The sequence below is a fragment of the Poecile atricapillus genome, chromosome 7 (assembly GCF_030490865.1).
Source record: "Poecile atricapillus isolate bPoeAtr1 chromosome 7, bPoeAtr1.hap1, whole genome shotgun sequence".
In the NCBI taxonomy this organism is placed as follows: domain Eukaryota; kingdom Metazoa; phylum Chordata; class Aves; order Passeriformes; family Paridae; genus Poecile; species Poecile atricapillus.
The window spans coordinates 20,117,416-20,261,594 of NC_081255.1; the positions used below are offsets into that span (position 1 = coordinate 20,117,416).

General features: G+C 36.9%; 2 protein-coding genes across 12 annotated transcripts in view; one reads left to right on the forward strand and one right to left on the reverse strand.

Moving 5' to 3' along the window:
• Positions 1-4,748: 4,748 nt before the first annotated feature.
• Positions 4,749-72,451, reverse strand: PRKACB (protein kinase cAMP-activated catalytic subunit beta). 4 transcript variants are annotated; one of them, XM_058842468.1, is made up of 11 exons: positions 71,754-72,337; positions 25,912-25,963; positions 23,029-23,090; positions 21,960-22,088; positions 18,512-18,610; positions 17,446-17,528; positions 16,785-16,911; positions 14,522-14,617; positions 12,894-13,016; positions 10,702-10,866; positions 4,749-7,041 (listed from the first exon to the last, which is right to left on the reverse strand). In XM_058842468.1, the coding sequence occupies exons 2-11, from the start codon at positions 25,916-25,918 to the stop codon at positions 6,916-6,918; spliced, it is 1,017 nt and encodes a 338-aa protein (XP_058698451.1). In that variant the 5' UTR covers positions 25,919-25,963; positions 71,754-72,337; the 3' UTR covers positions 4,749-6,915. The 4 variants fall into 4 exon arrangements, with proteins under 4 accessions (XP_058698451.1, XP_058698453.1, XP_058698452.1 ...); XM_058842470.1 differs by lacking the exon at positions 71,754-72,337 and adding an exon at positions 71,093-71,150; XM_058842469.1 differs by lacking the exon at positions 25,912-25,963 and having other exon boundaries at positions 71,754-72,451.
• Positions 72,452-91,511: 19,060 nt separating this feature from the next.
• TTLL7 (tubulin tyrosine ligase like 7) overlaps positions 91,512-144,179 on the forward strand; it is a 66,355-nt gene continuing 13,687 nt past the window's right edge. For 3 of the 8 annotated variants that reach the window (XR_009278006.1, XM_058842923.1, XM_058842919.1), the window contains exons 1-18: positions 91,512-91,644; positions 111,622-111,797; positions 111,951-112,082; positions 112,985-113,106; positions 113,791-113,858; positions 118,887-119,045; positions 120,580-120,796; positions 123,206-123,370; positions 124,163-124,321; positions 129,023-129,117; positions 129,761-129,908; positions 129,992-130,065; positions 133,047-133,182; positions 134,058-134,144; positions 138,181-138,376; positions 139,082-139,362; positions 142,265-142,399; positions 144,073-144,153. Coding sequence is in view for 7 of the 8 variants with exons in the window: in XM_058842923.1 (XP_058698906.1) it covers positions 111,773-111,797; positions 111,951-112,082; positions 112,985-113,106; positions 113,791-113,858; positions 118,887-119,045; positions 120,580-120,796; positions 123,206-123,370; positions 124,163-124,321; positions 129,023-129,117; positions 129,761-129,908; positions 129,992-130,065; positions 133,047-133,182; positions 134,058-134,144; positions 138,181-138,376; positions 139,082-139,362; positions 142,265-142,399; positions 144,073-144,153 (2,280 nt within the window). In the remaining variant the exon portion in view is untranslated. Of the gene's footprint in view, positions 91,645-92,012; positions 92,097-93,111; positions 93,236-111,621; positions 111,798-111,950; positions 112,083-112,984; positions 113,107-113,790; positions 113,859-118,886; positions 119,046-120,579; positions 120,797-123,205; positions 123,371-124,162; positions 124,322-129,022; positions 129,118-129,760; positions 129,909-129,991; positions 130,066-133,046; positions 133,183-134,057; positions 134,145-138,180; positions 138,377-139,081; positions 139,363-142,264; positions 142,400-144,072; positions 144,154-144,179 lie in introns of those variants that run through there. The other 5 variants (XM_058842920.1, XM_058842921.1, XM_058842925.1 and 2 more) reach the window with 5 other exon arrangements.

Below are 144,179 nucleotides of genomic sequence, written 5' to 3' on the forward strand. Positions count from 1 at the left end.
TTCTCGAGAGCACATTTGCTGTAACTTGTTCTCCAACTGCTCTGGTGACCACATAATTCAGAAAAATATGAATAGTTGTTCTTTTGCCTGTAAACATAATTAGTAGAGACATATCTAAATTTGATTACCATCCAACTCAAAATTTTATATCCACTCTACTATAAATTCTATTTACTTAACAAATCAGCTTAGGAACACTTCAATTTTTATCGATGACAATCTGATTAAAAACAGTGTATTTCTGAACTTTCAATTGCACATAAAACAGAAATGTCATTGTGGGCTATTAGTACATGCCCCTCTGGTTCTAGCTTCAAATAAAAATAGGAACCATCAATCAGGGATTTTTAGTGAAATTTTTATATAGTCCATGCAATAATACACATTATGAAAAAATGCTTTCATTCAAATTAGTGTCAAAACCTCATTTTTTTGCTCATGCTGATATGAAAACCAATAAAATAAATATTGCAACTATTAACTCTAAAAGGATTTAAAGGCAAAATCTACTAATACAGGAAGAACAAATACTCATGGTTGGTATTGCATGTATTATTACTGACATACTATGTGACTGGTACAATCTAAATTTTTCATTCCCTACTGCTCTTAAATATTTTCCAAGTCTCTTGTTCTTACTGTGCTCTGCAGCCGACATTTCTTACACAGCATTCTACACCATGTAAATGTGACATCTACTGGCAAATAAATGTAACTAGAGCAGTTGCTTATGGAGAGCTCCTGAAGGTGCAATCATAGAATACTCTGGGTTTGAAGGGACCTTAAAGATCATCTACCTTTATGATTTTAGTTGACAGGATTTTGCAGTAACATGAAACATTAAAAAAAAGTTCAAGAAAAGTCAGAGTTGAGTTCTGTTAGTTAATTAGTAGCAGAATTAAGACTGGTTTAATAACTTTAGACATAATACTAGATACACCCTAAAGCAGAGGTTTGTGTTGTACAAATCCCAAGTGAAAAAGCATTTGTGCTGATATTTCAAGTTTCCTAGAGGGGCTTTAAAAAAGACCAGATAAGTTTATGAGACTTCAGGGAGTTATTTTCCTCCCAGCATTCCCTGCAATACTTCTCTTGGCAGGATTCATCACTTGTGGCAAATTCATTCCTGCTCTGAAATTCCTTTCCAGAATCCATGAACTGGGTACTGTGGCCTTGGGAGGTGGCTCTCTGGAGTGGATGTCCTCTTGGAGCCAAGGCCCTGGGTTATGTCCTAAACACAGAGCAGACACTTCTGTGGAAGCAGAACCACTCTGGATATGAATTCATGTGCTTGCCCTGACAAACTGAATCACAACATTGACTTTACATCACATATTCCACCACTGTGATCCTGTTTCTGCTCCAATGGGATGTTTTTACTAAGGCTGCCTGCTCAGTTGCTCTCTTGGTTTTTCCTGCTGGTAAGCAAGCCTGCCAGATGCACACCTCCCAGTGCAAATGGCCAGAGAAAAACAGAAATAAAGTATTAACTGAGGACACACAGTGCCTTTTTTAGGGGTGCAATTAAGAACAGATACTTTATAAACACTGGACATTTATAAAAGGATAACATATTGGTTGCTTAACCTGAATTAACATGTCTGTGAGATAGGTGAATTATGTTTTACTTATCCAGGATGTTACCTATCATTAACAGACTACCAATCCCCAGTTCATGCAAATATCAGAAGGATGATGGCAAAGATGGGAGAAAGTGAAAGGACATCCCAGTCAAGCATTTTGTTGAACTGTTACTTAAATAACTACATACACATTCAAAGCAGCAATGTAGATACAAAGTAAAGAGCAATACTTCTGGTATTCTTGTGATACTGCTGTGTAGACCAAAGCATTAATACACCTCTAAATCTAAGCGAGATCTTGGACTATTTTTTTCTTCAATTGAATCAAATTACCTTGGTGGGGGACGAATTTCAGTTAACCAAGTCTTTCCAGCACTCCAATTTTCTCTTTGTTGCCTTAGTCAGCAGTAATTTTTCCTGGAACTTACTGAACACACTCAGAACATACCACACTGCTTGCCAGGCTGCTGAGACCTTGCTCCACATGTGTCAACACAGCTACAGATGTGTCCTCTCTAATCTTCCACAGCACCTTGGAAGCAAAGGCAAAGGAAGAAGTCCGATAACAACCTCCCAATAAAGGAAAACACCTGTTACTGTGGTTGCATACAGATGGAACAGATCACTGATCTCCCTCCTCAAACTCCAACAACTTTTCATCCAGAAGAGTTTTTGTGCTGCAGCCTTGTCATCAGACATTAGATTGCCACTGTGTGATCCATCAAAAATCTACACCTGTAAGCTGAGCAGCAGTAAGAAATGTGCAGGTTTGTCACTGGCTCTTCCATTCATGCTTCACTGACCAGCAGCTCATGTCAATGAACACCACAAGTACGTTTCTTTTAAGCTTCAAAGCAAAGAGCCACACATACACAATTCTTTTTGTTTTTGCAAAGAAATTTGTACTTGACCCACCAAGGGAGGGAACAGCACAATGAAGCTGTAAGGATTCTAAAGGAATTTTTTTTACTGGCTTTGAAACACCCTTTGGAACTGATCCAAATGATGTCATAGAAACTTCAAGCTGTTTTTATCACACTGAGGGACTACATTTTTTGTAGTAGTCAATTATAGAATAAAATACATTTTCAATATATGCAAGTTTCCTTCAGGCATCCCTTTTTGTCATGATACCCCTCCCTCCCCAAATCCAAACAACAAAAAAAGGTAAAAATATGACTAGATCTCAGATTTAATTCATACTTTTATTCATCATCAAATTCAGAAGTTAAAAAGGGAAGATATCTTGAGATCCTGTCTTGCCTCTAGGTACCCATCTCATACTTCTAAAAAAATCCAACACTTCACAAAATCCCTATGTAAGATGACAAACATTTACTATCTATAAGGCATTTAAACATTCTTGTGGAGCTCTAACCCTTTTAATGGCCAACTTGATGTTAGGTGCTTGTATTTTACCTTTCTGTTAAAGAACTTAAATCAGTCAATATCTCAAGCTTTCAGTTAAAAACATTTTTAAAATGTATGCAAGACCCACACTTGTAAAACTGTGGTGGTCAAACTATTTTTTTTTTTTTTAATATCATCAAACAGATCCAGATCAGCTATATACACTTCAGCTGGAGAATGGAATTGGGTTTTTACCAGTTTCTTATGGAATGGTTCTTCAATTCTGATCTGGGATAAGTCCTACTTATGCAGCAAATCAGAAGAAACAGATTTGAATGACACTTTCAAATATGTGGCTCAGCATGCTGTGCTTGTTTAGGAGCTGTAGTAAAAGCAGAAACAGTATTTTCACAGGTTTCTTAGCTCAGCTTTAGAAAAGGTACAGAGGTCCTTAAAATGTAATGTAGCAGTAGTACCAGGAAACCAAGAACACAACACCGCAGTCGCAGGCGTACAGCAGCAGAAGCACAGAGGCCACAGGTTGGCTCAGACAGTGGGAAGAGGAGGAGCTGCGTTACAGAGCAGGCACCAGAGCCTCTCCAAACACTACTTGCAGAAAAAGCCTCAAGACAGACAATGCCAAGACCATGAACAGTCTTTACTTCTATCAGTTGTTTCACAGCACAATGAGACACAGCACAAAGTTTGTACAGCGGGATCTGCAGACAGTTTAAAAACAGGCAATTATCTTTAATAAAAAGCATCGAGTCTGAATGAAAAGAATATAAAGACAAACAATACTGAAGCTAATGATCACCTTGCTTGCTTTTGATTGTCGCAGAAGTCCAAGACTTCTCATAGTGCCTTTAATGTTCTCCACACCACCTTCTCCAGACACCCTAGTTAGTGTAAAGCTTAATGTGCCCCAACTCATACGTGTAGTAGGTTTCACAACTTTTTCCTCATGCTCTCAAACTCTGCTCACGTGTGGGGAGGTGCAACAACTGTCATCATACAATATTCTGATTCACAAAGAAGCAGCACAAGTGTTGTACATAATTTAATTTGCACTTCTGTATATAAATGTTTACTATTGCACACTATTGCAGCACTTAAAAACATCTAATTATTTGCAAAAATTAGTAAAATACTTTAAAGGATTTAAAAATAAGGGTTTTAATGCAACTGACAAGATAATAAAAAAAGCAATTTACTTAATGAGATACAATCCTTTATGTTGGAAATGAAAGTTACATACAACTAGAATACAATTAAAATATACCATATAGTTCAACACTTAATTCCTCAAATGTGTAAAATTAACAAGCTTCTACTGTCATAGATATACAATTTTTCCATATTGTGAAAAGGATTTTTCAAATTAAATACAGGTAACATAATATTCTGTAGTTATATTTCATGACTGTGTTTAAATGAGAGGGTTGTATAATACTCACATTGTCAAATGTACTCACTAATGCCTTGGAAATTGCACACTTCCCCTCCTTTTCCAAAATAGAATCTCATTTCCATACTGAAGTCTATTATGCCATATTGGAAAAGTGTTTTACTTTCTAACAGGATTTTCATAAAATTAAAAAATAGCATAATATCATGGCATTATGATGACTTTTCCACTTATGCCCATGTAGAATTTAATCTGGATATCAGACAGACACGTCAGAACCAATTTCCTAGACTTTTGTCTTATTGTACACGCAAGATGAATGATTACAGTATTTTACAGAACAGAAAAATATCTGAACCTTTCTAGAACTAGAAATGTAATGATTAAAAATTAAAATCATAACAGAATCAAATTGTGATCTCCAACATTTATTAAAATCTTTTAAAGTTCATAAACGACAACAAAGTTACTGTAGAATTTATCGCATACAGCTAGCATACAGCAGCATGTCCTTGGTCTAAATGAAATACAAAAGATTTTAACATTTTCATACAAAGGATTTCTTTAAATTTATTAATGTGACGATATATCTTTGTTACATAAAATTTGCTACAGCAAAGTATCTTATACTTTTCTTGCATGTATGTAAATATGGGTGGACAAAGACTGCATTCGGTGTCAGCCTCCTAATGACGTTGTGCAAAAATGCTCAACAACCTAAACAGACAGAACATTGGGTGGTATGTTTCATACTCTTTTGTAAAATGTCTACAAAGGCCTTTCTTTTAGGAGCGTCGTACAGATTAAAAGGAAGGACTGCCAGCTGTTTATTTCCACTGGCATTCAAACAAATCCGATGGCTATGTATCAATATAGCTCATTTCTTTAAAAAAACAATTCATCCTTGTATGCATGTAAATTTATCATAAAACATGAGTCTAGTTTTAACTTTTAGATGTGCTGTTTAAGACAGGTCACTGAGACAGCCAGAACCAAGTGTACAAATAAAACTACTATGAATAAGTTTAAAAGCAACCCCAAAAAAAAGTGCTGAGCCGCTGATTATTAACATTGAAATAAATGTGTAAAAGTGCCCAAAGCTAGCACATGGTAGCAATACCTTTTAAGTCAGTTGGTGAGAGTATACAAAACATAATTAAACCCAAATACTTGTATCTGTGTGACCATACATTCTGATTGATTGAAAGAAAGTAGGTTAGAAATGAAGACACAACGCAACTAAAATAAACTCAGCTGTTGCAGTTTTTAAACTTGATCTTTTCTTCATGAATGAAGTGCTGTAATTAAAAAGAAAATGATTGTAGCAGTACTCCATCCTCAGTTTACTAATATAGTATACCAGAATAAAAACTTGGCAATAACCTCTTATTCTTAACAGCTAACAAAAAATAACCGTGTTCATCCAGCGATGCATCTAGAACATTATTTTGCATTTGCTAAACCATTTGTTTTTCATAGCTAATGGCAGAGCGCATTTTGCTTTTTGTGGCATGATGGTTTTTATTCTAATGGATGCCTTTTTTAATCAAAAAAGGCTTGAAGCAAGGAATACTTTGGAAGCCAAAACACTGGCTACTTTTAAAAAATTAAGGAAAAAAATAAAAGAAGAAAAAGTGAATCAAAATGATTTCTCTACAGTACTGACCAAAACTTCCTTTAAGAGTTTAGGGTTCTTGATCTTAAACAAGCCATTTCACACCTGCCAACTGAAATGCTGGTAAGTTGACTTGGTTTAATATGGTCCAAAATCCAGACCAGGTGGAATTACTCCCTCTCATGAGACTGTAAGCTTTCCATGGTACAGTCTGGTTATGGCAACTTGCCTACTGCCTAGGTGGGAAATACAAAGGAAGAAGGCAGTGACAAAAACTGCAGGGATGTAGAAAACCAAGGCACGGGGTCTAGCTACTGTCCCCTACTTAAGCCATCCAATTGATTCTACTGAATTTTGGTCAGCCTCCAGGAAGAAATGTTTTTAAGTTAATTTAGCAGACATTTATATGGCGATAAATACTACCTTCAAAAATGCTAAAAATGTTGGCTAGGTTTAGTCTGAGCTACTAAAAAATTATTATAAATTGTAGCATCAGACACAAGACAGACATGAATTATTGGCTGGCACAGACTAGAAGCAACATTTATCTTTCACTTCAGTCTAAATCACACTAGCCGCAACACCTTCCATTTCACTCACACAAATAATACATTATTCAAAATAAAATGGAGCATTCTTGGGTAAAAAACTACTTCATTTCAAAGGGGGAAAATGAACAATACACAGAAACAAAGAACGACAGAAACCAAAGTTAAGTAGGAAAGTGGTCTATTATTCTGTGTTACTGCACAAACAGTGCTTGCTTAATTGTGCCTAGTTAGAAGGGTTGGTGCAAACTGCACACATGGAAGATGGCAATAAAGACCTCAGTCAGCTTTGTGGAATGAAGTAACTAGGTAACTGTTTTGACATATGATGGTCTCAGCTCCACCTCATCTGTTAACAGAGTGCAAAGATCCCAATGTGAGCCCTGATGTCATCTTGTCCTCTTACTCCTACTAAAAATCAGCAAATTCTTTTGCACATTTTTCTGTTAGAGAAGCACGAATATCTTCTTCTTCATAGTCATCAAAGTTGCTGGTATCTCCAGGACCTCTGCACTTTGGTATGAATGGAGCTTCTACCTGTATTTGTTAGAGACACAAAAAGGCACATGAAATGTTACTGGCCAAATACCAATAGATTTAACACTGTAATAATGAGCACAGCAATACTCCCATTACTTCTCAGATTGTGCCAAGAAATCAGGTATTACAGGTTTAAGCTGTGGCACATAAACACAACCAACCTAAGAAGGCACAGGCTTAGATGTGTGAATCTAAATTGAAAAAGAGTAATCTCTTGCTGACAGACATCATTAAAAAATTACTTCCACCTCAAAACAAAGATTAGTCCTCTCCTTGCATAAGTGATCCTGCTCCTTCCAGCTCCTTAGCACAGGACATGGAGTACACTGATTGCCACCACCACTATACAAAAATCTTAGGAAAGTTTGGAATGCCTCTCCCTCCTACTTAATAACAATCTTCTATTTCAAAATAAAATCTAACCTAATACAGGTGGAAAAGAATTTGTTCTGCATCTCTTATGACATTCCTCCTAGGACCTAAGTGAGAAGTGAAAGCCTCCTCCAAACTAGGCCACAATGAGACACAAACAATGACTTGAAAGAGTCACTCAAAGACTGTACCGTAAGGTAAGGTAAGCAGAATTACAACAAAACTATGCAGGTGGTGCAAATTTAAACCTGGAAACACAAAGTAATCAGATAAGTATCTCTCTCCCAAACAACTGAAGGAGTAAGTGTGCCAGAGGCAGAATGGTGGGGAGGCAATGAAACAGGGCAGGCACAGCTCCAGCTGAGGCGGAGGATCACACCACACTGTGCCCCCAGGTAGATTGCTGATGGTGGGGGTGTGTCGTGTGTAGATCAGTAAAATAAAGAGGTACAGCACAGACTAACACAAATTAAACTCCAGGCGGTGGAGTTTACCATTATACAATACCATTATACAGTGCCAAGACATAATAGTAACTTGTGCATTGGTGTGTGCAATTGTCACGTGCATGTGTTTTATTCTAAAAATAAGATACATGTTTCAGTGATTTAGCTGTGTTTCAGTGATTTAGCCTGAGTGAACACACAGTCTGTGTACATACCTAGCCTACAAAGCCACACATCACCATTATCTGAATTCTGTCTCTTCTTAAACTGATTTTTAGTTACTCTCTTACAACAAAACTCAGAGCACAGAAAATATCTCATTTATTGCTTGAACTTTAGAACACTTTCAAATAAGATACATCATACCTTTTCCTATTATCTTCACTATGGAAATTGCTAAAAAGAGATTGCAGGAGATAACACTGTTTTTTAGTGGAAATACCTGTTTGGCCCTAAGTACAATCATTTTATCAGGCAGTGTGTTAATAAATATGGAAATACACAAAGAAAGGAAGACTTGATGGTATATCATGCAATGGGTGAGTAACTGGCTCACAGGTGGGGCACAAAAGGTTACAGGATGACATAAGACTGGTGACCTGTCACTAGTAGGGTTTTGTAGGGCTCAATCCTTGGCCCTGTGCTCTTGAACGTCTTCATAAATTATTTGGACACAGAAGTGGAAGGGATACTAACTAAGTTCATAGATGACAGAAAACTGGGAGGAGCTTTTGACTCTGGGGAGGGCAGGGAGGCCCTGCACAGAGACTGTCAAATTTGAGGACTGGGCAATCAGGAAGTATATGAAATTCAGCATTGGATTCTGCACCTGGGATGATGCTACCCTGGATGTAGGGACAGACTGAGGGACGAGAGGCTGGAGAGCAGCTGTGGGAAGGAACCTGGGGGTCCTGGTTGATGGCAAGTTGAGCCAGCAGTGCCCTGGCAGCCAGCAGGGGCAGCTGTGTCCTGGGGACATCAGGAACAGCATGGCCAGCCGGGCAAGGGAGAGGATTGTCCTGCTCTGCTCTGGGGCAGCCTCACCTCGAGTGCTGGGGGCAGTTTGGGTGCTATAATGTAAGAAAGACATTAAACTATCAGAGTGTCCAGAGGAGGGCAACAAAGGTGGTCAAAGGCCTTGAGGGGCAGCTGTGTGAGGAGGGGCTGAGGGCCCTGGGTCTGTTCAGCCTGGAGGAGACTGAGGGCAGAGCTCACTGCAGTCACAACTTCCTCGGGAGGGGAGGGGGAGCGGCAGGCACCGATCTCTGCTCTGTGGTGACAGTGACAGGACCCGAGGGAATGACCTGAAGCTGAGTTGGGAGGTTTAGGTTGGATATCAGAAGTTTCTTCACCCAGAGGGTGGCTGGGCACTGGAACAGCTCCCCAGGACAGTGGAACAGCACCAGCCTGACAAGAATTCAAGAAGTGTTTGGAAAACGCCCTCAAGCACATGGTGAGACTCCTGGGGTGTCCTGTGCAGGGCCCAGAATTGGATTTGATGATCCTTGTGAGTCCCTTCCAACTCAGCATATTTTGTGATTCTGTATCCAAAATATTAAGTAACTGACTGGTTTACTTATGACTATAGCATTAAAAAAAAAATAAAAAATTCATTCACATGACATTAGCTGCTAAGGAACACTACATTTATTCAGGAGAATACATGCTGTGGTAACAGCCACTGTGAAAAACCAGTGTAAGACTAAGATTTATTGCTGCATTTCTGTAACTACTGGAATGATATTACAATCCATACTGTTGTTTCAGACCCTCAGTATTACAGTATTTATTCTTTATAATTAGAAGCTTCAAACTTAACTCGGTATCAGTTTTCACAACCCTTTAAATCTAGTAATAGCTATTCTGACTCTACTACTTCTTAACATTTAAAAATATTTCTTATTTCTGTGAAAGTAATTCACTACAGCAGTACACTAGCAATGCTAAGAATATTTAGCACAGTATTAAAACACTGTTAATATTATGGGGCCTGGGTGTTCCCAAACAGAGTACTGGCAAATGAATCTCAGTGCATATAAATCTGCCTTACAATGAGGCATTAAGAAAGTGAAGAACAGATAATTAGAATTCCACAATGGGGAATATTTTCTTAAAAATATCTGTACTTAATGCAAGGAATATAGGATGCATTAATTGTACCCTGTCTTCTAGTAATTAATACATTAGTGAATAATTCAACAACTGTACTGTCAGTTTGTGTAGCCAAACAACCAGTTTCTTTTTATAAACTATTGTTAGTATTTAGGTTTGGCCCTTAAAATACCGCTCTAACAGCAATGAGTTCATGCCTCTATAGTCAGACTGTTAGCATTTCAAATTCAAACCAATTTATTTAAATATTATTGCTTATCTCTAGCTTTTTTTACAGAGGCAGAAGGTTGCTTTGGGGGAAAAAAGAAAAGCTCTAGCTTTGCTTGAGCTTCTCCACACTGAAGCACAGTCTGAGTGCTAAGAGCTGCCTGGAAAGGAAAACAAATTCATTTCTGCTGTGGAGGAGTATTTATAGATGCCACTATAGCAGGGGTTAAAAAAAAGTGAGAGAGGCAGGAGATGCCTCATCCTGAGATAATCCAGAAATAGACTAAGGCACGACATGTGTGTTAAAGGGAACGTGAACGTATACAGAGGTCCAGAATAAAATACCCAGAAGAAACAAACATAATTCAATCAATACATATCCTTCAGAATCTTAAAAGATTAAAATACTTTCACCCTATCTCAATTTAAAGTCACAGATCTAGGAAATAAACACAATAATTAGAAATTTTAATTCAATCCCTTTAAGACCTGTAATAGTTTTGATCAGGAAGGGTCTTACCTTTCTCTGATAAATGGCAATCCAATCCGTAGTTGCAAACCACTTGTGATTCTTTATGTCATTTACACCATTCTTGAGATTTCCATATCGTTTGGTCAAATCTACCTGGAGTAAATTTCTTAGAAGATCCTTTAGGTCTGAACTGAAGTGTGATGGGAACCTCACCTAAAATGATACATCCTCAACATTAAAAAACATGATACAAATTTGATTCTTTCTCCTGTGAGGGCAAACAACTTCATACAAAGGGAAACAGTGGGGCAATTTTCTATCTTTCTTCTAAAACCAAATCAAGCAGGAATGCATGAAGAGATGGTTATTGTTGCACATGTATTTCTGTTTCACAAAGTCTTTATCAGTAGCATTACACTGCCCCTCTACTGTTTCTTGAACTGGAAATTTACAAGGAGCAAGATATTAATTTAATATAATTGTGATCTAAAAGCTATGCTTAACTAGGTGTTTTAACAACACATCATCTCAAGACTTTCTCAGTTATTTTCTTGTTATAAATTTTTAGATTCTATTTTATATATATATAAATATATATATATACAGAAACAGAGGAGACACAGTATATAGCATATACACAGCATATAAATACATAGATGTGCTCTGAAATAACTGTACTTCAGCAATCATATATGAAAAGTCAATCTGGAACTTCATGCTGTACTGCAATCTGTTTCTGATAACTAAATGCACCAACATCAGAAGCCTTACATAACAGCACTATTTGAAGATAGCACACTAGTGACTTGCAATTCATTCAAACCTGGCTAAAGGATATTTGAAGATTATTCGTGGGATGTAATTACAAAGGGTTTTGCTAATAAATGATCTACTGACACCATTTGAGATGGCAGAGAGAAGGAAGGGGAAAAGAACAGGCAGAAAGCTGTATTTGTCATCCTCATAGTCTCAGTGTTTGACACTCCAATATTGAGCTGATCAGTTATGATGTAAATACAGATCATGCAATTACTTGACATAAAAACATTTCAAAAAATCAAGATGTCAAATTATCAAGGACCCTGCTTCAGTTTACCTATCAATATAGTTCTACTGTAGATCATGAGAAATTCACAGGTTTAATGACTATAATACCTAGACCACTGAGAAGTAAGGAAATATTAACTCAAAATTTTAAGTAGAGAACTAACCAAATGAGGTAGAATAAATGAAAGACCCCAGGTTATAAAGAACTGCTAGCTGAGGACTGAATTACAGCTTCCAGAGTTGATGTTTCTGCTGTAGTCCATCCATGGACTCAGTAAAAAAGGTAGATGACCTTTTACAGATGTCAAGCCAATTAGATAAAACCACAAAAAATGCCCAACATTTTGTTTTTAGTTTAGAAGAAAAGGATTTCTTTAAAATATGTCTTTGCAAATTAATTCCCATATATTCATGGACACACCTGAAGGTTCACAAAATTAAAACCTTTTAAGGAGCAACCACCAACCACCTTCTTTATTAAGAATCAAGCTCAGTGCAGTGCACCAGAAGCCTACTGAGATACTGCCCTCGATTAGAATTACAGAGGCACCTGAGATGCAGCACTGTGTGTGTCTATGTAGGGGCAAGGAAGAGAACAACTCTAACAAATTAAGTGAGCACAAAGAATCAACACTGTCTGGCAGGAGAAACAACAGAATGACTACATTTTGGTGCTATCCAGCACACTAAACAATATTAATGAAAAATAAAAGGGAAACATTGGAAACACTTTTCAAAAAATATTATATAACAATGAAAACCAAACAGAATGTTAGACATGTCTAGCTGTAAGACTGTGGAAGTAAAGAGACCTACTGGGAATGATGGAAACCCCTCAGGGCTTCTCAAAAATGGCAAAAAAATTATAGAAAACAGCTAGGCAAATTAAGCACACAGTTAAGTCGTTAATAGTCGTTGGATCACTTTAATCCAAGCATAAAAGAATAGAATACCAAAATGTCTGTAAATTTAGTAACTTGCATTTTAAATTTGAAGGCAGGGAACAGATTTTTATAACTTTTGATTTTCAAGTAACAATGCCTGTACTTATGAAATGTACATTACAAACTTCTCCTAGGTCCTTTTCAAATTGCTCACTGTCTAGTGGCCAGTGAATTCTGCATCTTCTCCACCAAAAACCAGGTTCTATAGAAACAACTGCATTTGTGAAAACACCCAGAGCCTTAACTCACCTTGCCAGACACAATCTTCTCGTAAATTTGAATGGGCTGATCTGCAAAGAATGGGGGATATCCAGCTGCCATTTCATAGATTAACACTCCTAATGCCCACCAATCCACTGCCTTGTTGTAACCCTGAATAAAATGAAAAATGGCACTGTTAGTACAGTTTCTAACACAGGTTAAGATTTTCAGTATATGTCTATATATTTATGGAATACGAAGAAAGCAAATACATTATTGCTTGTTTTATGCAGAACTTATAACCTGACTCCAACCAAACTGGCACTCACAGATTCCAACAGCAATACACTTAAAACCTAATACAGAGATGACAGTGAAACAGTGATGGAAATAAAGCATTTTGCACACATTCCTGTGCTGAGTGTCAGGGATTTCTTTATACTCCTATTACAAGACTCCCTAAATGACAGAAATGGGCACAACCTATTCATTTATTTGAAATCAAAACAATCTTGTTACAGACTGATAAGTCCTCAAAGCTTAGGGAAATTTCATTCTAACAACATATATAACAACACATGCTGTATTGTACACTGTCACCATTTTCCTTGATTATCCACATTTTGGAACATTCAGTTTCATATGTAGTTAATCAGCTACAAGAGCTTTAAAGTTCAGTTAATTAGCTGTTAGAGTAATTTATGATCTGATTTTAAAAGCCTGAACCTTAAATCATTAGTAGGTCCTATTCAATGTTACGAAAGACAAAGAAACCGCCAAACCCATCCATTTCATATATGTTCTCTGAGATTTTTTACAAAGCTCAGGGCTCAGACTCACACTTTCAGGAAAATCTATTTTGAAGACATTGTAGTAGATGCATTGCAATTTCTTTTGCTGTTTTAGCTGCACAGGGGAAAAAAGCCATGCAAATATTTTTTCCCTAAACAGAAGTATTTTTTGTTCATTTTTGACGATCTGCAAAGGGTATTTAATTAAAGCACATGTTAAATGTGTAATTTAACATTATGAACTATGATTTCTTTATAGTATAAGCAGTTCTATATTTTCCATTTGCAAAACATACAGTGCTACAGTTAAACAGCTATAGGATGAATAATACTTTTTTAAGATGGAACACTTAGCGCAAGTAGCAGACAAACAGATCTACAGTCAGCTTAGACTGCATGAACTTTAGGTGTAAAACCAGTGGATTGTCATGCTTGATTTGATATCAACTGCCTTAGACCTGAAGCTCTGCAACTAGTTATGTAATAACTACTGATTCATCCCATCCGCAGTTCTTGTTACCTTTGGAGTTCTTGTTCTAGAGTGTTAACACTTCAGAATGTAATCACTCAGATCTCTTGTTCTGATAGGGAAGTTAGTTAAATAACCTAATTACAGGTTTTTAAAATCTCTTTTCCCCTCACAAGTTATGTGGCAAGCATATGTAGAAAGTTTGGTACAGTTAAAATTCCTTATTAGAAGTAAGTTTTGGCATACTAAACGAATATTTACAATGCAATGACTTAATTTTGTGTCATTTTTAAAGAATTGACTAGTCAAGATTTAATTTTTGGAAGCATCAGCAATTGTTTATCCCTCAGAGCCTGAAACTTGGGTCAGAAGTTTTAACTACATCAAATGCAAGGCTGAGTAACAAGACAAAGTACCTTGCTGAGAATTATTTCAGGTGCCAGGTATTCTGGAGTCCCACATAACGTCCAAGTTCTGCCTTTTACTCTTTTTGCAAAGCCAAAGTCCGTGACCTGTCATCAGAAGAAATAAACTGACTGTAAGTGCATTGCTAAAAAGAAATTTAAAATTAAGTACTTTAGAAATATTTTGGAAAGTCATTTTTTACAGGGGAAAAATTTATTTCTCAAATCACATAGTATCATACAGTCAGATGAACCTTTATTAGTCAGTCCTCCTGGTACTTCTAAGTCAGATAAATAGGTCTCATGATAAAATTAATAAATAACACAAAAATATATATTATCACCCTGACATCAGCTTCTATTTATAATTTAAAAATCAGTGGAAACTATGGCTTATTAATCTTTCACAGGTACTGCAATTACATTAATAGTTTTCCTTATACTTTTTAACATGAGAGTGTTTGTAATGCTGGAAATTTGAAGAATATAAACAAGATATTTATCTTTTCCTTTAGTTTCCTTTAGTTAAACAAATAAATGAATCACAAAGAAGGGTCAACATATCCCCCAGTCTTGTAAATTTAGAATGTTATTGCTTAAGTGTATAAAGGTCATATGTAAAATTAGTGTGGGAATAAGATGACATAGAGGACGTCTTCCAGTAACTTCTGATTCTGAGTATCTTTGAAAGCACCACAGAGTCAAGTTTGTTTATTTGAGGTCTGGGGGGAAAATTTAACAATAATTATATTCACAAATGGCAAGTACTTGGACATATAAATTCTTCATTTCACTTGTCATGTTTTCTACAGTAAGTTTTCAGAACTCTGCAAGGAATATCATACTGTCTTGGTTTTTTCCTGGACCATATTGTGGAATACATACAGAACCCAGGTAATTACATGTGAAATTCTGGGAGCAATTTCAAGCTACCAAGTCTATGCTTGTTTCTTTTGTTTCCTCCTTCTTGGTTTCAATTTCAACCCATTCCTTGAGAAAACATACTGTACTAAATGAGAATCGCTGTTAATTATACAATAACTCGTGCTGATGTTGCTGTACATTAATGCCACAACTAAAGAAGCCAAACTCCAAACTACCAAGGCAGCTTTTCTTAATTTTTGGTAGAAACAACAGCATCAGCAGCTGAAACTGAATGGAGTGGGTGACATGCTGACTGGAGAGACCTGCTTCATCAGCAAAGAACAGTTTCTGTGTTTTGGAATGCACATCAGTCTATGTGAGAAGATTACACCGCAGACACAGGAAAAACCATAATGGCTTTAAAATGCAAAAAGAAAATGAAGCTGGAGCTGCAGCATCAAGATATGAACTCAAACCTCCCTCTGCCACCATCACAAAAACATATTGTTGCACAGAGAGAGCTGCCAGTGGTGGAGTAAGCTGGTCACAGCAAATGGAGCAAACCAGCTGTACCTTAATGGTGCTCCACAGCTACATTAAAGGAGCTCTTCTCCCTACAGTGTTACCTTACACTCTACGCAAAAATATTTTACACTTATAAACAACGTAAGATATTAATACTTTACACTTCTTGCAAACATTTTTATTATGTATTTTTTTGTTTAGATTCTGCTGTGACAAAAGGTGACACAATAAGGGAAGAAGAACTTCCTTTTAAGTTTAAGGACTACACAGCCTTGCAGAATGCTTGTTGCTGCACTCTGCCTTCCCATTTGCCATTTAGCTAAAAACATAAGAGCTAAGAGGAAGATGAGAAGGTGCCACGAGAGGCTGTTGTAAAACCAAAGCTGTCACTTGAGCACTGCAGTGCTGATCTCAACTCAGCTCCCACTCCAGCTATGCTGGGAAGGCTAGGACTCTCCAAGGGTGGGATACATCTAATGGACATAAGTACTATCATGTCAGGGTTAATATCTGAGCTGGTTTTCCTAAACTACTTATACAGACAGTGCAGAGAAACAGACATTTTAGGGCACCTTTCATCTTGTTCTAGGGCAGACATATAAAATAGGTCAGATGAACAGAGCCATGTAATCACCTACTTCTCACCACAGACCCCAAGGGAAATCCTGACAACTGGCTCAACTGCAGACAGCTCTACTGAGCGCACTTAATTTTAGTCAGAGGAAGTACAACCCAAGGGTTTTAACCATTACTAGACAGTAGGGCATTTGAATGCTCCACACAAACATGCTAATAGACCATTTATTCTAAACACATTTTCTCACATTACCTAAATCTACACTGTAAGACAAAACTTCACTCCCTATATATATAAAGAATATCATACCTGGATGTATCCTTGCTGATCAATTAAAAGATTTTCAGGCTTTAGATCTCTGTAGATGAGGTCTAATGAATGGAGGTACTCAAATGTTAGCACTATCTGAGCTGCATAAAACCGTGCATGTGGTTCACTGTGAAGAATGAAAAGAATATTAAGTACTTCAATGCTATGCTAAGGTACCAAAACAACCACCTAACTGTCAGGGGTAGACATATTAAGTATCTTTTAACTGGTTCTTTAGTGGTGCAACAAGAAAAAGTAAAAGCAAACATTTTCAGAATTGACACATGCATTCCCTAAATTTAAGTCTTGCAGCTAAAATACACATGCAAATCAAGATGTACTTATCCCACAGTGCAGAGCTTTGACTTCAAATTTTACTTTTAGAAACTACCATGAATTTCAGCAACAATATACATAGGAATTCCAAGATTCTACCATGTACAGATCACAAATGCCTGTATTAACTAAATGAAAAATAATTTAATAATTATTTAATAATTAATAATTTAGTGGACTAATTTAAGTCCACTAAACGAGAGGTAAAGTAAATGCACTTAATCCTTCGGAATTTTTTCTTCTATGCTAACAAGTTTTATAAAACCCTCATCCCAAATCATCAAATTAAGACTTTTTAAAGGAACAGTGTCTTTAATACTCTTACCTGAACCTTCCGATTCTTCTTAGATGTGAAAACATTTCTCCACCAGGAACATACTCCATTACCATGTATAAATTAGAATTGTCCTAAGGAAATTAAGGAGACAAGTACACATATACACATACAAATACACATTAGGCATGCCATAGCCTACAACTCCCATGTGGAGTACATTTTATTAATGAATGGAAATGAAAAACTGTATCCATCCAATGACATTGACAAATATAAAGCAACATCTGTAGAAATTCTTGAAAAACTGCAAAAGAACCATCATCTATTTCAAGAAATCCCTTTTAAAGCGGATCTGAATAAAGATAATTAGTAAGGTTCAAACACAGACTGGTGTGTAAGAGACCTGACATAGAGAGGGTAAGATGCCTACTACAAGTCAAGACCTTGAACTCTTCAATGTTTGAAACTGACAGCTTGAGGTATTGTGTCCACAGCCCCTGCCCCAAACCTCAAATGATTAAGGCAGAACATGCCTACTCATTTAAAATTATAAAACAAAAAATCACATAGCACTCTATAAACTAGAAAGCTTCTCAATTTCTTTACAGACTAACTAATATGTACTGTCATGAAATTAGAAGCTAAGCTCAAAGTTCCTTCCTTCATGGTTAAAACTGTCATTAAGACTTGCCTCAGGTATAAATCTCAAGCAAAAAGATATGCAGAACAATTACAAATTTACCATTCTGTATATTGGTATAAAAAGACATGCTTTGCTATCTCTCCAAGATAAAATGATGCCTAAAAGCTCCCTTGTTGTACAAAATCTAGTTTCAGTCCAAGAGAAGAGAAAACTCTGAGGAATTTAATTTAATTTCATTTTCTTTTTTTTATTTGGAGATATCCTTTCAATCATTACCTGATGAACTGGATATATGAAGTGTACACGAGTGCACTCCATTCCTACTCAAGCCCTGGCAACAATGCCAAATGAAGCATCTTTGAAAACCAAAATACTTGAACTATTGTACAGTAAAAGTTATGTATTTTAATATCTGAAGTGTAAGCATGCACTTCCCTGAAACCCAACAACTACTTTGAAAGTAATGACTACCTTAAAAGAATACTCCAGTTTAACAAGGAAAGGGAAGTTCACTGCTTGTAATATCCTCTTCTCATTCAGTGTGTGTTCTATCTGCTTCAGTTTGACGACCTAGGAGAGAAAAAACAATCTTCAGTTTAAGTCTGATATTTTATAGTTCTTGATAAACGTTTTAGTGTTAAACAATAAGTTGAAAGCAAGCTTGTAACTTTACAAAAAATGAAAAACCTTGTGGACTCCTAGTACAATACTAGAACCAAGAAAGGATTAAAAAGTCTAATAACATTTTAAAGAGTAACACTTGTGTAATATGGTTGGCAGACTACTCTACAAATACTGTTTCTTCCTACTTGCTGAGTGTAAGAGTCAGTAAGGAAAACCTCTGCATTTTCTCTGAATTGCTTAGGTTTACCATACTTAGGTTGCCATACCTCCTCAGCACTTCAATAAAATCCATTTGATCTTTGGACCCTTTGCTAAGAAAGGCAGGAAACCATGGGACACACTAAATTAAGAATTTTGTTACTTGTGAACAGAAGTAAACGGGCTTATGTTATACATAAGACTTATGCTATACAGTTCACATATTAGTGATAAAACCAAGGAAAATACAAATTCAAAATCTCCATTTTTATGAATAAGTTACTTCTTGTAATCCATTAAAATGTTAGGCTGCTAACAAGGCAGCAAGTGGCAGGTTTCTGATCACTGTTCTTTCTCAGCAATTAATAATTGGTTTCCTTGTGTTAGACCCCAACATTGCATAATGAATTCTATCCATTTTATTTAATCCTTATTGCACAATTTATCTATAACCCATTTTCAGAATGGCATGATTTCCAATTTAGTTTTTTTTTTTCCTTGCTCCATAGGAAAAGAGAAGAAAACGTACAAGAGTGATCAAAACAAGTCTGTTTTTATGTTTGAAAATGAAATCTAACTGCTATAAATAAGAGATAATCAAGATATTCCAACCTGACTGAAATTGTATTTAAATTTAGATGCAAAAGATAGTCCCTATAAAAGACTCACTACTGTTTTGAAATAAACATCAAACAAAGGAAATAACGATTTAAAAACATTACGCCTCCTTAGAATTCCAGATCTTTAGTGTGCAAATAAAGTTTTGCTCAAATCAACTCGTTTGTAGGAAGTGTCTCCTTCATCCCTAAAAAGCTGGGGTGCTGGAATGATCTTGTTCATCCAAGCAAGAAAGCCAAGCCTCTTGTCTGTGAGGTGTTCAGCTGCAATGCCAGACCAGACTTCACCCCCTGTTCCTCCTGCATCTCTTCCCAGTGAGGTACTGGAGGGGGATGGAGCAATAGCCCAGGCTGAAGCTGCTGTTTAACACTTCAGAATGCCCAGCTGGGGCTTCAGACACAGCTTTGTTCACACTAAGCCCAGGCTCAGGGCAGTGTCAGCTTCCCATATACCAAATGGTGTCTGGGAATGGCAGATTCTCCAACAGCTTGTTTGTGTCCAAGCTCTTGTTCATGATTTTTTTCTTTCCAAAAGCAATTATGTAATTAAACTAGGCAAGCCATGGCTTCTTACAGCCTTCCCAACTCAAGGCAGACAAAGGAATAACATCCCTACACAGAAAACTACTGGCTGCATCAACATCCATTACATTTTTTTTCATGTTTCATGAAACAAACATGAGATTGGACAACAAAGACATACACTGGATGCTTTCCCTTTTTCCAAGTAAAATGGAAATGAAAAATTATAGGCAGCCTGTCCATTGTCTAATTTCAGACATCTGTATGTTTTCTGTCATAAACAAAGAGATACAAACGTGTTCTCACCAAACCATCTCCTATTTTTTTAACAATTAATGGAAGCTACTAATATATTTCTATATACTAATATGTTTCTAATAGAACACATAAATAAATAATTATGCTAAGTTGAAAAAGCAGGTATTTCATAAAGGAACACATCAAGACTTCTTATTATAGACTAAACCAGCTAATTTATGAACAGAAGACTGATGTGTGGATGCAAATGTCTTTATAATCCTCTGAATAATTTACTGCATGTCCACTGCAGTTGTTAAAAATGTGACCTTTTTGCTTTTTCCAGATAACTTTCCAATTCTGAGATGTAGCAACGAATTAAATTAACTTTTTTTCAAAAAAATAGTGAGTATTTTTATGGCAGCTTTCTGGAATAAGATGTTATTTCCTAAACTCCTCCAGTGATGAAAACTGAGCCATTCACAAAAAATGGTTCAAAGTGAAAAAAGCTGAAAATCTGAAATTTGGTAGTGGGCTCCTTGTGCAGCACTGGGATGCTCTGCCTGCAGGGTGCCACCAGCCATGCTGAGGTAATGCTGAGGTATATTTCCACATGGGTGGAAATGGCTGGGCTGTCTTTATTTGTACTATGCTGGAATGTAATTTTAACTTAATTGGATTTTTTTTAAAATACAAGTTAGACACCATTATACTAGGAGAATGCATTACATACAAAAAATTTAGCTTTTCTAAGTAAGTATAAAGTAAAATCAAGCTTTCCTAAGGAAAAAAAAAATCATGTCAGATTTGACACAAAAAGATGTCAAAAGTTTTTGTTTGTCAGACCATTATAAAGCAGTCCTTCATTAAATGACCCATTATTCAAGGTCCAGGACCCCAATCACATGTAAAGAATACTGGAACTGAAACTCAGGCAAAACAGTTTGACTATGTCACTGCCATAGTTCCATTACATAAAATTACTCAGAAATGTAATAATGCCTAAGTGCAGAAGTTACACTGAGGCAACGCTGACTTTGAATTTGTTAGTTGCTGATTATTAAGTTCTCTTTGCCAGATTAATATTGTCTTAATATGATCTTTGTTATACAGCAGCAAAATTATGTTTAGTGTATTACAAAATGAGAACAGTATTACAAAATGAGAACAGCTCTTACATTGAGAATTTTGGAATCTACTAATCTAAATAATGCACTTTTGAAAAACTTGTCAAAACCATTAAAAACTACTTGTATTGATAAATTCTGTTAAAATACTTCTTCACATTCTGTAATTCTATACTATACAATTTAAAATTTAAATTTTATCAAATGACATTGCTTACTTAATCTAAGAGTAATAAATTTCTGATCTAGGTAGTTTTGAACTATCCTGCAAAAGTTTATTTGAACCATAGCACTACATTTTGCTTTTGCCAAAGAATATACAGGCCACCTTACAAAATCTAAGCAAAGAATTTATCCAATAACATTTTATTAATGCCTTGTACTTAGAGGCTACTTAGAGCCATTGTACAAAGTCTGCACAATCCCAACAACAGAACCTACTGGCTAAAACAGAAAATAAAGCATTTAAATTATCACTGGTATCCAAGTGTGATAAGAAAAAGCACAGTATGTGCAACTCAGTTCAGCCACAGCTACCAGATCATCTACATGAAACTCTTCTGTAGCACAAAACCCACTATAAATTATACCAACCTTCTGTTTGTCCAGTATCTTCATAGCATAATACTGTTCTGTGGATTTATGTTTCACCATCATTACTCTCCCAAATGATCCTGTTCCAAGGGTTTTTTGCCGCTCAAAATCATCTAGGCCAGCAGTATTCTATACGTAGGATATAATCACATTATTTACAAACTAATACCAAAGACAATTTTAACTGGATGAATTCAGTTATGAAAACAGTTGAGTAATATTACATTTAACAAAGATAACTATAGCCAACTATACTGCTATAATTTGATACCTGTCAAATTTTGAAAAGAGATTTTACATTGCACTCATTAAAGCAGAAGACTTAACTGAACTATATCAACATTTCTCTAATTTGTCCATACCGCTGTCCATACATGTTTAGTAGGGAACATCTAGCAGTAAACAGATCATGAATATATGCAGATAAATAACCCCTTCGTGCTTCATGAACAAGAATATTAGAACATGCAAAAAACGCCAAGCTCTTGAGACAGTTCTACATGAGAGCTGTCTGAAGAGCACATCCCTGAGCACATTTTCTCAGACGTTCATTGCCACAGCATCTCAAATATTGCTTTAGAAGAAGAATCAACCTTCCCCAAAATCCCAAATTTTACAAGATTTCTCTCTAACAAGCTCCTTAACCTGTTCCCAAGCCCTATGCAGTAGTCTTAATATGCTTAATTCCACTTACTATCTCAGAGAAAACTATTAACGTGGTAAATTGCAGATGTGCCAATGCTTCTGGTTATTAAAAAAAGCCAACTAAAAACATGCCAATAGATTTTGAGTCTTGTCATGTTGACTGTGAACATCATTCTCATAAGAGAAAATGTTGTTCAGTGGGAGCATTTCATCAGCTCAGATCTGGAGAAGACCTGAGAATCTTTGTTGATAAACTTCAATGAAAAGTGACAAAACTGGCATTAAAAAAACCTGCAACTCCTTTACAAATTGCATTAAATTATTATTGTTTTCTGCACTACTTATTAACAGACTAATAATATACTGATAACGTTATCCAAAAAATTCAATACAGAAAATTACTGAATCCTTAAATGAGCGATACCTGAGGGGGGCTTTCCCATTTTCTTAAAAAGTCTTCTTTGGCTTTGGCTAGGAACTCTTTCACTGAAAATATACAAAAAAAGTATATTTCAATTAATAGAATTCATTCTGGGAGCAACTGAGATGCTTTGTTAACAAAATACATAAACTTCATTATCAACTTCTTTCTTCAATTCATAATATGCTATTTTCACCATGGATGAAAGCAAGCATCAATGTCTCTAGAACTTCTACCATATCTCCAGGTGATATCTAGGCTTTCTGGAGTAACTACATCATTCTACATAAATTACTTCAACTTTACCAGCTCTAATAGCTCACAACACTCTATAGGCAAGCAGGCTTTAAGGTGATGTTAGACATTCTTAATTCAGCTGGGAAAAAACCAAACACCTGCCATTTATAAATAGCCATTCCACAAAGATTGACTTAGCTCTTTAAATAAATTGCATTTTCTTTCAGCTGCTTGAGTGTAATGTCAATCTCATTGCTTTTTCCCCTCATCACCTTTATTTAAAGGCTGTTTGCAAGCTCAAGGACCAAATGGACAGCATTACTGCAAGCAAAGACAAAGCACAGGTCTACAACAACACTGCACATTAGGCATGCCCACAGTCAGAGAATATGCAGTTTTAATATTGATTTTCCATTGAAATTGAAGGAATGTATAATGGCAAAATTCTGGATGACTGTTTAAAATGTGCACCAACATATTTTGTTCAGATCATCTCTCAGCTGTTCTCTTTTTTTTTTGAGTATCAATGCTCAGCCAGATCAATGCGGATTACTTCATGCACAGTCATTAATGAGAGGTGTTTCAGACATTGCTGTGGTTCTGAAAGAGTCACAGAATCAAGAAAATATCATACTGGTTGTGTGTTCTCTGAATCATTTCACATAATACAACATTAATAACAGTGGTTTTTCTGTACTGTGACGTTCTGCCACAAGCAATTGCTAAAAATTGCTAAAATTGACACAGCAATATGCCAAGATTATTCTGGTCAATATCTAAAAATCTGTGTTTTAACAACTGTATTTTACATTCTGACTGTCAAAAACTTAGATTTATAACAGGTTGTAAACAAATCATTTGATGAATCAGAACTTCCTTGTACTTTTCAATGAATACTAATGTTGACAAAGAAAATTTCAAAAATTCTCTTCTTATACTGGTACATTTCCAGCAGCACTAAAAACAACAGCAGTCCTGAAGAAGGCTGGCTGTGAGTGTTGGCTTTTTTTCCCTTTTCCCCCCTTCTTAGGTGTGTTATGGGACTTGATTATCACAAAACACTCAAAGGAGGTTTATGGTTCCCACTACCGCTGGCTCTGATGGAGTACAAAATAAAATGGAAATTTTGTGAAAGTTGTCAAAAGTTCTGGCTGACCTCAACAGTAGAAAAGTATTTAAAGCATGATATCCACTCAGCAATCTTATTTTAAGAGAAACAAGCCATATCACAGAGGAGGAGCATATTCAGCATTCTAAATTTATGGTTAAGAAAATAACTAAAATCATAGTTTATATTAAAGAAACTGGTAAAGGGGTATTAAAACTAACTGAGAGGTAAAGACATTTTTGTGGCTAATCAGCAAAAAACATTAACATATTTATCCTGTGTATAGAAAATATTTCCTTTGTTTTTAAGTTAAAGAGATTATTCATTTAATGACTTTAAATTATCCTAATTTGAAGAGAGGACAGTATTTCCTGTGGCATGAAATAATTGTCAACACAAAAATTTGAAGCTAGCAATGTCCAAATTCATGTTTGATGATCCTTCTTCCATTAGGAGAACAGAGAGGACTTGATCAAGTGAGGAATACTGATATAGTTTTTCAAACATCAGTTTATGTCAAAGTAGCACAAATATTTTCTCTTAATGACAAGAAAAAAAAAACAGGAAAATATTTAATATTACCAAAAAGCTGAGCCTTCAAACTTTAGTGGCTATAGCTTAGAAATTAACATTAACACTATATAGCACAACCAAAACACAAAGAAATTGGTGTTGTTTTTTCATGTTATTACAGTACATATGTCTTAAATATCCCTCATGCCATCTCTCTTCATATAAATAAATATTTTAAGTTTCCACACATTTTGCATTGAAGTATGACTACTCAGTATTTATAAAAATATACAATGACATTTACAGTCATTTTTGTCTCTGTTCTACTCATGGAATAAAGAATGCTGTTTATGAACTAAATGTGATCCAGCTGGAAATATTCAAATTGTGGATTTGTGAGAAAAATATCTCATTTCTATAATACCACTAAGCCACAAGCTCTCCTGCAACAAAACTCCTACCTCGTTCTACTTTACTTTGGCCCTCTTTTCTTAGAAAGCAGCATTGAATATACATTTTCAAAATAAAGCTACCCTAATAACTTATCTGAAAATCACTGTCCTTTAAATTCAGTTTCATGTTTTGTGCTCTGCTTTATTAAAATCAGCTTCTTCCTAATGAGAGAGTAGATTAAATTATGCCTGGTTCTCACTTTCAGAGGTCACCTGGCTCCTATGCCTCAACACAATTCCGCAGGTGCTTTCAAACAGAACTTAGGAAATTTAAGTACATGCACTTCAGTCATTTCTCAAAACACAACTTGGAATTTGAACTTTTGAAAATTATCTCTCAAGCACAAAACAGCAGCTCTTGCTACAGAAGGACACATTTAATTATGTATTAATCAATAGTACTTTCAAGTGAAAAATTTACGCCAACTGGGTGGAAGTGGCCATTGGTATTACTGTGACAACACCAACAAAAAGTGTAATAAATGATGATTTAGAGGTTTTCCTCAAGTGCACATTTTTAGCCACCTTACATTGTGATGATGTGGCTCTTGTTTGCTTTTCTAGTCTGAACTGTACCTAGCATCTGTGACTTTGGGCACTTATGAAGGAATGAGCATACCAAACGTCTCTATAGGTTCCCCAAGGGTTTGCAGGAACATTCACCCACACAGATGAGATGATGAAGAGAGGAAAGAAAGAGAAGAAGAAAAAAAAGTTTTATGCATTTCCACAACAAACACATAGAAAACACAAATACATTCCACCCTTTCCCCTCCCCACTCAAGAACAGACCCTGTAATAAACCAGTCCTTTCCCACACAGACAGAATGACTCATGCTAAATCACAGAATGTTTGAGCAAAGAAAGAAAAAAAAAATCACCAAAGGCAGCTAAAATCAGTATGAAAAAAGAGATGATGCATCACAGAAATAAGCACAGCTTAGAAAACTTCAGGAGATCAAGTTGGCATCTTTAATAATTAATCTATTCCAAGACATACACATCCACGGAACTGTTGCTAACAATAGTGTATCTATCTTCATCACAGCATGCTGGATCACAATAAAACCTGTAATCGGGTGATCTTCCCACTACTTAGCACTTTGTTCCAGAAGACAGCATGTGTGAATTGCATGGCATGTGGTAGATAGCACAGAAGTGGCAAGCAGTCTCCAAAAAAAAAATATCTCAATCAGATTTCAGTCCTATTACCCAATAACAGCAACTTAAGAAGTCTAAACTGCACAGCTGAAGTTACTGTATGCAAAGTGGAATGTACACAGGGATCTGGTATGGACACCATATCAGTATGATTTAATTTTGTAAGACCGTCAGAAAAAAAGGAACTAAGGATGTGGATATACAGGTTCCCATAAACACTGAAGAGCAAGGATCACTTGTCTATGGCTGAGCAAAGTGAAGATGAGAGTGGGGCAAGGAATGTATGCACAGACCAGCAACAGACACTACTCAGACTGGTTTACTGGTACAGTAGAAGTTAGAGTGCAGGAAGCTGAAATCAATGCAGGAGGAGCTGTTGCTCAAGAAAGGAAGGTATTGGAAGGAGACAGCAAAGCACAGGTAACAACACCAGCACAAGGACCACAGCAGAAACAACTGATCATGGCAGGAAGGGCACCAGTTGAAAGCAGAGAGGAAACACCAGCTGCCCAGGGATTAGGCAAGCACAAGCACACAGCACAAAGCCAGCCCTTTGTGACCAGCATGAGCAAGCCTTGGCAGGAGAGGCAGGTTCTATGCAGCACAAACACCCAAAGCAGGAAATCAAGTGATATTCAAAAGAAGGTGGGAAGAAATGGAATAATGGCCAAGGACCACAACTGAATGTCTTGCACCTGCTTTGGTTCACCTTGGTCAGAAGCAGTGCTACAACCACTACAACACAAGATCTCAGCTACTCCCTTCCATGCCACAGGTGGCCTTCGGAGAGCTGTACTGAACCAAGGCAACATGAGGATAAGCAGCAAAGTCTGCTGGAACAGTGATCTAAGGGAAGAGGAACCCAGAGATTCCTAGGTAATGCCAGCAAAGGAGGAATAAAGAAAACCCCAAGCAAACAAACCAACAAACCCAAACAAATGAAAACACTCTGCTACAAAACTGAAACACCCCTGAGCCCACCCCCAAACAAGATTGTTCTCTATTAGTACATTCACACAGTTCACAATATGCTTGCTTGTTTTATTGATCAACTTTTCTATGAAAACTTAACATGCTTATAAAAAAATTGTTAACTAAGGGTATGAGTACTGTAGTGAGTACTTTGAGCTAAAACACAGTTTAAGGGCAAGTGAATCAGAATAAAGTTCCTGAAAAAAATCAAGAGGGTGAGGACCTCTCAGTTGCAGGATTGCAATGACAGCAGAGGGAAAGGGGTCACAGATGGAGCAGTCCTGAGAGTTACCATGAGTTACTCTGCCTTTCTCCCACCTCCCACATGCACAGTATTTGTTATTCTCAATCACATCTCCCACAAGAGCCAGCAAGCCAGGATTTTTTTCTTTTTTTTTTAAGGGGAGAAAAAAGAGTATTTGGCTAGGATTCACAGCAAGAAAGCAAGAACTAAACTGATTAAGACTAAACACTGGGCACCACTACAAACCCCCATCTGCTGTGCTAAATGCCAATCTCTGTCTGGTATTTAAAATGCCCTTTATCAAAATACAATTCAAATTTTGTTCCAAAACTGTAATATAATCATTTTAAGTCTGGAGTTAAATGGGCTATTTAATTAAATCATTTAATGGAAAAATGAATATGTATTAAGAGATTCTGGTAAATGTATATGTATATTTCATTTTTATAAAAAGTGTATTTATAGCCTTAAACTTTATCAAGATGTATATAGATACCTCAGTGAATCCTGTGGCTATGGTACCATATTTCAAATGCAAGTGAGAAGCTTCTGATTCTGGTTCCAAGTCCCATTCTTACACCGTTAACCTGTCATCTTAATTTTTTAAAATTTCTCTTTTGATTAACAGGAATAATATAAAAAGGCTCAAAATAAGGTTTCTCCACTGTTTCAAAATGAACACAGCTAAGTGTTAAGTATTATTATAAGCTCTGAGGAAGCAGTATGAGCACCAGTTAACAATGTAATAGCTGGAAAACACTTCAAAGCACAAACTAAAATGGTATAATTGAAACAGAGTGTAAACAAAACCAAAGCACTTTGTTTCTCATGAGATGAAAATGGTGGGTGAAAAGAGTCCAGGTGATATAAGCCTGGTTGAGGGCAAGTCCATCTCGTTGTAACACTGCACTGAGCACAGCCACTGGTCCTCTTGTGAAGAGCTGACCAGCAAGGAGCCTGTCTTTTTTCTGGGAAGGCTAGATAAATGAACTGCATCAATTGAATATCTCATTTATCAAGGTTTTTAACTTTGAGAGCAAGGTTCTGACTTCATATTTCTCTTTAAACGCTAATTATGATAAAAATAGGTGATGCAGAGCAAACCAGCTTACCAGCTGGAATGGATAAGAACCATCCTTCAGTTAAAAAAACCAAACCAAACCACCAAAATCCAACACTTCCCAGAATCAAAGAGCCAAACACATGGAGTAGTTCTGAAAGAGTCCATTTGCTGAAATACAAAACCTGGAAGTTCTTAGTAGACATGCAATCATGTAAAATTATTAACTGAATATAAGCTTGCTATTAAAATGGAAGTGCTAATTATCTAACTGTACACTATAAACATTTCTATGGAATAATGGAAAGAACTGGGAAGAAGAAGAGAAGAGAGAGGCATGGAAAAAAAGGGAGAGAAACAGGATAAACAGTAAATTAAGACCAATTACAGCTGTGGTGCCTAAAATCTAGAAGACGACACTGGAATCTGATCTTTGTAGAAGCACACTCAGGAGTTAATTTAAAACATGCAGCAATTATAAAATACAAATTGCTCTTATCCATTACAACTCAATTTTGGATCACAGGCAAAATCTTATTTTAATCCTGTCCATGATTTTCATGTCTTGAGCTAAACAGCATTTTGTGAATTTTATAAAAGCAAAGTTAAAACAGTTAAGAGCTCTGTAAAGAACCCAGTTCACCTCTTTACTTGGCTGGCTACACAGCAACAGCCTGCACAAGAGATGTGACAGATTAAGACACACCAGAACAGGAGCCAGGTTTTCAGCTATCAGAGATAGCACTGATCTTTGTTGAATTCTGAGCAGTCAGTAGATACTCTACTGCATATAACTGCCACAGTCAGACTGACTTCATTCTATTTTTATTACAGATAATATAATTAATTTCATTTCCAAATCCAATGCTCAGTCTTTTCCCTTGATCTTTTCTTAAATACCAAAGTACTGCTTCAGAGGTGGTAAACCCTGTTAATGCCAAAAAATATAACAGGGGCCACTCTGGGGAGACAGATCCAAACCCAAATAACACTCACTTAAGACACAAATTTCTGAAATTTTAACTCCCCCCAAGATGTATAATGTAAATCAGTAAAGTCAAATGTATAATGCAAAGCAGTAAAGTTTTTTCAGTCACAAATGAAATCAAATCTTGTACTAGCAGTGCTCAGCAGAGTTGTATATGCATACATGTCCCACTTGAATAATTTTCCACAGAAAAATATACAGATGAGATAAAACTCTGCTTTCTAAATCTAAAAGAGAACCCAGAGCCAATATACATCAAAATTTATGAACACATACTTTGATAAGTGACTTCTCTCTCAACAGAAGATAAATGCCAAAAACCCCATAGCAGCCAATCAAAACTTATGATTCAACCTAGGATCTATTATTCAAATCCTAAAGTAATAATAATATGCAAGACTTCCTCAATGCTGGCAAGCAGAGTATCTTCATCTGAGCATTCATGTATAAGATTTGACAAAGCCGCCTGCAGATTCCTGGTGGCCAAGAGCTGTTCCACTCCACCTTTAGTTATTTTGGTCCTTCAGGCTGATACCCCTCTGTATTACCCAAGTTTTCCTTTCAAATTAAAGTGCTATTAGCAACCTTCTGCTGATTGATTAGAGTTGGGGTTTTTGTTTCAGTTCTCTAAATGGATCAGTTAGAACTATCACTCAATTAGCTCTGGAATATGTTAAACCTAGGCTTTGGTTTAATGAAAGGAGTCTCACTCATACCTTCTTCGTGCCCTTGAAGCATTAATTGAAGGAGATGACACATTGGGAAATGTGCTTCCTCTTTTGCAACAATCCATGTAATTTGAGGCTTAAAAGTCCAAGAACTAGCAGTTTGGTTTGTCAGGCTACAGTTCAGTGTTCAGTATGGGCTGAAAAAAACCCCATGCCTGTCCTGACCTCCCACAGTCAGTCACTCACTCCTGCATTTCTGTAATGACCTGCCTTGGAAGAGCAGAAGCATTCTTGTGTCTGACTGCCAAGCCAGGTCAGGGAGCCAGCACAGACTAAGAAGTAATGGGCAGAAGGCAGGGAACAACCAGAGAAGTAGCTCCCTCTTCTCTTCTCTTCTCATGATTGCTCCTGAGGTGAGGGAAGGGAGAAGTGGGGTGGAAATGGGCAAATATGGGGAACAGAACGGCTCCTTTTCTGAAAGGGCATCAGCTTGTGCTAGCGTGACAAGACCACGTACACACCACTCTGGCTACTGAAAAGGCTTCTGAGAAATAACTCTAATTTTAAGTTAGTGGTTTTCAATTATTGTACTGAATAATTCCATTATCTTAAAATTTATTCAAAATTAATGAAGTATATGTTTAATACAATTACTTTTATGTGGAGTATATGTAAAAAATTACATCCCCAATCCCCACTTAAAAAATTTGTTCATACAGAAAAAAATCTATGTGAAGAATCTTAACATGTAATGTACTCAATTGTCATACACTGAGGTAGCTTGTAAGCAATTAGGAATTAAGCTGCAGCTGTGCAGTACCATCCTCTATAGTTGTGGCTGAACTTTATCCAGCAAATAATCTAAAATGTTACAACTACCACAGGACCTGTAGTGTAAAAGACCACCTTCCTGTGTGACATATAACCATTATTAACAATATAACAAAGAAAACTGAAAAGTGTTTGAGAATTGTGAAAATTCAAACATCTTTTGTTCCTGCAGTGCATATATTTCCATGGTTACCATGTAGGGAGAAAAAAAAAGAATACAGTTTAAGAATGAGTTCCAAGAACAACATTTTCTAGGGCACTACTATAAAGTATCTTGTAAATGTATCACATTTTTGAGCAAAGTTTTTTAGCAAATTCTAGTACTTAATACAAATACACAAATTAATCAGATTTTCCTTATAGTCAAAACCACCTACCAAGAAAAATGTTTTCAGCACCTGCTGCCGATTGCCTCTAGTTCAGCTCTCTGCCCCTCTGCACCATTAAGATTCTGGTCAGCACCCACTTCCCTCTCCATATCACTGTCCCACATTTCCTCTTTGTAGAAGTTCAGTGATTACAAAGGATAACAAACTGCCATGCAGCTGTCCCTGAGACCAGGCTTTATTGCTAGATTATTACTAACAGTAAGCATAAATTTGCAGGTAGTTGGTCTTACCTGCATATTGACTAATGAATTCCCTGCAAGCAGGGTGTAATACCACACATACTCATGCACAAATACCCCTTCCTTTTAAAATATAACCTTTAGAAGTTTTATTAAACTGACTTCTTCCTTATACTCCAAACTAAACAACTGCAGGGGCCGTTCACTGTATGGATGCATTTAACAAGTTACTTGAGAAGAGCAACTATTTAATTGTTTGTTTTTTTCAAATATTTAATACAAGGCATAAAAATAATAGCAGATTCACCAATCTTGGTCTATGGGCACTCATGTCTAAGTCCATTTCCCATAAGCTACCTTGTCCCAGCCCTTGCATTATTAAAACTCCACAAAAATTCTCATATAGATACTTTGGGATCAGCAAGACATCTTCACAGCTGTCAGGGTAAATCAGCAAAATAGTTCTTCATCTCCTCACAAGATCTGAGCTTCTGACACATTGCTGCACTGACATATCTCCTGCAGAACATGTTTTCAATATTTACAGGAAAGGGTTGCCTGCAGTAACCAGCCAAGCAGGAGAAGTTCATTTATACCCTTAAATAGCAGAGACTGGCTTCCTGAATAAGGAAGTCTTATGTAAATAAATACATTTCACAATTCAACACATTGGGTGAATAACGAGTTTTTGTTTGATTCAGGATTAAGGCAGGCAAAAAGTAGGTAAGAATGTTTATTATCCATTCTGATAAAGAATGAGATTTTAGAGAGAAACTGGATAAATTCACCACTTATTTGGCATAAAGGCATGCCTAAAACTTGCACAGAACTGAACTGCAAAACCTGTGGGGAAAAAAAAAAAAAGCTAAAGAAATTAAACCACAATTTTTAATGGGCTGGGGTAACTGTCATCAGCTAAAAATGAATAAAGAAAAACACCAAAAACATTGTGCAAGTTACAAAACTGCCTGTAAGAACCTCCACAATTAAAGCTGGGAAACTCCTGTGAACTTTGGCCTACAACAGCAGGACTAACAGAAACTCTCAGAGTAACCAGCAACAAATATATAAACAATTTGAGATGTTACTAAAAATGAGGGCAAAAACCAAATCTTTCTGGTAAAAAAATATACGTAAGCAATGAAACAGGGACTAAAGTCAGAGTTCAAGATTACAACATACCAAATACCCTTTCCTTTGGAAGAAACCCTGATTCTGTTAATCTCATTTTTTGCTGCTGCCCCAAACCAAGCACTGTCAGGGACTGTTCACTTTGTGATGCATTTTAAAAATTATGTCAATGCAGCAGCTTTTGTGTTGTCTTTTTCAAATATTTTGCGCAGGAACTAGAACAAAACATGAACCCAAGTTAACACCCAAAAAATCACCCTAGTTTGCTGTCAGAGGCTAATGGGTAAGTGTGGGGAATTTTTGAAAAGAAGAAAGCATTAGTCCCATGAGACACACATAGGAAGATGTACGGTTCTGACACCCAAAATTCCATGGCATCCTTCCATTTTTTACAATCTTTTCAGCAACAGGAATAATCAGTTGCTGCTTTTTGTCCCTTGCTGTTAGAAATGTTCTTAGTGCATATAACCAATGTATTTATACTACCTCCCTTCACCCTTCACCCCTTACACACGCCTATGCTCTAGTGTGCACAAAACTGGACAACATTTTAGCAGAGTCCAACAGTGTGGCTCATGTCCTTTCCATGTACTGCTCCATCTGTCTCCATCCATATCTGGTAACTGTCTTTTGAGTGCAAATGTCTGTATCAGCAATTATCTCTATATTTGCAGTATTGAAAAATAGTAGCCCAGTCATGTAATTAGTGACACTTCAGAATATTAAGCCTATTTTTAGTGAAACAGAAGATTTAGCAGACTATACCTTTCACCTCTGGGAACTGGGGCTATTAATTACTTGACCTTACAGTTTTATCTATTCAAGCTGTTCAAAACAAAAGTCCAAGTCCAAAGAAATAGAAAAACAGCTTTTCCTTTGAGTCGTTCCAGAAAAAAAAATCTAATCATATAACCAGACCTTTCTTGGGGTAGGTAAAAAAGAAGAAATAAAAGGGGAAAAAGAATTAGCCACTTGTACTTGCAATTGAAGAAAATACAAAATTTTTTCATCAAGGTTTCACTTGCATCTTGGCCATCTTTCACAGGGAAAGCATCTGATTTTATCTGCTGACAGGGTGCAATGTAACACTGCTGCAGTGAAGCCAGCCACAAAAATGCATTGAAAAGCATAAGTGGTTTAAATAGGGAAATGTTTACAGCAAAGACTTAATCTTGATGGAGCAGAAGATAGTCACTTTTCCTTGTCAAAATTAGACTAATTTATAAGTATTTTTGATTGGAAATCAACACCTGATGAAAGTTGTAGCTATTTATTTCTATTTTTATGGAACTGGGAGCCTGTATGTCAAGATGAATAAAATCTACAGATGCAAATTGCAGAATAAACCCCCAAGAGAAAGAAAAAATCCCCAACCCTAAAAAGAAGTACCACCACCCCCAAAACCCACACCACTAAACAAACAAAAAAATCAACATAATTGTTCAAGTTACAAATAACTATAACCTCTTTCCCACCTAGCCTATGTAAAATTTATTCCTTTATGACTCAATCATAGGAGAATATCCAAACAAAAAATCACCCAAAACTCAGAATTCACAGAACTGATTTCCACAAATCTCAATTCCTGTGGGTGCTATGACCTAACTGTAACAGAAACAGAGGAAAATGTGATGGAAAGCCCAGCCGGGTAACAACTGGTGAAAAGTGGAGACTTTCTGACCCCAGAAGAGACCTCTCCACGAACAGGCGAGGCAGCCGCGTGACATGGAGGAAATGGGGGAGGCTGTCGCTTTCCCCCACCTCCCCCAGAGGCTGAGCAGGGGCAGGTGGTGGCAGGATGTCGGGATGCCATCGTGTCCCTGCGGGGCAAGTTCAGGCCACCCGTGGGCTGTGTGGCCACACCAAGTCTCCAGCAGGTCCATGTTGTGCTCCCACCTGCCAGCATCCCTGCAGGGAGCACACCCTAGGCTGGGACACCACTCTCAGGGACAGCCTGCATTTAGGTTTACTTAAGCAGCCATGAATGATGCTGTACCACAAATCTCCATCATGTAGGTACAAAGTACTGAAACACTGACTTAATAACTGTATCAGTTTTGACATTTGTACTTTGTACATGAAGGAAATGACAGCCACACTTTCCATTCTGGGGAAGATGACCTCAACACATTTGTATGTGATAAGTATAGACAAGCTGATATTAGATAAGGCAGTGGGATAACTCCTCCCAGTCTTTATCTCATGCCATGTACACAAGTGAAATCTTTGTAAAAATGGTCTTTTAAATTAGTAGTATTAAGCAAAACCAGAGAGGCACACATGCACACAAACCCCACATATATTAATTGCTCTTTCTTTTCAAAAAATCTCTGTCTCAAGTCATTTTTCAAAGCTTCAGGCTATCTGTTTGAAACAAAACGGCATCATTTAGGATACTAGCATATTTGGGCTTTTTGCAAATAATTTTCAAAGGATATATTTTTTCTAAGAAAACAAATTTACAGAGTCTACATATTGAAAAAAACAACTTTCAATATTACAAGTGAGAATTCCATTATATTCAAAGTACCTTATATTAAGTAGTCACAGTGGTTTTGGAAAGTAAATACCTGCCTGATAAGTTTACTAGATCTATTACAGGATCTCATTTCAAATGAGACTCCCCTCCCTTACTTCCATGAATGACCTCAACTATTCTGCCATCCCAGCATTTAGAAGCCTAAGAATCATAGCAGAATAAGCTGGTTCAGATAAAAAACAACAAAAACCTATTTAGAATTTTTAGGTGATGAATACAATAATTTCAGAAAGCCTCTCTGATTTGTATCAATTCACAGAAGATAATTTATTATGAGTGACACAGAAAACTAAGTGAACAGACATGTATATATACAATTACAAAATTGTCCAAATCAGATATTTCTAAAAGAAAGCTTTAAAATAAAATTTAAAACACTAAACACCAGTCATGCAAAGCAAACCGTTTAATAAAAACCTGCAAATCTTTAAGACTAATAATTTTACATAGAAACCCACAGTGAGTCGATTACAAAAACAAAGAAATCAGCAGTCGATGCAGCTCTGCAGACAAGAAAGGGAAACCTGGCAGATTTTCCCTGATCGCGAAGACGGAACAAAAAATGTGTCAAAAGGGAATAGAAAAGACTTACCATTCATGCTGAAAAGCTAGTTTTCAGAAACATATTGCTCCAAATATTAATCCAACAATTGATGAAATATGTTAATCTCTACCAAATCAGTGCTTCAATCTCTAAATACACTAACACACTAACCAGAAAGAGAGCACACAGAATCCAGAGAGCTGCTCTTCCTTATGAGCTCCTTGTGATGCAAAAAACTACGAAGCACAAGATACCAGTAGAATATCAAAATCAATATTCAGGACACGGGTATTTGGTTTTGCTCATTAACTACTACTGTTCTGACCAATGCTACCTATTCATGTCTAAAGCAACTCAAAATGGCAGGGGAAAAAAGCATGCAAACACCAGGAGGGTTTAAGATGTTCTCAATTATATCAAGCACTGGTTGTTTCCATGGCAACCTTAGACCAGAATTATCTGTTGACTTGTACCCAACTAGTAGTTATTCTAAAGCTTTAAGCAATTCATACAGTATGCTCTGTACATTATTTCAGATTTCACATGCATTTTTTTCTCTCTACACACACATATACAAGTAACTATTCAGCTAAAGCTCTATAAATCACTCTACTGTATTTGAAAGCATACTGGTATTATTTTGAATCAGAGACCAAATGATACTCTTTTGACTATTCATCACCCATCCACTTTCAATTTAGGGACTATGAAGATGGCAGATACAGTAGTGGTGATTCTCCTGACCATTTCTGTTATACAAGCTGTTGATAGTCTTATGCAGTTCTGGAACACATTTTTATTGGTTCAAGAATGCAAGACACATTGATCTTACTGACTCTACACTCAAAACCAAGCAGCCTCATTCTCCTTTCCTTTTGCATTTCCATGATTTCAAAGAGAAACAAGCAACTAAGAAAACAAAACAAAAATCAAAATATAAGTTCCGTATAGTTGCAAGTGGTCATAGTCAAGACTTCTAAACAAAGAATGAAATGCATTGTTCTGATGGCTCCCATCATGTCCCTTTCACCCTTGGGCAGTGCAGCACAACTGACCTGGTTACCAGTTCAGGCTGTACCATCACATGTGTGCTCAGTCAGCTTTTCAAAACAGATTTCGAGGCCTGTGGTGCCCTTAGTTACCTCTGCCCTACTGGACTCTGAGGATATTACAAAGCACATTCATTTCATGCATCAACCAAGCATCCAAGGCAAGTCGGAGAAACTGTATGCTTTATATATCAAAATAACAAAGCAAAGATGTTAAGTTTCAACCTCAGCCACTGAAAATCCCCTAAAGCCATAGGCCACACAGCAATTTACTCAAACCACAACACTGACAAGAGCAACTGACAACCCAAAGTCCACCCAAACAAGCAGCAGCTCCTGCCCTTCAGCAAACTCAGAGCTTCAGCAGAAACCACTTGTAAAAGAAAAGAAACAGACCTGCTATTGTATTTCATTACCGCAGAAGATATAAATACGTTATTTTCCTTTTCAAATGGATTCAACCTGAAGCCTAAAACAACAAAAATTCTGAGAAGTCACTTTCCAATTTTTTTTTTCAGGAATTAGTGTTTTTGCCTTGAACTTCAAGAGTAATTTATGCTGTCTGCTAAGTAGCTTCACCTAAAACTTTACATTAACATTTCTAAGTTGCAGTGATATTAGCAGAATAGTTGAGACTATTTAAATATCCTTCCAAGACAAACAACTGCATGTTTCTAAAACACTACTTTTTTATAAAACTTTCTCTGAAATTAATGTACAAGCTGAATTCAATGACTTTAGGCAATTCTATGACATTGCACTCTTGGATATAAGACCACCCCCACAACTAAACAATATGACCGACCGCCAAACAAACAAACCAACCAAAATGAAATTAAAAAAAAACCCAAACACCCTGTTTCTCTTCCATGTTTTACAAACTATTTTCACAGATGATGTATTTTTCTGAAGATCTAGCTAGGAGTCAGGAAGATCTAATTAGGAGTCTGAAATACTTCCTCCACTGTACTCCTTCTCTATCACTCTGGCTACAGTGGTAGCAAAATGAGAACCTTTAAATGTGGACTCAGTTCATGGGTACCTACAGTAATTTTATTATTTCTTTTAATAATCTAGAGGCTGAAAGTAGGTTTTCAGTAAAGATTCAGAACTTCATCCCAAAACCAAAGCTACATAGACATCCACCATTCAGTTACCAGCTCAGCAACTTCAGCTCAGAAAACTGCATGCAACTGCTCTGCTTAATTACAACTTAAAATAGCATTCACAGAACAGCCATTTTCACCATGTTTATCAAGAGACATGACAGTCCACTTCCTCATCAAATATGTCACACTAGGAAGCCTGCCTTACGAAGAGGGGGAAAAAGTAGACACTTGTACACGAACAGGTCACAATTTGTGAGTGTCAGTAGGTCATTGCCATTTTTTTCTTCATGTTATGTAAATGAAAATACTTCAGTGTTATTTTTTTTCAAATAGCTATTTACATAAAAAAAGAGCTTCTACATAAACACAAATATGTGCCTATTTTTACCAAGCTGAAAATATTTTGGAGAAGTGAAAGCTCAGAATTTATGCACTTTCATCATTTATCTTCTCAACAAAACGAGTCAATTCTTTCCTGTCGCATTTGGGAGACCTAGATTTAATCTATTTTAGATCACTGCATTAACACCTTTTTGTTTCCATGTTTACTGCTTATCCTCTGAGAATAGATTCACTCCCTACTCATATAATATATTAAATTTGAAGTAAGAAGTATAAATACTGATTTTCTTCATGGTAACACTGTGATGCTAAGCATTTCCAACATGGCCTATCTTCAACTGAAATAATTGTGCTATCTCAAATCCATCAATGAATCTGAAATTTGGAACAAAATTATCATAAATTACCATATTGTAACATTTTAAAATGAGTATTTAACCAGAGACAAGAATTGCTATGCAGAATACTACACAGCTTTAAAACTAAAAAGAAAATCAAATGTCAATTTATTTAGATTGTGATTTTTTTGAAATCTCCTTTATTACTCAAAATACAACCATGAAAACTTTTAATGCATACAAATAATATTGTAAACTGTTCACTAATTAAGAAATTAAAGCTAATTAGCATTCCCACATAAGTTAATATGTAATAATTAAAATCAAATACAATTTTATATTGTTTACCACTATATACCACATTTCTGATGTATATATCCTTTAAAAAAACAATGAATGATGAAAATCCCTTTAATCAGAATTTTAATCTGCACAGCAATGTCTGCCTATTTCGAAGTCTAAATATTCTAGTCTTTAGTGAGAGCCTTGTATTTCTGCTGAACTCACTGATTTAATTTGAAAATGAAATAAGTAATTTAGAAGTAAGATCTGGTGTGGGGGCTTGCCAAAACAAGTCAACTGTGCTTTGAAAGAAAAGAAAGAATGCAGGATAAATTCTCCTGCCAGCCACCAGTCCATGAACCAGCCCCAACTCCCTCTGCCCGATGTAATATGCTCTTCTTTCCATTAATACCTTTAGGTAATGAATTATAAAATTGCCCCAGAACACATCACACGTCAGTGTTCACACCTCATTCACGAGGCAAACTGAAGAGCAAATACCTATAAAAGAAATAAACCCCTCCCCACACTTACTTGATTCATCCCACTGGGCAGTGAACTCAGAGCACTGTTGGCTCTCATTTCCCAGAGCCGGTTTCTGCTCATGCGCACCATTCTTGGAGTGCCTATGGAAGAGGCGATTAGCAAACCCTTCCAGTCTCTGCAGCGCCGTGGCTGTCCCCGTGCCCTGGTTACAAGGGACCTCCTTGTGCCCTGCCATCTACACACACCAGCAACTCTCACAAAAGCAAACCAGAAAACATCTAAAGGAAGCTGGACAACCCAGCGCCACTAAGAGCTATGCATGTGTGGAGCTTCCTGCCTGCAGCGTTTGTTAACCGCGACTCTTTTCTACTTCCTGTTAAGGAAAGCTCTATGATGTACTGGTTTATACACTGAAAAGTCTCTTTTCATGTAGATTGAAAAGTGTTTTGTTTTTTTAAAAAACAAACAAGCATAATTTCTCTAGTATGTGTTCTCATAGCTTTTTAATGCATTACACTTTGTATTTAAGTACACATTTTATGTTAGAGTACGACAAACAACCCGTTCAGAAGATCAGAAAGTAGATGGGTATTTTTTTAATTTACCACAACCACATGTGAAAAAAAGCCAAAAGTAACTATTCTGCAGTTCCTCCTGTTATTAAGATGGAGTACTACATCATCACAGAGAACATAACCAGCTGGATTCTAATCATTAGTAATCTCATGCTTTCAACTAATCGACTTCCTAAGCAAGGAAGTTACTGGTTACTAAGTTAAACAAACTTATTTTATTGCTGGAAGAAAAAAAAAAGTGCATTATTTTTCTCCTCTGTGGATAAAATCAGTGAAGAAATTGAATTCTATTGCACGTTTAAACACAACTGCATTGTACTTTTTCAAACTGGGTTCTGCTTACTCCACAAATGAACCAAATGCATTTAACTTTTTGCTGATAAGACTTCATTTTTTCACAAGAAATCTTAGTATTTTCAACTGTGGAGTAAGTCTAGGAAGTGTAACCTTTAATGGCATAAAATAGAAGAAAAATAAACTAAAATCTGTATGTAACATTAAAATTATTTGCAATTGATGCAATTTTGTACACATACAATGAGCAATACTAAATATTTGTTTTTGTGAAAATGGAAACACATAGATTTCTGCATATCTAAAATGTGGCTTCTTAAAACTTTAGGCTATTCTTAAAGATTGAAATATCTTTTCCTCAATCTGTCTCCTGTCTTACAGTAAAACACGTGTTAAAGACATACCTCTCATTTTTCCCCACCATACTTCTCACTGCATAGTTTTCAAATGTCAGCAGATACCCACCCTTGGACATTACATAACCATTTCATAACAGCCCTGTGCCTCAGAAAAAACCCTCATGCTAACAAACTGCCCATGACAATGATAAAATAATAAAAATGCCAACAGACAGATTTTACAAATTTGGCTACATTCTTCCTCATGGGCATACTGCACTTGTGATTGGCCTCAGCCAACACACAACCCATTACATTCCTAGACTCTACACAAAGCCCAGGAATGCCCTGGGCTTGCAGGCTCCAGACACTCTGGAAATGTCCAGCCCCTGTTCAAATTTTGGAACCAACTGTCTAAATGCCTACATTCTGCACAGCCATCTGTTAATCTGGGTGATCATCAGCTAATCTCAGTGGTGACCAGGCTGCTCTTCCATCAGTCTGGTGCTCCAGCCTTCCCTGGATGCCACCTCATGCCTTCCAGCCTTTCACCTGCTCTGTTCCAAGACCAATTATGACATCCACAACATCCTATTGGTTCAAGGCTCTGCTTCCAGAAACAAGAGGTAGTGAAGATCATGAGAATCTGTTTGCCTTACCTGGGGTCACAAATAGGCAGAGGGGATATATTAGACACCATGTATAACCAAACACTTTAAAACAGAGTAAGGCCATGCACCTCCCACACAATAATATAAAAAATATTTAAGACAACATCAGGATGCTTATTCCCTGCATGGTGATCTTTGTGGAGCTGAAGAGCCTCTCTGGAATTGCTTCCCCTGTAGCTCACTGCAAGTCTTCGAGCATTGAGGGAACCCTTCCAAGAAATTCATGTTCTCTCTAACCTCGCTTTTTTTTTTCCCAGTAAACAAAGCTACCTGGTATGATGGCGTGCTTATCTTGTCTCTCTGCTCTCTCATGGCTCTGATCCTTTACACTACTGTTGTCTTATCTTTCACACAGGTCTTCAACTAAATAATTTTGTTTCCCTGATCTGAAAGACAGAATTTACAAAATTTATGTTACATAAATTACAGTCTGCCAGCCATATTAAGTCCATTGAGAGATGTAGAAACTGCCAAAGAGCAACTCTGCCCACCAAAACTCAGAGCTCTTAATGCACCCAAGTGTCTAACCTGGACACTTGAGGCAGGGGCCAAAAATAAGAATCATAAATACTCATAATCTGATATCACTGAAGTAAGTCCTTTAACTTACTTCCTTAGTGAAAACATGTTCCCAAAAAGGAATTCTTAGAAGAAGTCCTAAGAGAAAGCCTGAATTTGCCAGAATTTTGTTAATTACTGCCAGTGTACACAGTTACAGAAGTTCTGCAGACATAAAACATGAAAAGAAAGTGCTGATCACATTTTCACAGATAGCAATACACTTTCCTAATCTAGGAAATTCTTGGCATTGATTGGCATTGCTCAATGGCAATACAAGAAACTACCATATAAATCCACGTTTCACGTGGCTTTTAATGTCTTCAAATGAAGTCCATGATTTTAAAGGCAGACATTCCTATTTCCTTTTACTTAATCTTTCATCTTATTGACTGATCTTCCAATTAATTATTACATCAAGAAAATTATATGCTGTATAGGAAGAACAGAATGCAAGAAAGAATCTGAAATTTCTGTTCTGTAAGAGATAACGAAGTGCCAATTACTTGCAGCCAAAGTCAACACTGAAATCGCTGTTAACTTCCTTTAGAGAGAAATTTTATTTTTGCTATCTTCTGACCAGCAAATCTTGGCAAAATTTTAACACATATTCAAACACTCAGAGCGGTAAGACATTCAACTCTGAATTTGAACATTGCATGTGCAAATTCTGGTATTTTGATAAACAGCATTTCAGTAAAAACTCACCCACAATTTTATAAAAAGCAACATCATGATGACAGCCAAGGACAAGGGCTAACACAGTGGTACTCTAAGGTGATAAAGGCAACAAAGCCATTTATAACTTTCCTGATGGCCAACCTACAACCTTGGGCAGATTTCCCAGGGGCTGATGCCCTGTGGCATGTCAAAAAACACAGCACTATAACCCAGCCACAGACCTTCCAGCTCCTTGCTGAAAAAGAATCTACCAGGTAGCTACATGGAGAATTTATTTTTAATAATCTCTGCTAAAACAATATTTCTCAATTTCTAAGAAAAAACTCTACCCTACCAGTCAAGCCTTAAAAATAAAGGATTAAGAAAGAGAGAACACTGCTCTCCTCAAAGGACCCAGATGGTTGAGTAACAGCATGTTACCATGTGTTGTAACTTTACTTGGAAATCGTTTTAAATATTTGTTAAAGGATAATGTGTGCATTTTTCTATATTCAGACAAAGCAGGACTGTACAAATAACACCATTCTCTAGTGCTTAATGAATATTAACCCTGAGAATCTTGCAATCAAGAACAAGAGTTTTTAAAATAATTGAATCTGTTCCTTGACAGTACCTAGAAAAATGGGTTTATGATACAAAGAACATTTTAGATCACCCATAGCTAAATAAAATTTAGGGTTTAGTTCCAAATCTTGAAACAGTCTTTTTCTGGTTTCACATTCTATTTCTCTAAATAAAAATATTATTTCCTATCTTAAATACTAAACATATTGTTTTAAATTGAAATATTTATATTTATCACAGGAGGCCTCTATCTGTATTAAAGAGACATACTGCAACATTTTCTGCATATTTTTTTTTGGAAACAGTGGAAAAGATAACTTAAACCTTACAAATACCTAATAAAGAACTTTGTTTTTTCCTAGAGGTTAAAGAAAGTTTATTTATTTGCTTTAAAAATTGATGACTTGATGAAACACATTTTCTCCTTTATGCATCAGTTATTTCAAGAATGAAAGATGAAAATACAACTTCAGCATTTATTATTTATTACAAAAGGAATGAGCAATTACTTGATACAAAGTGTTAGTGAGGGATCCTCCATTTTTAAGAGCTTGGGGATCTTGACAAATTTTGCTGGTCTGTTATTGACCAGTAAGGTGTTTGTAAGTTGAAAGATGAAGCCAACACATTTCATAAAAAGAAAACAATTTAAGTATCTAATTTTGAATTAGCAAATACAAAAGTTTAGAAGCATTTAATGACTCAAATTTTTTACACTATGTATACGAAAAAAATCTAATGTCTGTACTATAAGCCTTAGGCAATATGTGTGGTATTTTTCTAGTTGTTATATAAATCTTGAAAGAAAAGGATGTAAAACAAGTACACAGATAGCCCTTTTGTAACTTAAAACCCCCCTACATTTTCATCCAAAATTATGTAATTGAACACAATCCATTTTGAGTCTTGCCAGGCATGCATATTTCAGAAAGAATTATGGGTAGAAAGAGAGACAGAAAAAGGCTCTTGAAAAAGCAGATGTGTTTTGATTTTCACTGTACATCCAGCACTGTTCCACTGGGCTGCATTTCTTCTTAAACACACACAAGGAGGAGCAGTATTTGCTCACAGCTTACAGCTTTAATGGTTCTCCATTTTGAAACAAAGATTTTTCAAAACATACATAAAGAAAATAAACACAATCAGTAACTTCTTTGTTTAATAAAACAAAAGAAAGCAAACCCATTTGGTTTTAGTGTGCCTCTATCCCTACATTTTTTCTAACAAGGTTAACCCTTCCTAGAGAGTCCCTCCGAGAGCTGCACTGAGGCTGGGACTGCAGCACTGCTATAAATAGGACTGCCAGGAGGAAGTTGTTGCTATGGAAACACTGATCATATTTCTATTTTGACTCAGTAGGCCTCTACTGGCATCTACTGTACATGAGTTTAACTGCAGCACACATCTAATACCTTCAGCTCTCATCAGGAAGCATTAATTTAAGCTTACATGGTCTAACAGCATCATTTACTTGTTAACTGTGATGATACAAAATGAATAAAAAAATAAGTGAGAATAAGTGCAGAAAAAAAAGAACATCAAATTCAGAATCTGATTTTTCATATGTAAGCTGAAAGTTCTTACTCTTCCCACCAGTTTTCTTGTCAAAATTTGACAAATTCATCATCTAAGATATTGTGATTTTCTGTGGACACATACCCTGGCAGCAGATCAAACAGATTTCCTCATTTCTACCAACACATTATCTGGTCTTTTTGAAATCAAATACCTTATAGTCACAGTCCCAAATCTAGCACTGACAAGGAGGGGACAGAGAACTCTCAGTACAAAAGGCAAATCTTCAACAAAACCGTCCAATTTGCCAAAGACAACTGGATTTCTCTCCTAAGACATCACCTGGCTCCATGCTTGTCTCACAGGTTACCTCAAGGTGCTGTGCTCACTGATGCTTGCCAATACGATAGTTCAGACTGCAAGATCAACATTGGCAGAATGTGAATAAAAATTACACAATTGCTCCATAATAAAACAAAGGTTAGCCAGCAACCATCTTTGCAACAGCTGCTTTCACATGAGTACAAGAGATCTGAAAGGTGAAATCTGCTTGGTGTCCATGCCCCTCCGAATCACACACTGTCCAAATAACCCTCTGTAGTTACCTGCTAGCACAATTTACGATAGTTCGACAGCAAATCAGAAGTTTTGTACAAACTCTTACTTTGCAGCAAAAGAGAAAGTACCTATGTAAGTGCTTTTTGTTACAGTTACACAAAATAGTAGTCTGTCAGGAGTAAGCTGTTTCTACTTTTGAACCAATGAGGCCTAGAAAAAACATGTAAGTGTATAGACTTTTAAAATTAAAATCCAAGGTTAAATTGTGAAGCAATTTAGCATGAACTCATTTGCTTTACCTCTCTGAAAAACCTAACAGCAAATGAAGGTTTTGGTCCACTTAATTTAGATCAAACTAATTACTGTTGATTAATATTAAGCATTAATGGGTTATTGATCCAAAATAAGTAAAGAAGAACCATGCAGGCATTTTACTCAGTATCTGACTGGGCTGAAGGAGAAGCTCCCTGCTTCCATTCTGGCCATCAGAACAAGGATGCTGAAGATCTGGCTCTCACAGGAACCTTTAAGGCTCCTGCAGATGTGAAGCTGTTGTGGAGAGGATCTTGGCTACAGGAAGCTTTGGGTAGAAGAGCTCTACTTTTTCCAAAATCTGCAAGTTTAGTCTATCCTTCCTTGGTTTAGCTACTTAGCTAAAGGAACTTGTAAGGAACTTCCCCTTAAGAGGCACACTTGGGTTTGAAAACCCCTTCCTAGGACACATTTAGTATTATGTGTCCTGAATCAGAGTGCTGCACATAACAAATTATTATTCCCGAGAGATCTGGAGTCATATTTACAGATAGTTCCTCCCATTATCCTGTGTTAAAAATTAAGAGAAACTAGGAGAAATGACAGCTTTCACCTAAACTGAAGTCTTGCAGGCAAAAATTATTCATTATATTAGCAGCTACACTTCACTATCAGATCTGTACTGTACAGTAAAAGACCAGAATGCTAAATACTAGAGTAACCAGAGACATTTTAGTAACACTTTCAGAAAGCCAATCTGCATTTTAAATCACCAGCACACTAGGGGAAAGAATAACCCAAGCCAAATTACTCCACCTTGAGCTAAGTATTTTAAATTCATACCTTTGTTTTCCTCCAAAACTGAAGTGTTCCTTGATTATATGACATTTAGGTTTAACTAGAAAAATATCCAAATAAGAAAGAAAGCAAACCCAAAGTAACTCTACTGGAAGTGCTTTTTCATAGACTGAAGGAGTACAGAGTGCAAATTAGAATACAGTAGCAGCTTTCATAAAGTACAGTCTGAAGCATGAAAATTTGGCCATGTGCTGCAGAGATGCACTCACGACTCTCAGCCCCTGCATTCCAATGCCTCACCAGACTACAGGCTGCCCTAGAGAGCCCTGCTCCCTCCACTCCCACCAGCCTGCTCAGCTTCACGTGCCCCACGAACAGAGGAGCAAGTGAAGCACTCCCTGTCCCCCACAGCAGCTAGAGTGGAACACAGGCATTAAAGCCCAAAAAGTAGGGAGGATGCTGCTGGCCACAGGGCAAGAGGCTGTAGAATGTGCACGAGGGCATTTCGGAGTTTGCCCAGCACACCTTGTGCAAAGTATGTGGAATCTCAACTACAGGAACTTCCACAACTGCAGAGGCATCAGAAACACAACTCAGAAAACAAGATTTCTTTATATGCTGAAGTTAATTACGCCGTGTTTACAAAATATATGTTAGTCTGCACTTAAATGGAGTAACAAATGCCATCTGCTGGTTTAAGACCAAAGCATGAGGAACTATAATACTGAACAGAAAATTTTAGAAGTACTCAGTCATTCTTCTGTAATGTGTTGTATAAGCACAACTGAGTATCTTGGATTTTTTAGAGGGGAAATAATTAATGCATCAACCTTCTAATTACTAGCTATTTTTCTTAGTGAGGGCATCAACAAAGTTCACAGATGATACGTTTTTCCCTATTTGTGATGGATTTTCATTTAAAAATTCTTATTTTGAATTTTTGATTTATTTTGAATTTATTTCACATAAGGTGAATTTATTTATTATTAGTCTGAATATATTCTTAAGTAGTATTTACATTTGGATATAAGTGAAATAAATTACCAAGTTTAAAAAAAATTGTAAAATTGTACACTTGCCTTTGGCTATTTATGAATTGTGTTTATCGATAAGTAACAGGGATTTTTCTTCTCAGTCCACATTACCTTGTGGCATTCCCAAGTTTTACTTTACAAGAAATGCCAAAATAACTAAAGCTTGGACAGGCAGAATTGTCAAAAGATATCTTTCACTCTTCCATTTACAAAGAATGAGCTAAATACATATACAAGTATATTTAATTTGGTTTTATGTTTGTTTAAAAGCATAGGAAAGCAGAAAGCACTTTCCAGGAAAGAAACACAAGATTAAATGCATAGCGTTTATTTTCTTTTTTTTTTTGGGGGGGGGTGTGGAATAAAATATACCAATCTTTGTAATTCTCTGAACAAAGTCAAACAATTCACATGGCATCCAGCTCCACATGCAATGTGTCAGCAAAGATATGATTCTTTAATACTGTATCCTCAACCTTTCAATTTATTTTCCCTTTCAAAGCACCATGATCAAAGATTTTTTTAAAAAAAAGATCAAAAGAAACTAGTGATTCCTTCACCAGCTTATAGAGAATAAGTTACAAGCTGTGCTGCTGAACACAACATTTTTTCTTATTTTTAGTGCAAAATGAGTGCTTGATAATACCTAACATTTTTATTTTGAGAAGTTTAACAATACTGCATTTTGTTTAAAAAGCAAATATTTTCTTTCTAAGAAACAGGTTTTCGTTATGCTGGCTACTTGTAATAGAACTCACTCTATTAGATTTCACAGAGAATAAGCTTTTCCACAGTAACACTATTTAAATCAAATAAAGAAATCATTTCAGATTAAGCATAATGTGAACTTTTAACTGACAGATAAACCACAGCAAATCATCTTGAAGCTACTTTTTAATTAGATACAAGAACATCCATCAGTTGTATTTACCTTTAATTTTCTCTAAAGAGAGAGCAAAGAGTTACTTGAAATGCATTCTGAAAATTACTGTATTTCATACTGTGAATTGCCACTAAAAGCATCTTCTCAAAGCAGTGACAATCAACCCCATACCCTCCCGAACAAGGATACTGTGACTCTTCTGCACCACCGCATGCTTCAGCACACACCTCCACTGCAGGGAGAGCAGATCATCTGCCAAACAGGCTTCACCATCTAGGGCCTTCCTGCTAGTAACTGGGAATGTTATCCTTCATCTGGCAGTAGTCACATCATAGGATAGGCTATCCTAATTATGATTACTCCAAAATAAAGAAAATGTTTTAAATATTCCTATTTTGAATAGGTGAAGTCTATCTCACGATAACATCGTACAGGCCTTTCTTATTTCTGGGAAATAAAAATCTCTCTAATTTAGCAGAGCTGGAAGACATCTCTTGAGTTTTTATCTTAATTTACTTGAACCATTTTGAGAAAAAATGCTTAAAAGTTTTTAACTAGCCAGAGGCTTCATTTCTTCCTCCTGGAAGAACAAACATATTTCACTGTAAGCCAGTCTCAGATGCTCATAGCTCTTCCTAACAAGCTCAATACAGAATTGTTATTTCTGGGAGTCACATGGCATGTGGGAAGGTTCTGGTTTTCTTCCAATTCCTCTCAAGTTAAAATCTACCCAAGAAAACTGCCAACTGCCAAAATGAGGTAACAGTTGCACTACATTGGGCAATTTTTCTAAACTTATTTCCACTATAAGATCCACCTTCTTCCACTCTAGAGAGGGTGGGTGGAAGGAAACACATGGCATCCCATTTGAGTGAAGTTTCAAAATAATGAATTTAGTAATTGCAGTAACTGAGTCCTTTCTAATACAATAAAAAAACCTGCAATACTTAAACTACAAGAAATAAAAGCCTAAATGAATACTTAATCTGAAGTGAAAATGAATGCTTACATATTATTATTAGGTAACATTTGACATTTGCATTCCTTTGTCTCTGGGAAGTTGACACTTTCAGAGGAAAATATCAGCTTAATTTATCAGCCAAATAAGGCAAAGTATTATTGCAATTTTTGAAAACACTGCTGATACATGATTTTTCTGTAAAGTTGTGCAAGGCTAACAATGCATTTATACATTGCTGAAAAACTTGCAGCCTCATTGCCATTCGTGTTGAAACAACAAGCTTATCTTCCTTCCTTGCCCTAAGGAAAAATGGGTACATATATACTCACTCTAAGAAACAGGAAAGAAAGGCAGATATTCTGGGTGCAAATTTTGTTCTACTTAAAGCAACCAGCTCTAGGAATATAGATAAGAAAGGCATTTAGAAGCATTCAAAAAAATTAAAAGCATTTCAGAAGAATTGCAAACAAAACCATAACTAACAATCCTGATAAGAAAATGCTTCCAAGTCACCTAGAATATATATGAAAACAGCAGGGTGGAAAGCTTGGCATGAACCTTTACCTCTTTTCCTTTTCTGCTACTTCTTCTCAATACTATTAAAAAATGCAATTCACGTCTCTAGGTAAATATTTTAATTCTGAACATCATATATAAACATCATTACATGAATATATATATTACACAGTATTTTGAAAAACTTTCCCTCCTCCTTCCTCTCATGTAGATGTTTTTTGTTAAATTATTTGTTTCACTCCCTTAAAGGACTGAACACACATCTAGAGATACAATTACCAGACGCACAACTGGACACAGCCACCTGCAAGACAAGAGGCCCCTTACTCATGTCCTGTGCAGTGTGATGTGGAGGCGGAGCTCAGGTGTTCTCTCTGCTTTTCTTCGCAACATTCTTCTGCACCTCTGGTTTTCCAAATACCTCTTTGATATAATTTTGTTCCACATATTATAAATTAAAGTATTTTTCAGTTCAGCCTGACTGCTCAATATGCCAAAATTTCTAATCATACATGCCATCTGTTCTCATTAATTTATGTAGTCTAAAAATAATTGGTAGCCTGAAATTCAACAGAAAACTCAGTCATACACATGGAAACAATTTAAAATAAAATTGACTGGGTTTTGTTTAAATTAAAAATAAGATTTTTTTTTTTAATGTTTCATGCTTAAATTGACATCCTCAAGTTCAAACATTGTTGTTAATTTTTTTTTGCATCAGACAAGAAGATGGATTACCATCACACTTTTGACTGTAAACAACATAAATTGGATCACATATTAAAAATTAAGATAATTATAAGTACACATAAAAAAGACACATTCAATAAAGTCTGATTTTTGTCCTAAATCAAATAAAGCCCAAATTAAGGACTCCTGAGAAAACATATTGAGTGAAATAGATATTTTTAAGACATATTTACACCAGCAACTTTAATTATTGCTAAAACAGGTTGAAATATGAAAGGTTAAGGAAATTAGGCTACTTCTTCGCTTACAAGTAGTTAGTGAGCCATTAAAACACAGCTTAAAATTAAAATGTTCTTTTCTTTGCCAGTAAGTGTCCACTTCAGGAACAACTATGACACAAGCATGGGGAACATAACAATATTAGAATACACCGGAATGTCACCAACACTTGGTCAAAAATTAGAATTTCGCAACAGAACTGGGGCAAGGAAAGGCAAAAAAAGCAGAGGAAGGGCTAACAGGCAAAGAATTGAGAACTGATGCAAGACTGCATTAGGGAGCTGGCACAATGCAGAGGTAAAACTGAAACAAGGAGCTAAGGAAGGACAGAGTGAGGGCTCTGCATCTGAAACCACTACAGTGAGTGAAGGCAAAACCTGAGCTTGGGGGTATATTAAAGAGATGCAAAAAAAGGCATCTTCACCAGTAGTCTTAAACAATTAGAAGAGTTTTATTCTCTCATGTTATTACAAAAAAAAAAAAAAGTTGTCCAGTGCAAGCCTCCAAGAGTGTAGTGTAGGCAAAATTTTTCTAGATAAAGAGGTCTGGCCTATCACTGTACATGGAGAAGAAAATAGCCTAACCCCTCGCTGCCCCAATTTTTCAGCCATTTAAATTTAAAGGACAATACTCCATGTCTCTATACAACTTTACCCTTAATTCTGTTTTAGACATTAATTTTAGAAGGTCAAAGACCAAAAACTGATTTAACACAATCTTATTATCTCTCTTCAGCTCTCAAACTGAAATGAAAGCTTAATTTAGTTACTGACTGCCAACTGGGCATAAAGGAAAGATGAAACACCCACTTCTTTAATATTCTTCAGTATTTTAGCAACTTATGACTTGGCTATAACTGACTTGGGAAATGAACACCAAACTACAGATACACTTTGGGCATGCTAAGAAAATGAACTCCTGAAACGTGAATGTCTACTAGATCTTGTTTTGCTATCCTTCATTTTTATCTGATGTTGCTACAGATGCTGATTAAGACATTTAAGCTGTAAAAACTTAGTGGTTGCAGCATCATTAATATGTTGATGTCTTCATATGAAACAAAAAAAAAATAAAATCTGACCTTGGGGTGCTATCTCTTCAGCCAGAGCCAAGACTGCAGCATGAAAAGCTACTTCAGAAAAGCACTTCTGCTCCTTGGCTCACAGGCTAAGCAATCAAAACATCCAAAGTTTATAGTGGATTGCGTCTGCCAGTGTTTGTCACCTAAGGGTACTCCCTTGGATCTCAAATTATGATGCAGCTCAGACTGCAAAAATAATATTCCTTTATGATGAGTTATTAAATACTGGTATCTATGGTGCTGCTTGTCATTGGTATTTTTGTCTTTGTAACTCTCAGACTGAATTACTACAAGCAGCAATTACACACATTTAGGCTCAAAAGCCCAACTACAGTCAGTGTACAACACAACTGCATGCTCTGACAGAGCCATGGAACCAACACCTTAGTACCATTTCACCTGCTCTAAGATTCATCTGCTGCATTCTATAGCTGCCTTCAACCTAGAAATGACTAAAATTCCTTACTATCTTACTGTGACTCTATCCATTTTCATGACTGTGATGACTTGGTGAGGGATTCTGACAGGAAAGTCCTAATATTGAACTCAGACCACGTGCAGAGGGGATAAAGAGATCCCAACTGGCCATTACAAAATAAATATTAACCTATACATAGCTTTTGAGCCATGACTGCATGACAGCAGAGTAAAAAAGGTAAAGACTGTTTGTTTTCCAGTAGTTGACATATCTTTTAATAGGAGACTTATTTTTAATACGAGATTAGTAAATTTTGAAAAGCCTGTCACTTACAGGAAAACAAATTTTAATTTTTTTTTGTGTTGAATAAAAGTTCACAGAGAAAACATTCTCAAAACAAAATACCATTAATATGATTTTGAGCTCATGACTTCCAGCATAAATTTCATTCTCCCTTGCAGTATCTGAACATTTTTAGGACTGAAATGAAGAAGATGAAGTTTCCCCAGCTTGCTCATTTTGAAGAAGAATTTAAACAATTCACCTGACTTTACTTCAGGGTTTTTTAATTAACTAACATAAAAGCTTGAAACATGGCCAGAAAGACAAACAGATACTCCAGGACCCCATTAGGAGGCACTTTACCCAGGAACACATGGGAAACCTGCTCTGCAATGGAAGCCAAAAGTTTGCAAAGTACTTTCCCAGAGTCCATTTAGGTTTAAAAATAGAAATGTAGTATTATGATACAGCAGTCACATGTGGTACATTTGATCTATTTTGAGCTAAAATTAATAAGCACTTTGAGAACGTGAAGTAAATTGATATACTAATTGCCATAAAATAAGCTATAGTTTTCTCTCTGTAACAGACCACCAATTTAAATGTATGACTGGCAAAAAATGAAGATACACATTATTTTAAGTTACTAGAAGTGCTACTACAAGCCTAGGGTAATTATAAGAAGTCACTTCACTATATTGCTGTATGCCTAGGTCTTCTAAAGAGTTAATTGTTATATAAGTATTTGCAGTTATTTGCCAGTTTACAGATGAAATGTGTTTAATAGTGCCAACTAATTAAAAAAACTTATTATTTTCCCAAAAGCTACACTTCCCGTAACAGAAACTCAGAAATGGTTAAAAGCAATAGGACTGTTAAGCCTGATTGCATTGCCTCTGCTTGTTTTTCTGGAACATTGCGAATGAGAAGTAAGGATTTAGACAATCATATGACTCCCAAGTTTAACAGCCCAGATTTTCAGTGCATCAAGCCTAAGTAGGAAGGTCAACAAATACTGCAGTTTGACCTCGGATAAGAGATGAATAGTATCTACAAACAATTTTCATACCGTGATACCAGAGCATAACACATTTCTGTTATTTGTACAAAACACTGATGGGTGGGCTTCTAATGAGATTTTTAGGAGTACTTCTGAGTTTAGTAAAAAAAACTCCCTAAGAGTTCCAGAGAGCAAAGGCTTATCACAGTATCTACTCCCTTCTTATGATCCCAAATTGTCTTTAACTTGATATATTTATACAAACTGATTTCTTCCCAACATTTTTAATAAATTCCTCAAACTTGAACATAAAAACGTGCAAGCTACAAACTGTGTCACTGAAAATGCTGCTGTATTACCTCTTAGTTTTATTGTACATTCTAAAAATAATAACCAGGAATTCAAGGGACACTGGATAAAGTCAACTAAACTCCTATCAACCTATTGTCATACTAATTAGGAGTATTTATGAAAAAAGACAATAACTGACTAATAAAATTTACTGCCTTTTTACAGGAAGACATTTACAAATCAAACTGTATAAACAAGTACTTGTCTACATAATTCAAACAGAAAACTATGTTTTAAAGACATTATTTATATTTCACATTTTGGCATTCAAAAAGGCATTTAAAAAGTCAGAATTAGTATTCTTCTAATAACCTCTGCATGCCCTTGTTTACACATTCTTTGTAACAACAGATACAGACATGTATTTCTTTTTCCACAGACTGGTACTCCCTGCAGAACAATGTATGGAACTATCCTGGCACTCATTCAGGATCAGGCAGTGAAGGAAATGTATCGGTTTGGCTCCTTTGGAAAGATCTACAGAACTTTGGAAGCAGGATGAAGTAGCCTTTAGCAGCATCAGGACAAACTGCTGCCAAAGGCTACTAAATACCATCCTTGAAGAGCAGACACTATCCTTGTTCTGTGACAAGTTACTTAAACCATATGATTTTCAGCTGTAGGTATTGCTGCTTTTTTTATCCCCACAGTGATGAAATGGTATTTGGGTACCTATTTCACAATTAGAATGAGAAGAAAACAAGCAGGGAGGAAAATGAGGCTTTATTTTATTCTCTACCCATTGCATTGCTTAATTTTTAGTAACAAATCAAGTAACTTTCATATAGAAATTCAACAGAAAATAGTTTAAATCAATGTGTGCATGCACTATTGTAGAAACTCCAATTTGAACAAAACCATAATGGAGACATAAAATTAATGTGTCTGAAACAGATCTGTGTGGAAAGACAGCTTGGAAAAAAGGTGTAATGCAAAAACAGAGTGTGGCTGTGCATGTATGTTAATTACATCTGAAAGAAGGTCAATAGGACTCATAAGATACATAGAAATGAGGGAAATACATTGAATTCTTTAATAAAACCCTTCCCCTCCCCATCATGAGACTGATTTTAATTTGCCTGAGCAAGGAATCCTTCAATTGTTATAAGAGCTATATAACCATAAAAATTCATTTTAAGATGACTATTATGGACATTAGAGGCCTCACAGAACTGGAACAGTTTCACTAAAGTTCTTTTAAAGCTTATAAATGTATACAAGAATTACAAACTTTCTTAGAAGCAAAAGTGCATCAGTTTTGCAAAATAAAGTGGCACACTATGTCTGCTGGTGTGCGATCACAAACTCTGAGGAGCTGTTTCTAGAGAGAAAGCATATACTGATTTTTAACTTCCCAGGGAAGGAAAATTATGTATCACCTGAAAAGTCACGACTTGGCCTGTTGATAGAAACACCAAACCATAAAACAAAGGCAAAGAACTAGGTGATATAGCAAAAGAACCTTTGGACAATACATATCATTACACCTCTGCCAGTCAAGAAAAAAACAACCAAACCCATGCTCCTCACACAAATGCACATTGCAACGTACTTGACCTGAGCAGGTTACCTGTTTCCATCATCCACTCATCACCTGAGTGAACAGAAATAAGTGAATTGCTGCTCTCTGCAGACTATCTTGATTCAAGCCTGGGTATTTATGAAGAATGTATAAAATTCTACCTACACAAAGAACCAAACATGACAAGTCCACAACAAGGCTTCTTTAGCCATGCTGTCAAAAAATGCCTTGCTGTGTTTTTCACAGGTTGTCTTCCACTATTTGCTCAAATTCTCTCTGGTCCATTCTTGCTGTGTCTTTGACTCCCCTCACTAATAAGACACGCTCATCTTCCCCAAATGATATACAGGTACACAGATTCTCCTTCCTGAAATATTCCACTGGTGAGCTGCCCGTTTTTTTATTTTGAAAATATTAATTTGCCTGGTTTGAGTTTTAGTGGACTTTTTGGTTTATTTACCAATAATAGGAAAGTTGCATTTCCAGCCATCATTTTCACTAGAAATCTGCCCACCCCATAATATAACAAATATGATAATATGAAAGGACAGCATAAGAAGCGTTTGAATAATTCTACTCTTACCAAGCAAAGTAGGATACTGAAAAACTACACAGAAATAATGTAACCTTCACTTCTAAATTGCAAAGCAAAATTTAACTAATATTGAGTAATTAAAAATATTAAAATGCAGTTTTTAATCCACAATAGTCATCACTGTTTACTATTTAAAACACTATTAATTATCCTGTAATATGAGATAAAAATACATTCTTGAAATACAAGGTGTTAAAAGACACCCCACAGCACCTTATTTTAAGGTGTACACGTACTTTCTTTTTTTTAAAGTATTACCTGAACAGATGCAGGATTTGAGGGATAAAGTTCATTAAAAATGACAATCTCCCTAGCCCACAATACTTTCTATACCAGACTTTAGAAGACAAAAGACAAAACAGAAGACAGACGTATCATGTATAAACACTTGTCGGCAAGAAAGTATTTTCTTTTAGTGAGAATCCTAACAGTGTTTGTCATTAAAATCACTCAATGGAAAGAACGTGAAGAAAATACTCTACAGTGAAGAAGATACATCTTTTATGTTGTTATATGTACTAAAATAGAAACACTGAATTAAGACAAACTGTCTTGATCCTCATAAATTAATTTGTTTCCAAGCTAGATTATCTTTGCTAATGAATCAACAAGTAATAATGCAACATGTATTAGGCTGAATTAATGAAAACACTATACTTACAGTCTAGCAGAGGACCAGAATATACTATTTCACTTTTAAAAGATTTTCAATTTCTTAAAGTGAAAGTCTTAAAAATGCTCTTGTTAAGAGGTTAAAACACTCACTGATGTAAGAAAACACATTAATTGAACCATGCTAGTATGTGCCAATAGAATAACAAAAGAAAAGCAGATCCCTTAATTATTAATGACTTAATTTTAAAAAATCAACTTTAAACATAAATATCCAAGTTTTCTACCCTTAACTGGACACCGAAATTCAAAATATTACTACCACACCACCATAAACTGCAAATAATTTATGGTCTATTTACAGGGGGCTTACATACATATCATTATCTTCAGATCAAAATTAATGTTATTTGGAATAGCAGTAGGACCCACACATTCCGAGATTTTAATGGAAAAATGAAAAAGTTTGCTAAGAAGGTAAATATTTATAAATGAATCAAATACATTTGGTTTAAAAAGCTCCCCATGATATATTAAAAGACCTTCTCTTGAAACAGGCCCCTTTTTTGGCCACTTTATCAAAATTGGTGGCTGTCATGGGAACAGAACAAGACCTGGCCATCATCTTCACTCTTTTGTGCCTTTACCAGTAGAAAGATAAACTGATACCTGCTTTCCTGTAGTATGTCACATACAATGCCCACAGAATATTCATATATACTACAGAATTTTAAACTACTATCACATGACTGCTTTAAGATGCAGCTGTTGATATACTACCATTTCTTCCCATTTTCCTAATTTCAATTCCAATATATCTCTTACCAACATCATCATTGTCAAAATACAATAAAATTTTTACAGACAATGATTTTGCCTAGAGCATAATTACATTGGTTGTATTAAAACCATTAGCCTTCTCCTCACTTTCTCCAACCTGAAAAATCAAGTGGTGATGGTAGGAAAATTTCTTCTTGCCCTCGTTCAGAGCTTTTCTTCCTTCAGTTAAATGAATTCCATCTATACATTAAGTATGCATACTTCAATATAAAGCATCTATAAATGTTAGGCTACCATTAGGTCTACATTTTTGCCTTCTTAAATTGTAAAAATTTCATGGACCAGATTTATGTCTGCTTGTAGATCATCTTTCGAAGCTGTTCTCATTTTGCCATCCCTTCTTAAATACTATCACCAGTGAAGAAGTACTTGAACAGAACAATTAGCTGGAAGCACTTTTTAAACAGCAATGATGCCAAAGCACAGTATTTTAGTACTTCACATTGCAGTCCTCTAAGTTCAGTTCTAAATTATCCAATGCTGTGACAATTACTCTGTGTTTGGACCACAAAAGCACCCAGTAAGTACATCTATAAAAATGAAATCCTGGTTTTGTTGTGGTTACATATTGTCTCATAGGATACTGCAAAATTCATGCTGCTGCAGCACAAAAGTAATTCTGATTCAGATAACCCTCCTCCAACCACACAAAGAAATGAGAACCTCCCAAACAATAACAGATGTCAGTAACATCTGTAGTTTAATCTTTCATGAAAGAATACACTCTGCCATGTGATGAAACACCAGAAAAAATTTAATGCTACCTTTCATTGAATAATTCTTGATGCAATCACAAATAGGGAGATCTAGCATTTCATTATATCCTTGGAGTGCAATAGAGGTCCATTGGGCTCTCATCAGCAGGGAAAGAAGTGCCGCAAAGAGGAGGTTTTTTTGTTAACACACAATGCTGATGTACTTCTCTATTTTGGAAGAGGAAAAATGCTCTTTGTTCTATAATGTTATTGCTGATAGCTGTATCATTAGCAAATACTTAATAGGAACTAATAATACTATTTCTTAATTTTCTGTCATCTTCCTTCTTCAGCATTTACTCTGACTCAAAGTTGCCAATATTGTGGCTTACACCCATATACTGAATATATTCCATCTTTTGCAATTGAAGCATTCATTTTCCCCACATGTATTTCCCTCACTAAATGTCTCCTTTTCTTTATCAAATGTTCATTCAACAAGAAATCAAAGGTGTTTTTCATATAACTCTTATCTTCTTGAGAGTATCCAACCTTGTTCACATCATTTGAGAGGAATAAAAATTCTCACCCTGCCTTTATTTCTTAAAAGTGTACCTGTCTATTGTCTCCTTCCCAGTTTGCAGTCACTTTATAAACCTCTCTCTAGTGCTGCATGAGTATCAAACAATCTCAAGCTCAAGAGACTAACTCTGCTACTCAGCTTCTCTGTAACATGTCAGAGAATCATAGAATGTCAGGTTGGAAGGGATCACAAGGCTCATCTGGTCCAACCTTTCTCGACAAAAGCATGCCGTAGACAAGGTGGCCCAGCACCCTGTCCAGCTGCACCTTAAGTGTCCTGCTGTTGGGGAATCCACCACTTCCCTGGGGAGAGTATTTCAGTGGCTGACAGTTCTCTTGGTGAAAAATGTATGTCCAAGTCTGAAGAGAAAAGGATGTATGTGAAAGAACTGTACTTTCATGCTTTCCACACTGAACATCTACTGCTCTGTTTTCTCAGCCACTGTGTCTTGGGCTAGGCCTTTTAACAACAAGACTGGCAGCAGAACAAGTAAGTTTGTATGTATTAGCGGAAATGAATGAGTCAATTTAGTTGGTGGAGAAAATTATAGTGTTGTGAATAGAACTGTGGAAAACCAGCCAACTACTATTTTCTGTTTGGAATTATTTTCACACAAAGAAAGGCAGAACTACCACAAGTTATTTTTGAAAGAAGAGACAGTAAGGCTATGAACTTTATTTTTACTTTAAATGAAAAATACATCCTGCAGAAAATCAGTGTATTCACCACTAAGTGCAAAAATTCAGTTCAACCGCAGAAAAGATAAATGCAAGAGATGCCTTCATTTTTCTTGCCAAAAATCATACTAAATTTCCAGTGCTTACACCTCTTGTCTTACCATGCCATTTAGGTTAACTCTGGTATTGGATTCTTTCACATCTCTCATTGTGCTGCTGCACAGTTCTGTACATCTCTTCTTCCTCCTGCTACTCCCTACTCACATGCTGTATCTAAAAGGAATGTGTATGTTTTAGTCATCTTCCAGTTTTATTTGTCCTAACAAATACTTGAGTACATACTGAAGCAATTAAAATATGAAGAGGAAGGCTGGTGATCTTTTTGATAACTTTGTCAAAATAAATTGGGCTGACGACCATGAGGGTAATCACATTAAACAAAATTAAAATGATACAAACACTATTTTAGTCTCAGTTGTAAGCAAAAAATGGGACAACTCTTGCAGATAGTATTTGAGACTGGCATGGTGATGCATAGCACTACTAAGTCAGTCAGCAGCATCTCTGAATCAAGGGAAGGCTCCAAAGAGTTCCTCAAATTAAAAAGCACCTCATGTTAACATATCCAAAAGGTGATATTGACACCATGCAACAGTAGCATTTTCTTCTTCCCTTCCGTGAAACCTGTGTGTTTTCTTCAGTGGTAAAAGCCACTTACAACACCATTTCCCCCTTGTTTTGTATCCCTCCTTTGTATCAGCTCAGCACAAGGTAGGGCAGGGTTTTAGGATAGGTCCATGAAATAACGGGTTAAAAGAGCAGTGCCAGGTGAGAGCAAGGGTCTTAACCACTGTGGTGAGACACAGAGCAGTCCTTGAACAGCTGTATCAGCACAGGAGGAGCAGTGAATTGTAGCCATGAGCAGAGCAGCAGGGGTGATAAAGGTAGGCATTTTTCAAGTCAGCTTTATAGCCAAAGAAAATTGGTCAGGTAAGTACTCCATAAGCAGCAAGTTGAAGAACAGTTCATAATTATAGCCCCAAACCTCAAGCTGGAGACAGTACAAACATGTTTTGGGATTTTTCAAAAATATCATACCAGCAAAAGTCAAGTTCTACTCTGAAGACTGTTACCCAGCAGACACTATAAAATTGCTTCTAAAAGAAATCCTGAAAAAAACACTCAAAAGTAACAGTGACAACTACTGGGGGCTATAACCGGTTTGAAAATTCAACCAAATCATCACGCAACACTGTCTTACAGTCAAAAGTCAAAAAAAACAAATTACTTGGTCAAATTATGTTCGATATTTCTGTTGTCAATTACTTAGTAAATGTTTTTCTTTAATAAACGGCATAGTTTCAAGCATCTGCTTAAAAACAGAACACAAAACAAAAGCTAAAAGCCACCATCAAAAAAATCCCAACTCTTCTGAAGTGAACTAATGCCATTTTAGCTCCTGAAAGTACCAAGGTGTCTAGAGACACCTTCCACAAAAAAAACCAAACCAAACAAACAAATAAAAACCCCAACAAACCAACAACCCCCCAAAACCCCACAAGAACTGTCTGAAACTATACAATGTGCCAAGTACACCTCGCACCCCTGGCAGAACAAAACCACAGACTGTACCTTTGGGCATCTGGCATGAAGGTAGTCAGGGGTGTCCTCTCTGCCTCTGTAACAAGAGCTGAACTAAATCACAAGACTAAGGCAAGAGTAACCCCAGCAGAAGATTGTTGTCCCATGAGATACATGTTGTCCCCATGTAGTATTTCAGTATTTCATGGAATCCTGTTCATCTTCACACCTCATCTTGGAAAATTCCATTATGCCCTCAAACTTCACTTTCTCACCATTTGCCCAGCATAGAAAGCAGGGGACGGGATCTCCTACCATCAGGAGAGGCATGACGCCATGTGGATCAGCATGTACTTTGGGCTAAATCCAGAGCCCAGCCAGGAAAAATACATTAAGGACATGAGGACATCCATAATGCTCTGCCTGGGGTCCCGAAGGCTAGTTCCCTCCAGGATAGGGTGGAATACATGCATGCCATGGCCCAAGTGGGATTAATGGCAACCTCTACTTCAGCTTTTCCAAAACTTCTTATTAAACCATTCTTGGTTCACCTTTACATTTATACATTTCCTCTCTAAGGCCCCACATGATGCAGGCTCTCTTCATCAGAGACTCTGCTCCTCTGACCAAGCTGCTACTAGGAGGAAGAAGCTTTTCAGGATGTCCCAACACCTGTGGTACCTCCTCAGGCAGAGCATCTCTGGCCAGCATTCGTCATCTCTCTTTTCTGGCATGGGAGTATGTGGACCCAAACCATATTCTGCTCAGACCTCCCTTTGGCTCCCTGTTTTTACATTTGTCTACTCACATTCCTGCTTTTACCAGCTGTTATCTGTTTTTTCTCCATCCTCATTTTCTGTAGTTTCTCATTCTCAAGGACAGCTCTAATGTTTCATTAGGAATAAATTGGTATCTGTTCCTAAGGAAAAGGCCAATAGAAGCAATGCAGCTACTTAAAAAAGGCAAGCTAGGACATTCCTCACTCCCCATGCCACACAGTTTTACAGATCATGCCCTCTAGCTATTCTAGATAAGAGATGTCACTTACATAGCAATTATATAGTAATTCTTCACATGGACTTCATTCCATCCTTGCCAACCTTTTCCTGAGTGTTCACCTGAGATGCAAAGTGTTTGATGTTCATCACCAACACATAGTAGTAGCTTTGCTTAAAAACAAAAATTGTTAACTGAAATTGAAAAAAACCCAAACTCTGAACACATTCATTTAAAGTTCAAGAATGTCCCACCTTGGAGTTGAATATAAAAAACCTAAGTTAATATGCAAATGAAATAAATTCTGCATCTGAATATTAAATGAACAGTCGGATGATGAGGTAGGTAGTATCAAAAGAGCAATCTTTTTGGAAGAAAGCATGTCATAACAATAGACCCAATTTAGATAGAAACTGAACTTTCTTAGGTATTAGTGCAATCTGTGTGAAAAACCAGCTCATTTTTTTTAGTGTCATGTTTGCATCTGATCATTCATCCTCAAGAAGTTCAAAGGGGGGAAAAAAAAAATTGCTAATTTGCAAAAGAACCAGGAAACACCCTAAGAACCACTACAAAGCACTACACACCCTCAATCTCCCAGGCAATTCCACATCCCATAAAGTTGCTGTACACTTAAATTTCAAAAGTTGCTTGTTTTGCAATTTGATATTCATACAAGCCATTATATTAAGCTAAAAGATGCAGCACCTAATTTCTCTCTGAAGTTCAGTTCACATAAACACGTACCACTACAATGTAGATTTTTCAGCCAATGGAGAGAATCCAGCTTGAACACACCACCCACTGCTGCACTCTACTGCCTTAGAATTCTTAACCCATAGCTGCCAAAGCAGAGAACTGGTGCTGGGAGTTGAAGGGTGTGCTTCTCACTACACAAGTTTTCACAAGGAACAAACATACAACTAAGGCATTGAATTTTTCAAAACTGTCCAATGTAACATAGTCCTCCACAAGTTAATGAAAACATCTCCTTTCATCATACCTGTTGGAGGGGAACAACATGATCTTTCAAATGGGCTTGGCATGATTTTAGCTACATAATGCTCTTCTCTATCACCACCTACCCTGTTTTTCAATGAGAAACCCTGATGAAAACCTACATCCTCCACATTAATCTATGGGTCAGTTAATAAAATGCTGGAATACAGGTAATTTGCATAAAAAACTTAATTTTAATGCTAGACTTTGGTACAGTTAAATCACAATTACACCCTGTGCAAAGTAAGGCTAGATTATCATATGCTTAACAATCAGAATTTACATACACAACAGAACTGTTACTGCTGCTTGCTACAAGACAAAGAATTCAAACTACTTAACGCTATAGTAATCAAAACTAACCTTAATTACTATAACAATGCAACTGCTGAAGTAGCAGAGTACATACACCCTTAATTATGTCATTTTGTGAGGGAAAAGCACACTGATTCTGGGCACAGGCAAAGTAACAGCCTTTTCCATCTTTCAAGTTTCCATCTTCTTTCCAAAACTGCACTTTCCTTTGTTTTAATTTCTTGAGCCACATGGCAGCTGTGGATGTCTGTGGGTTTAGAGACAAGTGCTAGCAGCAAGTGCAGTATGTTAATAAGCACACACTTCCTGGAAGCAGTTTAACCTGATTGAAATAAAAGAAACAAAAAGTTCCTGATGTCCTCAGTTTAGATTCTACAGTATTTCAGCAAAAGGATACAAGTTTATAAGAGGCAGAGGAATAACAAAGTAACAATTACATTTACAAATAGCCAAACCAGGTTTGGTGGGAACAGTTTCGATATTCACTCACCTAGCAACATTTTAAAGGACACAAGGTAAGATACCCTGCTACTTTACTGCAGGTCTATCACAGAAATACTGTAACTCTCTAAAGAAAAAGGTCAGTGGAAGCAGAACAGCACCCCTCTGTCCTTCCTAAGGGGAGGAGTTAGCTTAAAATGCTCATCGGGCTTTCTCAGGTAAAGATCAGCTATGTCATAAAAAAGATTTTTGCTTTCTCAGAATCTGGATACCCATTTAACTCTTACATGTAGAACATATTTATATGCCTCCCTGATTTACTGAAAAGTGTTTCCTAAAACCCTCAAAATTATTGCTCAAAACTACAGACAGATGACATCCCAGTGTACAGAAACTGGTTGTTTATTCTGAAGTAACAAAAACTATGGCTTTAAAAACCCACACAAAACAAACACCAAGGTGGTGTTTCCATACCTTTACTGCACAGCATAGTGCTAAGAAGTTAGCCTAACCCTTACTATGTGTATAACAAGGAATATGCACCAGAACTCATTCTACCAGAAGTTAGCTAACATGTTCTACTTCTGGGCACAGAAAAGCAGAAAGTAATTTAATAGAAGAAATAAAAACTTAATTACATTTCTTACTCTGAATAGCAAATTGGAAAAAACCCAACCAAACAACAAAACCAATGAAAAAAACCAAAGAAATACAAAATGAAAAACTTAAACAGAAAAAAACCACAAACCTCTTAAAATGCTGTTGTCTTAAAGATCCATATGGCAAGTGTAGGAACAAGCAATGTTTTACTCTATTTTTCTCTACCTTCATACAGCTCTAGAAGTCAACTGCTAGGTGATAACACCTCTCACCAAAAACTTGAAGTCTTGAAGTAATTTCTTATATAAACAAATACAGATGACAAAGTGGTAGTTTGGAGCAATAATTTTTTCAAGAAGTTATCAGGGTGAGGTCTTAAAGAGCTCAATGCTAGAAAATATAGACTCCTTTTTCTTGCCACTTGACCATTTAATTGCCAATGAATGTGCTTTCAGTGCTTAATTTGAACCTGTCTTTTGCAATCTGACACCTCAGTGAATTGATTTGGGGCGCAAAAATAATTACAGATAACCCAAAGAAATAAAACCTGCATTGTTTTCTGCCTATGATAAAGACCTTAACAGTGGATCGGAGAAACACTTGAATTGTGACCCGTGAAGGGTCTAGGATTAAAACCTGATTTTTCAACAGTGCAAGTCACCAGCTGGGCTCAGCTGTTTCATGAAACCTTACTCTTAGCGGATGTGATTCTGCTGAGATGTGGAAGAAACAGCAAGGGAGATGCCAAAGAGAGGTTCAAACGAGCCCTGAAGAGACTCTTGTTTACCGCTGCTGATCCCAACATCACAGGCAGGGCAGTATCTCCCTTTAGCTCCCTGCATAGCACACCTTCTAAACTGCTGTATACCAATTCTTCTGCTACACAAATTAAGAATATAAGAGTCTCACTTTCATTTCCTGTCAGCATTCACCTTTTTTTCCAAAACAGAACAGGGGGGTTTCAGAGAACAAATTACATTTTGTTTGTACAAACAAAATGGGGTCCTAGCTCATGACTAGCTCTCCTGAACACCACGATAACACAAAGAAGTAAAATGTGTAATCCTTTCCCAAACATTGAAGGGGAAGGTTAAAAAAAACCCAACAAACCAACCAACCAAAAAAAAAAAAAAAACCAACAAAAAAACAAACTGAATTTATCTTCTAGTTTTGCCACTCTAAGACAACATATTCCTTACTTCACTTACCTCCTCAGAGTTCCACTGCTACTTTGTTCTCTTTCCCATTTCCCAGGAAGCATTTCTACCTCACAGCAGAGAAACTGCTTATGGTAGGAAAATACTTGCAGTACAGCCTGAAATCACAGCTCTCCTTTTGGCAACAGCAGTAGGTCAGACAGCTCCTATTTAATGCCTGCTATCCACTCTCTTCTCTGTGCCATATCCCACCTGCACTGGTACAACCGCTTGTATGGCTGCAGTGAACTGGATCAGGAAGCCAAATCCAGGTTAACTGAAGTCCCTCCTGCTTTCCCTTTTTTGTAGGGTTATTTTTAACCTAGATCAATCTCAAATTCAGTTCACCTTGCTGTCTCATAAATAGTTACTCCAGCACACTTGAGGGCACAGAGGCAGGAAAACAAGTGGCTGGGGATAGAAAAGCAGACCTGCAAATTAAAGAAATGCTTATGAAATAGCACCTTGTATCTGAAACAAAGGCAAAGCTTGAGAGCAGCACTGGAGGGTACACTTTTTACCAAGTCCTAGCCCTAGATTTCACAAGTTTATAAGGAAAATCCCCACCGACTCAAGGTTTCTAACACTGAAAACTTTGCAAGCTTAAATGCTAGAAGCACTGATTAAATAAAACAAAACAAACCAGTCTACTCAGATCTGATCTGGAACTGTATAGCAGAAACAATATTCTTTATTAAACCAACCACTGTAGTTTGGAAAAAAAAAGGAATCTGGACAAACAAGTCCCTCATGATGTCTAGAAATGATGCAGGCAGAAAACAAAATCTGATGTCCGTCCAAAAGTCTTTCCAAAGGAGGGATGTGTCAGCTCCAGAAGAAGTTTCACTGTCTGAAGACTGTGGTGTGTCTTCACCACACACTGCCAGTGTGGTGTGGAAAGGAGCAGAGCCTTCCACTCCACACCGTAAACTGCACTGCTGCCTTCTTACATTCTGCTCCTTGCAGAATTCTGCAATGAGAGCTTCATTTTTGCAGCACAGCATAGCCTTAATTAGGCTAAGGAACAAAGTGACTTGAAATAATATGAGAAATCCCAGCATTATTCAAGATTTATCTACATAATCTATAATAATATTATCTACATAACCTACTTTAGATTATGTCACTTCTGCTACTTCTACTTATGTGGATGGGTAGATGAACAAACACTAAACAAACACAGTGAGGAGGGAATACCAAGTAATTTAAAATACTCTGTCTTTCAAGTAGTCTGAGCCTGTAATAAAGGCCTAACCACAACAGCTAAATACAAACCAATTTATCACTTGGAGGCCCTTCTGACCTTTTGTTATGCTACCACGTGGCTATCTTTAATGAGTGATAACCTCTCTCTTTGCTAGTCCAAGCTGTGAAGCATTTTGTTTTTAATTAAAGCAGAATTTTCAGATGGTGCCTCTCTCCACACAGTACATACTGGTAGTCTTACATTGGTGATTACTGCAGAGGGATTTTCAGGTATTTCTTCAGCAAGTAATTACAACTATTTCTTTTTTTTTTTATTATTGCTGAAACCTACCTAATTAATAGAGGATACAACTACAATATAGTGGGAAATAAGCTTTGCATACGTTGTTTTAGAGATGTTATTCATGCAGACCATTCCAGCATCACTCCAATATATACTGTTAATTACTCTTTATACAATACATATTTTAGCTGATGTTCTGATCCAAGCACAAGGCTCCAAAAGCTACCCATTTCAAAACTGGAGAGCTAAACATAATGAGCAAAAGAAAAAAGATACTTTCTGTTGAATAAAACTACACTCTGATCAAAAACACTCAAGGCAAGAGTCTCTGGAAAAGTGACAGGGAATCGGCTACCTTGGGATAGCAATGGATACAGGGCTTTTCATCTCTACTTCACCAATTTTAATCTAACCAAGGTCAGCAGTGATAGAGCCCTACCTCATCTAGTCTTAACAAGAACTACACTTTTGGTCTTCAGCAAGAAAATACAACAGAATGACCCAGCAGTGAATACACATGAAAAATATGAAAAAACCAAACCCTTAGTTTTTAAGAAATGTACCCAGAGGATGTTAAAATCTACTGGAAAAAGAAAAAGTAGAAGACTGCATCTTCCTGTCAAGCACACTTCAAAGAAGCACTACTTAAAGAATAATTATAAGAGTTAAAAAGCAAAGAATTGACTATAATGGGAACTCTGTCATACTGGAGATACTGTAGGGAACACTTTGAGTAGAAGGAGGAGTGAATAAACATAAAACTCACATGCAGAATACACATCACATATGCTGTACTTGGCTATTTAAAGACCACAGAAGTTGAAGTTAGTAAAATCATGCTGGATTAACAGAACTGGAGATCTGGCTACTAGGTAAGAAGATACATGTACAGAATCATGACTTGAAAATTATGTATAGTTTCCTCTAAAAATACATTTTAAGAGCAACTTGCTACCACATACTGCCACAGAAAAAGCAGCAAAGACCATCTGAATCCCCGAAAATAAAATTCAGAAGCCAAGCCCATATCATCAAGATCTATTGGAAGAAGAGAAAGTTTACAAATCTTCCAGTACCTAAGGAAGGTACTCTCATCCAGTCTGGTGGTAACAAAGAAATAAGACATCACACCTAAGTAAGTACTCTTGAATCTGTCGGGGGGAAAAGGGGAATGGACAATGCAAGAAACAACCCAACAAAAACCACAAACAAAACATCAAGTGGGATTACTATTAATTTATAGCCAAACCTCTTGCTGCCATGTATGACATTCCTTTGCATATCCAATAGGACAAATAATTCAGTGCCATACATCATAATTAATTTAAAAATTTGTATTACTGTGTTACCTGAAGTAAAACACACACAAAACTTTCTACAAACTATATAGTTTTGCAGGGCTGACATTCATTCTAGTTTAGAAAGTAGTTCTAGAAGTTAAAACATTCCTGTTTAATGTAAAATCAATGATTTTGAAAGTACCAGATTCACCTGATGAATTAAAAAGTTACACGACCTTTTTTAAACTTCAGATGTGTTGTACTTAGGTTTCATGTTACTTTCACAAATTATTCCAAGACAATGAATAATAATAAAGCTATGATTTTCCTACATTAATTGCAACAAGTTAAAGAAGATTTCCTGTGGCCTTTTTTAAAAAATGTAATTTACTACATGTTGATATTTTTAGCTTCTAGTTGCAAAAGTTCTCAACTACCATAAACTGAGAAGCTGAAAAAAATCCCAACAAAAAATGAAGAGAATAATTAAAAGAATATTAGGATGAGGAATTAGAGCAACTTTCATGGCAACTGATAACTGTGTCTCTCCAGATATCAGATGAAAGATTTTTCATCTTTCATATTACTATTCTAAAAGGCCCTCAGAGTTTGTAGGTTGCGGTACCCTGTGGAAAACCGTGAAAGCATTTAAAACAAAGTTCAAAATGGAGCCAGAACCCTGAAGCATCTCGTTACCAAAGGAAAACTTTTGGTTTTGGTCCTCCAAGTCAAAACCCAATGCCTATCAGGAGAACCTGAAACAGAGGGCCATAGAAATAAACACCTAACAGAGTACACTGAAGCTTTTCCATCTTCTGTATACACAATGTATCTTGCTCTGCCTGCTACACAGGCCCGATTTCCTCTTTTGGTGACCAAGCTTAAGAAACCACTACCACTCAGATTTCATTCACCTACAACTTCAGCCCAGAAATACTTCAAAACATTTGCTCTCATCTGCTACTTGTGTTCACATACTTATGGTTTTATTCCACTTCATTTCCTAAGTCAAGTAACAAGTTATAAAGATATTTGACTATAAATGGAAAGCTACAATAAATGAGAAGAATATAAGTGCCATAGTTGGGTGAACAGCATTTACTGTGCTGACCATAGACAGTGCAAGAGGTTTCAAATTACACTTCATGAACTAGTAAGTATAGTTATCAGGGGAAGCTGTGTTACCCTTCATTGTTCTTCCAGGGACCTTAGCATGCCCTTGATCCACACAATTCCAAAAGCTCCATGCATGGATCAAGGGCATAACATCACCTTTAGAATTCAAAGCTGGATATTCTTCTGTTACCCCTTCAAACAAGTTCATGTTCAGTGTGCTATGGTCTGGAAGACAAGCTACTGAGAACACTTAACATGCAAAACTAGAAAACAACAATGCAAATGCAATGGTTCAACAATGCAAATAAAAAATTCAGAAACATTAAAGCTCCATCACATTTTATATTTCTTTAGTTTTTAGTTGCCATGTATCATATGAACAGATTACAATCGACATTCACTGACAGTAAACCAAACATTGTTTCTAATAATTAATTAGTTGTATAGTATCCATATATTATCAGTCTTTCATGCTAAGTGAATCCTGGTCTTTCCCAGCAGTATGTCAATGATGGCAATTTTTTCATCCTAGTTACAGGAGTTGTATCATTACAGAGCATTTTGCTGCTAAATATACTGAGTAATTAAACATCTGAGCTTGATGGCTCTAGCAGCATTTCATTTTTAAACGCTAACAAAGAGACAGAGGTTCTGAAGGAAACTCCTTCTGCAACCTAAAAATTACTGTATATTGTAATATGAGAATTCAATAAAATGGAAGTAAACACTGTGTGTTGTAGTGTAATTTAATTGCACAAACTAATAGCAGTACAGTTACCATGAAGTACAGAGTGCAGTGTTTTGTCATCTGAAGTACTTCAAACATCTTACTCCATACTTATCTTTACAGTTAGGCTAAAATACTTCCCATCAAAACTAATGCACTCAACTAAAAAATAAAACCACTAACAATAATGGTCAAACACTCTTAACAGATTTGGATTGTGAAGTCTAAAATAATAGTGATGTAAGACACAAGAACTGAAAGGTGAAACCAACAATCAGAACTGGGTAGGTCAGGCAGAGCCTCTGCTTCTACAGCTGGAAGCACCCACTGCAGATCCCTGGGAAGCCAGAAGAATGCTATGTGGGCAGCACCCGGCCTATGCAAATCAGGTTACCCAGTTCTACTCCAGACTTCGATAGTAAATACACTAAAAGTACACAAACAAAAAAAACCACAACAAAACACCAAAAACAAACAAATAAAAACAAACCCCCAAACCCCCCAACTTCCACCTTTAAAGTTCCTTTCCATTTTAATGCCCTAGGATTTTCCAGTAACAAAGGGTATTGTTATCACAACACTGAGCTTGCACAACTGCCTCACTACGTCTTGTCTTTACTCTTATCCATTACAAACATACCCGAAGTTTTTCACTAGAAACGAAGTAAGTCAACATGCAAAAAAAAAAAAAAAAACTAGTCTAGGATTTTCTTCCCAACAACTGAATCGGCTTTATATTGTTTAAAGTTATGCTGAAATACTCAGAGGGGAAAAAAAAACCCAACAAAACAACAAAAACAAAGCAAACAAATGAACAGAAACACCAGCAGAAAGCTCCCTGCCATGACGAGTTCAGATCAATGCTTTTGTCTTCCATTTTACCCAGGGCTCTGGAGAGCAACGCTGTACCGAGGGCTCTCCCAGCGCGCTCCCGAGCGATGTAAACACGCCGCGGGGCCGGGGCTGCGCCGCGGGGCGCGGGCACGACCGCGGGGTCACCGGGGCTGCACGATCCGGGCGAGCACAGGAGTTTCTGACCTACATTCCCCGTAGCGGGATGAAAACCCTCCCGCCGCAGACGGAGCGCGGCGGGCGGGCGGCCTCCCCCGCCGGCAGGGTGTGTTCGGGGGTGGGGAAAGCGAGCGGGCCGGGGCGAGGATGGAGGCTGGCGGAGGCGCCGACACCTGCCCGCCGACACCGCGGCCCCGCCGCCGGCTCCTCCTCCACCGGGGACGGACACCTGCTGCGGGACAGCCGCACGCGCGGCCCGGCGGCGGCCTCGGCCCGGCGGCCGCGGGCGGGATTGTCCCGCTGGTTTCCCGAGAACCCGCTAAGCCCCGCGGCGGGGCCGGGGTCGGGCGAACTCCCCGCGGCGCCGCGCAGGCCGCAGCCGGGCCTGTAGGGGCGGGGGGCTCGGCCCGAGGCCGTGGGGCCTGCGGCGGCGGCGACGCGGGGCGGGCGCGCCAGGCCCGGCCCCGGGCCCTCCTCCGGGAGCGGAGCCGGGCGGAGGCGGCGGCGGCGGCGGCGCGTCCCCCTCACTCACCGCTCTCGATCTCGTTGCCCTTCTTGGCGGTGGCTGCGTTCCCCATGGCCGGGCCGGGGCGGGGTGCGGGAGGGATGCCGGGCGGGGGGCCGGGCCGGGCTCGGCTGGCGGGGCGGCGCGGCGCGGCCCGCGGGCGCGGCGGCGGCAGCGGCGGCGGAGCTGCCCTGGCCCCGCTCTGGGTCTCTGTGTCTCCGGCCGCCGCGGAGGAGGAGGCGAGCGCTCTGCCCCCTCCCCCGCCCCGCACTCGGCGGAAATGACGGCCGGGGCGGCGCCTCCTCCCGCTGCGCCGCCCGCGGGGGCGCAGCCGACCACGGCCGGGCTGCTGCCGCCGCCTCGGGCGGGGGCTGGCCCGGGGCAGGGGCTGCGGGAGCCCCGGGAGGCGCCCCCCGCCCGGCAGCGGCTCGGGGGTGCGGGGGGCGGCCGGTACCCCTGGCCGTCGCACGCGGGGTCTCGGCAGCCCCCGCACCCCCGGGCTGGCGGGCGGCGGCCCCGGAGCGCCCCCGCTGCCGCAGGCCCGGCCCGCCCGCGGGGCAGCGGCTGAAGCGGGGGCGAGGCCGCTGTGCCCAAGGTGACCCCGGGAGGCCGCGCGGGCCGCGGCCCTGCGGCTGCGCCCGCCCCGCGCCCCAGAGCATCCCCGAGGATACTCGCCCGGGCCTGCACCCCGGCGGCCGACGGGAGGAAACTCGCACTTGCCGCCTGTTCAGTGACTGTTTTTACACGGCTCACCAGACTATAGAAAAAAAAAAAAAAACCCGTAGAAAGTAAGCGGGCTGCCAGGAAAGCGGTTTTTTTTTTCCTCCCCCCTTTTGCTGCCACCCTTCATAAATAGCTACAGCTACACATTTTCAAGCGGTATTGTGACTTTCAAGTTGATGATAGCTCTCTATATATTTATCATATGAAACGCTTTGAGTGTTTTAGCTCTGGAAGGAAATGCTTATCAAAAAAAGGCTCTATTTTATCTGCTTTGAAGTGGAGAGTGGAGAGCAGAAGTGCTAATCTTATGGATCACAAACTGTATATATTCTGCCAGGACAATATATGCGACACCCAGCCTCTTCTGGCAGCATTCTTTCCCCAAGGATGCAGGAATTGTTCTGGCTACCATCCTTCACAGGGGCTATCAAAATCCTCTTCCAGCATCGTGGGCTGGTGAAGCACATGCTGTCACAGCCTAATACTGAATTACTTTACTATGAGATAGGATTTTATACACATACACTAATGCACACTAAAGTAGATACTTTCAGGAAATTTCCAGTTTCCTGAGCTGTGCAGTGGAGTACATTGTAAGTGAACACTGGGAAAATCTAGCCCGGTGTGTGCTCTGCCTTGACAATTGTACAAGCTACCTGGATTATATGGCTGCAAAGTTGTGGGAGCGCTTACCTGAGTTATCTTGATTTTGTAAACTGGGGTTTGATCAGTGGACTTTTCAGTTTAAGGGACTGATTTTCTTCACCTTTTCCCTTGCATTATCCTGATCTGTGTGATATTGGTTACTTCAGGGGAGTACTTGTGTTTCTATGATTAAAGAAGCTGTCTCTGAGAAAGCCAGGTCACTATTGCTTTGAAGATCAGAAACAAGACTCAAACATGGTGAGGAAATCACCTGCAAACCACTGGGGGCAGTGAAGCAGCTACTATTGAAGAGGGCTGTCCCATTTTGCCAAAGCTGGAATCTGTGAATTCTTTATGCACTTAGAAAGAGGTTCAGTGAGTTATCAGTAATTGACTCTGACAAGGAAAGGCATGTAGATTGCCATGGCCAGATCTGCAGCAGGAGGAGAACTTAAACATGGAAAAGGAGAGGATACTTTTGCCATCTGTTGTGTTAATCATTCATACAATATAGAATTCTGAGGTGCTGTAGTATTTAAATAAATATCTGAAGATGATGTCTCAGGTGAAGATCTTATCCTAGTTTTAAATGTTTTCTCCACTCCAGCCATCATCATTTTCATTTTGGCCAGATTGAGTCTGAGTCAGCTGATTTTCATCCAGGTGCTGACAGGCGTTTTGATATCCTTGAGAAGACAGCAGTGGCATCCCTAACAGATGAGATATGCTGCAGCATCTTTAGCATATTCCTGGCCTTACAGCTCATACCTTCGCTAGCAAATTATGCTGCAAAGGCTGCATATGTGGGAATCCATAAGGGTCCAATAGACATTACTGCCTTTTGGTTCTTGGTGGACAAGGATCAGCTGGGCATTGCATGTACTCCAGCAAAATCCTACATAAACGTGTCCAGCACAATATATATGTGTGTGTGTGTGCACCAATGCAAGGACACTGGTTCTCAAATAACTAAATGCTCTTAATGCACATGCAGCACTGATGGATTTGTATGAATGTTTTGACCCAAACACTCTCTTTATCAGAAACCTAACAAATATAATTCAACAGTGCTGTGAAACATTAAATGAATTATATCCATGGTCTTAGCATTACACATGTAGGTGGAGATAACAGAAATAAGGACTTAGGGCTGGATGTTTGTATTCACATTCACACTACTCACACATGCTATATTAACAAGTTAATAGTTATTGATTAATTGCAAAACATACTGATGGTTATAGATATTATGTGTATACAATCATTTAGCATTCAGATTGTCAACTCTTATTCCAGCCCTAACCTTTAGTTTCCTTAATTTTCTTATATAAAATCCTTTTATGCTGAAATGCCTCATATCACTGCTTATTTACAAGTAGTCTGTCTTCTTTCTTTCAACACAATTGGTTAAAAAATCGTCATGCAAATATGAAAAATGTTCTGTTTGTGTATGTTAAAATATTTCACTAAAGGCTCAATCTGAAAATTCAAATTTCATTTGTTTTGCTTGTTTTGTATACAAGATTTTAAACAATATACTCTAAGCAAGTCAACCCAGCAGTTTTAGAATTGTATGGATTTGATGATGTTCCAATGACTCTCAGCAGGTTTTCATACATTGTTTAACACATTTGTTGGGAACTATCAATTCGTAATATCCTAGCAAGACCAGTCCTTCACTCTGATAAAGCCTAAAGCTCTGTATCAGATGTATAGTTCCCTCATGAAACTCACATATTTTACCCTACATAGACTTAGAACTAAAAATGAGAGGGTCATTTCAGGACAAAAAAGATACATTTCTTCTAAATTAAAGACTCTCAGGCATTTTTAGTAAAAATCACCTGTTCATATGGTAATTACTTATGGAGCCACATATCCTTTCACTCCATAATCATTCTGATTTCTAGATGAGATAGCAGCATTTTTGTAGCAACTAGTTTGTTTTCAATACATATTTGAAACAAGTCACTAAACTTAAATCATTATGCATTTTCTTCTCTCTCATTTGGTGTGCCTGCATTGCAAGGGGTTGACATATACAGATTGATGGTTTAGCCCATCCATACTGATCATCCTTACCCTGAGGATGAAGGCTCTGCTTGCATTATGAATATGTACCTACTTTAGTTGGGATTCTCTTTTGTGGCCAGCCTGCCTTACTATTGCAGCAGTGCCTGTAAACTGCAGGGTATGAATACCAAATTAGACTGCTCTTCCCAAAATCCTACATTCCTGCATCATTGAATACCCCTGGCAGCCTCCTTCTCTCTCCTAAACAGAATGATATATTTGGCATTTAACTCCTTCTTTTCCCTTTGGGTTGTTCCAGGCTACTGGCACATTTCCTGCTCTCAGCTAACCCCTGTTCTGCCAGTGTGGGATGCTTTTCTAGCAGGTTGCTAACGTGCCAAGAAGCATATGTATTTCTTTGTGAACATGGAAGATATTTTCCAAATTTTACAGCTTCTGACCCAGAAACAGGAATATTCATCACTGCAGCATAATTTCAGACCTGCCAAGAATATATCAATTATGTCATGTAGATGTGCTAAGGGAAAGGATGAAAGCAGGAGTACAGCAATTTCTCCTGCTCCCTGTACTAGCTATACAGACAGCAATAATCCACATCCTTCTGCAGGGAAGGTCTAATCCACTGATGCCAAATTCATTCCAGTTGAGGACCCACCCACTCAGAGAGAAGTGGAAGGACTTACATCATGTTTCTACAGTATCTGAGATTCCCAGCCCCTGAATCCACTATGAAACTAAAGCAACTTGGCCAAGACCTTGCTCTGCCAGATCGGAAAAATGTTCTTTGATGCCTTTCAATTGTGCCAATTCCAAAAGGAATCTGGAGCCTCAGGAAAGTGTTTGGCACACCATGGATGTTACAATTTTCAGGAATATTTTATTTTGAAGGGAGTCTTAACTATGGGCAACTTGGGCTTCCTTCAGTGTGACTAGGTAGACTTAAAGCAAAAAGCTCCAAAGGAAGTTTATGCCAGCAGCCATACTTCACCACTGCCACCCTTTCTTTCTTGGCACTAGATATTTCCCAAATATTACCCAAGATAGCCATTGGTCAAAAAACCGCTATGTAAACATAGAAGAAATGACTTTATATATTCCCTTATTGATTTTTAACTACAGTTCACCACAAGCCTCTCAAGAGCCATAAAGTTGCAAGGAGGGTTTTTTTTTTCTGATGTTTTAGACCTAATTTAACAAAACAGGTTTGATGCTTTTGCTGTCAGTATTGCCCCAGGACAAGAGAGTATTTGATCATATGTTCTATGGGTAGTGGCTACATATTAATTCACCACAGGAGGTGACAGGTGCTGTGTTGAGGTCAATGTCCTGCAGAACAGACATGTTTTTTTCAGAGATAAGCTACAGACTGCCTTAATGGGCAAGTCCAGCTGCTCAGTTCTTGGCCTTTATCTCCTATGATCATTTGGCAGTGGGTGTAGTCTCTTGCTGTCAGCCAAGCAGCACTTTTTTCAGTTGCTTATAATTGTTCTGCAGATCATTCCATATTTGTAGATGATACTCATAATAAATACTCAACATAAATGTAAATTTATGATTCAGAAGAAATTGCTAATTACCATTATGGAAAATTCATAGTGACTTGTCTCTGTAACTAGCTTTGTGATCATTTTGTGGGTATCTGGCTGCCATTAGCTCATTTGAAAAAAATCCTTGTAAGATATTTGATATTACCTTTATTTGCTGCACTTCCAAAAAGTTGATTTTGTACATATTGAGTAGAGGAAAGTAAACAAAAAAAATTCACTTTTTTTCTTGTTTTTTTAGTAGTTTAACAACATATTCACATTGTTGCACATGACCTATAGCAGGAATGAAACGTAAGTCAGAGTTGATGGTATACTTATCTGACATTTGATTCTAGCTTACTCCCACAGATTTGAATATAAATACTACTTGTGTAGTCAAAGTTATTAAAAAAATGCATAGCTGTTTAAAAAACTATAAAGTAAGTCACTTTCTGTGTAGTTGACTTAATTACTTGCTTGTTTATCATAATTGAGAGGTGATCAATATTATACTGTTCGTTCTTAATGTATTCTAAGACTATGAATCACCTACAGAATTAAGAAGATTAAAAACAAAAAAACAAAAATAGTGGTGTTTTTAATTTATCTTTTTAGGTCTTTTCTACAGAGAACACCAAGTTAATTACAACTGTTAATTTAAAGTAGACTAAGCTATATTAAATGTTTCAGTATATATTTTTCTTCAGAATTAAAAATGACCTTAATTCAGTTTAGCCCAATTCACTTTGGAAGTGAAATATGCTAGGTTATCTGAAGGTCATTTTAATTCTAGCTGGGAAAGTTCAAAGAGTTCAGCAGGCTTTCCTACTTACTCTGTACCCAATCAGTGAGGAATAATGAGGGTCTCACATCTAAACATCTAAACCTGGACTTCACTGTATTCTGCTCAAATGTAAATCCTGTAAATTGTGTCCTCTGTCACATATCACTGTATTGGTTAATAAAAAGGTTCTTAATGCATAATCAGCTCTGCTGTAATATCTCTAGTAGTGCCATCTAAAAATTGGAACAGTCTAAGATGGTTTTCCTGTTTTATTTTTCATTTCTAGAAGCACATTTTTTAAACAGAAAAAACCCCTTTTCATAAACCAGTATTTTTACCCCTTTATATTTCTACAACGTGCTGTTTTTATCTCAGAGTGACAGCAGTTCCTAGAAATACTAGGAGCTGTGCATATACACCTAACTGAAGGTAATATGTCCCATTTGCTCTTATGTTTATTATTTCTTCTACCCACATCATCTTTTGCTACAAGTGTTTTTATTCTAAAGAAAACAATCATTCAAGGCAGCAACATGCAGTTTCTTCATGGTTCAGACCCCTGGCACCTGAAGACAAATTAATACAAGCTGCTGCTTAATGTTCAGGATCTTCCCTCTGCTTTATTTGTGTTGTTATTCCTTGCACAGGAATTCCAGCTCTGGGTGTTTTTCTGAGTCTGATATCTTTGTCTTATGGTATTTTCAGCTTTTGGTAATAGCTAAGGTTCCAAAGCACTGTCCAGTCCAACACTGATTCACATACTAGTTTCTTGGCAGATTCTAAATTGCCTCATCTGGAGTCTGCTTCTCCCAGGAGTCTATTTCTGTATTATTTGCTCCACTTTCTGTTGAAAACCAGTGGCTTTCTAAAGTTAAAAGGGTTTAAAATTTTTTTTAAAATCTACAAATCCTCAATAGATCTTACCCTATGTCAGGGTAATGCCATGCTTGATTGTACACCTCTAGCAGATAAAATTGTCACCCCAATCTTATAAAGTAAAAGACACTTTTAAACATTCTGGACGAAAACATATAAACTTAATATGCTTCATTTTTATTTAGAATGCAATACTCCTCATTTCTTGTAACAGCTTCATGAATATCCTCCTTTTCTTGGATTACTGAGAAGTGTTAAATATGCCAAATGCATCAGCACTTGCTATTTTCAGAAGGAAAACCTCTTTCTGATAGACTTGCTTTTAAAAAACACTTACTGCTTCCAGATGTACACTGAAGTGTTCTTGCCGTCTTTTCCAGTAGCTTCTCGTATTTCCAGAGTTTGAGCCTTTAAAGGCTTCAATTTGTTCTCAGTGTCTTTTTATTATTTTGTTTATTGCTAGTGCCATGAATGAGTGGTCATTCCAGGCTTAAAGGGTTTCAGTAGATCTTCAGTCAAGTGGCTTCGGTGCTTTTCCCCTTACACTTACAAGCCAGAAAGCTAAATCTATAAAAGAATATTTAGACCAGCAACCTTTCATTAGGAGAAATAATAAGTAAAACAAATTATAGTATCATATTTATAGATGTGAATCTATTTTAAAAAGTCCATGCAAGAAAAAAAGAGTAAAAGCCACTTTGCATATGAAAAAAAGCAGCCAAAAAACAGCTTATAAAGTTTATTTATTATTTTTGGATTTATTTTGCTTTGTCTTTGACTCAAAAAGCTAAAAGGAGAAATATCTACAGTGCATACCAAGAAGAACTTTTTAATTCTCATTAGCACAAAGAAGAAGTAGTTATTTCAAGTGCTTGTAATGCAAATGTCAATGTAAAAGTTTTTTCCTCTCAACTCCAGAATCTGAGAAGCCATTGTCAGATTGTCAGATATGCTTTGATATTAGTAGATGTTCTTTTTATTTAATAGATGTATGGCTGATTCACCAAGAAAGAGAAGTTGAGTGTTTTCAAGCATTGGTTTAATCTCATGAAACAGAGAACTTTGACTTCTATTTGCATTTAGTCCAGGCCAGATTTTCTCTAAACTCAGTTTCACATCTGAAATATAGAAGTAGTTTTCTAATAATAGGTGAAATAAATGTAATGCTCTCAGTGAAGCTTTTATTTTTTAAATCCATTTTAAAAGACAGTAATCATGTGAAATATGTTTTTGCACATGAGTATGAAAAATGGGGATTTTAAATTGGTATTAAGTATTATGATTTTAACCATCACATTGACAAGAAAGAACTCCATTGTCTTTGTGCAAAGAGCAGATGTATCCCCAAGTAATATATTAGCCAATAAATGTCTACAAATAAAATTTATCCTCAAACATTTCTCATTTCCAATGCTGTAATTCCTTTCAAATAATTTCAACTAAAATGGATCAAGGTCTCTGATAGAGGATCTATGGAAATCTGACTGTCTTAGGATAACATCTGCATTTATTTCTTATGCTCAGGTGCAACATTTTAACTCAGAGATGATGGCATTATATGTGTAGATCACTTGAAGCAGCTAGATATCAAAGCTTATCCTTTGATATTTCTCCTCAGAAATATTCCCTTCCATCTACTTTATCACAGTAAAAGTTATCCTGTGATTTAATCAGATATTTTTTGTTCCTCCTAGTTTTACATTTTTTATACTGCTAAAAAAAAATATATTTCCATTCCTCCCAAAAAACCAGTTCTTTTCTACAATCCAAAGGCTTTATATGCCTTTAGTTTCGCACTTTGCTTTTCCCTCTTTTCCATCCCTTTTGGCCTCCGTTTTTTTTCTTTGCCACCCTATTCCATTTACTTGCTCTTTCCTTCCACTGTACTGCAGATTTACTACCAAAATCGGTATTTTGTAAGAGTTAACAAAACCGATGGAATTCAGCAGCACAGTTTGGTGTGCTGCTTGCCTCCTCCAAATATTTGGTGCATTAGATCTTAATTTTCACTGATAGTATTGAATGCTTGTTTAAATCAGTCTGGGCCTTTCCTCATCATTAGTGAGAAGACAAATCAGATTTCTGATCCCCTGAGAATGCACAAGCAGGGACAAAGGCCATGAAAGCCATTGCTGATAAGAAACTAATTTTTCTGAAGTCTCAAATGAAATCTTGATTTCTTCATACTCAAATGAAGTTTTGCCATCAGTGACATCAGGATGTTACCCGCAGCACTAGACCTGGGTATATTTTTTAGTTTTGAGCCTGATACTCTTCATAAACTATCTCAAAGAAAATGCTTCTCTTGCATCCTGTTTTTAATTTCTGCAATAAAATTGCATCAATTTATTGAAGTGACAAGAGTATAATTGGCCATATCCATTCCTCAGAGTTAGCATATGGTAGTATATTGAATAGGCACAAAAGACATGTTAGAAATGGTTCTTGGGTAAATAACTGAGTCCTATAATTTCTTAGAAATACTAAATCTAGGCTGCAATTGGTCTCCTTCAGCTTCAAATTAAGTTTCCCTCTGGATGACAAGAGATGAAATTTTTTTTTAATTCATTGTTTGAAGAGGGAGCTAAATGGTTTGTATATTGATCCTTTAACATGCAAATATTAATTACACAATCAATACCAATACTTACCATTTATAGAGTGCTTTTTCATCCACAAATTTTAGGGTTTTACAGTTTACAATTAAAAGGCTTCTGAAAGTTTCAGTTGTGTTGGAAAGCAGAATTTCCATGGCAGCTGGGATTTCAAGGAAGGAGGGAAGAGAAAGGCTGGGCTGCAGGACAGAAGAGAAAGTTTGAAAATGGTACAGAGAAGAAAATGAAGCCAGGAGAATTGGAGCACTTACATGTGCAGAAGAGAGGAAAACAGATAAAATAATTATGGAAGAATTGAAGAACTTCATACAACAGGAAAATATGCAATTTGGTCTTTTAAGAAAGATAATACGAGGAGATGGTAATCTATCTCATTTGGAGAGAAGAAGTGTTGCTTTACTTAGGAAAACTGTGATTTTATTACAATCTTGGTAACACACACACTGTCCAGGTTCATCCCCACCTGTGTGTGCTCCATGTGTGCTGCTGTCTTTTCCCTGATGACTCCGAGTGCAGTAATTTGCAGACTTCTGGTCCAGACAGTCTTTTAATGTAAGTTTGTACAGCTGCATCACAATGGTGGCCTAATTTTGAATGGGGTCTCTGTTTTCTAACATAATTGAAATAATTAATCATAGTCACTCAATAATGTCATCATTGTCACTTCTTGGACATAAAAATCCAATGTGCTCATAAGGAAATGTAAACCATTAATATTATCTGTTACAGTAAAAGAAATTACAATCCATAGTCTGAATCAAAACTCACCATGTCTATGTAAAGAATAATTGTAGTAGTCTTTTGTTTCTTTGCTACATCTAGCAGTTGTAGGAAAAGATTCGCTAAAATTTGGAGGACTCTCCTACCCCAGGCTGTGTTTCTCTACAGGCAGGGCTGCTTTCCTTGCTGTGAGTTTGGAGTCCACAGCACAGACAGGGCAGGCCCCTTTAAATCTCTGTTTTATCTGGTTGCCTAGACAACCCCTGTAAACATCAGTGGAAAAATGTGTGGTCTTCAAAAAGCTGGGGACCTTGAGTAAAATTGAGATCATCTGGGGACAGACAGATCCAGTGTAGCCTTACCTATATGAGCAGACAGACTTTCACAGACATGTTTTGTACATTTCTTTTTGAATCCTGCATGCTCTTACAGTCTGTTTTAATTTATGATATATGGAAAAAATAAACATGATTTCTGGCTGCAGTTTTTTTTCTTGTTTTCTATATTACTTTCTGTTGTGACATAAATATATACTGATTAAATATTTATATGTAATGAAAGAAGAATATGAGAAAGAATACTTTGACTATACAGAAGTGACAACTCTACTTACCTTTTTTTGATAATATAATTTTTTTTTCATTTTCAGGTGATAGCTTTAGAAAAGTTAAAAAAGTCCATTAGAATGTAATTAAAACTACCAGTGAAATTCAGATAATGGTGAAAAAATTACCACTTGCAAAATGTGTTGCCATTAAACGTGATAAATAGAGGGGCTAAATATTTTTTAGCTGATAAATATTTCAAAGCTTTTTTTTACTGATATGAAACATCAGGTTCTATCTTACACATATTTCTGAAGAAGTAATTACTTCTGAAGAAGTAATAATAAAAGAAATCCCAAAATATCCCCAAAAGAAGAAAACAAACTGGAAGTTTTGATAATTCAGAACTCGTTTTTTTCCCCAGCTAATGTTTTAAAATGTCTCCTCTCCTGGCAGTGTTTCAATACAACAAGTTTCTTCTGAAAATGATTATTACTGCTGTATATTAGTGTTAAAAGTATTAATATAAAGTTATTACATTTTTTTTTCCAGATTTAAAATATTATATTATTTGTGTATATCTCTCTTGCTATCTATAAAATAATTTCTGTCCATGGGAGATATATAGACAGGGGAACTTGGTCATAGATGAACAACTAATTAACTTTGAACTCCATTTTATACCTCTAATGTTTAAGATGAGGATCTCCATTTAGTTTGTGTTAACATGATAGCTTTATAACTTGTACTTTATATAAAAATACTCCTCTTAAACTTTAGCTATGAAAAACTTACTTAATTTCATATGTGAAGTCATTGAGTTTGCAATTAAATGATGATAAAGTATGAAGTACTAGCTTTATTAGGCCCACTGGACCTCAAAAATTAATATTAAGTTATTTAGAACTTTTGGTTGAATCCTGTGAAAGTCATCCTTGCCTTCATTTTTCTGAGAGAGGAAAAGGAATATAAAGCAATTCTTGTTTATGTAATCCAAATTCACACAATCTTAAGTCCTAGATGGTCTTGAATATGAGAACAAAGTAATCAGAAAGTATACCTCAGTCAAAACAGGGTAAAATGCAGAATAATTAAGTTGAATGACAATTTTAATCCTCTGTTACTGTGGCTGAACCTTTGAATGGTAAAATCTAATCAAATTGTCATGGAGCTGCTGAGTCCACTGCACTTTTTTATAAAACGTGACATGTTTTTTCTCTTCTGCTCACTGTATTGCAGCAGATTTTGGTCTGATGTAGGAGTAGGATGGGACTTGGATTGTAGCAAACCCATAATCTGCCACTGTCTGCTCTGGATCATTGGTGGTAAAATTCTTATTTTTAACAGAAGCACTGTGCTTTAAAGATATGAAGGTTAATATCAGGCTATCTGTTCTACATTTGCATCCTACTCATTATCTTAAAGAGGGATAAAACAGGTTTTGAGACAAGAGTTATTTTGTGCATGGAAATTTGCATTCTCTCAGTGAGATCAGTTCATAGTGTGCTTCCACAAGTCCTCACTCCACACATTTCAGTTTATTTTGTAATCTTTGTTAATAGCTCCTGTTGGTTAGTGCTACACAATAGAGACAAATTTTCAGTCTCTAAATGTCACAGAACAAGAGCAAATAGATATTATTCAGGCTGTAGAAAATGTTACCTATGTCAGGGTATTCTTAGTTGTCCTGCAAGTTAACCCTTATGTTGTTTACCTTTTCTAGAACCAGAAATTCTGGTTGTAAATAGTAAGCAATATTTGATTGAAAGGGCAAACAAAACTCTGTTTCTGAACAGGGAAGTTCCTTCTACACTCTGAATTAAATTTCATATGCCTATCCAGATAAATATTGGTTAAGTTAATATAAGATATACTGTACAAAATTTCCTTGTGAAAGATAACACAAAAGCAAAGTCCTACAATCTCTACTACAGAATTTCAAATTAAATAAAGTAAATAAATTAAATTCCAGGTTCCTCTAAATCCTGTTGTATCAGGGCACTGAGAACACTAACGTGTTAAACGTGTTGAGAAGCCTCAGCTGGGACCTCCCTACAGCCATGGGATCAGGAGCTCTATTTAAGGTCAGCCCTGAGTTCACAGCTCTTGCTGTAGTTACACTGGAGGAGTACTGATCATCTGTACAGCCATAACATGGCTGTGGCTCAGGCAGCTCCTCAGCTTGGATTCACTCCTGGCTTTGTGATGGATCTGCCTGGTAACTGCTGGACCTTATCCTTGCCTATTGACTGACTTCCTGGCCTGACCTTGGATCTGCCTCATCACTGTGATAGTGCTTTAGGATGATTCTTGGTTGGGTTTGTCCACTTCGGCTCTGCCTTGTTTAGGGCTGGGGCTGCTCTCTTGGGCTGTGGAAGCTCTCTTAGCTCATGTTCTCATAGTAAGGAGCCCTGCTCTTGCTACCTCCTGATATGTTGTATCTTTATAATAGAAATCTGAATCCTTAAAAGTTCATTTAATTTGCAGAAGATTGAGACTACTGCACATAGCCCTGATTCAGTGAGTACTTTTTGTCAGTGTCTTCTTATGTTCTGTATTTCTTGCGTGCAGAGCTGACCCACCTCAGTAGCTTCTGATCCTGCAATACTTAGTGCCATGTTGCACAAACTCAGATTTGGTAGGATTTATTACATGTTGCAAAAGAGAGTGCTGTAATTCTAGACATAACTATTCCAATAAATGCACATGGCTAGATAGTCTTTATCCCCACCACAGTAATTTCTATCTTTTCTCTATAGAAGAATCTTACCACTTCTATTAATCTGAGCCATCCTGCCTTGAGTGGGCAAGAATCAACCTGTTCTTCCTTCAAGCTGCTCACCTTGCCTGGCTAAAGGGCATGCCTGGAAACAGAATTGCATTGTAGAGGTGCCTGAGCATCTGACATCATATATACCTACTTAAGCCCTAATGGATCAGAATTCAGTGCATGTAGTTAGTTATCTTTGCATTTTGCAGCCCAGTGTATCCTGGAGTAGTGGTATTAAGAAGACTTTTCTGTTGTTTAATGAGATTTCTTTGTCTTTCTGCCCTAGAGAAGTCACTATGTATTCTAATGTCATGCTACTATGTTGAGGTGTCTCAAACACCTACCTAGTAATGAAATGTTTATGAATGTGAAAATATTTCATCCCATCTTCAGTGTATCACATGATACAGAAACATCTTACATCTCCCTGTGAAGAAGGCTAAATATTCTACTTTAAAAAAAATAATCTAAAAGGATTCTATAGTTTTGTTGCTGTCATTAAAAGTATTTCTCACCATTGCAAAATTAACTTACAGTTGTATAAAAGAAATATGCTTTCCCCAGCAAGCTAGAAATTGTTGTCCACATATTTGGAAACTTGAGGTACAATGGTAGCCCAAAGAAGAGTTTCTCATCTAAGCTAGGGGTATTTTTGAGAAATTTGTTTCTAGAAATATTAAGGAACTGAAATATTTCAGTGTTTTAATAGTGCATATGAATGTAATCCAAACTTCATATTAATAGTCTGCATACAGTATTACTCTATTTAAGCAAAAATCAAGTCTTCAATAGTCCTTTTCATATGAAAAGTATTGTGTTTCTGTCATATGAAGTTTTCTGTAGTTTACCTACTTGTGAACTTGTGTCTAGAACAAATAGTTTGGATATGGTTTTACTTGGTATCTCTACTATAGGAATCCTCTGCAGATCACAGATTCTGAAGGTACTGTATGAAAATCCTACTTCATATTGAAAAATATTGAGAGGCATACATTAATAAATATTAAATATGCTAAATCTTTTCACACTCTGATATCTAATCTATTGAGCATGTCAATGGGACCTGGGTGGACTTGGGCACTTCCTTCAGCCATGGGCTCTAGAGGTCATATTTCAAGCAGTTTACAAAGTATGAAGTAAATTAGGTAAATGTTGATAATAGATTTTTCTCAACCTTGTGCATCTTTCACACTATCTCCAGTGTGGCTTTTGACAATACATCTGATAGGCACAAATTCATTGCCTGGTGTGACATTGAACCAGTGGCCTTGGAATACATTTGAATCTGTATCCATTACTTTAATAAAAATGCCTGATTTTTACCTGATAGCAATTTTGGGAGAGTAACTCTTTTATATGGTATTTCCAAATGAATAGAAGTTTTGTTTAGGAGGTATATTACCCTATCCAAACAAATTCTGGCATCTTATGTAAAATGATTTATTTTCCTCCCAGGCAAAATTTAAATTAAAAAACCATAAGGAGACCATAATAATGAAAATAAATGCAAACTTTTCTGTCAATTGAATCATCTTCAAAAGATGCAGAGCTTCTTTAAGCTGCAAAGTTTAGACACCAATTATCTATCTTAAAAATGGTTGTGGTTTGGTGATAGTAATATAACATCCAATAGTTTTCACATTACAATACATCAAAGTAATGAGCCAATCACTTCAGACTTATTTCAACAAACCTGTATGGATGAATTTCCATTTGTACCTGGTAAAGTATGGATTGAACAGATACTGTGAACTTTTACACTGTGAAAGAACATGCATGGGAAAAACACCACTTTGCTGGGGTGGAAATCTCATGTCCACTTTTCTCATATTTGACCATATTGCTTAAAATAATGATTCCATTCCTCTGTCCAGCTGCAAAGGAGGAGCAGCTCACACCCCTCTTTCTACTTGGGCCTGAATGCCAGCAATAGCGTAAGCATTTAGTACCATTGTATGAACTTGCCCCAGTTTGTGAATATTTACAAAAACTGGTTTTATTTCCTGGATGACCCTTGTAACTTAGTTGACCAACAGATAAGTTTCCACTTTCCTTCAGCTTATGCCTCATTTGATCTTACAGCCTTCATACAGTAGAATAAATTTTTTTCTTTGGGGCTGCTCAATAAAAGGAAATGTTTCTCCAAACTGCCGAAATTCTGGGCCTTCCTTTCTTAAACAGAGGCAGACAGCAGATGAAAACTTGAAGATATTTGAAGAAAAACCTCCAAGCTTTGATTATTAAACAGATACAGATGCTCTGAAATGATATTTTGTATGGTTTAAAACAGAAGTCTTCCTATCTTAAAGCTGTTCAAAATCATGGTTGAACCAAAGGAACCTCATTAAGCTTGAGGATAATTGATTGTAGTCTGTGGATAGCCTTGGTGTTATGGTATCTGCTTATATCAGTACTGAGTTTCACCCAGAGCATGTTTGGAGTGATGAGGACTATAAAAATTTATTATATATGAAATGCTACATTATGTCAATATCAAACTGCTACAGCTTGTAAATTCACATTGCTCTATATAATAAAAGATGTTTATAGCACTAATGAACTCAATCAAGTCTGTGTTTGCAGATACATAAAAAAGTAACAAGCCATCTTGCTGGGCATTTGATTTCCAGGAGATAATCCCAGACAGTACTCTGAAGATTAGAGAGAGAGAGGAGATAAGAAGCTGTGACAGGCTGGCAATATCTGCCTGAAACACCATCCCCTGTTAGCAGGTGTTGGTGCTGCTGGGAAGCTGTTGCACGGATTTTGCTAACACACTGAGCAGATGGGTTATAAAAGAAATGGGTGTTGCTTTTTGAAGCAAAAATTATGTATGAGCTGAGAAGTATTGTAGCAAGAATTCTAATGGAATATAAAGTATAGGGATGGAAGTTCAGCTGAACCTTGTTTCTTCATTGGTAATGTTTTCTAGGCTGATGCTGGGAAATGGATGGTTTATGACAGCAGAGATTGTTTGGACATGGCTTTATAGCAAGTGGGAAAATGCACCTGCTTAGAAAAGTGTAATTATCTACTTAGTAAATTATATTCTAAGATGAGTGTTGTGCAAACAAGAAAATACACTATTTTATAACTATAAGCTAATAAGAATAGCCATTATTCCTATTAGAAATCTATATGCTGATTCTGTTTCAAAGCTTTTGAACTTCATAATTGTCACATTTAATGTTTTGAAGCCCTTTTTTGGCATTTGCTGGTACTAACAGTTGCACAAGGACAGAGCCTGTTTCAACAGTAGGGGCAAAATGCAACTTCAAGTTTTCTGGGCCACATCAGACTGTGAATCCTACTGCAGCTCTGTAAGCTGGCAGTTGAGTGAGCAGGAGAAATAGGTGCATTTCCAAATGCACCAATAGGTGCATTTCTATTTTGTGACTTTGTTCAAACAGCAGTGTTCTTTAGAGAATTTAATTATCCTCTTTGTAATTTGAAGACATTGTTTTTACTAACTTGGAGATGGATTACACATACAGCATTACAGTGCTCATAATTATTCAGGGAATATGTTCGTGGTAACATGAAGGGTGAAACAGGAACTATGTTCAAATAAATCATCAATCTTTCTCTTGAAGATAGAACTGATCTGACTGCCCTCACCGTTCTTCAATTGTAACAATTCAAATCATAAAGGAATCAAGAACTTCTGTATGGAAAAACCTAGGAAAATTCTTAGAAATATGTAGATTTCTGAGAAAGGACTTTCTTCCTGATCTGTGCTTATCTGTCTTTCCTGTTTGTTCATTTGTGAAATTCATGAGATAATCTTCATGCCATATAAAAGGTATTTTTATTACTAGTTCTATTTACAATAATTATCTAGGCACATCTGTTCTTGAGTGCATCAATATTCAATATTTAAACTAGCTCAATATTAAAAATATAACTCCATTTAATGCTCCTAATTAAGCATCTGTTCATTTAATACCCTGCTTTGGTTCCTTACTACATTTTGTTAGCTCTAATGTTTCAACATGGAGGTAGCGTGTACCATCTACTCTGAGTGATTCAGAATGCAGATCGCATTAAAAAAGTAAATCTGATCTGCTTCTGGGAAACAACAACTAAAAGCACATTCAGGAAGCGATTAATGCCTCCTGCCTCCCAGGAATAGAGAGGAGAAAAAGCATTCTGCTGTGAGGCTCTGGCCTTTGCTGGGAGGATGTGCCGCGGGTTGCACTTTCCCAGCTGAGAACAGCACCCGTTGGTACCAGCCCTCTGAGAAGAGGAAGCTGCACCTGGAAGGGGAGGCTTTTCCTAGGATCCTCCCAGGAGCCAAGCAGGCCACAACTCTATTCCCAAAGTTTAGGTTTGCCTGTGAATGATAAAGCAACAGCTGGGTGCAATCTCTCATCACAAACTCGTTCCTACTTGTGGTTTGCTGCTCTCCCCGATGCACTTTGCTCAGCAGAGGTGTGCACGTCGCTTGGGGTGGAGAGGCCTGGTTTGGGCTATGGAATGTGGACACACCGCTAAAACAAAGCAGGCACGGTCTGCTATAGGCCCAACCCAAGCTTTGACCCAGAGATTATGTGCAATGCATGTCAGCCTTGCAAATGGCTTCATCTGCAGTCAGTGGCAGCATTCCAAATGACTAACGGAAAGAGAATCAAACCTTTCCTCAGGAGCATCCTGGAGCACAGCTTTGGCACAGCTGCCAGAATAATGACTGTTTACACGGGGATGGGCTTAGATCCCATTGTTTTAGCATGGGCTTTCTATCACTAAAATTTAGACCTGTTACTACATTTACCTACACAAACAAGCATGGGACCTTCTATCAGATTACATGTTTGTGGCTAGAAATTATACCACTGCTTTTTTTTCGTTTTTATTTTTGAAAAGCCCAACAAACATTTCAGTGGGAAATAAATCATAATTTCTGTAAAAAAAAATTAAAATTTTTTTAAATTATAAAATAAAAACAGTAAAAAACTACAATGTAATCTGTCATCCAACCCAATGAAAAATACCATATCTGTAAAAAGTAAATTCTTCAACTTTACAAGCTACAAATTGATACCACACATGAGAAAACAGTCTGACATCTCTCTAGGATTTCCTAAAGGATTTTTCATGTGGTTTTCTGTCCTTAATAATAATTTTAGCATTTGTAAGAAGTCCACAATCTGTTCCTATTAAAGTATTAGCTTACCTCAAAAGATGTTTAAATATAGTAAAAAAACTTAATGCTGATCAAGTTGCAATTAAATTTTCATTTTCATGTAACATTGTCTACTTTATTTCAGTTCTTTATGACCAAGAAATAGAAAACCTGAAACTAAGCCAACTGAATATATTTATTTCTGCCTTAAAAAGGTAGCTGTAGACATTCTTATTTTAGCCAAGAGACTGTACAGAGAAGACTAGACTGGAATTGATGTTAAAGGTATGTAGAAGTGAGGAACGTGTGATGTAAGAATGTAATAGTATGAACAAAGTAAGATAATTAATTAATAAACCAGAAAAGTCAATAAAAGATTACAGCTAGTTCCACGGCAAACATGATGCAGCTGAAATCAACTGCCATGGTGACTTCTGCTGCTTGTGCATTGGGCTCCTAACCTTGGTAAACACAGAGGATACTACATAATCTACTGAGATAACTGACTAAATTTCACTTGTGAATTTATTATTTATTCTTTAAGTATTTTTTTGTGAAACTTTTTATTCTTCTGATAAATTCCTAAAAAAAAAATAAAAATTGACAAGCGTTTCTCTATTTTTTCCAATCTTTATTGCATTTATCTGCTTAGGTCACGTGTCTTTATGTGAGTCTGCAAAGTATTTCAGGAAAAGCCCGAAATGGCTCTTTCAGAGCGGCAAACAGCGGTTGTGCACACGGGAGGAAAACATTTGGCTACGGGTCCGAAGGGGAAGAGGAAAAAACCCGTTTAGGGCCGCGGGCAGGGGCACGGATTCGCGGGCAGGTGCTGGGCTGTGCGCAGGGAACCGCCGGCAGCTCCGGCCCCGCGGGCGCCTCCACCGGCCCCGGCCTCGCGCGCCGCCGAGCCCCGCGGCCGCTCGGGGAGGCTCCCGGCGCCTCACGGCGGGGCGCGCTCGGGCCGCCCGCGGGGCTCCTCAGCCGGGGAGCGCTGCGCAGGGTTCCTGAAGCGCTTCCCGGCAGCCGGAGTCGGCCCCGCGTCCGCGGCTCGGAGGGGCCGAAGGGAGACGGCCGCAGCCGGCCCTGAGGGCGGCGCGGCCCTCCCCGCTCCTCCCGGCGGCCACGCGGGCAGCACCCGGGGCAGCCCGCGACCGCCGGGTCCGCTCGCGTCCTCGGGCAGCGAGACAGCGCGGGCCGATCCACCGAGAGCTGCGGGGGGCACCGGCGGACCGGCAGTGCTGCTCCCGCCCGCGGCGCCGCCCGTCCCACTCCGCGAACGCCGCCCGCCGCCCCTTGGGCGCAATTCTCGCACGTACCTGTGTGGGAGGGCCCTCGCTCCCCGCCCCGCCCGGCCGCACAGCCGCCGGGGGTGCCCCCTCGCAGGGAATGGTTTGTCCCGGCTCCCCGCCGTAACCTCCCGCTCCTCCTCCCGCCCGTGCCCGGCGCGGATGCTGCTGCTCGGGATCGCCCCGCCCGGGATCGCGCCGCCCGTGAGGCGCAGCACGCGCCGCCCGCGAGCACCGGAGCGCTCCAGGACCGCCCGCCCGCGCCCCGGCAGGTGAGGTCAGGGTGAGGGGCCGGCCGGGAGCGACATCTCCTCCTCCTGCGGCGGCGGGGGACAGGCTGCCACCCCCGGGGAGAGGCGGCGGAGCGGCGGCCCGCCGTGATTCAGCATCGCCGGCGGGGAAGGGAAGCCGCGTCCGACCGGGGGGCTGCCGCGGTGCTGGGCGACCGGGGGCTGCAGGAACGGGATGTGTCGTCGGCTCGGGGCGATGCTGCGGGGCGGGAGCCGCGGGGAAGTGCCGGCAGCCCCGCCGCTTCTCCGCTGCCCCGGGGCACACGGAGCAGCGCTGTCCGCCCGGGGCCGCGGGCAGGTGCGGCGGGAGCGCGGGCAGCGGCCCCTCGGGAAGTTTCCTCAATGCAGCGGGCAGCCCTGGCGCGGGGAGGGAGGATGACTGCGCGTGTCGCAGTGTGAGGAACAGGGAACCAGGAGGCATGTCAGGATTAAAGGTATTAATTTTCTCTTCTCGCCCCCCTCCCCCCAGTTTTTGCATGCGGAGCCCATCGTCTGTGCGGGTCGTATCGCATGTACGGCCAGGTCCCTTCAGAGCCAGTTAAGGTTAAAATGGGATCGTCTTTTGGCAGTGGTACCCAGTGGAGGCTGAAATGTAGAACAAGTTAAATCTCTGGAGATGCAAGTCAAATATCTTCCTGTGCTTTCTGTGCTTAGCTGGAAGCCCATAATCTCTGGAATCTTTTTGAATTTCTACTGCTGAAACCACACATAACTGTAAGCAAAAGGGAAAAGCAATTGATGCTGAACTCTGTGAAACTGACTTAAGGTCTCAGTATTGATCACTTTTGTGCCTTTCTTATGCATTTGCAGTTTGAGTACCAAAAGTAGATTTTATTCCTTCTTAAACCCCCTCTAAATCAACCAAAACCACACATCCCACTCACCCCTAGTTCAATATACTTTTCTGTCTAAATCCCTCATTAATTAACCAGTGTGTTAGTACCTATCTAAATAATATTCAGAGAAATCCTGCTGGTTCTTTCTACACAGAAACGATTAGAAGTACTTTTCTCTGTGGAAATTGGTTGTCCCCCGAATACTGCAGAGTGTCTCAAAATACACAGTGACTTGGCATCTGTAGAAGCTTTTACCCCTGTTTTAAGTGCTGCGATAGGGGTTTTAGTAGAAATAAGACAGGTGTCAATGATAGTTGAAACAAACAAACAAAAAAATTAGAGAAGCAGGTGTTATGCCAGTGGTTTTCCTATGTGGTGAGTAAATATAATGTCTGTGATAACATACGGAACTATTACTTCTGAAGCAAGATTCTCTGGAGAAAAATGTTACAAAGCTTCAGAAAGCTACATGAGCTATTCAATACAGAATATGTGACTTCTTTTATAGTGACAAAATATGTTTTTACCTGCAGGTATTTGCCATATTATGCAAGAAAGTCTAGAAAAATAGTTGCCACTTTTTAATTTTATTAATTTTTTTTTTTTTTTTTAGAAAAATGCCCCTATTTTAGATTTCTCATGGTTTGGATACATTCCACATATTTCTAAAGGGATCTACCCAGCACTTTTGGAGTGTTAGAAGAGGCCAGGAGATCAAGCCTGTCAGCAGTTATTAGGTAATTATTCCAGTAATCTAACAGTCATTTTAGTAATCTGAAGCTCAGGTTTGCAACCAAATTTGTTCCCATGTTCTTCCAAAGCTGATAGTGGTAAATTGGCAGCATAGATTTAATTGTGGACACATGAAGAACCAGGAGATTAATTGATCAACAAGCAGTTAGACACAAAGCCATCTTGCAGTTTTTTGTATAGTTAGGATTTTTCTCTAAGATGTTCCTAATGCTGCATGTTGGTTATGAAAGCCATAAATAGAATTTTGAAGGTGAAATGTGGCAGACTGCTGCTGACTGCTGAATATATTTGCTCTGAATTGTCAACATCAAGAATGACTGAAGTATGATTTCTTGATTTTGAATCTCTATCCATGGATATTTATTTTAAATTTTAAAAGTCTCTGCAGGGTGCATATGGCAAATTTCTCCACATCTTCTAATGTTCTGCACTTTTTCTTTTTTCATTTTTCTTTTGCCTCTGTTTTAATGTTGTGTTAAGGAGTATTTTTGCATTTACTAGATACTTGCAGATGTCTCATACTAATTGAGAACACATTAATCTAAGTATGTAAATCCTTACGAAACAAGAAATTGAAATGAAATGTTAATGTCTGAAATAGAAAAATGGATAACATCTTCCAAGCTACCTTGCATCTATTTTTGCAAAGCTCCTGTCTTAAAAAATGCACATGGCAGCATGTTTCAAGATAATTTTTTTGATATGAGTTACTAATGCTTTTAAAATTTTGTGCTATGATTGTAGAAACCAGCAATGCTAATTTCTCACTTCTGTATGTTTCCACAAATCTTCAGAAAATTCCAAGTATTATTACTGCCTTGAAGTGTTGTGGCTTTTGGGGCAATCCTAAGTCATGAAGACTGATTTTTTTTTTTTTTTGATAGGCCTTGTATCAGTCCCTGACAAAAAAAATGAGTGCTTGCCAGTCTTTTTCTTTTTGATGAGGTATTTCCATCATCCATAATTGGCACAGTGACTCTACAATGATCTGAGTGACAAAGGAATAGTTTGGATTTGCCTAAAAGGGAGTTCATTTTATTTGGAAAGGTGCATACAAATTTCAAAGCTACGAAATTTTGCTCCAAGTATCACAGCATTCATATTGGAGCATATTAGCTGGATTTTGTTTTTCCCTTGTGAACTTCAAAATACTTATCCCTCGATTAATTTTTATTTTCTACATACCTAGAAGTTAATTGGGGCCATTTGAATCCTACTGATGGAAGTCAAATGGCCCTTATTAAGCACAAGGAGCTCTTTAGAGCTCCATTAATGCTTACCTAAAGTCCTGTCAGAATGACAGTTTGCAACTACTCCTTTTGCAGACTTCATGAGCTTCCTGGAAAGTTTACTAGAACCAGTGAACCTTTTTAACATTAATATTTAAAATATTAATGTATTTTTAAATTCAGAATGGAATTTGTTGATGTCTACTACATTGATGGGTAAAAGAATCCTTTGCAATTGAATAGATATGTGACAAAAGCCGTGACATTCTTAAGGAGTCAGCCTTTGAACCTGGTGGGCATCAGAGTAAATGTTCCTGTTCCAGGGTTGTAACCCCTTGGAGCCAGAATCTTTCACACCAGGAGATTCCATAGTGCCCCAGTCTACTGAATCCTCTTGTTCATAGCAGTGAAGGCAAGAACCTGCAGGTTCTGTAGGGGTTAAAGTAATAGTTTTTTGCTATAAGAGCATTTCCCTGTTTTCATCCTTGCCTTCTCTCTGAAGTGTTCATACAGCTGTACAATATACTTTCATAATTCTACCATATTAATTTATACTCATTTACCAAAATTTTTCCTCTGCCTTGAATTCCATATGCCAGGAAACAAACTCTAACATATTAGAATAAATGTTTGGCTTTGTGTTTTGAAAGGTTAAGTAAAGCAGACATAATGGTTCTTGCTTTCAATATCAGTTTTAATAAGAATACAGGATCTCCGAAAAGAAGACCACTGTATACAATTGTACTGTTGGTTTTCCCACCATTAAAAATTAAAGTTCAGATAATTGAAAATGTTAAAATGTAGATCTACATTGTTTCAAAGGCAATATTAAAAAAATACAATTGCATGCAGTTTTTATGAGCATTTATTTCTGGGGACAGAGGAACTACTTTACAGAGAGCCCAAATTAACAATAATAATGAAAGAAAGACAAAAGAAAATGTTCTGATTTAGGGATCACTTTTCACTTTCTGGAGTGGAGTGAACGTCATGCCACTTCCCGCTTGTATTTGGTTTTGGAAGGGTTCCAAATTGAAGTTTAATATGCACCACTGTCCAAATGTACCTTGGATGGCTACATTACTGTTAATTGATAGAAAAACTGACTGCCTAAAAGGATGGAAGTGCTTTACACTGCAGTTCAGGAGCCCTTTGTGGCCAGCAGTAGTAACAGAGTACTAACAGTCACTCTTCAGAAGAAAGAAATGAAGACTAAATCCACTTTTCATATATAATAAATGCTGCAGAAAGAGTTGAGTGTGGGTTGCACAGTTAGACACAGCGATGTGTTGACATGTTTATTTTCATCCTTGCTTAGTAGCAAAATGCTAAATATATTCTTCTTTGGTTACATTAAAGTATGTTTCCTTTCAACTTTGTCCTTGGGTTGACATGTGTTTATTTTATTTTTAGCACTTGAAAGCAAACACAGTTATATCCCTATAGGGTGCAGTGGAAACACTAGAATACAGCATGAGAAAATCAGTTGCTTAATAGTGAATTGTTGCAGGTGAAGATCTTGATAGTGATTATGATCACAAAAAACAAGTGGACTGACAGGACAGAGTATTGTGAGATTTGATGGGGAAATCACTCTTACCTGCTTGCTCACAGTGAACCTTTCTTCAAAAATAAAGAATAGAGCTATGTGATAGAAGACTGTTCTTTCTATGCTTTTGTGGGTGGTTGTCAAGTGTTTAGTGTTCATTGAACATGAAATTTCTGTGAATTTGTAATAGTGTTTTATTCTTCCAAGCTTTTCTTGGTGGTGTGAAAGGTGGGAGAAACATGCAAAAACACTTCATATGAATTATTGGTGAAAGAAATCTCAAAGATGTGCAATTTACTCACCCAGGAAAAACTACCCTGTGAATTACATTTTATTTGATGGGGGTTTTAGAGGGATATAATATTTTCCTAATTTTTTATGTCATATTGAAGTCTTTGAAAGACTATAAATTACTAGTGAGCTTTAACAATTAGGCATTAATTTGAATAAAAAGGTTTTGGTTTTTTTTTTTTTCTAAAAATGAGCAAGAATTATCTGAGAACATGATTTTGGTACATTTTAAGCCACTTAAAAAGTGGGAGCATTTACTGAAAATGTTTCTGAGAATGGAAAGGAGATATCCAGTGAATAAAATAAAGCGGTGAGAGAGAGGAATCAGTGCTGTTTCAAGCCAGATCTGTTTCCAGTTCATGGAATTGGGAATCCTCTAGGATATTGTGCTGGGTTTGGCTGGGGAAATGTTAATTTTCTTCACTGTACAGTTTGGGGCTACATTTTGCATTTGTGCTGAAAACCATGTTGATAAGAGATGTTTTTGTTATTGCTAAGCAGAGCTTACATAGAGCCAAGGCCTTTTCTGCATCTTGTGCTGCCATGCTGGCAAGGAGACTGGGGATGCATGGGAAATTGAGAGGGGACACAGCTGGGACAGCAAATCCCAGCCCACCAAAGGGGTATCCCATAGCATGTGACATCATGCTTGGCAAATAAAGAGAGGTGAAGAAGGAGGAAGGGGAGGGATGTTTGGAGTGTTGTCTTGTGTCTTCCCAAACTGTTACTTGTGATGCAGCTGTGGGGATGGTTGAATGCCTGTCTTCCCATGGGAAGTGGTTCATGAATTCCTTGTTTACTTTTCCTGTGCATGCAGCTCTTGCTTTCCCTGGAAAACTATCTTTATCTCAACCCATGACTTTTCTTACTTTAATTCTAATTCTCTCTCCCATCCTGGGAGACTGAGGTGGTGGGCAAGGGAGTGAGTGGAGGTGTGGTGCTTACTTGGCAACTCAGCTTAGACAGTGACAGATATTGACCCAGAGGAGCATCCACAAGTGCAGAAACAGAAGACTAGTAAGGGAACAATACAGAGTTAGATTTGAAAGTCTGGACACTGGCTGAGAAATTATGCAGTTAATGACCTCGAGCAGTCAATTAAAAAAGCCTATATATTACTTTGTTCTGTTGCCTCTAGGTATGGAGAGAAAATGAAAGGACATTGTGGCCTTTTTGCCAAAAGCAACACTCAGAAAACCAAACATATATATAGGAAGCAAGTCTTTGATATTTTATGAGAAAATGAAATAAAATTTATTAGAAATGAAAATAAAAAAAGAGGATATATTCTTGTGAACATGTGTTTAAGGAAGGTCTGACACAGCCAACACATCATTTAGTTTCATTGATAAATAAAAAATCTCAGTCATAGGATATATATACATAATAGAGTTCCAGTTGTTTGAGCATAGTAGATTAATGGTACAGTTGCAGCAGTGTCACTGCAACAGCTGGCTCTAAGACACCTGGAACCAAGACAGTATGAGGAGCTATAGGGAAAAGTCATCTGTGGGAAGGGACTTCAGGAGAGATATCCAGATTTCACTCTCTGTTCTATTCTTCCACATGAAATTATATCTAAGTTGGTCTCATTAAGTTTCATCCTATAATTTCCTACTGTTTTGAAGTCCTTGAAGTAATTTATTCAGTTTTGGAAGATGTACCTGGCTAATTATGACTGAAGTAGAGGCCTTAATCCTTCTCTTGAATGGACAAGCAGGAGAGACATTCTCTGTTGTTCAGAGAGAGCTTCTGCTCTTATAATTTGCAAACTAAGAGGGTAGAAAGTAAGGGGAAATGTGTTTTGCATACATTGTAGCCTTTGCACATTCTGCTCCCCAGCTGCGACCTACCTGCAGCTGATTTCCAAAGGCTGGCATTTGTGCTAGCAGAACTACCAATATCCTTTCCCATCTCACTAGAATCTATCCATAATACTTCACGTAATGCCTTGAGAGGCTACCTAGAACAGAGGCTAGAAGTGTTAAAGGAATAAAGTAGGTATTTATTAAAGAGGCCTTCTTCAAAGGCTACACCTTGGGTAGTACAAGAGCCCAACTGTGGCTACACCCAAGATAGATGATGGGTCACGAGTTTTCACACTTTAATAAGCTTTGGTCCATTTGCATATTGGGGTTAATTGTCCAATTACAGCTTCAGGTTATGAAGTCACATCCTCCCAGATTGCTCTCCTCAATTCGCTGTTTATAATTTTGGGGCCTGAAGCTGCAATGGTGTCCTTGGTTCTCAAGCTGGGAAAGGATTGTTTTGTCTAACTAAACTGAGGAAAACTTGCTAACACTTTATATGAAGTTCAGAGTTATAAACTAATGCAGGACAGAATCTGGAAAATATGAAAGCTGAAACTTAAGGTATCACATCATTGTAGGATAGGTATGGCAGTAGTAGTGCAGTCTTGTCTGGCACATCCGATGGGTCTGACTTCTATAAAACTAATGCAAAAGAAATGGAGTGCACTTGGTATCTCCAGTTTTCTTCCATGGTTGTTCTTTTTTTGGTGGCTTCCTTTTTTTTTTTTTTTTTTTTTTTTTTTTTTTTTTTTTTTCTGTGTGGGAAGAGTAATCTATTTGAACAAAGGAACTTTCCAAACCTTTTATTGTCAGATATCCTTTGTGGTCCACAGTCCATTAAAATGTACTGAGCTGTCAAATCAGAGCAATCTTTTCTTAATGTAAAAGAATAGTATGACAAAGAAAAACCATCTTTTGAAGTGATGCCAGAAAACAATTTCTTATTGGTATAAATTGACATTGTAAAAGAAAACAACCTCATTTGAGGAATATGAATGATTTCAGAGTACTACAGAAACAGCTATTCCAGTAAAGAACGTACCTTTTCTCTTTCCATTACTACACTTAATATTTAATTTGGTTTAAAAATTGATCTATAAGACTGTAATGCTGGCTTCACCGAAATCAGATAGGTTTGATTTCAAAGCTCAGATCTCATTGGTCCAAGCCTGGAAGAGAATGAGAATCTTTTTTCTTATTGCAAATTATTAACTTTAGCTTTCTTCTCTACCAGTGTTTTGTGTTATTTTGACTTTAACCTCTTAATTCTACGTTTGGAGAAACCATTTTCCGGGTTACAGTATCTCATATCCCTGTTATATCTTCTTCCAGTCACTGAGTCATTTTCTGTTTTTAGATTTTACTTTTTGTTAGCTTATTGTTATGACTAAATCCTACTGATTTTCTCTCCACGACTCTTGTCACTAAGTAAAGTGTGAAAAAAATGCATTCTTTTCTTAGAGCATATATTGTGCCTTTGTCTTGCCACCTAAAACACAGGGAGAAAATACCTAGAAAGGGTTAAGAAAGACATCTAAAAAGTTCTAGAGATTGGCTAAATGGGAAGGAGCTGCTGCTGCTTCAGCCAGTCTTCCCCTGGTGTATTACTGCCTGAAACTGTATCAGCTGTAAATTATTGATAGAAAAATCTGTTTCCAGGGGGCTGACACTTTAGATAGTTTCAATGTAGCAATGCAACACTAAAGGTAAGTGATTTTGCTACTTCTACTCTAGACTTACTTAAAATCTGGTTCTGTATCACTGGGAGGTATGACTATGTATTCTGCAATGTAATCTTGTCAGCCAAATCCATGATAAATAGGTGCTTTGCACTATCAGTCATTGTATGCAGAAGAATTTGGCATATCACCCTGCCACATGCTGCTGCAAAGGTTTTATTTGTTTGTTTGTGATTTTTGTGTATATTTTTCACTATGACTCTCTCCTGCAGACTGTTAATTTAAATTTATTGCCTTCAGTTTGAATGCTCATGCGCTCTGTCCACCACACATATTTTGCAATGAATTCTTTTTCTAGAATTCTTGTTCCTTTTCTTTATTTTTATGCTTTTGCTCATCCATCCTTGAGCTTGTGGTTTATCTTTTCTTTTAATAGAGAACTAGATTCAGGAGCATCCACTGAATGCAGTAAATTGTGAACTGTTAGTTGGACAAAATTGTCCACTTGCTCTGTGGAGAGCAGCATGAAGCATTTTCTGTGGCAGTGATACCTGTGTATCACCTGCACAGTAATCTCTGTATCTAAACATGTGAATCCTGCATGAGCTGTGTAATACGAAGTCCTGCCTCTAGACAGCCAAGCAATTCTGAAAGTGATACTTGAAGCTTGTAATCTTTGCCAAGAAAGAGAGAAATTTGGAGGCAACTCAGTGAGCCTGAGCTGTAATCTCCACAGTGATGAAAGTTTGGTTTAAACAGACTCTAGTTTTGATGTGGATAAGACCAGAGTCTTAATTATAATTCTGAATTTTGTCGTCAGCAAGTCTGTCCTGGAACTGAAACATCATGATATAAAGTCCAGAAAAGTCAATAGAAATATCTATATTTACTTCACTAGGTTACAGAGAAAATCCTGTATGGTTGATCTCATTTACACTATAGACTTGAGAAAAAAATTGTAATTTTTGTATGTATTTTCAGGATTATGGAACTGGGAAATTTCCTGAAGAAAGCTTTTTCTTCCTTTGAGCAATCAAAGGAGCTAAAAAATTGGGGAGAAGTTTCACATTTGTGAAGAAATATTTAGATTCCTGCACAGATAGGCAACTATGAATGCCAGTTTATTCTCCTTTTTTTTTTTTTTTCTTTTCTATTTGCTATGTAAGTTGAGATCTCCTCCATTCTCATTTGAATTGACACATTAAATGAAGCTTTTTCTGAAAGACTTATTGTTTTGGTTATTAGGTGTGTTATAACTTTTACATATCTTTAGATTTAAAAATGCCTTTGACTGGTGCATTTCCTTTTTTCCTTATCTGTGGTTATAAGGCAAATATACTACTCTCTGGCTACAAATATTCTTCTATAGTGTGAAGAGTATGATATGTCTGAGAGAGTCAGATTTTCTGCCTAGGTTAATATGAATAAATTTTAAAAAAAGTATGTGGCTCAGTTCCCAGTCATGTTTTATTTTGGCTGGCAGTGATGTATGTTGCTATAACATAATAAGAAATTAATGTATTTGTTTCTTTTGAGTATTTGAAAAGCAGTTAGCTTTGCAGCCAGCGTGCATTTGACTATGCAAGATATGCATTTCTTTTTCATTATGAATGCACCTTTAAGAAATATAAGATTAAAGCAATGGAAAAAAATTGAACCTTGCTAAATCAATGTAAGGTTCTGCTAAATGAATGTAAGGTAACTGCTCCAGCCTCTGGTTGAGGACTTTTATTTCAGAATACTTTTCAAGTCTAGCTCTTATTTCTTCATCTTAATCAACACTTTCCTTTTTTTTTTTTTATTTAACATAAAAAAAACCCCAAAACAAAACAACAAAATAAACCCAAAAAACCAAAAAAGAAGAAAAAAAAAGACAAACACACCACATCCACTTACTTTTGTAAGTGTAGCTTTTTGGGACTTGACCAAGATGGATGAGGACAGGACTAACACGGATATTGTTCCAAATTTGGAACACTGCTTCTGTGCTTCTGCTGTGATTAAAGCAATGGAGGAATAGTCATGCTTAGGGCAGATATCTCCTCAAATTTTGGAATTATTTTAAACTACATTAAAAACCTCTGGTACTATTGTCAGTATGGGCTGTGCAGCTCAGAGATGGCATGTGATTACTCAATAAATTACTGAATACTACAGCGTTACCGCTGTAATGCTGTACTTATCATTCAGAAAGTACATTATACTGATCCTATGAGTTCAAGCAAATCCCAGAAAATTAAATTACTTTTTGTAGGGTATACTCATGTTTTAAATAAAAGTTAAAGCTAGTGCATATAAAGTATGGTGCACTTCACTTTTCTCTCTTATTTTATGTATTCAAAGTATCCAGTTTAGGATCAATATTCAAGGCTTTTTTTTTCTAGGCTTTGTGACTACATGCTGTATTTCTCTACAGGTGAGCAGTATTTGCCAAAATATTCCTATTGTAGGATAATGGAGTCTCATCTCACTACCAATGAGGATAGTGACTCCATTTAGATCCCCTCCAATGGATAAAATACCATGACAGAGAGGGCTTGGAGCCAATCCAGCCTTTTAAGGGAATTTCTATAAATCAGGTCAATTAATTTAAAGAAGCTTCTGAGGGCTCACATCCTTTTGAAACTGCTTGATGCTCTCCTGTTTTCATGTGCAAAAATATTTTCAAATCAGTGGTACCCCACTGACTCCCAAGTACTAAGATGGGGGAAGGAAAGCATGTTTTTGTGAAATGTTTTTTAGCTGCTGGGGTTTCTGGTTCATTTATCAGCTATTTGAAAATTCTTACTAGCACAGTGTTGGCTGCAGTAGTCTCAGTGATATTGTAGGCCAGCTGTGAATATTTCTGACTTTCATTTGTTCTTTACAGAGTAGAAGTATATCACAGTCACTGGAATGTTAGAGGTCTACCAACACTCATACAAGCATTGCCATTGGAGCTGAGCAAATGGTTTCATAGTTGGTAATGTCAGGAAAACATGATAAAGAATTTGGTGATCATATAAGAGCATCTTTCTTGTATGTTCATGCTCAAGAAGCCTTTAAATAAATGTTTCTTGTGATTGCAGGAAACTTCTTTTTGGTGACTTATTCAAGACCTAATTGTTGTCTATGTGTAATATTTGCTCATCAGGTGCTGAAACTACAGGCTGATGTCTGCCAATTTAAAATTTCAGACTAATGTAGGAGTGTCACCCTTGTTAAACTAGAAAACAATGTTATGTGGCAGCATGTGAATTAGGATGACGTAATCTTCAATCAGAGTTGTCATGAGCTGTGTGAAGACTGCAGCCCATGTCTAGTGATGCTGAAATGAATTTATGAATCGCAGGCTTGTAAAATATGAGATGAAATGAGGCAGACCAATGCAGGGCTGCGGTGTGGCTCTTGTGATACACAGAACTCTGTAGAAATTAATTTAACCATATTTGTGTTCTTGTGTTCCTGAGTTTGAGGTTTTTTTCACACTAAATCAATGCTGCCAGCTTGAAGCAAGGGAAGGAGAATTTGATGTGTGAGGGGGAATGGTCTAAAGATATCTTTTTCTCTTTTCTTCCCCAAGATCCTTAGCAAATCTCTCCCCAAGGTCTATTTATAATATGATGAATCACTGCAAAATATCAGCTTCATTAAAGGATTAGTGCTTTTTTATGCTAAGACAGCTCTGCTGATATATGTAAAATGTTAAATTGTCCTATCTTGTAGATCCCTAAGGCCTCTAGCTCTTACTAGAGAAATAAATCTTTTGAGAAGTGAATAATATAAAAAGAAAGGAGTAGTATAATTCCAGCAGTGATTAGTGTGTGGTGTACACAATTTAAAGCACCCTGTGATAGCTGTTGGTGTGTGTTGACATGCTGTAATGAAGAGCATGGATGGCACACTGTGAAGTCAAAAGCAGAGCAGACACGCTCCCACAGGTGCCACAACTCAAATTCTTCTTCAACTCTCTCTTGTTTACCTCTCCCCCACCAACCCAACAATTTTAATGTCACACCTCAATATTACTATAACACAGAATCATTATCATATTATCATATTATCATATATTATAATCATATGATATTATCATATCTGTTTCATTTATTAGAGGCCATGGCTGTCTCACCACAGAGTGTGGGCCCTTAGCATGTGTCAGTCCATCAATGAGTGTGGCTTCCTGCACTTGGTCCTCAAGACAAAGCAAACAAATATCCTTTGTGCTGTTTGGTTCTAGGGAATGCTTCATTTGAGGTGATGGGCACCCAGCCCTCCTGTGGCCATGGGTATCTGGCCACTCAGCTCTTGCTTGCACAGATGCTGTGGCTGCAGCTCTAATGGTGTGTGTTTCTTGTCTGGAAATGCCTACAGCACACCAGTGCTGTTTTAAATGAAGGTAGAATGGTTGTATATAATACAATAGATTTATATAAATCCATTCAATTTATAATGTGTGTATATATATAATATTAAAAATTGATTGTATATAATAGTTCTATAATAAATAGAGATTGGCTTCCATTCAGCAGTTTTCAGTGGAACTTACTTTGATCAGGGGATAGGAATACTTTATGTTCCAGAGTCAGTGAAATGTCCTGCTGTCAGATTTATGGTGTTATTGACACTTAGTGAAGTAGTACAAGATCTGTTCATTGTCTCTGCTTTTTGCTGGCAGAGAGTAGAACATGAAAGCTGATATATTTTTAGCAGCAAGTGACAGAAATATGTATTTTCTGAAATTTAGATTTTACTGTATAAAAGCATTGTTACACTTGCTTGTTTGAGATGTTTCGTCAGTATTTTTCCTTGCCATTATGAATGCTAAATAATGTTTATTTAAAATTCACAGCATTTCATTTTTGAATTATTGATTTCTAAGTCATGCAGATTCTTTTCTCTTGCCTTTTCAATTAACATATTTTCCATATTGTACTGAACAAGTAAAAGATTCAAACCTTGACCTTTTACTGTAGTTTTCTAATTTAGTCTCACTTACTTTGATGGCCTTCATTCCATATTCAAACTGTAACTATGAACCTCTACAGTACTCAATTTGCTAACAGTCTGAAATATGTTATCACATTAGAAAGGGCTTTTGAAGGGTGAGAATGAGCTAACAGATAGTCACATTGTGTGCTCTGCTATGAAAGTCACTTTGGACGTAATTTTTTAAACAGAAAATAAATCTTCAAATATGAAAGATTTGACATTGATTTAAATTTGGTGAATGTCTTGAGGTTTAATTTCGGAAAATGGATGAATGCAAAAAGAAGCAATATTATTTCAAGACAACACTGAAAATAAAATAAATTGCTTCTGTGCTCTGTTATGATTTCTGTATTTTGTGAGTAGGAAGTGATTAATGCCTGTGAAACTGTGATGTGAAACTTCCACCATTTTAGCAGCTTCTAATCCATTTCCTGTTTTCTGCATCAGGGACTCTATACTTATCATTTCATAGATGTTTTATGATATTAAACAATGAAAAATTTCGATCCAAAGTGGTGAAGTGCCAAGTCAGGAGAAGACCCGAGTAATATCTCCTGTGAACTAACATTACAAAGCTCCCGGGGCTCTGTGCCACTGTGTGCTGCTGAGCCTTGGAGCAGGCGCTGAAGGGTCATCTCCTGGCCAGGCTCCAGCCATTTAAGATAACACACTATTGCTTGGCTTGGTTGTTTGCTTTAGTGGCTTAGGGAGATGTTAGAAGCTTTGGAATTGCTGGCCATTCAGATAAATTATTTCAGAGAGTTGTTTTACAGAACTGCATGATTTGGAAAAAAGTTGTGTAAATTATGATCTTTGTATTCCTTTGTAGCTTGTATCTGTCCATTTAGCAAATCAAACACCTGAGAACTCTGTACATTCTCTTTATCTGAAGGAACTGCTGTATAACATCTCATCTCTGATGATGGGAATGGAGGACGTTTGAATTAATAGACTTCATTTGACTTCAGAATATTTTGAACCAAATCCTAAGTGCAGACAGCCTTTTAAAAACAAACTTGTCACTTTGTCGTATCAAGCCTCAAAATGAAGATTACTTTTTGCATAGAATTTCTCTGTAAGAGTGAGAACTTGCCACCAAATTGTTCTTTGAACATGTAACAATAAAACTGGTCGCTTTTCTAGTTTGTAGCAGGAACACTTCACATACATTTTATAAGGCCATATATTAAAAAAAATCATGAAAGGGCAGGAGGTGTTTAGTTCTGCAGTTTCATTACTGAAAATTGTTATTATCTTGCTCATCATGGTACTGAAAAAGACATTTTTCTGTATAATAATTTCTGCTGATTTCTTAATCTCATTTTGAATCTGCATTTTATATCAATTCCAGATCAACAGTAGATTACAGGTACAACTGTAATAAATAGCACACCTCTCACTATGGTGTGTCCAGACTTCCACACTCTAAGATCTAAGGGTAATTGACTTAAATGTTGGATAGAAGAAAACCCCAGAACTCAGATGTTTGCTAGGTCAATGCCCTGAAGACTACGTTCACATCTTTCTTTTTCCTGTTTTTGTGAAATTTTTGTTAATTTAATTTTCCAGCTAAGTGAACAGTGGGTATTGCAGCACTGTGATGTTGTCCTTCCATCCCTGTGGTCACCTGTCCAGTTCTGTAACTATCTCCAGTGTGTCTCCATTTCATGGTGAAAGCTCCTTAGGTCAGGAACTTCTTGGGTTTCCTTTCATCTTCTCTGCATTTCCAGACACTTGTGACAGCACTGAGTAAATTGCACTAATGGGCCTGCTAGTTTGAAAATCTGTTCTAAAAGATTCCACTGTTGATGAATGGGTACTAAAAAATCAGGAAATTACCCTGACAATCCATTTTTGTAGCCTTTCACCTAGGTATGTAGGATGTTAGCTGTCTTTGAGAGGTCTTGTCATATATAACATGGCTTAAGATCTGAAGTCTTGTTTTCTGTTCATGTATGTAAAGTTAAGCACTTGTATAACCCATGGAGCACTGAGCACCAGTAGTGGCAAAATTGCTTACAAGGGAGGAAGTTTTCATTGCATACGGTATACTGAGTGATGTGTGGAACATGGAATATTTGGTAGCAGGTGATTCTACCATTCTGAGTGATTAAATAGATCAGATTAAATAATTTTAAATGTGCATGTGCAATCTCGGCTCTTTTTCTTAGGGTGCACAGTCGTGGTTTCTTAGTTACTGGTATGATCCAAACTAGGTTGAAGAATCTCATTGACTTATTTGGAAGAGATTCTCAAATTGCACTACCTTATTTTCAGTTTGAATTTTTTGATTCTCCCTGCTCATTTTTGATCTGATTAATTAAACCTTTTTCTGGGATGCTTACTTTTTGGGGAGAATAAAAGGGGGTGGGGTCTAATGACATACAATTACTATTTAGAGATTAAAAACTTTCCAGACTGCATCAAGATGTGAAGGTTCATGAAAAGCAGAGGTCACTTGTGAGTAGTCTGGAGGAAAAAAACCCAAGGAAATTAGAGAGGGATTTGTTAAAAAATAGGTACATATAATCTAGGCCAGAAGAATATTTTTCAGGCAAATTAGTAACTTATTATGATACACTTAATTTGTATAAGCATAAAATACTATTAATTTTTGAGTTTCTAAATATTTTACAACTTGTCAAAGAATAATTCTATTAACTGTGAAACCACTTCTTTCCACTGTCCCCTGCTCTTTACCAAGGCACTCTCATATCTTGCTCAGACTGTTCCTTTAGATGGACTTGAGCATCTGCTATGTTCTCTGTCCATGTGCAACACTTCCCTCTCCAGCAAGAGTATCCTGCCTCTCCAGTCCCTGGAGGAAAAAAGATCCCTTTCTCTTTTTAATTTTTTTTTTTTTTTGTCTTCTGTGCCTTTCTAGGACAGGACTGTGTGCAATGTATCTCTCCTACAGTCACAGCTTTGTCAGACAGCTGAAAAGATAACATCTCATCTCTTTTTCTTGTAGAGCACTTTTAGTCAAAGTGCTTTTTTGTATAAGAATGTGCTAACCTGATGAAGATGCACTCATTTCTTCTTCACAAGTCTTTCTTCATTTATATGTTAACCATTTTTGTTCAGCTACCCTTGAATCTGTATGGTTGAGCAACAAACCTTCACCGCTTTATGTGTATCAGGATTTTCAGGAGGGAAATGGCATATGCAGCAGGAACTGCAAACCCTTTTTGCCTGAGTGTGAATTCAGAGTGAATTCAGAGATTTCTGACAGCTGACTTGCTTCAAAAGTCCCAGTTAAAAAATAGAATGCTTTCTTCTATGTTATTAAAAGCAATCTCTTAGAAACAGGTCTCTCAGGTAGATAGATTACTAGCGAGATATGCCTCTGCATTATTGTAGCTGAATATGGGTTATAGGTTACGCTTCTTTTATAAACAAAAACTTGTCACAGGTATAAGAACGGACTCAGAATTTGATGCAATAACCTGAAAATGCTGCTCTTGTTACTGTGCACGATCTGGGTGAGTCCTGCAATCAGCTTTGGCCTGTGACCGGCAAAAGCTGCCTGCAGAGCAGTCTGTGCTGCAAGTCTTTTCCTTCAGCTGTGCTCTGACCTGACAGTAGGGTTGGCAATAACAAATCAGATGTGAGATAGAAGAAGGTGCTGGGGAGGACCTGGGTCAGAGAACAAAGTAACTTTGGGATGATCTCTTCTCTGCAGAATTTTAAAAGACATGTAGGAGCTTGTGGCTGCCAGGGCCTGTGCACTGTCTGTGCTCTGTGCTCTGTCCAACTGCGCTCTCCTCCTTCCAGCTCCCTCCCCTCAGCAGCAGCCCTTCATGTATTGCTCTGAGATGTGTATTCCTGTCTCTGCCAAGTGATCCATTCCTCTGGTTAGAGAGTTGTTAATCTAAAGGGCAGTTACAGGAGCAGTTGCAGTTTACCTGGGAAGATTACAGCTTCCTCAGCAGGGTGGTGTTAGGTTTTCTTGCTGTAGAATTGGAACATCTCATGCTACTGCACTGACGATGCACAAAGCAGAGAGGCCTAAACAGGGGCAAGTCTACTGCTCCCATGGCTTAGCCTGCAATTCACAGCAGCAATTCACTGCTCTGGGTAATGTATCCCCTCAGATGAGATGCAGTGTCTCTCATCTGTCACTTGACATGGTGGGAAGAAAAGCTGGGACTCTCCCATTTCACTGGGCCTTATTTGCCCTTTGGAAAAGAACAGAGGGGAAGGACTTCATCCTATGAAAAATATTTTGGAAAAATAATGTTTTAGAACTGCTGGTACTTTGGTTTTCAGTGAAGCAGTTGATTGAAGATGGGCTACTGAAGAGAAGTCAAGCCGTTGTAAAATAATTTTGAATTATTATACACAAACTTAGGTCAGAATAAACTTTATTGGTATGGAATGGTGCTTTTGAAAAGTAAAAATCTTAAAGTAAGTTTGAATACAGAATACAGTCCCATTATTTTGTTTTCCATATGACTGATCTATTAATTATCTTTAGAATACCCTAAAGGTGGCCATAAATCTTTACCATCAATTCATATATGTGTGCTTAAAAGTTGATTGGTCATGGACCTTGAGTGTTGGTACATGCTATTTAGACTCTAAAGAGTAATCTTTTGAGAAGAATAGGATAGTGTCTATCTAAAGAAAAGCAGTAATTCAGCAGTGTGGTGCAGTTTAGAATTTTATGGTCCACCTTCAGAATACAGTGTGTTATAGTAACTTTGGGCAGATAATTTCCTGTGAGTGTAAAATGAATGAAAGTTCTATGAGCGGTTCACTTTTTATTAGCATATCATAGACTGTAAATCATGCTGTATTAGTAAGGGGCTGGCGTTTCTCACAGGGCAATGTTAGTCCTCTTAACATTCTTCCAAATTTATTAAAAGTTTTTAGTCAGTACAGCAAAGAAACAACTGCCAGGCATTTTTTACATTCATAGGAGTCCTTAATTGGCTAACGGACGTACTTCAGTATTATTCCCAGGAACTAAACATGTCTTGTACTCTGGTGGTATTCTTAGCCTGAGAAAGAGATACCATGCAATAGCCAGTGAGTCACTGTGCCCAGCACTGCTTTTCCTTCACAGCAGTTTTAAGGAGAATGAATGCTTTGCTTTCCCATCTCTGTCTAATTTTAGTATGCCAGTGGGCCCGAGGACTTTCAGGCCACCTTCTTAGATAATGTCATCCAAAACATTCAAACTTCAAAATGGCTGGGTGTTACTGCTGTGCTGTCTGACATTGTATCTGTGTATAAAACATCTCCTGCTCTTTGTGGATAAATACACAGGGGCACTAAATGGACATGAGGGAGACTTGTCTTGTTACAAAGCAGAATTTGGCTCCTGGGACATTTGTGACAGTCATAAAAAAACCACAAACTGTTCTTTCTATCCTTTTGAATTACTGGGCTATTAAGGGTAAATGTCTGTCTTGAAAGGAAGTTAGATCTTGCAGCTCAAAGTATCTGCTTTTATATTTTCTTAAAAGGTGGGTGACTTGTCCAGAACATACTTGCATCTCTCTCTCCTATGTTGTGTGTACACACACAGAAAAAAAAAAAAAAGAAAAAAAAAAAAAAGAAAGGATTTATAAGTAATGTTTTAGTAATTTTGTTAATTCACATCTTGTCTAGTCTTATGACCACATATATTTGGCATCATAAGTCATGGCTGAATTTGAATTTGCTGTAATTTTCTGCTATTTGTAGTAGAAGAAATACCTTGTGCTCTCTATAAACTATTTTAAATAATAAATTAAAAAATTATATACTATTTTAAATAAGTCTTGCTGTCAGCAAAAGCAGCAATATAAACTGATCTAAAGCTAGTGTGAGGAACCTAAGCTACACATATAACTGCAGAAAAGACATGAAAACTTTTAAAGAACATATTATATTGTAACATACTATATGTTAGTGGATGATATTATTATATTATATCAGTAACATATTATATTATGCTTTGAAAACTTGTAAATTTGTTTGAGGCCACCTGACAAAGACAGCATTTATTTCTTGCAGGCTTTGGTAGAGCAGTGCTGCATGCCCAAAGTCATGTAGAAGTGGGTTTAGAAGTGATGTATTCCCAAGGTTTTTTTCCTAATATTTTAACACATGGTTCTTATGTGCTTAAGCTGACCTAAAAATCTTTTTAATATGTGTGATTTTTCATGTAGTACTGTATTCATGAGGAAAAAAAAAGAAAAAGGAATTTTGTGTGACCATAGATGTAAAAAATTGCATTTTGTATAAATAAATGCTCACTTTAAAAACTGAAAATTTATATGTTTACCAACCCAAAATGTCTTTAAGTTATGTCTGTTGTGTCATGAAGTGGTCATGAAACTGCAGCCATGTTATCAAATGATAATTGGACAATTGCTTTAAAAAACATTAAAAAGTGAAAAAGGGGAAACAGATTATTAGTGTGATTTCAGTTATTTCCCATTTAGTACTAAAAACATATCAAAGAGTATGTCTGATTTTAATTTTTTACTTAAAATGTCGTTTAAAATGACTCTAAGTTCATTGACCTTTGTGGAGATAGAAAGTGGCAGTATTGATTGAATTCAGTGCTACCTCTTTTCATGTCCAAAGTGTCCCATGCCCAAATAAAAATCCGAAAAAGACATAATATAAATTCATTCTGAAAATTAACTCTGCAAAATTATTTTTCCAGAAAGAAAATAATTGAACAGCAATGAACAAAGTTTTATATTTACAATAGCTTGATCAATCTTCTAAAGTAAGCAATTCTTTATATATGTAATTGAAAGTGTTTTCATATTTAGTCTCCTGCTATTTATTTTTTTTCCTGGGATATGTCTATGACAAAGTCTCTCTTACATTTTTTTAACACAGGTATCTATCCATTCCAGAACTAATATTTTCTACAACCAGAGACTGAAATGGCATGACTGGAGTTTTAAGTAATTTGGCTTTGACATTTTCACCATTTATTGAGAAGTTGGAACAGAATTTGAACTCTATTTCTGCACTATCCTAGGTTATAATGCCATCCTTTCCTAATGAGGGAGGTATGCTAGTCTTGGATTTTTAATATATCCTAAGAATTATTCAGTATGCTTGTATTTATAAATTGTGATGGAGTACTGTTTGTATTTTTAGTTAATTTGTATAAGTTATTTGAGATATAAAAATGCTGATAGTTACAACATTATTTTTCAAAGATAACCATGGAACTGCTCCTTTGTCTTTGAGTTCGGAACTACCCTATCAGGGCACAATTAAAAGAAAAGTCCGAAAGAAGAAGAAGAATGGAGTCATCACGGCCAATATTGCTGGCACAAAATATGAAATTGGTAGGAAGCTGCATATTTTGTTTTCAACCTGATAGCCTTTGATGTGAGAGAGTTACTGATTAATGGAGTGAATCAATGGACTTTGCGTCAAGGTGACAGACATTTCTGAAGGAGTTTCTTTTGTAAGAAACCTGGGGTTTTCTTGTAACATTTAATTCATAGCTTTAGATACTGCGCATCTATAATCCCCATTTGTTACTCATATTAATTCCCACTTGTTACCTTGAAATGTGAAAACTTTAGTAATCAAAAAGGCTGTGGAAGAACCTTTCAAATATGTGTTATGTATGTGTTTGGAAGTTTACTTAAATCCTTGAAAGATGAGCAGTGTAAATTCAAAGCTAAATACTCTAATTATTATACAGAAGCTTCTCAATAAAATCCATTAATGTTTTGTATTTACATGTTTGGTACTAAAATATTTTTTTCCAAGAATCAGAGTTATGCATGACACATAATCAGTCTGGTTTTTTAAAAAAAATTAAAATAATGCATGTATTTGCAACACTGTACCTTGTCTAAGGAGGCATTTTTGTCCTTATCTACAGTGACACAGTCATCACTGTTTTAAAATTAACTTATGGCATAACCAAGATTAAATCTAACTGTTGTACCAGAGGATTTTTGCTGGATGATTGGGGAATACCTTGAAGCTCTTTGCAGTTCCCATCAGTGGTTATGCAGATTCCTGCCTCACTGTAAGGTGCTGTAACATTGTAATGGCAGGTTTACAACAGACTGATGGAAATATTGCAAGATAAATAGCTTGCCGTGCTAACACTGTTCTCAGACCAAGGGTTCTATATTGGAAGTGTTTAAAATCTTAATTGATTTTTCAAATGTTGAAAATTAGTCTATTTTAGAAATTCAAAATAGTCCCTAAGTGTGTGATTTCTCCATAGTGCGTGTAGTAATACAAGAAATGGGATTTGTGAAAACGCGTGATGAGGATGAAACAGCAAATCTTATCTGGAGTGATTGTGCTGTGCAGCAAGAGAAGATTGCTGAACTGCGGAACTATCAGGTACAGTGGTAGTTAAGATTTTTGACATGTTTCAGTAAACAGCTTCACTCTGAAACATTCCATAATTGTCAGTAACTGCTCAGTTCCATTTGTGTGGAGGGGACAAAAAACCCACACAAACCACAACCACCAGGCTGCATGAAGGCTGTACCACTGCACAGCTTAAAATCCTGCTCTTTTCCAGAGTTATTTGCTCTTACCAATTGGAATCTGGTGTGTAAATATTTGGGGCTGTTCTTTCACGCTTTTTTCTGCCAGTTGAGTATTGTGAATGATCAGTTTAAAGAAGATATAAAACATCAATTATAAGTTTCTCATAAGCTTTGAAGCAGTAAATTGACTTCCAGAGCTCTCTCCACAGTCCTGTGAATAAATATTTTCCTTTTTTACCATTACCTCATGTTTGCATTCTTTGTTTCTAGATCACTTTGTGAGTAAAAGTATGATGGTCTCATATATGAATTAAATAAATGGACACTTATATTGATGGAAGAGAAACTTGCAGCATCTTTAGCATTGCTAAGAATAGGTAGTATAGTGTAAGATATCATCATAAATAATTTAGATGTAACACTACTTGTATTTGCCTGAGCATGCAGTTGAATGTTTTAAATTATTGTAATCAGGTATGTCAGAAAAACTAAAAAGTCTCAATTAATTTTCCTTTTTTTTCTACTTCCTCAGAGAATCAACCATTTTCCAGGAATGGGAGAGATATGCAGAAAGGATTTTCTAGCAAGAAACATGACTAAGTAATATTTCTTTTAATATTAAGAAGTTTTCCACCTGTAGTATTTAATACAAAAATATACAGAACTATTGCTTTTGAGGCTTGTTTTTTTTCTACTAAGAAACTAGGAGAGGATCAAGAATAATTTTCAAAGTTCTTTAATAACTTTAGCTACAATCCTGGATCTGTAGTATTGGAGTGAGCTACTTTATTTCTCCAGTAGACTTCAGTGGAATATTATGTGAGTTCACTTCTCTATCTAAATATTGCAGAATGTATGTGAGTCTTGAATTATTGTACAATAAACCTAGTACATAATATACCCACTATCAAATAACAGTAGAACAGAAAAAAATAACTTTATGTGGCTGGATAGTGCATCTGGACTATGCTGTGCAATGTGCTCTTGGATAACCCTGCTTCATCTGGGAGGCTGGACCAGAGGACCCACCAAGGTCTCTTCCAACCTGACCAATTCTGTGACAGCACTTGTTTAAAATAATTAATGGCTGTGTTTCTGTGTATATCAAATTTAAAAAATGTGAAGCAACTTACTGTTTAGATAAAAAATTAGTCAGTAAGGCTCATTTGTCTAATTAAAAATTCTCCTCACTCTAGCTGATTAACTGGGTTCTAAGGAATTATCCTAGCTGAGAATCTGTAAGACTTGTAAGAAAACAATACTAAAAAATTATCTGATAGCCTGATAGTAAGGAAAGGTTTGAGGGTAAATATATGTCAACATTTTAATCTAGTCTAAATTAGTTTGTAGAGCAAATATTAATAGAGTTAATCTTTTGGCCCTCAACCTGACTTGCACAACTTAGCTGCTAACAGAACAGAATTTGTTTTCGTATTAATGTAATTAATGTGGTATTTTCTCTCTCTCTCTCTTTTAATTTCTTTCTCTTTCCTTTTCTATTTTGTAACTAGAACACATAACACATAGAATGTATGCAACTATTATGATGGAAATACTGTGTGCATTGCTGTGGTGTCTCCATGTCCTACATGTGGACCAGAGCTCCTCTGTGTCAGTGGTGCTGCATAAGCTCTTTTCACTGCCCCTCTCAGACTGAACATAAAAACACAGAGATAGCACATGGAGGCAAACAGCTGTTTGGAGAGGTCTTGGAAACAGTCAGTCAGCTTGGTACACAGTGGTACCCATGTGTACTGCTGCAGTTATGTGATCTTTTTTAAAAATATGGAAAAAAGGCTCTTGTTATCATCCACACATTCTTTCAAATACAGTCTGATGATACCTCTCTCAACCTACTGAATTCTGAGTCCAAAACACAGTTTAAAGTTACTCTGTGCTGAGATTGCACATTAGATAAGATGAGAATAATTTCTCTAGCACTCTAACTCCAGGTCAAACACTGATGTTGTGACTTCACTTAATATCAATAGATATAACAGGGCTTAATCAGTTGGTTTCTTTTCTCAATACTAGCCCTCACAACTCAATTCTTAGTATTCATACTTTATAAAAATCAAGATGATATGCCTTGAGATTGCTGGTGAAATCATAAGTCAGTGCCACGTGCTTGAGCAGACTCTTGACTGTAGAATGCAGGATTTTGTTTCCTATAGCTCTTGTTCTGTCTAAAAATTTGAATGTGCAGAAACACTAATTCTCTTGTCTTGTTTACTGCTGCATGCCATCTTTTCTATTCCCATTACTTACTCTACTGATTACTATCATTGAGACATAATGAAACTATATTGAAAATTGGTAGAGAGTAGACTTTTTTTTTTGTTTTACTTCCATGTTAGTTGTTGTACTGATTTCACCCTTCCATTTTATGCAAGTTGTTGGGAATAAAGTGAAAGAACAAATCTACCTTGCTTTGAGTGGAAAATACAATTTAGGAGGTAATGCACTTCAGGAGTTCTTTTTGCAGCCAATATCCAGGCACTCTGGATCACAGGACAATGTGGTTTTCCCATGTAGAAAGGTGCAAGAGAACAGTGTAATATGTAACACATGTAATCTGAAAGAAGACAACTCAGCAAAGAAAGTGTAGGAGCACAGAATACTGGAACAGATGGAAAGAGGAATGTAATTGAGAAAAAAAGGCAGGCATGAACATAATTTTCCAGGATAATAATCAGAGCACAGAAAAGAAAAAAGTAAAAACAGAAGCGCCATTGTAGGGCCAACTAGATCCTAAGAGACCGTTGTGAAGGGTCTCTTAGAAGAGAGCTCCTCTTGTGAAGGATAAGTGTGGTTACAAAATGAATTCAGTGAATGAGGGAGAAAGGGCACAGGATGAGTGGGAAGGGACACGGATCCATCTATGTGATATTGTTTTTTCCAACACTCTTGTTGATTATATTTAAAATGTTCTTGAACTGACCATGGATCAAGCGTCATTCTCATCCATACATACCTACTAACCTTTAATATGTGAAAAGTCAGAAGATTTTGAAATTTGGGCAGTGCAATCTGCATTATTAGACTGAAGGTTGTGCCTTTAGCAAGCTATGTTTTGTTCAACACCATTGATTCTTTTGTACAGAAAGCATTCTGAGATCAAGAGCACAGTCTGACCACATTTGTGAGCTAAAATAGTATTCAGAAGAACAATAATTTGCTATTTATTTCTCAAACCTCCTGATAAGGACAGCAATGGCTAAAGGATAGAGCAGCACAGTGATAAAGTGGTTACTCATTGTAGTGGACAACCCATGTACTGAAAAATAGGGTTATTGTAATTGAAAAGGCTTTTATTCCACAAGCTACTTAATGATGTTCCTAAGCCCTTTCTGAACAGGGCCTTGCAGGAAAAGAACAGAGCAGAATTCTTTTTTTTGAAAGTTTTAGTGAGCCCCAGAACCTATAAACAATGCTGAAATATTCCACTTCATAATATTAAGTGTTTATAATCCTCCCAATTATGCATTAAAAAGAAAAGGCATATAGAACTGATATAATTTCAGTCACAAAATAATATCAATATGTCACGAATATCTTGAAGCTATATTCAATGAATAGAGAGTGTGTGTATTGAAACCCTTGAGTAAGTTAAATGGCAGGTCTCTAGCACATAACGGCATGCATATGATAAATAATCTGGAGAGGGATTTAAACTAACACAGAAATTGCTTTTTGCCTAAAAATAGGATAATTTCTGCCTAGATAGAGTACTCAGTTGGCAAAGTAATAACATTTGCAAAGACAGAGCAGATGGAGAGTAGTTTAACAATATGAATGAATCAGAAATTATAATGTCTACTTCTGGTTTCAAAAAGTTTTCCTGAGTATTTAGTGGCTTTCATTGAACTAGATTTGTAAGAATAATAGTTACAATGAAGCTGCAGAAGCTCTGAACCTCATGCAATACTGCTGTAGCTGTTGTGGTTTCTGCAGTGTTTGTTGGGTAGTTGGCTACACAGTTTGGTGACAGCATATCCATTATACCAGTAGGGCTTGGCTGCAGTCCTAGCCCTACACATGTGGCTGAGAGCTCTGTTTTTTCCATTAGTATTTTAGCCACTCAAAGAAAAAGTATCTGCCCAGGAGTATTATGTAAGCTCATAGTAGAAATGAAAAAATGGAAATGATATTGCCTCTTTTACATGTTAGTTATGCTGATGCTATTAGTTTTTAATACAAAAGGAGAAATATACGTAAATCTGTATTTAATTAAAAAGTATTAAACTTTACCATAGTGTCATTTAAAAAAAAAAAAAAAAATCAAAGTTGGGGAACTTCCTGTATCAGTTAATTTCTTTTTAAACTTCCAGTTCTTTTCTGTTGGTCTGTGGATATTTGTATTTTAGACATGTTCACTCTAAGCTACAGAGTAGTTGTGAGTTACCTGAACTAATTTCGTATGAGGTTCTGTATGAAGGAAGTTTCAGGTACTCTGAGTACCTGAAACAAGCAAGCTGCATGAGGATGTAACTCAGCAAAGACTAAATTTATCCAGTTGTGAACTATGACAGCAGTGTGCATAGTACCACCAAGTCCCCATTGCTCCTTTACTGTGGCTGATAACCAGCATTAAAGCAGCCCATGTGGTGTGGGTATATCTTCCTGTCTGCCACATACACAGCTCTGGGTGCTGGAAACTTCTGCTTCCTGAGTTCTTTACCATTCTTCCTCTTCCATTTTTTTTCACAGACAACAGAGGTATAGAATGAGACACACTCACTACCTCAGCTGCCACAGCTATTAAAGCAGGGAGACCAGGACTTCGCTACATCCTTTCCCCTGATTCAGAGTTTGATTCCCTATTTTTATTTTAGCTCTTTTAGTTCTTCTGTTCCACACCTTCACCCTTCCTCCCTCCCTGCTTGGTCTTGCTTTGAATGTCCTTGCTTTCTTTTGATTGAATTAGGTGCTCTTGGAATCTTAATCCAAATATACTGGGACCAGACACTAATCAAAGCTTGTGTGATTTGTCCTATATTGGAGATGAATGAGTTGCTTGGCCTATGTCAAAGTCTATTTACTGCAATTCATTATTTTTAAAATTATTTCAGAAGGAGCAAAAAGCTCTTCCTCAACTGCTTCCATTTTAATTTTAATTTCAGTCTTTTTTTGCACCCAAGAAGAAACTCCAAATATCCCAACTCCTCTTTTTTGTGTCTGTTGATCCTCATACCTCCCCAGACACCTACCAATATGAAAATTAAAATACTTCCCAAATGCAACCAACCCCCTTCCCCCCCCCCAAAAAAAATCCATGGTTTGTTTTAAGTTAAATATTTTTAAGAATTGGAATATCATTAAGTCATCTGAGTAACTGGCCAAAAATTGTAACAGGAGTGAGATGGATGACAAGAAATGAGATGGATGCCAGACAAAATAAGCACATAAGCAAAAAATGCTCAAGATAGTCTGCTTTTGAATATAACTCATATGGATATGTAATAGACCTCTCACTATTCTTAAAGAAATTAGCAAAAGTTTGCTTTCATATTACAGAATTTTGCTAAAAAAGTTCCCTTATCAAATTGTCATAAGTGCTTTTTAATCTTGAGGATTGAAACATCAAAATAGTCAAAAGATTTTAACTCAATTACCCTTTTCTTGCAGAATGATCAAGAGTCAGCCTCAGGAGTACAGTTTCATTCCTCGAACATGGATCTTTCCTGCAGAATACACACAGTTTCAGAACTATGTAAAAGAATTGAAGAAGAAACGTAGACAGAAAACTTTTATAGTCAAACCAGCTAATGGTGCAATGGGACATGGGTGAGTTGTGAGATAACTTCAGTCTTCTTAAAGCTGTTAAAGGTGAAATCCAGTGCTACTTCCAACATTAACAGAAGCTGTATTAGTACTAGTAAGCTGTATTGTGTATTAGTAAGAAGATTGTATTTCAAGTTGTGTGAAAGTCAGTGTATTGGGTGAAGGCTTCACAAGCCTTAAATTGAAGTAATTATTAAGAACACAGTTATTTTATTTTGAATTTTTCTGCTGTGCTTAGATTTATAGGGTGAGATTTTATTTGGCATAAATCACAGGGCTTTGGTGGCTGAAGGCTGCTGGGATGTGTGGGAAGTCAGGATCTTTCACAGCTTTAAAACCAGCCCAAACACCCCATTGTGTTCCCAAACTGCAGCCAGTCAGAGAAGCAGAAATGTGTTTGAGAGCAGCAGCCACAAGGTGTAGGAGAGACAGAGGAGATGCTGTTGGGGATGTGGCTGGATGTGCACTCTTGGAAGCAGGGTACACTCCTGAAGAGACTGCAACCTGCAGTTGAGTTGAAGAAGTTTTGTTGGTGACAGGAATGCACAGTAAAAATCCAATGAAATAAATACTGCAATTGCATTTTGAGTTTTTTTTTTTTAGATATTTTAGTTTTAGCTTTTATTGCTTTTAATATCAATTTGAATTATACAGTATAGTAAAGCTCTTAGTTTTTCAGCATGTTAGAATTACTATAAAAGAATAGTATAGAATTATATGTTTTATAGAATTACTATAAAAGTAAGGGTCCCAAACTTTTCCATTTCCTCATTTTTCAGTCCTCTTGATAAAGGCAAAGATAAGCTAAAGGGAAAGGTACCAGCATAGTTCAGAGAGATTTCTGAAAAGTACTTCACTCTATTAGGAGTATTCAGCATTTACATATAATAAATAATTGAGAATTAAGGCAGCATTAAAGTTCTGGTAATTTCCGGTTAATAATTGTATACTGAAAATATTATCTTTTAAAGTTATTAAGTCTTATAGTTAGAGACTGGAAATTCATTGTTCATATGCAAAACTTTTTTCCATTCTGATGTAAGGGAACTGGAAATACAGAAATACTGAGCTTAGTCTATGCCATCCTCAGTCATACAGGTCATGTCCTGCTTTGCAAACTTCATCACCTAAGGTTAGCACTGAAAGTTCTTTGCAGTCTGTACCTCGGGCAGAAGTTGTGACAAAGACTGGAAGTCTATTTTTAGAGCTGCATGGGGAATAATCACAGAAGCTGGAGACTGGTCGTTCTGCCAAACAATTTCTAAGTGTAGAGCAAACCCATTATTACAAATTGTTGAATCAAAGCAAGCAGAAAGTTACTTTGAAATGGCTCATTGCCTTTTTTCATCTAGTGAAGCACAATAGAGGACAGGAAAGCAAAAGCCTTGTAAGGGAATGGAACTTCTCTGCTCTAAAAATCAGATATCTAAGTCTCTTTCTCCAGATAGACTTTAGCCTCACTAATTGGCTGGATGACCATGATAATCTGTTTCAAAGAGTAATGTCCAAGTTTTCAAATAACTTTATTTTTTACCAGGATCTCTTTAATAAGAAATGGAGAAAAGTTACAAGCTCAGGATCATTTAATTGTTCAGGAATATCTTGACAAACCATTTCTTATGGAAGGCTACAAGTTTGATTTACGTGTGTATATTCTTGTAACCTCTTGTGATCCATTAAAAGTATTTTTATATCATGATGGACTGGTGAGAATGGGCACGGAGAAGTATCACCCCCCCAGTGACTCAAATTTGGTAAGTTGAAGTTCATTCCAATTTATTGCTTATGATGTAGACTTTAACCTGTGTAGTGTTTGCAGGTAATAAAATTGATCAAACTGGGACTTGAGTTCATCTGGATAAACTTTGTCATTGTCATTGAAGAGAAAAAAAATTTATGTGAAAGCTAGTTAACACATACTTTTCTACCAAAATCACAAGTATAGCCACATTATTGCTTATATAAAAAAAAAATTATATGGGTTTGCATGCATGTATGCTAAAGAGTTTAAATATATTCTAGAGGAAAGCAAAATATATCAACCCAAAAAATAAAGAAAATCAAATCACTTCACGAACAGGCGCCTTGCTTTTATGTTCATCTGAGACTGAGGAGGCAGGTCGTGATAAGGTTTATCTCCTGCTAGATCATTTATTAGCATCCATGAAGTTTGGAGCCTTTTGAGGGTTCTGCCAGGTTCCAGCCACTGCTGGGAACTCAGGCAGAAAGGAGAGCACTGTAAGGGACCAGTGCTTACTGCAGTCCCTGAACGTGAGGGAATCTCCAGCTGCTGCTGCTGTTTGTCAGTGACTGCCTCAGCAGGACAGGAGTATGTACTTGACAGCTATAGGGTGATTCAGGAGGGCTGCTATAAACATAGAGAAAACCAAGAAATGGTAAGGATCATGATAAAGATTTTGCACAATTTCCTCCTCTTGTTCCACTGTATAGCATGTTCCCCTGTTGCGGGGTGTAAACCCTTCTCTTTTGGCTCAGATCAAAATGCAGATGTCTAGGGAAGAAGTAGATTTGCAACATTGGAAGGTATTAGTAGATTTAGGTTTGGTATACCTCACTCTGTGCTCCATTGCTTTTAGAGCAGCTTCTGTGCAATTATGTAACAGAAAACACTGTAGAGCCTTTTTGCCTACGTGAAACTTAAAATTGTGACTATTGCTTTGTGTGCCTTTGAAAAATGCAGGTACAATTTGAAACCCAGTACAAATGCTATATTTGGAAGTGTTCCAGTACTATATTTGGAATAGTTTGCTTTTAGTATTTGTGTATTGCTGCTAATCTCAGCATTAGCAGCACTGAAATATGCTCTGAGTGGATAAACAGAGCAGGCAGTTGTTTCTACGTTCTCAGAACTGCTCATGGTGGAGGTTGTCTATTGTGTGAAATAACCTGCTTGTCACTAATGACATTGTTTTTTGGATGACATTTTTCCACAGTGACATTGTTCCAAATAACTTTGGACTATCAGCTCACATGTACAAACTTTTTTTTAATTTTTTTTTTTTGTCTAACAAATAATTACTTTTGTCTGAAATACTTTGAATTTCATGGAAAGATGACTCAAAACCAATATATTTCAGAATGATTCTTAAAGGAGTAATGAAGCCATGGGAGAAATTCATTGCTTCTAGTGACACTACAATATATTGTTAACTAGCTTGCAATTAAATTGGTTTCAGCAATTTCATTAAAGTTTTTAAAGATAAGGAAGTGTAGTGAGATAAGTCACAGCAGAGGGCTTGTGTTATTTATTAAAGATGAATTGGAACAGAAGGCTTATGGTCACCTTAGAATATCATCTACTCTCATGTATATAATCAAACATGACAGAGAACTGTCACTGTGATGAGGACAGACATCACCATAGTGTAAGTGAAAAGCTGAATTAATCTCTGGGAGATAATGTAAATGTACAGATCATGGCTTATAAATTGGCCTTGGAAAGGGAATGCTTTCTTTACATTCAAATGATAATGTGAGTCTATTGCTGGTGACATTTTGCTCCATAAAGGAGCTGTGGCACTCAGTCATTTATGTAATGTGTGTTTTGAAATTTACCTCCCTCTGATGTATGGCTACCAGCCAGTTAAAAATGAGCAATTTTGGCAGATATCAGCATGGCAGATGAGTTTATATGTAAAAGATAGTTTAAAGTATCACTATCATGAGAACACTTCTCATAAGTAAGCTACAGTGAAAACTGAAATGTGGGATTGTCTATGAAGCAGATGTCAGAGTGTTTTTTAGCACTTTTAAACTAGCACTTCAAAATACCATCTTCATTGTTTGCTTCTTGTGGAATGTAATCATTCTCTAAGTTATGATAATTGCTCTTTACTTTTTTAAGTAGTTGTTTACATACAGACCTGTAAAAATGGCAGATACATTATCTAACCAGATGTGGAGTGGTAGATCAGTTCACTGCGACTGGCTTAAGTAGAAGCCTGGGTTTTGTTGTAAGAAGGCTACAGAGCATTCAGTCATCAGAAACACTAAACCTGTACATAGTGTATTTGCAAATATGAGCTGTTTGATTATGTCATTATTGATTAAATGTAAATTTTTCTTTACATGATTTTGAATTGACTGTTTTATAATTGTTTTTAAAGTTTTTTTAAGTGTCCTTTCTTCCTTTTTTTTTTTAGCGTCAATTGTATATGCATCTGACTAACTACTCTGTCAATAAACATAATGAGCACTTTGAACGGGATGAAACAGAAGACAAAGGAAGCAAACGCTCCATAAAATGGTTTACTGAGTTTCTAGAAACAAATAATCTTGATGTCTCCAAATTCTGGAGTGATATTTCAGTAAGATAGACTAAATAATTTTTCTATATTTTGTGTATTTTTAGAAAATCAATTGCTTCTGCCATCTGCTTTACTGCAATTCAAAATGATTTTTGAAACTTTATTAATCCAAATTCTCAGCAATGGATGTCACAAGGAACATACTATAAACTATTATTATGTTTTTTAAAAGACTAAATTCATAGTCTGATTATAAATTTAATGTTAGCATTTTTCTGAGGATCAAAAGTCCTTTCAAACAGTTATTCACATAAGTAATATGGTTCAAAGGAATCATGCCATTTAAATTCTTGGAGACTTTATTTTAGTGTATATAGTGAATTTTATGTGTGAATATTTACGAAATTTTAGTCAGTGTTGCAAATATCCTTGTACTTAATTAAGCACCATTGAAGTGTCGTGTTACTGGTATTTTCAGATGAGGAATAAGCTTCAGATTGTTAGATTTGTATGATTCTGAGGACTCTTACCAGAAATTATGCTGCAAAATGCAATGGATTGAAGATTGGCTGTACTACACTTTATTACCAATTTGCTTTTATTATTTAACTTATTACTAGTCTCAAAGGTTGTATGTACCATGGAAAGTATAACAATATATCTAGAACTATATAAAATTATACATGGTACTACATAGGAATAGTTTGTTTATTATAGACTATTTCTTTGGAATTTTAAATCTTTTTTTTCTAGTAGATATGTAAATGAAATTTAAAATATTAAAGCATGAAGCACGGTAGTTCAGTAAATGCTGGTGTTTTCTCTGAATTTTTCTGAAACAAATCCCTGCAGGAGTTGGTGGTGAAGACTCTGATAGTTGCAGAGCCACATGTTCTTCACGCTTATCGCATGTGCAGGCCAGGGCAAGCCCCAGGAAGTGACAGTGTCTGCTTTGAAGTCCTGGGATTTGATATTCTGCTGGACAGAAAACTAAAACCATGGCTCCTAGAGGTAAATCTCTTTATACAGATGAAAAACAAGTTTTTAGCAGTAAAGTTAACTAAGCCCTAGCTGAACCCATATCTGTGTAAGAAAACTTGCAAAGAAAATCTGTGCGCAGTTGTTGAGTACATAAATGGTGCTTTTCTTCAACATCCATACAGAAGGGCAGTGATCACCTTGCAGTGATTTTTGATACTGAAGGAAAGGTAATTGTTTTCCTGGACTGATGTTGCATTTCAGATGTTTTTGAAAGTTTTAATGGCAAATTTAATGGTAATGTAGTTGTTATTGTAGCTGGAGGACCTTGATTATAGCAAGTGGGTGCTACGTAGATTTCCTTCATGGGTATGGCTATGCAATATGGCCCTGGTAACCTTTATGAATGTATGCTCTTAATCTTCTCATTTTTGGGGATATGTGTTCCTTTCATCTCCTGTGCTTTTTAAAAGCACTACCATAAACAGAGAAAACTGATTTGATATACAGGAAATTCTGCAAACAATTGGTATGATGGGAATGGAAGAAACATTTCTTTGATATATTAGTGGTACACATTTTCAGCCAGGAATGTTTGAGATTTGGCTGTTGTGTCTCTTATATTGCCCTATTAATAACATGTAGATGAAGTTCACTTGTCTTTTTTCAGGTTGTCTTATTCCATTCTGTTAGCTGGTTGGGAGGCTGTGCAACTTCGGGAATAAAGCAAAATGTATTCAAAATCTCTCTATTGACAACAAGCCATGAATATGATGTGGCTACCGATGAACAAAATGTATACAGTTAATTTGCTGAATTATAACCTCATTTTCAGGCCATTAATACTGTCAAAAGTTGTTTTGTCATGCTTATTTCTCTCAGGGGTTCATTATAGTTTTAATTTGAAAAATGAAATTCCTCAACTGTTGCCATGCAGACATAGCATATTTGGTGGCTTTGATGTTCTTGCCAAAAGCAGCACATGACATGAACTTAGTCTGTACTACATCAACATCTTCTGTTTCTGTCCAGTGAAGCTTGCTGTCCCTTTGATTTAGCACTGCACTTCCAGATTATCATCTATAGTTTGCCTGTAGCTTGCATATTGCTGTGTGTAGTTATTTAAGTGCAGACTGAAGGGTCTGTGTAACATTTCATTCAGCCTTGTAGCAAATGCTGGCAGACCAATTCTGTGAGAACGGTGAGTCAGCCAGCATAGGGAGTCCATTCTGAAGGACACCTCTGTCTCCTCTCATGTTTCCATGAGGTATGGAGATTTTGGGGGTTTGAGTCACCACTTACAGGTCTCAGAGGAGAATCTTACAGCTCTCAGGAGAATCATACAATCCCAGAACTCTTTGCTTATGAGGGAGTAAAGCAGTAAATGCTCCTCTGGTATTTTGAGTTGCTGGAGAATACTTCAGGACTTGGAATTGTGTACCTGGTTATTATTTTTTTAAAATGCAAAAGTCTAAGTATTTCCTTTTCTGCTTCTGGTAATACAGGTATCCTTCAACTTATTATGTCAGACAAACTAACCCAAACTAACCAAAATTTCAAACTTTGAAACTTACTCATTTTGTACACTCATTTACTACTTTTTACTTTGCTTGTTCATGCTTTTTTGCAGCACTTCCAACAGAATATGTAGATGTATGCATACTGTATGTATACTGTGTGTAGTGTAGTAAAGGTCAAATCTGCAGTGTATGTACAGAGACTATACATAATATATGTAGTCTTTGTATATATATGCACATTCATAAATAATTATTTTTTTCTAAAACACTTCTGGCTTCTTCCTCAGATTTCCACTCTTACCTCTTTCCACCATTTCCCTCTTGTGAAAACCCCCTTAGGGGAGTGAATCATTCTTTCTAACAGTGGTAACAAGCCCTAATCACAAGGCCCTGAATGTTCCTAGTGTTATGGGAAAATTGCCAAAATAGGATTAGGATGATTAGTTTCATGTTTCCATGCCTCATGTAGCTTTTCTGTTATAAGGATAGCTTAACAAACTATTAAAAGAAATAAATTGTGCAACATATTGTAATGACTCTGCTTTCCTGAGTTGACTTTTGTTTATATTGCTTTGATGCATTGTAGCTCCCCTGCTCCTTGATGCTACTGAACTTCCGGAACCTTCTACCATAGTGAGAGTTGTGGGAAATGCATGATTGCCATCTTGTGGCACCAAATGCTTCTGGCAAGGATCTGTGCAGCCTGCATCCTTTCTCAGTAGCAATAACAACCTAGTTCTCTCTTCAGTTCCTGGGAAATCCAGTTTTACTTTTTGACCAAAATTTTCAAGTTAGTTTATTTTATGTAAAAAAAAAATCATATAGTTGAAGTTCTTGGATGGACTCCAGCCTTGTTCATCCTCATAATATTCAGTTAGGATCACAAAGTTGTGATCACTGAAGTAAAAGATAGTATGTATTTTAATAACTTCCTCAAGTGTAGGGTGCCTAACTTCCCTTGTGATTTATGTGGGCAAGGCAAAAGAAACCTTATATACACATTCAAAAATTTATTATTTAGTGTCACCAAGCTAGCAAAAGCTAGCTGTTCAAAACTTTGTAGTCAATCCAGGTGGAATGAATGTGAACATCTTAAACCGAACAATTATTGCTAATTCCTATTAATGAAATAGGACACACAAACTTTCTGGCTTCTACTTGTTTCTCTTGTGGTATGCTTGCCCTATCTGTACTCGAGGGGGTAACCCAAGGCCAGCATGGGGTAGAAGTTTACTTCTCCAAAAAGAGATGAATAGGTGGTTATACCAAGTTTTCAGTATCTTATGTTCTTCACCAGGAAGAACACACTGTTGATGGTGTAGTTTTATTTGTCTTTGCTCTTAATTTCACTTAGGGTTTTTCTTCTTTGTTTGCTGCCACCATCAACTTACTGACTGTATTTTGGCCAGCAATTCCACATTGTCTCCAAGTTTTACTACAAGTCTTTTTACATCTTCTGGAATCATGCCATATTCTTTGTTACCCCTACACCCAATATTATCTAGTTTACAAGGTTGCATTCCTGTAGTAAACACACAGTTTGGCTACTGGCATCAGTGTCTGGATTTCCAAGGCATTTGCAATCATCGTTTGCTTGTACTTTTGGGGTCCCTCATACAATCCTGTTTTTGACAATAATCTTCATGTGCCTTGCTGATAAAATTCTGGATATATTAACAGAACCTAGTTGTGCATGTCCTGGTTCTTGGGTCACTGAACTCTAAATAACCATCTCCCAGCTGAGAGATGCACAGACAATGGTTTGGTAACCTGTAATTATCAATACCTAGTGTGGCATATCACTAGTACGTTATCAAGATTACAATGCCACAGTCCTACAGATTAGTCAGCAACTGTATTAATTGTCTTCTTTGTGATATTATAGTAGATGAACAGGGCAGTCTAAAGAGGTTGGGCAATTAAATTTGATGAAAGTCTTTCAAAAAATAGTATGTATAAATCTTCTCAGCTATTTCTGCTGAATTTTCAACATCAGATCTCACTGCTTACTTTGCCAGTCTACAAAAGCAGCGAAGGAGCTGATTCCCAAAGCCAGAAGCTGTCAGTTATCAGCATAAGGGATGGGGCAGCTGGAACTCAGCAACAGGACACTGGGTGGCACAGCAGCCACAATAGTTCTGTCCCACAGCTGTAGAGGCTCTAGGATGCCCTAATGTATTTAGAGTGCTAAAAAAAAAATAAACTGCTCTTGCCCTCTGCTTTGGACATGCAAACTGTATCCCATTTCTGATTTGTGTGGGGTGCAAGGTATTAGTTTACATTTCTGAATCTCTTTTTTATCTGTCCCTTCTGTAACCAGCACTGCTCATTCACTATCAAGGTGGGATTCCTGCTTATCATTAGCACCCATTACTCAAGTATAAATTTTTATACCAGCCTGGAAAGAGTTCCTAGAATAAATTATTGTTCCTTCACAAATCCTCCTGAAAATTGAGGTTCTGCAGGGAGTTCAAAACTTGCTAGGGTTATAGGATGGCAGGTTGAGGCTTCTGGCTGTTAAGTGTATGATTTAGTCTCACTATGAGATTGCCAGTTGCATTTTCCTTGTTTCTCTATATTTATGGAACCATTTTTAATCTCTTATCTTGTACTTAGCTTATAAACTTTTTTTTGCTGAGACTGTTAATTACCTTACGTTTTCACACTATGTACTGATTTAATAACTTAGATCTCTATGTGTTGCTGTCAAGTATATGTGAAAAGTTATTTAAATATGCTTCAGAAGACCTTGGATTAGAGCCTCTTTCTCTCCTTGCATAGTTGTTACTTTTTAGAGTAGTATTTAAAGTTTCTTTCAGACTGGGAACAGGAAAGAGTTTAATTCTTTCTGTGCTGGATCACCATAGCATGGTACATGGTCTGTTATGATGTGTTTAACAGCCCTTTGGTAAATTTTCTGGTGTCTGCAACCAAGAGTAGATTAGACTGGATTCACAGTGGCAGGACTTGAATGGTGTTCACTGTAAATGTCTGGATAACCTGGTGACTGAAAGGGTACATTTCCCAGCTCCCAGAATCTGTGATACTCAGTACTCTATTCAAAAAAATATACAAATGGAAAAGAACTTCTCAACATGTATTCTTTTAATCTCTGCTGTATTTAAAGAGCTGCTTCTCCAAAGCCTGTTGCAACAGGTGTGTTCCCAGTGAACCTGAACATTCCTGAGTCTTCTGTGTCTCATTTTTTTTTCAGATTAATCGTGCCCCAAGCTTTGGAACGGATCAAAAAATAGACTATGATGTAAAAAAAGGTGTTCTGCTAAATGCATTAAAGCTTCTCAACATACGGTACCTTGTCCTCTTTTCTTCAGTCTGGCTTTATTTCTGTTGCTTTGATTTTTTTTTTTTTAATTTGAATTGGACTCAGAGAAAATGAAAAAACTTTTTCCACCTTCATATTTTCAAAATGTAAATTTTTCCCTTGCTATCCGTTTTGCTATAGAAATTAACCTAAATTTAATTTTTCTTCATGCATATATGCTTGCAAAAAATGAATGATAATAGTAATTTTTGTACTTCTTTTTAAAAATTTTTCAAACACATCTTGAAGTTGGCACATGTGTGCAGTCATGAGTGTGTGACCATAAAGGAAATTTGCTTGAGTGATAGTGCCACATTCAGTCAAAAGTCTTATCTCTCTAGAGGAAAACTTCGTAGCTGAGATATGTTGAAAAAAATCTACACTTCAGGAAAATAGTTATAGCCACATTTGTACATTAAATTATAGCACAGAGTCAGTATCCCTTAAAGTGTGAAAATATTGTAGCCATGAAAGTTAATATTAAAAAAAAATCTTAATGGATATTTAAATTCTAATTTTTTATGATAAACATACAACTGACTGGAAAATACAGATTATGTACTTGATATGAAATTGCATCTCATTTTGGCTGCATTGAATTGACATTTCTTAATATCACCTGTGTTTCAGGACAAGTGATAAAAGGAGAAATTTAGCCCAACAGAAGGCTGAGGCTCAAAAGAGACTGTATGGCCAAGGGTCAGTGAAAAAACTGTTGCCTGGTTCCTCAGACTGGGAGAAGCAGCGCCACATACTGGAAAGGAGAAAACAAGAACTGGTAGGAAGGGAAAAAAAGTGCTGTTTCTTGTTCATGGTTTATATTCCCTTTTGTTTTAATTGTCTCACTTTCTTGATTTGTAGAAGGAAAGACTTGCACAAGTACGTAAACAGATTTCCAAAGAGGAGCATGAAAATAGACACATGGGGAACTACAGGTGAACTTTTTTGACTGTATTAGTAGGAAGTATTCAGTGTATTCTTTAGGAACAGTGGAAACAAGTATTTGGGGTAGATGTTAATTTTCTGCCGAAAATGTGTAGGCATTTATAGAAAACATATACATGTACATCAGGTATCTTTTTTCAGACGGTTCTTTTCTTGGTTCCAAATTCTTCCATGCACTTAGGAATTTATATCACATCAGTCACCCTATTGTTTGTTAAGACATTTGCTTAAAAGACACGATTTTTCATATTCAGTGTACCAAGTATCATGATTGTATATATTAAATTTAATAATATATAAATATATTAATTGAAATAAATAAATAAATTTGTTATGGACCTGTTCTCTAATCACATTTGATCATTCTTATCTTGGTGGCAGGGGATGCAGTATGATTATTCCCCTGTAAAAACATCATATTTGAATTATATCTCTGAGGCTTGCCAAAAATTCAGAAACTTTATGGGTGCTTCCATCATTTTGAATAGAGTTACATTTGAAATACTTTATTTGTATTTTTGCACTTTGCTTTTGGATCTTGGTTGATCCAAAACTGAAATATAAGTATCTTCAGATTCCTTGGTAAAATAAGTTCAAAAAAGGGTTTTACATTGTCAGTTACAACAGACATTGACCAGAAAACAATTTTGTTTTGTGATGTTTTTATTATTATTTATTGATACTGGCTTCATGGAGAAGTGAATGCATGACCTAGGAATGTTTGGTGAAATGGGGCAGAGTATGGCTACCAAGAGATGATGGGAGTATTTTCCCACTCTTTAGAACATTCATCCAGGGTGTGAGAGGTCTGAGTTCACATATTTTATTGTGAACTGGTCAGAATGCCTTTATCGCTGTTCTTCGTTGCTGTCTGTTTTAGAGCAGATGTTCTATAATTCCCAGTAAAATTCTCATTGAAACAGATAGGTATTTCTGTGAAATTCACATTTTTGATGACTTAACATTTTGCTTACAAAGAGTCTTTCTTTGTAACATTAATTACATATTTTCTTGATGTGTGGAGCTGAACTAGTAAGTAAAAAAACCTCTAGATGTACAATGAAATGATAAAGTGGTTATTTTCATGCTACTAAAAGAAAGAGAAGCACTATGATGCTTTAACACATTTTTGTTTTTGCTAATTTAAACATCTAGCTTATTAACTGATCACATTTAAGTTGTTTATTCAGTTCTTGACTAAAAATCAGACACATATTCTCTTTATTTAACTTTTGGGTTAATGTAAACCTGTAAAAACACAAAACTTTCTCTTCCTCAGGGAAAAGTAAAGTGTCACTTGTAAAAAGGCAGAACAGCTTTGTGTTTTCTTATTACCGTGTCTTTGAGAAAAGGCTGATGGATTAGCAGAACACGAGAAGGAAAGTAATTTTGGCTAGAGAAGAGAAATATTATCTGATTGTTATGTAGCATTTTCTCTATGTGATATTCCTCAGTAGAGCAGGACTAGATTGTCTTAGGCATTGACATAGAATCGTGCAAAGTTTGGATGCTAATACTGATGAATAGATTAATATTGCACTCTGAATAAAAATTAGAGAAACCTCAGTCAAACTCAGGAGGTTTGTATTTATTCTGCGGATATCTGCTCAGCAGTTTGCTTAGTCCATGTCTGTCTGCAAGCACAGCAGCTCCAGTGGGAGTCTTGGGGCAGCTGAAGTAGGAACCACATTTTCGAGCTCTTGTGAAATCACGAGGAATTGGAAAGGATGCCCATGGCTTTGAAAAAGCCTCTAGATGCAGTCTATTTGTAAATACATTAAGAATATTGCCCTTTCTTTAAAACATTCTTCTATGGCACTTTTTCTGCAGTAGAATCAACACCATTAAAAGGTGTTGACCAAAACTAAACTAGAACCTAAATCTCCTTTAAGTGTTTAATGCAAACTGGAACCATCTTCATTTTGTTCTAGAACTGCCCTGAGACTAATGGTATCAAATAATCCTTTTTTTCATTGCAACAAAATCCTCATGGTAGATAATTTTTCAAGGAGAAAAAAAAGTCTGAAAAGAAAGAATGAGAAAAAACAAGAAACTTGTAAGAAGTTCAGAAATGATTCCCAAATACATAGAAGTCACATGTCATACACTGTATCAGTGAAGTCCGTGCTTTGCACAGTGCAGGCAAAATTAACTTCTGGATTGCTCCTTACAAAACATTAAAAATTAGCCTTCCATCTTAGCCATATTTCTGGCTGTGTTTCAGGTATTCATGACAGATGGATTGAAGTGGTTTTCTTCAAAGCCCATTGTTGCTTGATGAACATTAATAAATCACCATGTCCTGCCTCTGATATTGTCATAATCTCCTTACCTGTGATTTTAGAGAATAACAGCATAGCTGCTCTAATGGAAAATCAGTCACTGTATATATTGATGTACAGTTTTGTTTTTTTTTTTCTTCCTCATAACATCTATTTCTTCCTGTTAATTTTTTGGAAGATTTAGAATTCAAGTACAGTACATTCTCAATCTTTAATTCATATCCTGCCCATGGGACCAAAGTGATTGTTCAGATTTTCACTGTTTTGTGTCCTTTGATTGCTAATACAAATTGGTTTATGTCCCTTTATTGCTAATACAAATTACCTTGTGGCTCTGCATTTGACATAAAATATTTTGTTAATATTTCATGAATCATTCACACCTGTATGCATCACTCACACCCACTGAAATTTCTAAGCACTGCAAAACTGGGTTTTGGTATGCCTCTGGAATGACCTACATGGTATTTCTTTTGACTGGCTAATTGCTGGTTTAAACGTGAATGTGTTCACTGAATTAAAAGTAGATTTAGAGAGCAATGTTCAGAGTATATGTTTTATGATTTGATATTATATAATTATTATGGATGGGATGTGTACATGTTAAAAAAGAGACTGTGTATTAGTGACATTACTTTTGTGTGAATACCTCAGCTTCTATCTTAAACTCTCCTTTATTCCTTTTTCAGGCGAATTTACCCTCCTGATGATAAGACATTACTTGAAAAGTATGAGAGTTTGTTAGCTACCGCTTTCCAGACATTTCTTGCTGGAAGAGCAGCTTCACTTCAGCGGGAAATGAATAACCCCTTAAAAAGAATGAAGGTACTAAAGTCCACCGAGTACTGGCTTTAGGAGTTACTTGTCTTTAAATTCATGACCTCAGGGATTAGTTTCACTATAATCATGTGTGATGGCTAATAAATAGCATTTGATAATGTTCCATGATCTTATTATTATTCTTTGTGCAGCTTGTGGGCCAGATCCTTGAATCTGGATGAACTGCAGTGGACCCAGGGTGGAGACAGGCTAAATGGCTTTAAGCTACTTTACCATATCCCTGATCCTCAGCCTTACCCCTGGTCAAACCAGAGGTTGGCAAAAACTGCTTTTGAGCTGTTAATTGCCTCCTTCTTTCTCCAGTAATGTTCCCAGCCTATTCTTCCACTTGTATGGACTGGAACAAGAGATATACTAAAACCAGCTCCACTCTTTTAAGGATTTAGAACATCCAAAAATTTTACCTGATTTTCTTACTTATTTTGTCAGAGACAGTAGGAAAGCAGCTATTTTAATAACCAGCTAACATGATGTAATTTGAAACCTGAGAAATCATTTTGCATCTTTGTAGTTGGCAGCTTTACAGGAATCTTTGTTCAATCCCTTCTTCAGACTTCTATTTTTAATAAATGTTAAGACTTGATTTTAACCCTCAATTTCATGTTACTTGGAAGGAGAGATGCATGCACAAGAAGAAATATTTCTATTTCCTCCTGTGGAGGAATTCATAGTCCTATTTCAGGAATTAGTAATCAGAGAAATTTCAAATTTCTACCACTTTCTGCTTGAGTTTTTGAAGGACAGAGTATGTCCTATATATTAGTAATGAATAGTAATGAAATTACTATTAATAGTAATTAATAGTTTGATTAGTAATAGTAATATTATTATATTAATAGTAATGAAATTCCCATTTCTAGGAAGAGGACATTTTGGATCTTCTGGAGCAATGTGAAATAGATGATGAAAAGCTAATGGGAAAATGCACCAGGCCGCGAGGACCTAAGGTATTTGACTTTTAGATACCAATTTTTTATTTCACTCCATAGACAGGTTTTCTGAGAATTTTAAGTGGGGAATTTAGTTAGCTGATCCTGCTGGAAGTTTTCGTCCTCAGACTGCCATTAACCCTTTATTTTCTTTTTTTTTTTTTTTTTAAAATGCGGTTAGAGGTATCACTACCATTTGTCCAACTGAATTCCATTAAATTTTTAAGGGAATATGTATTCCTTCTTTCCCTCCCTAAACCATTTGCAGGAATTGCCATGGATGGCGACAGCTGTTGTATGAGAGATTGATTTCAGTGTGTGAAAGGATTTTTATATAAATGGTGTATCTCAAAAGAATGCTTTCATCTCTAATTGATTAGTGCCAAAATTAGGATTTTTGAGATCATGGGATAAAAGGGATGGAAAGTCAAAGAATTAATTATAATTTTGATTTACCTATAGCTTGTTCCCTTGCTAAGAGGGTTGTACAGTATAGCTTGGAACCCATTTTGTATGCAAAATCTGCTTTTAATGTGAATGTATATTATTTTTATCTTAATGCTTTCTGCTTGTGTGCATAGTTCATGTGAGTCTTTGCCTTAAATAAACTGCATATCTCTAAGCCAGTAAAGATAAATAGTTTTGGCTTGGCTAGAATAAGTATGTTTTTTATATCCTGTAAACATTTTAGGTCAAGTCTGCTTAGAAGAGCCTACATCTCTGTTCTGAGCTTTGATGGATTTGTTTATGGATGCATGTAAATTTTTTTCCAGTATTTTATGTTTCTTATGACATGGTGTACAAATCTGTGGATATGTGTACAAAATGAATGCTGACAATTGTTCTGAGCATGAAGAGGTACTTTAAATATGTGCAAGAATCCAAAGAGCTACATCTTATTATAGGCGTGCATTCTGGAAAGAGGATCTACATGCCCAATCTGGTATTAAGATAGATTTGCAGGGACCTCATTAAAATATGGGGATTTTGTGAACTCGTGCTTTAACAGGAGTGGATTCATTTAAACAGGAGGAAAAAAACCCAGTCCACTCTAGCAGTATACTCAGTCCATGTCCTTATCGAGATTATTTTCCTTGAAATTTTGTTTTCAGTTCTTTAACATGGGGTCAGTTATCCAAGTTTAACATCTCAATCACATTTTTCTGTTTTTCCAGAAGCCTGTCTTTTCCCAGCAGCCCTTGGAGAGCTTGTTCTAGTCTACCTCTATACTCCTTGCTCACAAGACATTTCCAGGCTGGAGACTCTAACATTTAATTAAACAGTAATAGGGTACTAAGCCCAAATTGAGAAACCTCTCTCAATTAGTTTTAAGATGAATTTTGATTAATTTATGGGTAAGACTATATGCCATGGTTGTCTTTTATAGCAGGCAAATGGATTGTGTTGATTACAGCTGCCTTACTGGTACAATATTTTTCCCACTTAGAAGAGAAGAAACAATTGCTTATGACCAACATTTTCTTTTTTTTCCCCCCTAAAATGGATGAAATCAAAACAGAAAACAATGAAACTAGCTAGTCCAGGGAGACTGTTTCTTTTCCTTGCACTGTGCACACTTGCTATGCAGGATTCTTATTCTTGCATCGTTTTATGGACCTGACAAATTTCTCAATTATTTAAACCTTGCCTACAGTGAAGACATGTAACCAGAGATTTCTCTGGCTGCATAATGTCCAAACTTCATCTTGTAACCATTAAATCCTACAAATAAAGAACTATATGCATATGCAGGATCTAATAGAAGAAAACCAAACCAACAAAACAGCCACAGGACCGGTACATTTCATATCATGTAACCCAACATGAAAGGTTCTTTAAGAAGGTCATGCAGACTGATCCCCCTTAAATTCAGTGGCTACCCTGCTGACAGGAGGTACTCTTAGGTAAGATGCACAGCCTTGGGTTGCACTCTTCCTTGAAAAAACCCAACAGTCAGGACTCAGAAAACTAGCAAAACAACTGGAATAGTTAGGAGAGAGAGGTATGCTCCTCCTCATGCTCCTCCATACATAGAAACATATATAAACATCTACATTTCCACATACATGTCTATACATAGGAGAGGTTGAGGGCTGTGCAAGTATAAATAAATACAAGCTTTGCATGTGACAATTATTCCATATTTTCTAGGAAACTCAGCCATATTTTTATTTTAATGTTAATAGGAAGCCAGTGTAGGAAAAAAGAAATCAAGAATTTCACAGAATGAAGGCATTTTTTCCTGCACTTGAAATATCACCAAGTTTTGCATAGATGGAGAAGTGCATTCTAGAAATGTCCAGTTTATTTATAGCCTCTAGAGGGCTCCTGACACCTACACACTTTCAGGGTTACCCAGGTGTGCAGGACAGCGCACTGAGGAACTAAAATAACAAATATTGTAGAGGAAATGAGAAATTAATCTTAATTTCTTTGCTATAAGATCAGATGAGCTTAATCACAAAAAAATTGGGTTAGCATAAGGGTAAAATCAAGGTGATTAGATGTGCTAGGCAATCAGATATCTCATTAAGAGACCAGTTTATACCAGATTCATCTATTATTTGTCATTATTGCTTTTTGCAATTTTTTTTGATTGTTTTATTCTTCTTTGTTAATTTATATTGTTTTTTTAATATTGTTTTATATTTGCTGTAGAACGTGTGAGGAACATGTATATGATAAGTGGAATAAGATCTATCTTAAAGCCCCTGTGAGCTATGATTGAAAATGTTTGTTATACCTTGTTGAACTCCTCAGGAATGTCTGATCAATATGTCTCCATCATACACTGCATTTCATGATAAGAACAGCTATTTTTATTTAATAAAGTGGTATGTGTTGAGGCACCTTACTTTTATCCCTTTGGCAGGCTGATACATATCAACGTATTCTTTTGTGTTACAACAATTGTCAGGACTCTCCTCAATGCAATGTTCTTCTCTAACATCTCTTTATCTGGTCTAACAGATTGGGATGGCATAAGCATACTATTAGTGGCAGAAATCCCTTCCCTTCCTTGTCTGGAACAGAAGTTTAGGTAGCATCTATTTAGTTATAAAGTGCAGCAACAGGATGTTTTGGGGCTTTTTTCTGTTGCCCTCATAATAAATCTAGGTGCATTACATTACGTTAAGATGTTAGGAAAATTTAAGTTCTTCCTGAGAGTTTTCACTTTGACTCAAAGTCAGAAATTATGATTTTAATTTTTTTTTGAAATCTGAGCTTTAATTGTAAATTAGATGGATGAGGCCATCAGCATAGTTTCTTATAGCTGAGAGTTACTGGAAAGAAAGTGTGTAGGAAAAAAAGGTGACCACATAAGCCTACTTAGGAGAACAGATGTAATGGAAGATACCACATTTTTTGTGTCTGATGGTAGATGGAAGACAAAAAATTTTCAATTGTAGTTTCTGTTCTTGGATCAGTTTCTCTGTCTCCACTGTTTTGGTTTTTGTCTTGCAGTATCTTTGGTAATAACAAAGGATTAATTAGCTAATGACACCGAATCCCATGTGCATATGAGGCATCAAGAACCCCCAGCACATCTTGCTATATATTCTTTGGTTTCTGCTCTCTGCAGAATGTGGATTAATCACTTTCTTTTTAAGAGTAAAACAGCCAAAGTTCCTTGATGTATTTTTCTACTTCATCGTGATTGTTAAGCTGTAGCCTCAGTTATTGCAAATATCAGTGAGGAACCTGAACTGATTTTAAATCGTATTCTGTATCAATTGATTTATGATTTCAAATCATAATTTAATATGTTTGGTAGTACAATTTATACTTAAAATAATTCCCCCTCCCCCTTCCTATATTATGCTGTTCTTCATGTGACAAAGATTAGAATTACAGTGGAATGAATTTAATGAAATATTTAAGCAATTATTTTAAAATTTAGGACAAACTTCCAATCCAATTTGGGAGGGTTTATTATAGCTGTGCAAATTCTGCCTGAACCTGCCTGAATCAGGGATATTGTGTGATAGTTGGCTGTTTCTTTGGGATTCAAATCAATTTCTTGGGTGTTTTTTTCCCTTTTCTTTTTTTGTAGCCCTTGTGTTCAATGCCAGAAAGTGCACATTCCTTAAGGAAATCTAGGAACATCAGCAGTGACAGCAGCTGTGATAGTGGTAGCAGTGTGTCAGAATCGGGAGAAGAAACTGAAAAGGAAGATCGTAATGAAAAAAAAGAGAAAAGAGTTTCATACGATCTTGAAGAAAATAAGTACAAATCTTTGGAGCGATCAGGTAACTTAAATGAACATTTTTCCAAGGAAGTCTGGCGCTGACTGTGAATTATATTAAATTCTTCAGTCTTTTACAATGTGTCAACTTTGTATCTCAGGGTTAAGCACTGGTTTACTTGTTTCAGTTTCTTTAAACTGTTTTCTAAATTAATGGACAAACCATGTTATTTTTTGTTTCAGTAGTGTGTTGTCTCAAAGAATTTTTTAAGGTAGTTGAATATGTATAATGCTGCTTCTAAAATTTTCAATTTTAAAGCAGTGTTTGTTTAGCTGAAAACTGACTTTAAAAAAATGGTGTAACTATGCCATAGCAAATAAGAGATACTGGGTCTGCAAATGTGGGATTCACTGAGCAAATTTTCTCTCCTGTTTTCATATCCTTATAGTCAGGAAACCATGCACAGAAGTCATGCATTTTGACCTAAAGAGCAAATTCCCCCTCTCATAAATCTCATGCATGTTATAGTGGATTGGAGACTGCCTGATTAAATCTGAGTATGAGGAAGAAATAAATGTTCATATAAGTATGTAAATTCTGTATTATTGGAATCTGACACAACTGACTTCTACATATACAGTTTTTAGTCAACACAAATTGTAGTACAACATCTGTGCACACGTTGATCATATGTGTTGTTAGTTACAAAGACTGAAAAATGGGTGTTAAGAAAATAATAAGTAATAACATCATTTGATCTGTCTGCAGGTAGAATGAACTGCAAACCTTCAAACAAAAATGTAAAGTCTCCATCATATTCGTCCCCCACATCATCCACAGGTCCAATAAGGCGTTCTGTGAGCTGCCCTCGTTCCATATCAATACTCACTATGCAGTCCCAGGGAGCTGAGCAGCGCCCCTGTTCAGCCAAAGCATGTCTCCAAATGCAGCGAACATCCTCAGTGAACAGGTCTCACTCTTTAAGTCGTAGCCCATCTTCAGCCAGATTCTCTCAGACAGCCACCTCGGGAACTATGAACTCTTCAGGGGTGAGTTAACACAGCAGTTGCATTCAAAATGTGTTCCATTTTTCTCTAAACCTCAGTAAATTCATTAGTCATTTTTGCAACATCAGAAAACTTGAGGTACTGTAGTCAAGATTATTTTTACAGACACTTGAGCATATAAGATCTCTAGACCTGTATGTGATACAGGAGAGTGCCAGTTGTGATGTCTCAGTGCTTGTGGTGCAGCAGTACAGCTGCTACATTTTGTGGAAATGGGAATCTTAAGAGAATGGTAAACCTTCACTTCTAAATAGGCTTTTGAAGATAGAAAGGATCATTACCTCTGTTAAAAAAATCCTGTGATTTGTTTGGAGCATGCTGGTTCTGAAGTAAGGCTGTACCTACCTTCAAAATGTTTACAGTAACAACAATACATCCAGGTTTCAAACCCAGTGTATAGTCCAAGGGTAAATATATTGTGCCAGAGTAAAATATTAGCAAGTCTTTATGTGGCTGTCCATTGTAGAAGAAGGTGAGGTTAATTTTCAACCTACTGGACCTCTTTTGCATATGCTATACTAATGCAGTAGAGCTCTACTTCCAAAGGGATCAACTGATTTATACAGTGCTTGTGGTCTTTGGGATTTGCCACTGCAGTAACTGACTCAGAAGCCATTCTCTTTTAAAAAAGAATATAAAGTATCTTCAATTTGAATCTTCTCCTTGAGACAGACAAGTAACTGTCCCAAATAATTAACAGATCAGATTAAACACTTTTAATTGTTTAGAATTTGTGTGATTAGTTGTACTTTCACAATATACTTCTGGACCATGTATATTTTTTCATTTTGTTAGCAGATTGTCATCCTCTTAGGTATCTCCTTCACCACCCAGGCATTTCTTCTTTTGTGTTGGCATGATGGAGCCCATATTCACTTATCCCTAGACAGGGTTTGCAGGGATCAATCCCCAGCCTTATTCAGGATTGCATTGCCTGCTGGTGCCAGAGTGTTTCCATTTGTGTTTTGATGCCTGACCTATATATTTCATCACCCAAATAATTTGTGCAGAGATGGGGCAAAACAAATTGGCACTTTTAACCCGTATTTGCTGCCTCTCAGTATAATGGTGAGCTTTGATTGTGAGAAAACCTTTTGTAATGCTAATTAACTTGCTTCATAGTATTTACTATCTCTAATCATCATTTTTATCCAGTAGAATGCTCATTGTCTGTGAAGCTTTGTCTAAATGATGAAAAAGGAACCTTTTAAAATTGTGTGCTGACATCTTGTGAAATACTCCTTAACATGGTTTTCCATCTTTAAAGTCAGATAGTAGAATAGGAAGGACATTAGGGATGTGTCTTCACAACAACGGTATTTTTAAAAGGTTAATTTAAAGGTTTTTAAAGGTGTTAAAGGTCTTTTTTATCACATTAGCTATCTCAAGTTTAAAAAGTACCCTTTTATCATCATGATGTACTCTGAGAGTTTAATGAGACAGTGCTAATATGGATTTTTCTATTCACATTAACTTTATATCAAATACAAATTACTGAAAGATTAAAAGCAGTCTCTTACCATCTGATATTAAAAATGGGCTACTCGCTTAAATTAACATTAGTAAGAAAGCATACGCTCTTTTTCATTGAGAAAGCTTCACCACAGAAATGATCTTGATGTGCAGAACAATTACTTTGGGTGATAGAGCTTAGGTCATGCTTCCTAAAAATGATGTGAATAAAATTACTTACAGAATGGATAACAGCTATTTATAATTAAGCACTGCATTCTGAATGGGACTCTGTTCATAATTATTTTTGCAACTAAGAATAATATAATATATATTACTGCTAGAATAACATTAAAATTGATAAACTGTGACTTACTAAGAAGAAATCATTTGTGCATGATAAAGTGTTAGTTTATATATCCTTTGGTCAAGAAAAGAGCAGAACACTTCCATTTTTGGAGTCTGCTGAGATTCAAATGTTCTAAACCTAGGCAAACAACATTTAAAATAAATAATTTACAGTTGGGAATTATAGACATATTATAGGAGTTATTAACAAAAGTGGATTTGAAAATATTTGCTATCTTATTATACCAAATATAAATATATAAATACCAAAGTATTTTTTTGTGCTTGAAAATACTTATCACTCAAATAAAAATATCCTTATGTATTGTAGTTGTTACAGGATACAAAAATTAGAAGTGCTTAAAAATTTTGAATTTCACTCTTGAAAAATGTTAGAATTAAACTGACTCGGTCTTGCAAGTGTGAAAGTGCAAAAGTATGTGAAAGTAAAGGAAAAGGATCAGAAACACTTCTAACTAGTGTGTCATGTTTTAAAGAAGACCCCCAAATGCTCCAGAGATGGTCTTCTGCAGACACTGCAGGGGTTCAGATCAGGGTTGGTGTAAAAAGCACTGATACTTTAAACAGAACTCTGGACAACTGAAGACACTGTCAGACCCCTTACTGACTAAAGTAGGAGAAAAATGTCCTTTTTAATGCTTCCTGAAATCTTGGCCCTGTGATATATTGCCAGTTTATATTAAATTGTTGAAGTGAGGAACTGAAAGGATGCTTTTTATGACTAATAATATTTTTCATTATGTTGAATTTAAATTCAAAGTCTGCTATCTCAATTTCAAATTTATACTTTAAATTGTGGGCACCATAAATATGGAATATATGTTTGTTTATTCTATTTCAAACGAACACGTTTAAACTGTTTTTCTTGGATTTCTTGACAACTCTAAGTAATGGTGATGCATTTATGTATGTGATATGTATTAGTTCTGTATTAGATAATGTCTATCCACTTAAATAATATATTTTATGTCACTCTAGAATTTTTTTTGTTGAACAAATATCTTTGCACTGTGATTTAATAGCACACTCAAAATGTTTTTCTCTGCTTTGTGTTGGCTTTTAGAATGAGTCTTTGCTGCAACAGAAAACAAAAGAGCAAGAAATTGCTTTGACAAAAGAGACTCTTCTCCTTATCAATGACTTGAGAGTCAAGTTCCCAGGAAAAACAAATGAAGAATCTGAATTAATTATAGAAGATGTAAGTATCTATAAATAAGAAAGAAGAACAAGCTAGACACTGTTTAGGCTACTGAAATGAAGGAAAGTAAAAAGCTCAATCTATGATTCATTAGCTCCTGTGGCCCTAAAACTTCCAGAACTCAGGATAACTCAAAGGAATTTGAAAGCTTGGAGCTTTGCATGCTTTCACTGAAAACATTCCTATGTCCTTATAAAATATATGAGAAGTAATCAGGAGGGTTAGGAAAATTCAGTTTTTCATTGTAGAGAAAGTTCAAACTTTTAAGTAAGCCAAAAAGGATGTTACAATTCATATTTCATCTGATATTTTAAAACCACAATAGCTGTTTAACTTGCTCTCAGGCAGGCATACTAGAGAACTCAGAATGGTGTGCTGCAGGCAGAATGGAGGTTTGAGGGTCATAAAGAACACCAGTCACGCACCTTTTGGTATTTGTAGTCTACCAAATCAGCCTTTCTCACATCTAATGTTGTCCTGAACCTTGTAGCTTGGTATCAAAGACATGTGAAACAATGCCGAAATAAAGGTCAATTAAAGCCCAATACTTTATATTAATATATATAAGCAGAAATTACCTGCTGTCTAAATACCTTGTAAATATTTAATGCAAAGAAGCTAACAGGATGGAAAAGAAAAAATTAAAGATAGATGTTCTCGGTTTAGAAGAAAAATGAAAGGATTTAAATTAACACTTGTGCTCTGATATAGTGAGCATAGTCCCTGATGTGTTAAAATTAAATGTGTTAAAACTGGTTTATTATCTGACCAGAAATGTCCTGAACTCTGTGAGCTTCCAGAATGTTGATTATGTTTCTAGTAATCTCTGCAGCTACATTGGAGTGGAAACAAACTCTTCTGTAGTGATGGTTGATTTGGTGGTGGTGGAAGATAGTATTCACAACCAGCAGATTGGGCTCCTCAGAAGCAGAACTGGAAGGCTTCATTCCATGTTGTCCCCACTGCAGTTCTGTGCGAGGAGGCTGCGGGTGCTCCATCTGGCCGAGCTTCCTCACTCAGCGCCAGCCTGGGGAGCCCCGCACCTTTCTGCGGCAGAACGCTTCTAAAATTCACCTGGCCATAGCCAATTCCTGATGGGAAATGGTTCATCACGGAGGAAAGCAAGTGCTGGTGAGACAGAACTTGTTGAAGGCCGGGAGTAGAGTAGAAAGATAAGAAGCCAAAAGGAGAATAAAAATGTACGTTCACAGCTTGAGCTATTTTGGTAGCACTTAGATTTTGTGAAAGCAGAGTGTTGGTGTTGCAGTTCATGTATGATTATTTATAGAAAGGATGATTCCCAGGTATGTCTAATGTCCCATATGCAGCAAAACTCCTCACTATTTAAATAGATCAGCAGTTATGCATTATTGAACTTACTATTTTCAAAAAATCTGAGCTGAGACAGTCAAGACGACTTTCTAACTGCTTTGTAGTGCATGATTGTCAGGATCAGGTAGAAAAGAGAGTAGCATTAAACTGAAGCACCACACAGATCTTTGCAAATGTTGCCTCACATAAATTTGCAAATATTTTTCTATTTCTTTTATAGAAAACTTCTCACAGCAATCTTTAATATGCATTTTTAAGCATTAAGAGTACTTGTGAATGAAAGAGCAGCTTTCAGTTGTTTTCATGTGTATTTTTTGTCTTGTGTTTTACAATGATCACAGATTATGGATAATTGGAAGTATCATAAAACAAAAGTGTCATCCTATTGGTTGGTAAAACTGGATTCAGCAAAACAACGAAAAGTAAGTGACAGATTTCATTTTCAGAA

Bases quoted from the DNA above. Each gene is read 5' to 3' on its own strand.
- PRKACB (XM_058842467.1), bottom strand. From the start codon at position 39,882: ATGGCAGGGCACAAGGAGGTCCCTTGTAACCAGGGCACGGGGACAGCC. The intron at 14,618-16,784 runs GTATGATATTCT...TTCTGATGACAG, and splicing joins ATCAGCAAGGATACATCCAG to GTCACGGACTTTGGCTTTGC. The intron at 10,867-12,893 runs GTGAGTTAAGGC...GTATCATTTTAG, and splicing joins AGAAGATTGTGTCTGGCAAG to GTGAGGTTCCCATCACACTT.